At 39.0% G+C, this 144,179-nt stretch overlaps 1 protein-coding gene across 1 annotated transcript; it reads left to right on the top strand.

Annotated features, from left to right (window-relative positions):
- The first annotated feature begins 57,343 nt into the window (after positions 1-57,343).
- FGF10 (fibroblast growth factor 10) lies at positions 57,344-118,450 on the top strand. Its single transcript, XM_054398039.1, has 3 exons — positions 57,344-57,695; positions 113,772-113,875; positions 118,253-118,450. Exons 1-3 carry the CDS (start codon positions 57,359-57,361, stop codon positions 118,448-118,450), a joined length of 639 nt encoding a protein of 212 aa, XP_054254014.1. The 5' UTR covers positions 57,344-57,358.
- Positions 118,451-144,179: the final 25,729 nt, after the last annotated feature.

Below are 144,179 nucleotides of genomic sequence, written 5' to 3'. Positions count from 1 at the left end.
GATGAGGGAACACTTAGGAAGAGCCAAGAGGTCAGTTCATGGCTCGGGGACTGGTGTCATTGACAGAGGGTTGGATTTTATGATCACAGCACAGTTTACAGGGCACCAGAGCTGCAAGCAAACAATGAGATGCACCTGTCCCAGAGAGGGAAAAGGATTCTGAGTCAGAAGATGGCAGGCCTCATTGACAGGGCTTTAAACTAGATTTGAAGGGGGAAGGGGTTGTTAATCTCATCCTTGCCTGTGACAAACATTGGGGCAGCTCACCAGAGACAGAGGGATGGAGTGCTGGCAAGGGCTCTCAACTTGTTGCCCTGAGGGGACACCCCAAGGGAATCAAGGGGTTTTCATCTAAGAGGGTGACACAGCCAGCCCAGCTGAAGTGCCTCTAGACAAATGCACACAGCTTGGGCAGGATGAATTAAGGGCCACTGTGCTGCTGGAATGCCATGACATAGTGGCTACTTCCTGAAACTTGGTGGGATGATTCCCATGACTGGAATGTAGGGATAGATGAGTACAAGCTCTTTAGACCAGGATGTGGTGTGGGACAGTGAGAAAGGCTTTGCTCAGGACCAGGTAAATTATGTCAGTTGCTCAGCTTTCATCTATTAATGCTGTGACCTTGTCATAGAAGGCTACCAGGTTTGTCAGGCAGGATTTTCCCTTGGTGAACCTGTGCTGATTGTACCAAATCACCTCTTCATTATTCTTCTGTCTCAGCAGTGCCTCCAGGAGGATCTGCTCCACGATGTTAGTGGGCACAGGGGTGAGACTGACTGGCCTATAGTTCCCTGGGTCATCTGTCTTTCCCCTTTTGAAAATGGGAGTTATGTTTCCCCTTTTCCACTCAGTGGGGACTTCCCCAGACTGGTCTCCAGGCTGGTGCAGTCTGGGTTTGATGGATTGAGCATTCAATGGAGAAAGAACTGGCTTGACAGCCACACCCAAAGAGTATCTGTCAATGGCTCCAGGTCTGAGTGGAGGCCAGTGACAAGTGGAGTCCCTCAAGGATCAGTACTGGGACCAGTCTTGTTTAACATCTTCATTGGTGACATGGACAGTGGCATGGAGTGCACCCTCAGCAAGTTTGCTGATGACACCAAGCTGTGTGGTACAGCAGACACGCTGGAGGGAAGGGATGGCATCCAGAGGGACCTTGACAGGCTGCAGAGCTGGGCCCATGACAACCTCATGAGGTTCAACAAGAGGTTCAACCTCATGAGGTCCTTCATCTGGGTCAGGGCTATCCCAGGCAATGATACAGGCTGGGCAGTGACTGGCTTGAGAACATCCCTGAAGAAAAAGACTTGGGGGTGCTGGTGGATGAGAAGCTCAACATGAGTCACCAGTGTGCACTTGAAGCCCAGAAAGCCAATCACATCCTGGGCTACAGCAAGAGAAGCATAGCCAGCAGATCAACGGAGATGATTTTCCCCCTCTACTCCACTCTGGTGAGACCCCACCTGGAGTACTGCATCCAGTTCTGGAGCCTTTATTACAGGAAGGATATGAATGTGCTGGAGTGTGTCCACAGAAGGGCCACAAAGATGATCAGAGTGCTGGAGCACCTCTCCTATGGAGACAGATTGATAGAGTTGGAGCTATTCAGTCAGGAGAAGAGAAGGTTCCAAGGAGACCTTATTGTGGCCTTCCAGTATCTGCAGGGGGCCTGCAAGAAAGCTGGGGAGGGACTTTTTAAGATGTCAGGTAGTGACAGGACTGGGAGGAATGGAGCAAAAATAGAAGTGGGTAGATTCAGATTGGATGGTAGGAAGAAGTGCACCCTGAGGGTGGTGAGACACTGGAAGAGGTTGCCCAGGGAGGTGGTAGAAGTGCCATCCCTGGAGGTTTTAAGGCCAGGCTGGATGAGCAACCTGATCAAGTGTGAGGTGTCCCTGCCCATGGAACTAGATGATCCTTGAGTTCCCTTCCAACCCTTACAATTCTATGATTCTGTGCTTCAGCAAAAGTTACTTAGGAGTAATACCACAGAATCTTAGGGAATGGAAGGGACCTCTAGAGATCATCAAGTCCAGCCCCCCCTGCCAAAGAAGGAACACATAGGGCAAGCCACACAGGAGCACATACAAGTGGGTTTTGAATGTCTCCAAAGAAGGAGATGCCAAATCTCTCTGGACAGCCTGTTCCAATGCTCTGTCACCCTCACCATAAAGAAGTGTCTCCTCTTGTTGAGGTAGAACCAACTGTGCTCTAGTTTCCTTGTCCTGGGTGACACTGAAAAGAGACTGCACTTTCATCTTGACACCCACCCCTTAGATATTTACAGATGTTTATCAGATCCCTTCTCAACCTTCTCTTTTCAAGACTAAATAGCCCCAGTTCTCTCAGTCTTTCTTTGTAGGAGAAATGTTCAACTCCTGCAATTATCGACAGTATTCATTCTGTACTCTTAAGTTGACATAAACCTATCATGATTGTCTATATCATGATTTCATGTGGAGAATCACTGCTACCACCAGATAAAATGGCTTCACAAATATCTCATTGGTAACCATAAACACACATATGCTTTTTACTTCTAATTTCTTCATCAGTCTGTCAATTAGAATTAAATAATTTTAAGCCTCTAGTTTTTCTTTTAATTGGACTTCAGTCTCCCTGAACTTGATAAAAGCTTCTGCTCTATGTCAAAGAATAAGCCATATTTTGAACTCTCGTACCTGAAATCAACTAGTTAGACTACAATAAAGCACGTGGAACAGTGGAAAAAATAACTGCTGCAACAGCTCTTTAAAAATGTGTAACTTCCACCAAATATCTCTTTGGCAGATGCAAACAAATGGCTGTCTTGTTGTCCACTTGAAGGCTGTAATGCCTATTATGAGAAACTCTGTTAGGAAGGCAATTTAGAAGTGATATTAAATTTGTTACTGCTTCTTATGTTATTTGAAATGAGAACTGGAAAACCTGAGATGCAGAAAGTTGAACTAGCTACTGCTTAGAAACAGTTTGTTCTGTTCTGCTTATTATCCATGATGAGAGCAAACAAATTCCTCTCTACTTTAATTCTGATGATGAGTTCTCCTATGATTATGAAATCCAAGGAAAGTTTTCACCACACAGTTGTCAGACTTAATTTAATGTAGCTCCTTTTTTTTCATTCTTCTTTTTTTTTTTTTTTTTCAAAGGGCTCCCTTCTTAAGCTAGCTGGACACTAGACTTCTGCAAATCATCTTCTTTCATTTTTTGTTGTTGTTGTTAGGGGCATCATGAGCTCATAAATCAGTAGACTTTTCACATTTTTAGAATTATCTCTAGAAAAATCTTTATAACCCTTAAGCTGATTCCCACAAGAGTGTTTACTCTGGAATAGCCTGTCTCCACATAGTTAGATCACATACCCAACCACTTCAAATGTGTATGAGAGAAATCTCTGATACATTTGTTCTTAGTAGGACTTGAGTGTCAGTTGCCTGCTGCCACTAGAGAATTTCCATGGTCTTTGAGGCAACTTAAGGAGAAGTAAGAGTTTCTTAATATGTCTGTGTAACAACACACTGGAGAGGTTACAACATTGTCTTGGAGGACTTAGGTTTTATTCCCAGTTTGATGTCTTCTCGTTTCATAAAATCATCCAGAGTCTTCTAAAACCCTTAAAACCTTTGGTAATCTGTGGTTTTATTCATCATGCAGGCATGCGTTCTATAAATGTTGCTTTTTAGTGAATGACTTCAACCAGTGAAGACAGCAAGTGCTTAATACACCAATAATGATGTTACCTAGCATTAACAGAGGCTGACTGATAAGCTTTTCATCTCGTTTAAATGAAGAGTATAACAAAGTTATCACAAGTCCCATGGACCCTACAGGTACCAATAGCACTTCTTTTTCAAGAGAGTATTAGGATCACGTGGATTGCAGTCATGTGGAACCAGTGGATCAGAAAAGGAGGAACCTAACACTGAGCTCATGAGAGAATGTTGTTAATAAAACACAAAAGGTCTTCAGTGAGACAGAGGATTTCATTAAAGATCCTGTGCTGAAAAATCTTGCTGGAAGTGCACATTAGTTGAAGACAAAGTGCAATTATTTCCCTGTTTTGGGGAGGAGAATGGATAAATAAAAGGAAAATGTAAGATAAAGGGAAAATGTAAGACAAAGGAAAATAGTTAAATCTTCCTTAAATATTTTTTTCTTATATTGGTGAGACTCTTATTGCTGATGGACAGCTTGTAAACTAACAAGCTTTTAATTGTCCTTGATGCAATTAAGGCTGATGGTCATTTGCTAAATCCTGAGTTTCAGTTATAGTTTATGTAACTCTTTCTCATTACTTAACCTTTAATGATTTACTTGGCTTCACTGTCTGTGGTCTGGTTCTCATTTGTCTGGCATTACATTCTAAGATTGCAATGACTCAGATTTCCTTTCATTTTACAGCAAAAAGAGCTAGGATATATTACATGAGGCATCTCATTTATTCACTTGTTTGTGGTCTTCTTGTGCAGACTTCTCAAGCAGGTGTATCCAGACATACACCTCTGCTTTTAGAGGATAAAATAGGAACTCCTTCCTGCAGTGTTACTATAGTAACTCCATCTCTATAGAAACACTGACATATACTTGAAGTTTTCAATGTAATTTGATAATTTTCAGTCTGGGATGTTCCTGAGAAGTGATTTAATTGTTGTTCTTTATTTCTAACAGAGATTGAGATTGGTGTCTTTCTTCTTAGAACTTTTTTTTTTTTTTAAGTTTGGAGGAAAAACGTGTATTCAAACTATGCCATACAGGAGAAAACACAAGTTGCACATAATCTACTTGGCAGTGTTTAACCTCATTCAGATAAAGTACTGCTGAAATTCATAATTATTTTACCAGGAAGAGTAAGTCAAGAGTTGGCCATTTTGGTATTACAGTATGTTTTTGCTTATAAATAAACAAACAAACAAACAGACAACCACACCACCACCACCACCAAAAAAAAAAAAAAAACCACCAAAAACCACCCAAACAAAACAAAAAAAAACCCCTACCAAACCTGTTATATATTTTAGTTGGCATTAAATCAATTACTATTTTTGCTTTAAGCAATAAGAAGGGCTATCCAAAAGTTCATGCTGATAAAGTGAAATGGATTCAAGAACTTTAACAGACCTTGAGATACAACCTTTGCATATACATATATCTATATATATATATATACAGCAGAAACAATAGTGTAAACTTTAGCATTTACTCAGATTCCATCCACAGTCTATACTTCATCTGTCCATGGCTTCATTGTCACTGATTCCAGCTAGGATTGTTAAAATTAAAATTATTGGCATTAAAACAGAGAGTCAAGTGTGTGCTATTGTTTTATCTTCACTTTGTCATCCACACAACCAGAATTCAATATATCCAGGAAGAAGAAAAAATTCTTAAAAAAAAAAAAAGGAAAAGAAAAGATGAACTGTAAGAGATTTTGGGAAAACAGAACAATCATGTTTTTTCTTCTAGGAATGGAAATAAGATAGAATTTAAAGGGATCTTGAATTAAATTCCTAGGCTCTAGAGTCAAGAGATGACCTTGAAATCCTGAATCCTGAACTACAGACTGCAGATGTAGAAAGATACATTTTGTGTTCAGGGTCTGCAACAGCTCATCTTCTGTGGATAAGATAAAAAAAAAAAAAAAGAGGACAAATGTACACAAAAACAATCACCAGGAGGCTTTGAATAAAGTCTGTGTTGAAGTAGCTTTGTATTCGTTATACCTGGACCAAATTTACCATTAACAATAGCAATTTTAAAAACTCTGTAAGATGATCTAATAATTATTTTTTCAACTAAAAAGGAGACAGTCTTAAGATGTGTTCGTGTTCTGTGATTCTTACAATGGTTTTAATAGAAGTTGCATTTTTCTTCAAACATTAAAACATGTTCTATCTTCCTGCATTGGAGAAAAAAAAAAAAACAACAAAACAACAAAACCCTAGAAAATTATAAGTCATTTTGACAGTGGAGAAAGATTATGTGTATGCCTACAAGCTGTGATCAGCTTATTCTGCTTTCATTTCTCATTTTTCTGTGGTACTCTCATCAATGACCCCTGAAAGACAGGCAAAAAAAAGACAATTTCTTTTTTTTTTTTTTTTGTATGAAGAAATGGTCAATAATAACGATAAATATAGATGACAGGATGGCCATAACCATGATTAATTTTGGCAGTTCACTATAATTTTATGTAAAATTCAGTTCGTTCTTGGATTTTTGACTGCATGCAATCATCGATGCAATTTCTAGGGTCCTAGCTCAAATTTACTCAAGCAGCCAACTAAGCAACTCCAAGGATTCCATCTCTCTTTCTCCAGGGTACACTGTTCCAAAACCAGTTATTCTTTTTTCCTCAAAAATTACTTTAGTGGCAAACTTCACATCCTCACACATGAATTTATAACATAGAAGACGTCATGATTTCAATAAGCAATGCAAAGTGATGCTGATGAAAGCAATCAGCTTTAAGACTGTTCGAGTATAGAACACAAAGGATCTGCAGCCAGGGAAAAGGCTTCTTCTTCTTTTTCCAAGGTCACTCCAGCTGGCTTTAGGTTAGGCATCATGATTATTATTTCCCCACAAGGACAACGAGAAAGGTCTGCATTCTTCATTCCATTATGCAGTTCACCTTGACATGCTTTTTATATTTGAAAGTGCCTCAAAAATGTAAAATATGATAGTCTCGTTACATAAATGTTTTATTTTCAGAACTGCCTTAACAGGAACATTTGAGTTTCAGGAAGAGCAATAAAAGTTAAAACACACATGACAATGTAGTTTAAAGAACCTGCAAAGAATTAGTTAGAACTCGATATACACTCAGAAGGACTGCAATAATTTTGGATCAGAAAAAAATCACTTAGACTCAGATTTCATATGGGCAAAACTGTCCTTTCCTAACTCAAATGAGTAGCACCACAGAAGTCAATGAAACAAGAAAAGCATAATTTTGTTTGTGCAAGGCTTACAGAGAAGAGAAATATCTCCCATCTACATATTCCATGTTCTTTTCTTTGTAGGACAAACATGAAAGCTGTCCTTCCAACAGCAGTTATTTAGAATCTCATCTCAACCTTCTTGAGCTGACTGATTGCAAGTAGCTGGGGCCAAGAAGAGTGAAATTTAAATGGAAAGGATCATCAGTCATCCTAAGCAGAAACATAAAATTTGGAAACTAAGGCAGCTTCACCCTAGCAAATACAATGTCACCAAACCAGAGAATTTTGCACAAGGTCCAGTCCCAAAGGCAGTGTCACTACATCATCATAAAGTCTTTCTCATTTTCTGCATCTCTGCACTCTTGTACATGTAAAGTTGAAACTTAATAATGTACAACACATTCCTGGCTTACAAGTACCACTACACTGAGGAATGGGTCAGAAAGGAAAAGATCAGAGGGTTTTACTGTCTCTAAATTTCACCTAATGTGATCTTTCTATCCATGGCCTGCTAGAGAGGAAGCCACAATAAGATTCAGATGTGAACCTAACCTCAATCTTAAACTACAGAATGTGAAAAATAATTGCTGAAGCATGTCCAGAGAAGGGCAACGAGGCTGGTGAGAGGCCTTGAGCACAAGCCCTATGAGGAGAGGCTGAGGGAGCTGGGACTGTTTAGCCTGGAGAAGAGGAGGCTCAGGGGTGACCTCATTGCTGTCTACAACTACCTGAAGGGAGGTTGTAGCCAGGAGGGGGTTGGGCTCTTCTCGCAGGCAACCAGCACCAGAACAAGAGGACACAGTCTCAAGCTGCACCAGGGCAGGTTTAGGCTGGAGGTGAGGAGAAAGTTCTTCACAGAGAGAGTGGTTGGCCATTGGAATGTGCTGCCCAGGGAGGTGGTGGAGTCACCATCCCTGGAGGTGTTCAAGAGGGGATTGGATGTGGCACTTGGTGCCATGATTTAGATAGGCATGAGGTGTAGGGTGACAGGTTGGACTCGATGATCTTTGAGGTCTCTTCCAGCCTTCTTGATTCTATGATTCTATGATAATTAATTAAGGATGCTTTATGTTCCATTTCCACAAGGGGATTTCGTATTATACAGAATTCTAATTCAGTAGTAACTTATGGACCTTTTCTCCAAAGTGTATAATTTTGCAAGATTTCCATTCTTCTATAATTACAAAAAAAAAAAAAAAAAAGAAGAAATCACTTTTAAATACAGCCTACAACTCTATGGGGTTTTCACCTATCATCACAAATACCATTCATAAGATTAAATACTAGTATAAATTCTGCATCTAGAACATCACTCAAAAGAGATTTTCGTCTTTAACTAATCCTTTACCAAGTCAAAGTAATTATTCATATTAAGAACACAAGACACCAAACAATAAACACTAAACAATATAGAATGCCTCCAAAAGAAAATAACACTCTCCATGCTAATACTCTTTTACAGAATAATGAAGGGTAGAAGAGCTATCAAAATATTCTGCTGTCCTCTCTTCTTAATATGTTTGCTGCTGTAACCTGACCTACTGTTCACAGATAAAGAAGCACTGGGGTTCTCGTCAAGGACAAACAGGGTGGAATTGGTTTTCTTCATAAAGAGAAATCAGAGTTCATCTCTTAGCTTTACATATTTTGAAGCATTAGTGGAAGGGTCAAGGCCACACTTACAGTACTTGCTCCTTCACTGCAGGCCTCTGACTACCTCCTGCAGCACTTTCATGCTTGAAAGCCCCTTTTTTAACATGAACACCTATTGCAACACAAAGGAAACTGTACTATCCCTTAGTTTAGTCCAGGATGCTGACAAAAATGCATACCTGGTTTTCCTGGGTTAAGCTTCAGGCACAAGTGAAACCTCCATGATGGTCTAAGCAAGCATGTGAAAAAAAGTCTCTCCCTCTGTTGTGTGTTTTCCAAACACAAAACCATCACAGCCCAGCTTTTTTTTCGCTTTTACGCACCTCACAAGTTGAAGGACCACAAGACAAGGACCATGAAGACAAAGTCTCTTTGACTGTAAGAAAAGATCAGGTTCATGACCACCTGAGAAAACTGAACATATACAAATCTATGAGACCTGGTGAGATACATCTCAGAGTCCTGAGGGAATTTGCTGATGTAGTGGTCAAGCCACTCTCCATGATATTTGAAAAGTCCTGGAAGTCAGTTGAAGTCCCTGGTCACTGGAAGGAGGGAAATGTTACACCCGTTTTTAAAAAGGCTAGAAAGGAGGACTCCAGAAGATACCAACCACCAACTACTATACAGTCTCACAACCTGGGAAGATTGTTGAACAGAAGGTCTCATAAGGCACATGGAGCACAAGGAAGTGATTCCAGACACCCGACATGACTTCACTAAGGACAAGTCCTGCTAGACCAACCCAGTACTTTCTAAAATGGAGTGACTACATCAATGGATAAGGGAAGGGCAATGGATGTCATCTATCTGGACTTCTGGAAGAACTTTGACATGGTCCCCTACAACATCCTTCTCTCCAAGTTGGAGAAATATAGATTTGATGGGTAGACTGTTCAGTGGATAAGGAAAAGCCTGGATGGTCACATCCAGAAGGCAGTGGTCAATAGTTCAAAGTTCAGATGGGTAACAAGTGGTGTCCCTCAGGGATCTGTACTGGAATCAGTGCTGCTTAATATCTTCATCAATGACATAGAGAGCAGTATTGAGTACACCCTGAGCAAGCCTGCAGATGACACCAAGGTGAGTGGTGCACTCAATATGCCAGAGAGACTAGATGTCATCCAGAGGGTTCCGGACAAGATGGAGAAGTGGGCCCATGTGAACCTAAAGAGATTCAACAAGGTTAAGTGCAAGGTCCTGCACCTGGGTCAGGACTATCTTCATTATCAACACAGGCTGGGTGATGATGAGATTGAGAGCAGCCCATTAGAAAAGGACTTGGGAGATACTGGTGGATGAAAAGCTGGACATCAGCCAACAATGCACACTTGGAGCCCAGATGGCCAATCCCATCCTGGGATGCAACCAAAGAAGCGTGGCCAGCAGATCAAAAGACATGATTCTGCCACTCTTCTCTTATGTGGCCTCACCTGGTCTACTGTGTCCAGCTATTGGGCCCTCAACACAAGAAGATCATGGACCTAGTGGAGAGGGCACCAGAAAATGATCAGAGGGCTCGAGCACCCCTGCTGCAAAGCCAAGCTGAGGGTTGAGGTTGTTCAGGCTGAAGAAAAGAAGGCTCCAGGGAGAGCCTTATAACAGCTTTCCAGTACTTGAAGGGGTCCTACAAGAAACCTGGGGAGGGACAATTTACAAAGGCATGTAGCACTAGGACAAGGGGCAGTGGTTTTGAAATAGATGAGGGTAGATTTAGATTGAACATTAGGAAGAAGTTATTTACTATGAGGGTGGTGGAACACTGAAGCAGGCTGCCCAGGGAGGTGGTCTCATTTCTGGAACCATTCAAGATCAAGCTTGATGAGGCTCTGAGCAAATTGATCTACTTAAAGATGTTCCTGCTTATGCAGAGGGGAGGAACTAGATGACCTGTAAAGGTCCCTTTCAACCCAATGCAGTCTATGATTCTATGAATTGGCATACAAGTATTCTTATGCCTGTATTTGTAAAGGGGGGTTAAGTAATTACCCTTAACTAATAAACAATATGGCAAGCGGGTATTAATAAAAATGCTAGTATCACTTTATTCATGAAAACTGCCAAAACTCGTTAAATAGGATCATTGTACGGTTGGAATATATATTTACAATGGGAATATACAGTCTTTGGGCAAAATACAAACAACTCTATGCAAACTTAGGAGGAAATAACATGGAAAGAGAAGGTGCCCGGGAGCAGATAGCACTCAATTACAGCAGGGGGAGAGTCGATAAGAACCTTTACACCAAAAAAGACAATGATTTATTTACTTATATCTGGCTTTACCCACACGAGGGCTGCTGCTGCTGCTGCTATGTTAGCTATGAATCTTTGGGGCGCTCTCATATGGTGCTGGCACAGCAGATTACCGGCAAGGAGGGTTTGCCACGTTGTCCCAGGCTGATCTGGTGAGCAGTTAACAATGCTTCTCACGATGGGTGCTTTCTTGGTTCCTGAGTAAACTGAAGCACAGCACAATTCTAGCGGCAAGGGGAAGTAGGTTAGGTGGATCCAACTTCTAGGCTCATGGCTTCTCCTGCTTGCTATGTGTTGGCTTGTGGCTATATCCCAGGCTCTGGGCCAGGCACTCGAGGCAGGGCAGGGCAACTCAAGGCAGCAAGTCTTAAGCAAGTTTTGAAGCAAGGCTTGAAGCAAGGCTTAAAGTAAGGCAAAGGCAACTCCCAAGTCAGCCTGTATATATACCTGGCCAGAGATCATTTGGGCCAATGGGGCAACAGACACTAACGTGGAGCTGCCCAATGGAAAGGCATTCTGCCTTAACTATAAGCAGAAACATAAGGCTATAACCATAAAAGGCAGCAACAAAGGCCTTGTTTCTGGGGGAGCAGTGGTCAGCTTACGTGCTCTTATCCCAGGTAAACAACTTGTTTACCAGACGTGCAGGGGTCCTGTCCCCTTTGTTCTTTTTCCCACGTTGCCCTGTCTTTCTGCAGGAAGGGCAGGAGAGACAGGGACCTTGTCTAGACATCTTAAGGCCTTTCTGTGTTTGTACTGAGCCATGTCATGGCCCTACCATGACAGTATTTTTCTCTAGAGACTCTTAGTTGAAGAAGTGGTGCATTGTAAAAAATAAAACTAAGTGAAGAGGTCTGTCTAAAATAAAGTAGTAGCACAAAGCTCAGCAATCACAGGCATGAACAATTAGAAAGCAGTTCAACCTTTCCAACATTAAGATATGAAAGACTTGTTTTGAAAAAAAAAAATAATCTAAAGCAGACTTGATTAAATTTGTTCGCAAAGCTCTTGGAATGATTGTAGCTGGAATCCAAATCTCTAAGCTTGTGGTCCGGAAGCCAGAACAAGAGTAAACCCATGATAATTTTTGTAGCATTTTGCTTGTACAGTCTGATCAGAATTTAGTTTGTAGGATCCAAACACAGTTGAGCAACATTTGATTAGGATTATTTGATTTGATTTTCTGAAGTGTTTGCACAATACTTTTGTTACTTTGAAGATACCTCACTTCAAGCTGTTCAGCTTTTATTCAACATAGACAAACACAATTTCTTTTTATGAAACATAGTAAATATAGAAAGCTGTGAATTAAGTTACTTTGGAATAGAGTATGCAATTTTAAGAAATGTCAGCTTTGAAATCACTCCCCACAGGAAGAAACAGGACTTTCTCTGTGTTCCTGCCACAATAGGAAGAAAAAGACTAATTCAATTTTAGTCAAGAAAAAAATAATTAATTATGTGTTTATATTATAATATATACCAGGAGGTAGAAGAAATAATTAAGAAAAGAAGAATTGTGCTTGTGACCAAAAAACTTAGGTGTTTCACAAGCATTAGCAGTCCATTCGAAATTTTCGAAGTTAAAAATCAATTACAGCAGTACTTATTAGAGGCTATTCTTTAGCTATTCCTTTACCTAAAATAACTACTTACGAGTTTGTACTATCAGTTACATACCGCAGTGGTTTTGGAACTATCATAATAAACCTAAATAATTAATCAAGAAAGTAAATATATTAGAGTACAGATAGGAATGGATCTATTAATCACACAAGCTATTCTTGCCTTCTATATGCCTTTCATACACTGAACCAAATAAGACTAGATAGACTTGAAAGGTAATCTTTTATATAGGCTGGTAACTGTTAAGACCTTACCAAGAGCAAAAAGTTTGAAACAGAGGCAACCTGTGCAATTTGCAGCTTTTCCTACAGTAATGTAACCAGCACTGGAACTTGCTCTTCAGGTTCAGTACATGGGAGCAAGGCTAAAGCAAGGCATCTTGCTTGGAGGAGGGAACTGAGATGCATTATATGGGCCTAAGGGTACAAGAGCCTTGGCAAGGCAACTGAGTCCAAATGATAATACCTAAACAGAAGACAGGACTTTTGTGGTGGTGTCCTGGTTTGGAGGTTTGCAAGAGAAAGATGATAAAAAGGAGAAAGAGATTTTGGAATGTCATTTCACACACACAAGCTACATAAAACAGATTAACCAGATTTTAAAAAAGCCATCTGATAAAAGAAAAAAAAAAAAAAAAAAAACACAAAACAAGGAGAAGGCAAATTAGAGTTATATGTAAAAGTTATTTGTTCAAAACAAGTTATAACCCAATCCTAGTCTACTGAAAGAGACTGGAGTAACTTGGGACTCTTATCTCCACAAAATTAGCAAAGATATTTTTATTCTGAGTTTGTTATTGCAGGCTAGTCCTAGTTTTAGGGAGCAGACAGAAGCTCTTCACCCCGCTGCACCCAAAGGAGTAAAAGAAAACACTTCACACAGGAATGGAAAGAATTGGAAGTACTATTCACAATTATAAACAACAGTGCAAAAACATACAAAAATACCCAGCAATTCATATTCAGCCTCGGCCCAGCTCTCCAGCCTGGGCTTCTCCAATATCTCACCAGGCCATCACCTTCCAAAACCTCCCCCCACAACCAGGCCTCAATACCCCAGGCCTCAAAGCCCCAAGGCTTCCCCACCAACCAGGCTGCATTGCACAGCCAGAAAATCAGCCTGCCCACACCAGCCCCCATTCCCCTGCAAACCAGAGAGATCAGAACCCACATGCACACTGGGAGAAGAAATGGAGAAAAAGCCTAGAACTGACTCTGCAGTCAGTTTCTACAGAAGATAAAGATGCAATATTATGGGATGGAATAACATAATTTCTGGTGCCATCCCCCGTGGGACGGACTGACTTTCCAGTCCCCTGGGAGGACCTCCCTATGGCTGGACAGCTATTCCTTAACCCACAACAAGGCTATGTAATTGCCAGTACTTGTATAGCAGATTAAGTATATAAAACATTCAGTAACCAATTTTGCTCAAAAATGAAATTGATTTCTGAAAATCATAGAACCATAGAATGGTTTGGGTTGGAAGGGACCTCAAAGATCATCCAGTTCCAAGCTCACTCCCATGGGCAAAGACACCTTCCACTAGACCAGGCTGATTAAGGACCCGTCCAAACTGGCCTTGAACACTTCCAGGGAGGGGGCATCCACAACTTCCCTGGGCAACCTGTGCCAGTGTCTCACCACCCTAACTATAAAGAATGTCTTCCTAATATCCGGTCTAAATCTACCCTCTTCCAGCTTAAAACTGTTCTGCTGTGTCTATTCTCTGAGCCGTGATTTATGTGAATCCACCATCTGCTTAGTGGAGAAAAGTTCCTGTGGCTTTATACTCCCTTCCAGTTATCACTAGTACTACTCATTACATTTTCTCTCTTTCTTATATGTATTTTTGGGGGGGGGGGGGGGGGCAGGATAAAACAGCCAGTAATGCTTTTAATGAAGATTAAAAACATATTTGAAAAATATACACATAGTCCTGCAGTAACCCCTATGCTCAAAGCAGTATTGATGTTCACTTTAAATAGTTCTTGAGTGCCAATAAGTGATGATAGAACTAGAGCTTTATACTGCTCTAGCAGTACACATGTATAAAGCCTCAGATCTCCTAGTTCATTTATGACTCCTGGTGATAATATACCTGTATAATCACATCTGAAACCTCTAACTGCTCTAGAACTATTACTGCCCAATACTATAGTACTTGTTTATTGAAATAAAAAACAGTAGATTTTGATAACTGGACTTCTGATTACTGCCCATTTTCTACCACCCTTCCCTTTCATTTAAAGAAAATTATCTTCCAGAAGTTTGGTATTTTTTTTCCAAACTCTTGAAATCAAAACAACATGTCTCCTGACTAGGTTTGATTAGTTTTTTACTAAATTTCTACCAGAGGGCATTGCTTGTTCTTTGAGAATATCAGCAACTTTTAGACAGATCTACCACCTGCAATGAGATCTCTCAAGTCTTGAGCAATTTCTCCTCCAAAAGCTGTCTCCTGTTAGGCATAACACTTGCTAAAACAGTTCAAAATTCCATCTCCATCCCTCTGGGATGTTTCTTAAATCTCTACAGCAGGTCCTCAACAAAAGAATGAGCTCTTTGTTTTGGAATCAACAAGAATAAATTGTTTAGTTTCCTAATTACTGGGCTAGGCTCTCTCCAAAAGGGACAAAGTTTGGAATTCTTTCCCTGGCTACTTTTTCTAATCAAAAGCCAAGCATATTCTGCTCCCTAGATAGGCACATATTTCTTCTCATTTCTTTTCAGCTTCTAGTGTCTACTTTCAACTCAGAAGTGCCTTGTATTCAGGAATGTTGTGCTGAGGGCAGACATATAACACTGCAATAACTGCTATGTAGAGATGACTCCGATGATAATGGACAAGAAAGCAAATGTGCAAAAATAATCTCTGGGAAAATAATGGATTTTAGAACACTAGAAAAATCAACAAATACTATTTTTTTACATTCTAGCATTTATAGTCTTTACCAGGGCTTCGAGAACTTAATTTGTAGCCTCCAAACTCTGTACCAATCAAGTACAATTTATGCAAGTGCAAATCCCACAGCAACTTTCAGCATTGCATAAAAGTAATTTCCCATACAGAAGCTGCAAGTGCCTAGGATCAATGTGGAAATTTAAATACAATTTAGTTAATAATAATCCTTTCTTCACCAATTAAAGTCCTTTTACTGGTCCTCTGTCAAAAGTCACTCAGTTACTTGGTGCTACAGTGTCATTGTCCACTCGTTCAAACTGTATACAAATCTTCTGTACTTTCAAAGCCATTAATTCTTTCCAGTCTTGAAATGTCTTAGCCCTTTCTAAAGGCCAGTTCTGTAATTAGAGGTGCAGGAACACAGGTGATGTTACTTTAAACTTTCTTTCTCTTCCTGAGTGCTAAGGTATGAACTCTAAATTTGCCACACACATTTGGTTAGCTTTGGGATATTTCCAGTTTCTACCAGATAACCATCCTTTATTCCATATAAGAAGCTGAAATAATCCAAGTACTTGAGAACACCTTCTATTTCTTAAAACTTGTGTTAGATCACTTACTGCTCACCAGTGAACACAAAAAGCATTCCACAGTGAAATCCTTCTCACTTTGATTATAATCAGAAATTAAATAGATTACATATTTTGCTCCCAATATTTCACATTGTCTGCTACAAGAGAAAGCTATTAACTATCTTGAACTACAAGTGTATTAGGGATCAGGGGCAGCACAGGTCCTCTGCTTTCTGTCATACTGCAGAGGATATCTGATCAGCTCTTTATTTAGTTTCCAGTATCTTTAAATAAAATAAATAAAATCCTACAGATAACTTAGCACACTCTGATTAAAGCCAGATCAAATCACTCAAGTTTTCTGTTATTTTGGAAAATTATATAACAATGTGTGTTGAGAACTGTAGCTACAATTGCTGCATCCTGCTTTTTATGTTCTCTCTTCCAAGACACCCTCTAGATCTCCGACTTACAGCAGCTTCACAGCTCTTGTTCTGCTGATAATAGCTTTGCAGCATGGGCAGAACATTATTCTTGGTCTGGTTTCTGACTAACTAATTCTTGGTCAACCTCTACATTCTGAATCCCAGGAGTGCAGCTCTACTCTACAGAGCAAAGAGTTTAATTTCAAATGCCAGTGTATTAACTGCCACAATCTAATGCTAGTTTTTCACTTGCATTTCCACTTCATTTGCCTTGGTTTCAGAAGCCTTCTTGCATAGAGTTGGCCTTTTCCGTATGTTCTCACACTGAACTTAGAGGATCATTTTACCATGATTAAACACTACTCTGCATGTGTAATTGCTGCAGAATTCACCTCTGACATGTTCACCACATCCTTCCTCCCCCACTCCTTGTCTTCTTTTATCCTTCACAAACACTGTAAGCAATTGAGCTGCTAGCCAAAGAATGAAAGAAAGAGTCAGTACAAGTATTTCATATCTTCTTAGAGCTTCAAAAGGCTACAATACCATGAAACACTTTAAGATTTATGGACACCATGGATTAATTTAGAACTAGACAAGACAAAATGCAATTACATGAAAGCAACCACTAGATAAATCCAAAGCTAAATGTCTTAAGTCTGTAATGTCATATAATTGCTTTTATTTGGTACAATCAAATATGGAAAAATTAAAAAAAAAGAAAATAAGAAATTTTTCTTCCCTTCTGAAAATTAATTTTTTTTTGCTAGTTTCTTCTCTAGAAAGCTTTCACACTTAGAGAAATAGATTCCTAGAAAGAAAAATTTTATTACAAAATGTGGTGATTTCAAAACCATCTTGGAGGTGTGTATGTCAAGCACTTGGTTTAGGTAGGCTAGAGTCAATGAGAATGTTCCCTGTCAAAGGAAGACATTCTGACCATCTGTGCTGGGTTGAAAGCAAGCATTTCCACAGTCCTAATAGATTTACAGGAAGTCAAGGGGTTTTCCTTAGAAAATGAAACGCCCTTCCAAAAACATCCTTTATTTGAAAACTTAATTTTCTATGAAAAACAAATATGACTGAAGACACTACTGCCTGGGCACACAGTTGTAATGAATCTGTTTCTGATGGCTTCTGATTTATTGTGTTACTCCCTCAAACATCAAAACTTTGCAGATATCCATTAACTAACAAAGCTAAACAAAATTTTAAAATATATTCCTTTTAAAAAGGAATTTAAGTTCTAGTGTGTTTGCTGCTGCACAAACTTCCATAAAAATACAGTTCCCTTCGCAGTTCTACAGTCTCATAATTTGGATAAGATCCTAAGAATACAATTCCCGTTTAATTCAATGGTAAGCACATAACTAAAACCCCGTGCAAGGCATTGAACATTTAGCACAGCATTCACTAAGTAGATCCAGATGATGGGCCAAATCCAGCACTGATGTAGGTGGGCAAAATGCCATTGAAATCATTCGTGTTGCAACACCAGAGCTGAATTTGACCTTATATTTTTTGAACATGATGCCAAATGACTGCAAAAACAATGCAGTTTTTACTCAAGTGCAAATGAATGCAGTGGTTTCATCCTAGCCCCTGGAGGACAAGTATTCAGAGCACAAAAGCATCACACAGTTTGGCACAGCTTGTAACTGCTTTTCCACAAAGATCCAGGACTAGAGTGTTCAGGGCGTTGCAGGTCATGAGCAAAAGGCTGCATGGACATGGCTACACACTGCTTGCCTCTTGCTAACCTCTTGCCAGCACTCGTTTCCTCATTTTCATCATTCACTTTAATGTTTCAAGAACAACAACAGCAATTTAAATTATTTTGAAGTCTCAGTGGATGTGTATTGTTCCTCCCCAGAGCCTACTGAAAGGCAGCTCTATGACTTTGTATTTATGCTGATAGAACTACAAGCTGAATTTGTAGTGTGGCTATTAACACTTGGTCTTTGTAATGTTTTACCTTCAAAGAAGTCAAGGGTCTTTTTGATGGCATATTTATAGAAAGCAGTGATAAATAGAAGCAGGATTTATAGTACATGTAATTGTCAGCCATCCATATTTTCATATTTAGGCTGGCTTCCCGAATGAGCAAGCATACGGAAATCTTATTAGCTTCCTTGAGAACTATATTTACCCTATAACTTCACGGACCTCATTCAGAATGTAAATCCAAGCTTTTATGTTCTTCAAGTCAGTGGTGACATCTTTAATCAGCACAAATAAATGCAAGATAGGTAACAGATTAACTTTTTTTTTTTTAATTACACCTAGATAACCTCCAAAAAGGCTGCCTGGATCACAATATTCAGGATGTAGATAGTAGGAATGTTGTCAAGAAGGCCTGAAAATTCTGACTTAAACCTGTGCCTTCCCACCAATTCATTAGTGTGTTGATTAAATTTAGCAACATTGTCCCCTGACTGCTGCTTTTCCTATTTACTTTTTCTGTCTTGAAGGTAATAAGAAAAGGCAGAAAGCTTTCTGTAGAAAAGGGAACTTTAAAAGGCACAAAAATGTCTGTGAAAACTTCCTCATCTTGAATATGGGGGAAAGATTAGTGCCTAACCAGATGAATATTCAATAGAGGAAGAAGATGCAAGCATTCTGGTTTTGCTGGTATTTCATAAGAACAACTTTTGTTCTGCTCTTTGTTCATCTTATTTGTACTCCTCCAAACTGCACTGTCGCCAAAGAAGCTTCCCTGAAAGACATCACAAGGATAACACCCCAGGGCCACAGAATAGTTGAAGAAATAATCTTGTTCTCTTCTCACACAGAAAATGTGAAAGATATTTTGCTCCTCACAGCCTTCTCCTCCACCTTCTTAGCATTATTTTTATCATCAGTTGAATTCTTTCTTCCAACATTCTCTGTCCAAATGAGTTATTATAGCAGTGCTCATTTTGCAGTTGTGGGGACCCAATAGTATCCCCACCTGCAGAACAAATACAAAACAACCTAAACAATAGAAAAAAATCCAAGGTAGGCAATACCAAGGTGAAGCGATCAGAAGCAACTCTTCAGTTATCCAGCTAGACTATTTACTTAAAGCAATTATGAAAAACATAAACAGCACCTGAGGACTTATCTGGCACTTTCCCAAAAGCAAGTGAAATTAAAAGTCTAAATTCATTAGCATGGTTTTGACCCTCTTACTTATTGCTCTTCAGGATTCTGATTTGACGTTTTTAAGTAGGAGTACATGTCATTTAATCTTTTCCAAGATATTCTAGAAAACAAAGGTTCAGATCTCACTATTTATTTACACATTTTTCAAAGAAACTATTCAACAAACAACGTGTAATGTGGTTGTATCTACATAAACTAATTTCATCTGTGGTTCTATCTACATAAACTTATTTCATCTGCAGTGACATCAGAATTAGGTTCTTCACAAGTACTTCTGAATAAATATTTTATATTTGTCTTCTTATAGGTGGTAGATATTTTTTCTTACCCTTTTCACTCTAACAGATATGAGGAAATAGAAAAATCATCAAGAAAGGCAAGCAATATATTTCTCTCTGAGCCAAAATCTAGACTTTTAAAATCAAAAGATGTACAACACAGTTCTTTTAAAAACATACTTTATGAGCTTCTTTTTTTTTTTTCCTCCTCTCTACCTTATTTTCTCTTGCAGATGGGATTTCTGGAAAACTGCAATAAGCTGGCTTCCAACTCTAGGAAGCCTCCCCATAGGAAAGCCACTTTCAGTTCCAGCAGAAAATTTTTACTCAGTGGCTAACAGACTTCCAAGCTCATGATCTGGAACAGCCCAAGAGCACTTAGAAGTCAACAACATCATGAATTAGCTAAATAAAACTAAAGTACTGAAGTAACTAAGGTTGATTTTGTGTGTATCAAATCAGAACTTAGCTCAAGCTTCTAAACCTTTTTTAATTTTTTTATAGAGATGCTGTCTGAAAAAACAGTCTGTACCAAAATACTACATCCCACAAAACTCGCTACTGAAACCGTGAACAGGCTTTTTGCTTTACAGAGGCTGAACTTTTTTTTCCTCCTCTTTACCATTCTTTTGCTAAATCTGACTTCAAACAGAGTGCTCTTCTGGGAGGAATTAAAAGACACTCACAAACTACCCCCATTTTAGACTGACTTTAACATTTCTTGAGGATGTTAGAGCTAACTCTAGCCAGCTCTTGGGTGGAAGACTTCCAACCCAAAATTATGCTGCAAGTAGGGCTCGTGGATAGGTCACATTTTTTCATCTAGCCATACAAATTATGTCCTAATATGGTGCTAGGTGGTACTATTCTGTGAATAGGCTCTTTTTTCAAATAAAATGTAACTCTTCACCACTAAATACCACTATACTGTTAGACAAAAACTTGGCCTTAACCCATTGTTTTGCAAATCCAGGTCTTGAGCTACCTTAGTCCCACAGTTATTTCAATCATCCTGTTTTCATTTGATTCATGCATTAAACTTTATATGCTACTGCTGTTTAGAGAGGACATAAGTCTTCATGTAAATTTTAAAAAATATTTTTCTTTGGAAGTTGGGTACTAGTAAAGTTAAGGAAAGCTTTGATAACATTCACTTGAGTATTCCTTTTTTAAAGCTCTGTGAGATCCTGTAGAGGAAAGACTCCAGATCTGTATGAATTATCATTTTAACAATAATTTAGCAATAAAATCTTTGCCCTGTTGTGCAGAGAATTCAAACTCATGCTGTCCTACTCCCTAATATGGTGATTGCTGTAAGAATATGTGGATGATTCTTTCTCTGCAGTGTACTTTTCACACCTTCCTTTTTTTTTTTTTCTTTTTTTTCTTTTTGTGGGCATCATTGTTGTAAAATGATCCACGAACAAGAATTCACTGAAAGCCAGAAACTTTGACTACAGTACTAAATGTATCATTAACATCCTGTGACAGTTTTAATGTGTGCTTCAGTTTCACCTAAAAGAAAGTATATTGCAATATTTTTCCATACTTACGACATCTTTGCATAACTGAACTGTAGCACCCAACTGTCTCTTATAATCCCTTTCACATTTCACAGGTAAACAGCATTTATATAGGCTCTGCTTTCCAAAAATGTAAAGCTGAAACAAAGGATAAAAAAATAATTCTATCTCCTTATCGTGTTATCTTCCAATATTTCTATTGGGTCTTGGTGTTGCATGCACTTAAGGTAGTACCACTCTCAGATGACAATTCCATCTGTAGTCACTTGTAATTCCTGTGTCTCCCCAGAATACTCTTGGTGTTACCAGTCTCTTGTATTTCACTCAACATCTTACTGTAAGTCCAAGATTTTTTAAAATAGCAGCACTGGAGACCTGTAATAGAAGAGAAGCTATTTTACATTTATTTCTTGTCATCCATTCTTACTGGTAATTTGACGACATTCTGAAAACATTTGGCATTAGACAAGCAATGCAATTGGGCTAATTAACAACCACGCTCTAAAATATTGCACATTGTTGAAAAAAAATCCTCCGATAACAGACAATCAGTTTCCATGAGAAGGAATCCATAGAGCACTGTAGACATAAAAGCTATATTTTCCCAAGCATTTCAGGTTCAACTTATTATAACAGGATATCTGTTGAATCAGCTTTCCCAGGTTTAGATTGCCTTTATAAATAGTATAATGCACTACAATAGAAAGGTATCAGATTTATCATGAGCACATTTCAGGAAAGGAGCTTCCCTCTTTATTAAATTCCACATGAAACAGAGTTAAAAATCTCAGAGGGACAGAGTGAGTTTTGTTTGGTCTTCCCTCCACTCCTGCCATTTAGCTTGGCTGGCATTTTTTATTTATGTGCAGTGTGCATTCCTCTTCCCTGGTCTCAAATTTGTCCATATCACACGAAAGAAAACTGGCCAGGTAGCAACAGCAGAACTTGCTATGGTTAAGGCAGCAGCAGAATTAGTGGGCAAAGCAGGAGCAGAGCCATGCCTCCCGCTCGTACTGCTGCAGCCTGCACAATTCTGTCTCCCTTTTAGAGGGGCAGGTAGTGGCAGGGAGGAGGGGCAGGCCCCAAGAGATATACATTCACACTCCAGTCAGTTTTCAGGCATCAAACAGCTCCAGGGGGTTGTTGTGCCAAAGCTATCCCATTTGTTGTCATCTTAGGCTCTGGAGAAAACTTTGAATAATGCTGAGTTTATTTAGCGGCATAAAGTTTGGTGAACTTCAGTTCATTTTGAGGCCTGTTAACAGCAGGAAAAGTCAAGCCTACAGCTACAGAGGATTCCGGTCTTGATGACATTAATAAGATCCAGATCCAAGAGGTAGACACAGCTGTGATCTTCCATATCCTCCGCCCTGCAGGGTAAGTATGCTAGAGCTTTTTATCCCTCCCTTATAAAGTTCCCACTTCTTACTCAAGTGTTCAGGGTAAGGGAAAAACAGACATGACTGACCTAATTTTACATTAGTAAGAATTCATAAGCCTCCACTAAGCAGATAAAGCTTAAAGAGCTGCTGTAAAGGTATTCTGTCCTCATCAACTTTTTAAACAGATACACACTCATTAAGATCAGAGAAACAGAAGCATTTTCAAACAGCAAAAGCAGGAGAAGACAATATGCATATGGAGGCTGACACAGGGATTTCTTTGATAAAGTCAAGATTCTGGAAATACAAACCATAGCAAAACAGCTGAGGATGCATTAGGTTCTGAACATACTTCATAAAAGGGATTTCTACATCTCTGTTGTATATATTGCACTAATAATGTGTTTTTTATGAACAGACACAGACGTTACCACAATGCTTGATGAAATGCCTTTGTATTTTTAGGTACTATCAACAGAAGTATCTGAGTGAGAAAAAGCAATGTACCTCCTTAGCTTTTATAGCTTTGCCTTTCCAAAAACTTTTATTACTAATGTGAGCAATTTCATGCAACAATTTGCTTAGTGTCAAGTATCATTTTCATATGAGTTATATATGATGTGACTGTATGCCACAAGCTATTCAGACTAAACAATTTATATTCTTTATTCAGAAAACAGAGAGGGCCCTATTCTGAAAATTGTGGTTTGTGGGTAGCCACTGATCAGTGATGGTATTTCTCTGAGCAGATGTTAGTGGGATTAAGTCCTAATCTGTGCACCTGACATCAAACCATGAAGGAAATTTTGCACTACAGATGTTTATCCTAAACTTTAACAGTGACACACACAAACCACATCAGAGAAAGCTCAAAAGCCTTTTGAACTGTATTTATTATTGTCAGGAAATATATATCTTTCATCTCATGTAATTACACATTTTGGTTTATTAAGTCTAATCGGAACAGGTGAAACAGTAAGAAATAGTTCAGTTAATAGTTAATTTTTGTAATTCAGATAACATGGCTGTATTTAAAGGGAATATCAACAAGAAGATGCAAAAGATAAAAAGAACTTAGTTGTAAGAGTTAAAAGCTGTATTTGCTATGGCTTCAAATCATCATATTGCATCAGAATGTTTCTTTGGTTACTGACAGATGAAAAATCATTATCACTAAAACTTTTCTAGTCATGAGTTGTTTTACTGTCTTTGTAAAAACGACTCATTACCTTGTGTCAAAATGACTCATTACCTTGTGTCAAAATAACTCATGAAATACAAAGATTTTACTGTATAAAGCTTCTATTTAGAAGGAACAATGATCCCTAACTCAGTGGATTGTCTGTCTGATTTTTGACCCACTTCTACAGTATTTGTATTTCCAAAACAGGCATGATCTACAAGACATTTTAGCAGTTGTCTAATTCAAAGCTGCTATTGATACTTGGTCTTGACTTCAACCATCTGAGTTGTGTGCCTGTATCATGCTATAGAGCAACAATCTCATTTAGGTATGACGTTTTTAACATCGGTTAAAAAAAAAAGAAAAGAAAAAAAATACCATTCCTTTCAGTATGAAAGTAAAGGAATAAATAAGAATTTGGGCATGAAATAAGTTCAAATGTTGCAGATGGTTCCTATCAAAAGACCGATATCTAGACATAGCTTTATTGGATAGCTAAATATTTATAAAATAATTTAGGCTTGTGTTTAAAGGTCATCTAATTAAACAAGTAAGTAACATTAAATTAGTCACAAAAGCTCTTAAAATACTGGTTTGTACCATTTGCAATTAGGCAGTAAAAGCTGACTCTTGCAACTCACATCTGACAAAGTGTTACCTTTGATTTTTAAAGTAATAAAAGGTTTTAGCTGTACCAGGCTACTGATATTTAAATGGGAATGGAGGATTGGCTTTGATTTGTATCTGGCATGATCTCCTGCTTTTCCTCCCAACAGTAAAATTTATTGCTGAATTTCCCATTAACTTTCACAGCAATGTTCTTTGGGCACAACTGGACAAATTCTACCCACATTTGGAATCCTAGGCAGAGCCAGTAGGGAGGCAAACTACAGCCCAACATGTATCTGCCAAAAGGTGACATGCTGTGACATGTCTGTTTGCCATCAGAATACTACTCTGGTGAAAACTAATGTTACAGTTATCTCAAACACATTTTCAAAGCCATTGCTCTTACTTTGAATATTTAGGCCGTGTTTACATCAGATAAACATTAATCTGAATGTGAAAAGAGTTAATTACTTCCTTCTAATTTAGCGTCTTTGTAGTACAGCATTTGTAAATGAATGGATAAGTAGTTTCAGAGGAAGAATTTACATGAAACAGAGAGATGCCTTAAAAAAAAAAAAAAAGAAAAATAAAAAAAGGATGGCGCTATTTGCGTCTACTCATTATAGTACCCACTATTCTTCTCTTGGTGTTGACAAAGGCTATTTCATCTTTATTTAGTAACTTTTTAATTTTTGCGACAGTGAGGGTGACTACATAGAGTCCTCTACTGAAATGTTTGCCCATTTTTCATATGCTATGGAATTAAATAACAAACATATACCAACAAAACTCTTGTCCTTACTGTAACTAGCCAAAAAGCTGTAAAAAGTTCTTAGCCTGATACAACACTTTACAAATAGCACGGCCCTGGCAGGATTAGACACACCAGTTCCAATTGCTGTAGAATTATTTCCACTTCAAAACAGTTTATTCCCAAAGTGTGTTCAGTTTTAGCTTGCAATGCTCAAATTTACAATCTACAACAGGTTTTATTTTGATCTAATCTGTCTTTGGTTTGAAGGTAATTTTGTTAGCATGAAACAGAATCAATGAATTCTCAGTTGTATTTGGCTTCTTTTTCTCCATTCTGGGCATAGCTCCGCTCCTGAAAAAATTAAATTACAAGGAAATACAACAGATGCCCAAATCTTCTTTCTGTAGTGTATGCCATATAGTAGTATATAGGTTCCAGTTCCTCTTCAGTGACAGACTGCAGCAAAATTTCCATGGGTACAAAACCATATTGTGTCATATCCTCTTGACAAAATATATAACAATATCCAGCAAGCTTATTACTCTGCATAATGTATTTCAAAATCATAGACACAATTATTTCTAGACATCTAATTCTCTAAACCTTGCTATGTTATTGTAAGGAACTTTGGCCACCACATTTGTGTCCCCCCACCCCCCAACGTAAGTTGGAATAATGGGAGATTGCCACATCAACCTCAACAGTCTACAATTCCCCCCACTAGTGACATGCAGAAAGAGACTGATTTTCTCAGTCTAACTCAGACAATAGCCTTAAAATATTTGTAAAGGTGAATTTGAATGTCAGTGTAATTAATCTACTTAATACAAATTTAAATCCATGTCAGACAGCAAAATATGCCTTGCCTTTAAGGTCATGTCCTTCTTTCAAGGATTTCAGTCTTTCCTTAATTAAAGGAAATTGCAAAACTGCCCATTTCACTGGGAGAAGAACCAGATCCTTTCAGGTCTTTACCAGGGTACAATACCCTGCTATGTATATTTTTACTTGAGTATCATTCATATCTAAAAGGATTTTTGCAGTGGGAATTAACACGAAAAGTGAGACTTATAATAGAGAATCCAGAGCAGATTGTCAGAACTGCTTTCTCAATCCCTAGCATTTGGCCATCTTATTTAGTCCAAACAGACTGGTTATAATCCATTTCATAGATTTCAGGGTGTAGGAGGATCCCGCTGTCAACAACATTTAGCTGAAAAAAAGCCCAAATGTGTAAGTGGAGCAGGGCATTCCACTTGCTTCTTTAACAAGCCCCAAGCATACATGTGCTCAGCTCAGTCTCACACATGATCACACTGTAGGACTTCATAGTAACCAAAGCAGTTCTCATTGTAGTTCTTTTGTGTCCTTATCAGACCATGCTGTCCCTTCTTCCTAGTGAAAAAAAAAAAAAAAAAAAGAAAACTCAAATTCTCTGCTTCGGCACACCTTACAAACACTAAATTCCTGGTATACAACCATTTCTAACACTTCCATAATTAGCTTGAGCTCTAGCTTGCAGGGTGTTGGGCAAGGAGTGGGCAGAGAGAAAAAGCTGTGTGTTAAATATTGTAAGACTTCCGCTGTTTTATATGTAACATCAGAAAGAGAGAACTTCTGCATAAGGTTGTTCTCATGGTTTTCATTATCGCATATAGTTAATCAAAAACACTTCAACCCCAGGCAACCAACACACTGCAAAGAGAATATTAAGAGGGTATAAAAGCATCCTACTCACTTGGAAACTAATTAACTTGGTTAAAAATGAAACAGTTTTTTAAAAAGTACTGTAGTGTCAGGAAGGGCTTGTTGATACCTCAGATTTACTATGAGTGCACACAATGAAAGCAAATTTTGCTTCTGTTGAAGGTAATGGCAGAAGTCTGTCTCCAGTGCAGGCAGATCAGGCTTTTAGCATTAGATTTAAATCTTGAAATAAATGCGATAGCTTTATAGAGGTTTTGTTTTGTTTTTTTTTTTTTTTTAATCAGCTTTATGTCACTGACTCTAGTTTAAGAGACTTAGGCACTTAATTCCAAGATAATAGGTCCTGCAAATCTTTCTTCAACAACTTCCTAAACTTTGCAGTTCCTCCATTATTGCGAATAACTATTTCCAGTTTTGACGAAGACTAATCAGCTTCTTTCTTAAGTGTTATGCTGCTCCCTGCTTTACTTACCTCTTTAACCATGGCCAGATATGAACCCAACACTCTGGGAACAAGACCCTCCCACTGAGGTGCAGGAGGCAGAATCTACCATGTAGTTAACCCATTCTAACATTATCAGCAATTATCTTTCTTATGGTCAAGGGAGATCAACTGTATGTAATGGGATTTGAGACACAATTCACCTTCTCTCAAAATTTGCTCAGAATAATTATGGCATAGATTCCATTCAATCTATAATCTACAGGGTGAGTACCCCAGACATTGATACTCAGAGTAGGTAAGAAGAGCTCTGTATTTTGGGGTCACTCTTCCTGTTTCTCATATCAAGAATTTATTGTCTGAGCACATCTACCTAACTCCAGCTCAAGTAGGATCTGCATAAAATGCAATAGCATTTCCTTTCACATAGATGATGTCTTGAAGAAATGCCTTCACAGAATCACAGAATTATTGAGGCTAGAATAGACCTCTGAGATCATAAAGACCAACCTATGACCTAACACTACCACATCGACCAGACCATGTCACTAAGTGCCACACCCAGTCTTTCCTTAAACACCTCCAGGGACAGCGACTCCACCACCTCCCTGGGCAGTCTGTTCCAGTGCCTCATTACCCTTTCCCTGAGGAAGTGCTTCTAATATTCAATCTAAACCACCCCTGGGGCAGCTTCAGGCCATGCCCTCTCATCTTGTCTCGTCTGGGAGAAGAGCTGGCCCCTACCTTACTACAACTTCCCTTCAGGTAGTTGTAGAGTGTGATAAGGTCCCCCCCTACCGAGTCTCCTCTTCTCCAGGCTAAACAACCCCAGCTCCCTCAGCCTCTTCTCATGAGACTTTCCCTCCAGCCCCCTCATCACTCTTGTTTCTCTCTCTAGACCCGCTCCAACACCTCGATATCTTTCATGAAGTGAGGGCCCCAGAACTGCACAGAGTGCTCGAAGTGAGGCCTCACAAGTGTCAAGTACAGAGGCATCCCTAGTCCTGCTGGCCACACTATTCTTGATACAGACCAAGGTGCCATTGGCCTTCTGTGCCACCTGGGCATTCTTCTGGCTCATGTTTAGATGTTGTCAACCAGCACTCCCAGGTCTCTCTCTGCCAGGCTGCTCTCCAGCCACTCATCCCCCAGTCTGTAACACTACATGGGGTTATTGTGGGCAAAGTGCAGGACCCTGCACTTGGCCTTGTTAAACCTCATGCTGTTGGCCTCAGCCCATTGACCCAGCCTGTCCAGGTCTCTCTGAAGCATATTCCTCCCTTCCAGCAGATCCACACCCTGCCCCCCAAATTGGTGTCACCCATTAATGTACTAATGGTAGACTCGATCCCCTCATCCAAGTCATCAGTAAAGATGTTGGATAGAACTGGGCCCAGTACTGATCCAGGGGGGACGCCACTGGTCACGAGACACCGACTGGATGCTGCACCATTCATAACCATTCTCTGTATCTTGCCGTTACAAGAGATCAGAGCACACATACAGATTACAAAAGCATGGAGGTAAAAGAAAACAGTAAGAATGAGCAAGGATTTTTGCAACATGGTATGCAAAAACCCAGTGTCCTGAACAGACTCCAGAAGCCAGCAAGCACATCCTTTCTCTTTTGCAGGAAACCTGCCTCTCAGCACAAATACACATTTCCACCTCTGAGGAAAAGGCCAGGCTTGAGTGTCCCACCCACTTGGCACTCCACAAGGTTTCCAAACGGAGATCCCTCTGTAATATGCTGTGCAAAATGTATAAAACATTCAAGGGCAGAGCATAACCCACCCTTGCTCACTATATTTCACCCAGACTAGCTCAGGTGACTCTAATCATCTGGTTTGGATTCCATCTTGAAGTTTTCATCTGTATGGAATTGATATTAATACTGAGCTATGTTCCAGGCACCAGTTTGATAAGAATGCAGTTTCTTCAAGATGTGCTCAGTCTCTGCCAGTTTCAGTCCTGACCTCGCACTGAAACCCTCCTGATTAGACGCGATATGGTGTGGTAGTTTTAGACTATGCCTTTAAAATTATTCACAGATCTTGATCAGAAAGTAGTAAAAATGTAAAAAGGAAAATAATGATTATTCTAAACAATTCCATTGGAGGGATATCTCCCATAAGATTTGGTTCCCAAAACAACAACTTCTCTCTTCTCATCTTGCTTCAGCCTGGGAGATACTAACTCACTTTGCTGACCTTGATTGCATCACTTTTATTTTGATTAAGTCTAATATATCTCTGCTTCTTTCTCTTTTCCTTAGTACAAATGGGTAAGGAGAAGGCAGGGAGGGAGAAGCCATTACAGCTTCCCTAGTCTTTTGGCCAGGGGAGGTCCTAGTGTTGTTTGTTAATTGCAAATACCTGTAAATATTGTGAAGACTGTATATTTGTACCTATTCATTGCATTTCATTGTAGGTTGAAGTTTGGCTTGTAAACATAGCTTTCATTTGCTTCCAAAATGAGCTGGTCTGGCCAAGTTAATGTTGGGGTGGAATTTTCAACACACCACATTACAAAATTAATTGGCACCTATTCAACATGGGGCAATTGATTGATTGATTAATTCCTGCTCAGATTAATGAAGTAAAATGAACCTGGTTTGGGCTTTGTGGCATTTGGTGTATTCTGTGTTAAGTGTAATGTTGTATGAATGGTGTGTTTCTGCAATGATTGATAAAATAGGCAGATATATAGCATATAAGCTGTTTCTTTGGTTTAAACACAAGTTAAAGAGGTTTGGTGATTACTGCCTCGGATTTATTGGTTTGGTAGGATATAACAATGCAGCTGTGACTGTCCCTTCTGAGATTTTTGAGTTTACTGTTCCAATATCTGAGAACTAATATGATCTGTTTGCTGTACCTAAATTTGCTATTTGTACTAGTGATTGAAGGTCTGCTAATAGCATTGTACCAAGAGAGACATGAAGCTAATTGCTCTGTGTCTAAGCAGAGGAGGAGATGTAAGAGATCTCTGTCTAATTAAGGCAGTGAGGAAGGTATAGACACTGAAGAAATTGAAGTAGCAGGCAGTGGCAGGCAGGCAGGAGTTAATGGAAAAAGAGCTGTTCTGAACTACAGCAGACACTGTGGCAGTATCGGCACTGAGGCAGTGGCAATGGCTTCACAGGTGGCAGACATTAACGAGGCAGGAAAATTTCCACCCTCTGTGGCTGGAATGGAAGTGGCTCCAGCAGCAGTGGCAGCAGGGTCCCAAAGAGCACCTGGTGATGCCATTTCTGTGCAAACCCCTTCTGTTTCTGCTGATCCTGCTGTGAAATTAAAAGCAGCAGCAGTAAAATTGGTTGTTGTTTTGAGCAAGGAAGAGAAAGTCTGCCTTAGAGATATATCTAACTTAATGAAGCCACCAATGGATGATGGCATGCAGGACTTGATACGAGTCCTAGTAAATCAGGAACCAACAGAGGTGCTTCTGAACTTAAGGAAATCCTACAGAGGCTTTCAGCAGGAGAACAGCAGGGTGAGGAAGATGAGGATGATGATGATAAGGATGATATACAGTCAGATAATGCACCCAGGCAGGAAATTAGGATTGGAAGGAAAGATTACATTAGAAAAGATAGTGAGCCAATAATGAGCTGATTAGGAAGATGCTATGACAGAGGTGCTCCTGCTTCAGTGGTAGGTGACAAGTCCACAGCTCAGCTGGGTACTCTTTCAAAAGATTCCAGAATAGATAAGCATTTAGGCAACTGCCTTGGTAAGATTTCTCTGTGGACATGCCTCCTATTTGGTGTCCTAATGAGATACTCATCTAGAGATGATCTTCCATGGAACCCTCAGCAATAGATGAGGGAATTAAGTGTTTGAGAGAGTTTGTTGTGAGAGAAGCAATGTATTAAAATCATACTACACTGAATCCTGATGAAACTCCCATGGGAACAGGTCTTGCCAAGAAGCCTATTAAACTTGCTCCTCCTAATTATGCTACTATTCTGGCAAGCAGAATTGTGGCAAGAAATTATGGTGGAGCGCCTCCTACTCTTGGCCATTTTCCTGACCAAATGAGGCAATTGGAGGATAGTCTTGCACGTACTTCTTTGGTTTCAGACATTGAAACTCTGTCGGGAGAGATAAAGAATTGCATGAAAGAGCTAAAGGAGGAACTTAAAACCTCCATATCTGAACTGGTGAAGGGGGATGATGCCAATTCCTCTTCTTCCAGATGGATACAAGCTTCAGCTGTTAGAAACAGATGTCCTCCAAGGAGGCCATTTCAGCTTAGGCCAGACCAAAATAGACAATAGAGGCAATCACGTGGGAGTATCTAGATAACTCTGCATGATCAGTTTGGTGAAAACATGAACAGGTGGGATGGTCAAACAACCTCTGATCTTTCAAGGAGATTACAGGAACTCCAGAGTGGCAGAGCTCAAGGTAATGATATCAGAAGGGTATCTGTCACTTCCTCAGTTTCCCAGAACAACTCTAATTGCTCCAGCAGTGATTCTAACTCTGACATTAGGCACCATGCCAGCTGTACATGTGGAAGTAATCCACATAATTAGGGGTGCCCTGCCTTCTACCAGAAGGAGATAAGGGATAATGGAGATAACAGAATCTATTGGGACGTATACATTCAGTGGCCTGGCACTTCAAAATTCCCGAAGTACAGGGCTGTGGTTGACACAGGAGCTCAGTGCACCGTAATACCATCAAATTATCAAGGGTCAGAGCCTATAACTATTCTGGGAGTCACTGGTGGATCTCAAGAGTTGACTAAGATACAAGTTGACATAAGTTTAACTGGGAAAGAGTGGAAAAAACATACTATTGTAACAGGACCAGATGCACCTTGTATTTTGGGAATCAACTTTTTAAGAGAAGGGCATTTCAAGGACCCTAAGGGTTACAAATGGGCTTTTGGAATAGCAACTGTAGAAATTGAAGGAGGAAAATTGAAGTTGTCTGTCAGATCTGAGTTTTCAGATGAATCTGCAGTTGTGGGACAACATGAGACAGAGGATGTGAAGTTGTCAGTTGCTTCTCAAACTGTGCATCACAGATAATACAGAACCGTGACTCTTTGGTGGCCATTCAAAACTTCATTGGTCAATTGGAAGGTCAGAAAGTCATCAGCAAAACTCATTCACCTTTCAACAGTCCAATTTGGCCTGTGCAAAAGCAGAATGGAGAATGGTGTCTGACGGTTGACTTCTGTGCCCTGAATGAGGTAACTCCACCCATGAGTGCAGCTGTACCAGACATGATGGAACTCCAATACGAGCTGGAATCCAAAGACGCCAAATGGTATGCTACCACAGACATTGCTAATGCTTTCTTCTCTATTCCTACAGCAGAGGAATGCAGGCCTCAGTTTGCATTTACCTGGAAGGGGATACAGTACATATTCAATTGTTTGCCCCAAGGCTGTGTTCACAGTTCAACCATCTGTCATGCAGTAATCCATGATGCTTTGGAGAAAGGTGGAGCTTCAGAATACATTCAGTTCATTGATGATATCATCATCTGGGGTAAAACTGATGAAGAAGTCTTCCAGAAAGGCAACAAAACAATTGACATTCTCTTGAAAGTCGTTGATGTTTCGCTATCAAGCAAGACAAGGTGAAAGGACCTGCCAGAGAAATCCAGTTTCTGGGAGTGCGGTGGCAAGATGGTCGCCGTCACATCCCAATGGATGTGATAAACAGAGTCTCCACCATGACAAATCTTACCAATAGAAAAGAAACTCTATGTTTCTTAGGTACAGAGGGATTTTGGAGACTGCACATTCCTGGATGCAGTCAGGTTGTGAAACCTCTATATGATGTGACTCAAAAGAGAAACAGTTTCCAGTGGGGTCCTAAGCAACAAGCAGCCTTTGACCATATAAAGCAAAATGTAGTCCATGCAATGGGTTTGGGCCCTGTTTGAACTGGTCCAGACATTAAAAACATTCTGTACGTGGCTGCAAGTGACAATGGTCCAACCTGGTGCTTATGGCAAAGAGCTCCAGGTGAGACATGTAGACATCCACTTGGTTTCTGGAGTCGTGGATACAAAGGCTCAGGGGCAAATCATACTACAACAGAGAAAGAGATATTTGCTGCTTATGAAGGAGTAAAAGCTGCTTCTGAAGTAATTGGAACCAAGTCACAACTTCTTCTAGCTCCTAGATTACCAGTTTTAAACTGGATGTTCAAAGGCAAAGGTTCTTCACCACATTATGCAACAGACGCCACATGGTCTAGGTGGATGTCTCTGATATCACACAGAACTTGAATGGGAAATATTGAGAGACCTGATCTGGTGGAATTGATCACAAATTGGCCAGAAGGGACTGACTGTACAAAACCTCCAGAGGAGAGAGTAATTCATGCTGAGGAAGTTCCTCCTTACAGTGATCTTTCTGATGATGAAAAGAGATATGCTTTGTAAACAGACATTTCCTGTCGTCTTGTTGGGAACAAGCGGAGATGGAAATCTGCAGTGTGGAGTCCAACGCGCAGAGTTGCAGAAGCGAGAGATGGAGAAGGAGAATCCAGTCAATTCGCAGAGGTAAAAGCTGTCCAGCTAGCTCTTGAAGTAGCTGAACGTGAGAGATGGCCAAAGCTTTATCTCTACAATGATTCATGGATGGTAACCAATGCTCTGTGGGGTTGACTAAAGGATTGGAAAAAGAATGGCTGGCAGAGAAAAGGAAAGCCTATTTGGGCTGCAGATCTGTGGCGAGACATTGCTGCTCGCATTGAGAGAATCCCAGTGAAAGTGAGACACATCGATGCTCACATTCCTAAGAGCAAATCTATTAAGGAACAACAGCACAACCATCAGGTTGGTGAATAGTAGAGGTTCAGTGAATCGAGCTGGACCTGCTCAACCAGCTTTGTTATGAAAGGTAGAAGGTGATAGAGTTCCTGTTACTTGAGAAAAGAATTTGTTATGCAAAACTGTTTGGGTATTTTCTCCTTCAGGAGAGGCCAAACACGTCCAAGGAGTGGTTTCTGCTGAAGGTCCTGGTCACACTTACTGGATAATGCAAGAGAATGGTGAAATGGTGTGTGTTCTACAAAGAACTCTAACTGTGGCTGAGAGAGTCTAAATTCAGAGTGTTGTACAGATACAACATTGCACACAAAGGAAGAATCCATGAGGAATCTACGGTGCATGAACCCTAAGAACCCTGAGAGCTCTGAGTCATATGAGATCCCCTCTTCATTCCATCCATGAAGAGACATAATCTTTTCCTGATTTTTGAACTTTTGAATCATCTACATCTGAGATAGCCAGAATGGATGATGAACTGAATGCCCTTTTTGCCTCAGTCTTTACTCCTAAGACCAGCCCTCAGGAACCTCACTCTGTAGAAGCAAGGGAACAGAACTGGAGAGATGTGGACATTCTGCTGGTCAGTCAGGACAGGGTTAGAGATCTCTTATACCATCTCAAGACACTCAAAACCATGGGTCCCGATGGGATGCATCCACAAGTGCTGTGAGAGCTGGTGATACTGTTGCCGAACCTCTCTCCATCATCTTTGAAAAATCATGGAGAACAGGAGAGGTGCCTGATGAATGGAAGAAAGCAAATGTCACTCCAGTCTTCAAAAAAGGCAAGAAGGAGGACCCAGGCAACTACAGAGCAGTCAGCCTCACCTCCATCCCTGGAAAGATGATGGAGCAGCTATTCCTGGAGATCAACTCTAACCACATGGACGACAAGAATGTTATCAGGAGTAGCCAACATGGATTTACCAAGGGGAGATCCCACCTGACTAACCTGGTAGCCCTCTATGAAACCATGACCAAATGGGTAGATGAGGGAAGAGCAGTGGATGTCATATACCTTAACGTCAGTAAAGCTTTTGATACTGTCTCCCATAACATCCTCATAGAAAAGCTCAGGAGATGTAGCATAGATGGTTGGTCAGTGAGGTGGATTAAAAACTGGCTCCACAACAGAGTTTAGAGGGTCATCATCAGTGGCAGAGTCAGCTTGGAGGCCTGTGGCCAGTGGTGTCTCCCAGGGACTGGTACTGGGTCCAGTTTTGTTCAATATCTTTATCAATGACCTGGATGAGGGCATTGAGAGTACCCTCAGCAAGTTCTCTCTGATACAAAACTGGGGGGGTTGGCTGACACCTGTCAGGCTGTGCAGCCATCCAACGTGACCTGGACAGGCTGAGAGCTGGGTGCAGGCAAACTTCATGAAGTTTAATAAGGACAAGTGCAGGGTCCTGCATCTGGGGAGAAATAACAACAGGCACGAGGACAGGTTAGGGACTGCCCTGCTGGAAAGCAGCTCCACAGAGAAAGACCTTGGAGTGCTGGTGGATAGCAAGTTCTCCAAGGAATAACAAAGTGCTGTTGTAGCCAAGAGAGCCAATGGGATCCTGGGATGTATCAAGAAAGGTGTGTCCAGCAGGTCTTTGTGAGTCCTTATACCTCTTTACTCTGCCCTGGTGAGACCACACCTGGAATACTGTGTCCAATTTTGGGCTCCCCAGTTAAGAGAGACAGAGACCTGCTGGAGAGAATCCAATGGAGAGCCACAAGGATGATGAGAGGACTTGAGCATCTCCTCTATGAAGAGAGACTGAGATCCCTGGGGCTGTTTAGTCTTGAGAAGACTGAGAGGGGATCTGATCAAAGTATATAAATATCTGAGGGGTGGGTGTCAAGTGGAGGGCACCAGGCACTTTTTGGTGGTTCACAGTGATAAGATAAGGAGCAACTGATTCAAACTTGAACATGGAAGATTTCACCTCAGCATGAGGAGAAACTTCTTTACAGTGAGTGTGATGGAGCACTGGAACAGGCTGCCCAGGGAGGTTGGGGAGTCTTCTTCTCTGAAGACTTTCAAAACCCACCTGGATGTTTTCCTGTGCAGACCACCCTAAGTGTTCCTGCTTTGGCAGGGGCGTTGGACCCAATGATCTCTTGAGGTCCCTTCCAGCTTCTGATATACTGTGATTATTGTAGATTTTTTTTTAGATTAGATGGATAGTATTAACAGTCAATGGAATTGTTTAGAAGGGGTGGATCGTGGTAGTTTTAGACTATGCCTTTAAAATTATTCACCGCTCTTGAGCAGAAAGTAGTAGTAAAAATATAAATAAATCACTATTGGGTGTAAAAAGGAAAATAATGATTATTCTAAACAATTCCATTGGAGGGATATCCTCTTCTCTTCTCTTCTCTTCTCTTCTCTTCTCTTCTCTTCTCTTCTCTTCTCTTCTCTTCTCTTCTCTTCTCTTCTCTTCTCCCCTCCCCTCCCCTCCCCTCCCCTCCCCTCCCCTCCCCTCCCCTCCCCTCCCCTCCCCTCCCCTCCCCTCCCCTCCCCTCCCCTCTCCTCTCCTCTCCTCTCCTCTCCTCTCCTCTCCTCTCCTCTCCTCTCCTCTCCTCTCCTCTCCTCTCCTCTCCTCTCCTCTCCTCTCCTCTCCTCTCCTCTCCTCTCCTCTCCTCTCCTCTCCTCTCCTCTCCTCTCCTCTCCTCTCCTCTCCTCTCCTCTCCTCTCCTCTCCTCTCTCCTCTCCTCTCCTCTCCTCTCCTCTCCTCTCCTCTCCTCTCCTCTCCTCTCCTCTCCTCTCCTCTCCCTTAAGCCTGGGAGATACTAACTCACTTTGCTGATCTTGGTTGCATCACATTTATTTTGGTAAAGTTTAATATATCTCTGCTTTTTTTTTCTCCTCCCTTTGTACAGGGGGAAAAGGGGAAGGCAGGGAGGGAGAAGCCATTACAGCTTCTCTGGTCTTTTGGCCAGGGGGGTCCTAGCGTTATTTGTTAATTGTACCTGTAAATATTGTAAATACTGTATATTTGTACATATTCATTGCATTTCATTGTAGGTTGAAGTTTGGCTTGTAAATACAGCTTTCATTTGCTTCCAAATTGAGCTGGTCTGGCCAAGTTAATGTCGGGGGGGAATTTTCAACACACATATGGTGAGCCATTGAAGTTCTCAGCAAGTCCCTCATTATGTTATGCGATTTTCTGAAGAATGTAGGCCGTAGTTTAAAATTATCCCTTGCTGACATTAGATTGCTGGATTAGAATTAGAATAGGCAAAAGAAATAATTATTTCTATTAAGAAAAAAAAATCACATAAAATCCTACATTAAGATATGCTTAGCCATAGCATTAGAAAAACTTAAACAAGGATTTAAAAAACTTAGTACAAGGTAGGTCACAAATCTTTAAATTTGCTACTGATATCTACTATGTACTGAGATATTTTAGACTTATTCTGTTGCACTGATTAATTATATATAGAGTACATTAAAGTGGCTTTATTTACTCAGCTTTCTCTAATATGAAACTAATCCACATCTACATTATTGATAAATAATGTACGCCTCTCCAGTTCACAGCATCTAAATTATGCAGAGTTAGGAACAGCTGACAAACTAATACACATAACTGTTACGTATCACTGTGTTTGTTACCAGCATACTTGGTGAACTGCAGTTCTGAGTAAAACCTGCAGTTTGATAGATAGCATATTTGGTACTCAGATCAATACCACTCTCTTGCTTAGATAAAATATACTAGAATGAATTTAAATATATACAGAATCATAATTTGAAAGCAATAATGCAGCCACGTAAAAAAATTTAAAAAAGAAAAAGGCTATATTGATATGTGAATGTTTCAGTACCGCATTGCACTGTAGTTGTTTCAACAATAAATAACCTTCTGCTAGTGCTCACTCCTGCCTGCTTTTTACAAGGCAGTGTTTATTTTCATCTAGGAACTAAACACAGCATTGTCAACCAATATCTCTCAACAGTTATGAAGTATTTAGCACAATATTCACCTGAGAGCATCACCTAGTACAGATTTTCAAAGCAATAATCTTAGGTTACATTTGCATTGGGTTTCCAAGAGGAAGTATGAGTTTTCCTGTGCAGATACACAACACCAAACTCACCTCATCAGTTTACTTAATTCATGTCTGGAATGAGTTTGGGCAATTCTCTATTCAACTGTGTTGAATTAGACATTGCATCTTCAGCTTTATTTAGACAGAAATAATTACCTGAGAAAACCCCAACAGAATATTTATTGATTAATATTACAGTATCACAAAGAAATATGAGGAATTTTTGGTTAAAGTTAATTATACACTGCATGTTCTACCAGTTATAACTGGACAGCTTGGGTGAACAATTCATAAGGCCAGTGACATACATTGTGGGATTTGGGAATTTTTTTGATCACTGGGGCAATACAACTACAAGACGAAAGCTTAAAACCCTAAAAGCAAGCCATTCTTCAGAAACTGAAATCTAAATCCCATTTTATTATGCTGTCAATGAACTGCTGAGATTTTCCTTTGCTTGTTAACATGATAGCAGACAGATGAGAAGAAATAAAAAGTACTGGCCTGTGAAAGGCAAATCAAAAGGGGAGATTGAAGGGATTTCTCGAGTTACTCAGGTGAGTCTTTAAGCCCCAACCAGTGACCCAGCCAGTGGTCAGAATGTTGCAGGTTCCGTTTGGTTGCTCGAAACGCTTAGACATGGTATCCAATTGTCTGCTCAAAAGGCTGAGAATTCGCAGTTTCTTTGTAAGCTTACTGCACAATAAACAAAAGAAGGGAATTTGATACTAACTAAACAGAGAATGAATAGTCAATAACATTGTATAAACTTTTTCAAGTCACAAATCTTTATGCAGCAGGAGAGACTTTGCATGTTACTGGAGTCTTTTATTGCAAAGATAGCTCTTTTTTGTTTTGTTTTGTTTTTCATTTTTGTTGTTTCCCTCCTTTCATGTTTTGAGGTGTAAAATGTATTTCTTTAAAATGAAATCCTCACTTGGTGGCAGTTAATGGCATTGAATCTCTAACTTCTAGAAAAGAAGGGTAAATCATAGAATAAATAGAAGTAAAAGTGAATGAAGAAAACAGCATTGTGATCACAAAGATACTTAAAAATTCTGCAGAACTGCAAAATAATTATTTTATTACTTTCAACATGGGTGGCATCATGCTTATGAAATAAATTATCCCAGTTAAAAACAAGCAAACAAATAAAAAGTGTATTTTTCTTAAATTTTAAAAAAGCCTTTAAAATACCACAACCAACATTTCAAATGAAAAGTTAAGATATGTAACAAGTTCCCTACTATCATAACTTGACAACCATCAAATAAGGTGGCATGTGAAGAAGGAACACAAAGAAAAAACACAAACACAACAGTATTTGTACAACAATTTTCAGTACAGATAACTAGATTTTATAGACCTAAACCTGAATACTCTTTCGGTGGAAGCATTATTGTGTGCATCATATATTTCTCAGAATGTGTTAGCTGTCAAGTTTAAGTAATACCTTACATGCCTTTTTCATAACTTGCAGAATTAGCTTTATGAAATCCAGCTGTTCAAAATAAAGCCTGGACTAGCAGTGCCATCTAGCATCTTTAAAAAAAAAAAATACCACCACAAAAAAATCTCTTTGCACTTACACGATCGGTACATTAAGACTATCAATCTTTGTAATAGATCTATGCATCAATTCCTAAGTGAGCAATAGGACATGTTTTGATAATCAGTGTATTACCAAATACAAAATCTGTACAAGTCACAAACCATTAGGACAATAAAAGTGTCAGAAGAAACTCTTTAGCCTTTGAAATAGGTGAATTGAAAACTGGGAAGAGGGATGTATTTACTCAGGCATTGTTGGGTTATAATGGATAGTGTGAAGCTGTGATTGAGATGGAATAACGAAGAGCAAAATGTTTTCCTCCTTAAGCAATATAAAATATGTAGAGTGCTTTAGGTGACTAAGGAAAAATTTGCTTATGCCAGTAAAGAGAAAAATCTGAAACAGACTTTTGCTTTGCACAGGTACATTATACTCACGTATAAAAAAGCATAAGAAATATTCATTTGCCTTAAGTCTCAAGACTTGCAGAACTACAACACTGAGCAAAATTTCACTCACTTGTATTGTTTGTTGAGCAAAGTGAATTGCTTGGCATTGAATAAGACAAAACATGAAAACAAACCCTGCCTCTCAGAGCCTACAGTATAGAAGACAGGCTCTAAAATGACAGGATGTACTGGGTAGCCTTGAAACACAGTCATTAATTATTGTCATTGTTAGAAACAAGCCCTTAGAAAGAACTTGTTTAAACAAGGATGGGAAGACACTGTAGCATACAGAGCTCAAAGAAACAGAAGTGAGATGAGTTATTGCAAGCTCAGACACAGCAGCCCCTCAGCACACCAGTTCTCACTCCTTAGCCCGATAAGAAGCATGTCTTTATTGCATTAAAAAAGAGGAATTAATTGTAGTACAGGCAGGATAATTAGATTATTATATTAATCTTTCATCTGAAAGTCCCTGAAGACTCATTATACTGTGAGAAATTATTCATGCCTAGGTGACACTCAAACACATTTCATCTGCCAGTGTGTTTCCCTGGTCTTCTGCATTTTTGTGTGAATGTTCCCTGAGAAGTTTAATTGATCCAAAACCGTACATGTAAGATACGGTCAGCAATACTCTAGATTATGCTGTTCAGAAAGCAAAACACTTTCCCCACTACAGATAAGTTTTCTTGGGAGCAAAACTAACCCCTCCGTGTCACCCATCTCAGAGTGTCTGGTCTATGACACACCATAAGCAAAATTGTTTTCCACAGAAACGTGTACAAAACAGTCCAGTCAAAAGACAGCATTCTGTATCTGGCTTACATGTGAAAAATAAACTAAGTTATGCCACTGTAACTGTTTAGCAGGCACTGTAAAGTCACCTGTAAGTATCTCAGAATCATTGCTCTGTTAGCAGCCCTAGCAGAAAAGTGTTAAAGCAAAATACATATTTCAGGGAACAAGTGCCTTTTATCAATCAGAAGCCACACTTTGTTATTATCTACTTAATACAACTGGTATTACATAAGGTTTTGAGAGTTTCAGCCATAACACAGCATTTAGCCGAGTTGGATACAACTGCTAAATAGATATCCATAATATTCTCATTTTCCATGTCAAGACTTGGACTCTCTGATTGTTTATTTTTTCCAAAACACTTTTATTTCTAGAGAGAAATGTTAGTAATATTTGTTTTTAAAACATAACATATCTGCAGTACTTTCAGAAAGACCAGCAGGTTTTACGTAAGGAAGTGGAAAAGCAAACTGTCAACACTGTAGACTGATAAAATGTTTTTACCTTTCTTAAGAAAATATACAAACGGTGACGGCATGCCGTGTGTTTTCCAGTACAATCACCCTAACCTTAGACCTACCAAGAAAAAGGAACAACATGCACTTTGAAAGAGAGTCTGAAGGAAATGTGGGAATCAAGACACAGCAGATGTTTTACAGAGTTCCCTTCTGCCCTCAGTTGCTTACTTCAAGCTTGCTATAAAGGAAATGCTATGAGGTGGTAACCTGGAGAACATTTTCTTTTCACACTCTTTTCAACTCTCTGCTTAAGTGCAATTTAGTATCTTAACTTTTTTCTGTGCTGTGATTAAGAAACATTTATCTTCCCTTTTTATTTTATTCACATTACAGTAATCTGGTGTGACTGGGAATTCATCCCCAATGGATGAATTTTTGCTTAAAGACTTACAGAGGCAAGGTACCTTGTATAAATTAATATAGCTATTTATGCAGATAGCATGGTTTGTTTGGAAGACTCATCATATCCCTGCAGAGCTCAAGGCTTGATAAGAAAGCGCTTCCATTTGTTAAGCACCATCCCTTTAATGCTTACACAGTAAGAATGTTTTCAAAGGAAACCAGCAGGAAAGAATAAAATACAGGGGAGGAGGGGAAATATACTCAAACTGGATAACCCCACATATAACTAACCCACTGGCACAAAACTGATTAGCTGCCTAAGGCCACTGAAAGCAGCTAGGCACAGGATGTTTTCCTAAAGGGAGGAGGGGCTAGCTTGACCTTTTAATTTATAAAGGGAAACCACACACCCAGGTGTTGCAGCTCTGCTCTCTAGGAGCAATTAGGACATAATCTGGGTTGTTTATTTTGTTGGGTTCAGAGGTCCATGCTGAAAGATCAAAAAAGACTTATAGTCACTCAGTAAGCTCCATGCATGTGATGTTTTTCAATTGGCATTTGTGTTGGTACTGTTTAATTATTTGTTTGTTTGGAAAGAAAAAAAAGAGTCTCTTTAAATAGGCCCCACTTGAGCCACAACAAGGCAAACTGTCTCTTCGTGTTAAAGCTGGATTTTAAAGAAAAAAGAAACTTGAGAAGTCTTGCCTATACAGCCAGCAGCAGCCACTCAGTTAAAGGTATATTCCTAAAACTGATGCAGCCAGTCCTTTCTAGATGAATTCACTTTTACTGAATGCTTTGTTACTTAACGCATATTGTTATAAGCATACTTAGTAAAGAGATTGATTCAGTGTATTTTAAACCAGTAACATGTTTCAGAGGCTGGAACAGTACAATTCTGCTTCTTACCTATAGAGATGTACAAAAGAAAATATACAGCCATCAATTACAACAGGTACTTTAAGGGATTCTTCCGTGTATCACTGACACCAATGTCACAACCAAATTGAGCAATTAACTCTGCAACTTCCCCAGAATGAGTCAAGCTTGCACAGTTCTTCTGACCCAAACTGTGCCCACGTGGCAAAAAAAGGTGACCAGTATATTAAACTACCAGTAAAAAAATCTTTCTCAGGGTGTCAGCACAGAACCAATTAGAAAATAAAATATACTGTGGTATTCCCAACCTCTTGTATCTTAAATCTCTCTAAATCTTTATAATTGCTGTGCTAATACTGGTTCAAGAATAAATCTGACTGTAACAGCTTAAGTTAGGTTTGCATTTATTTTTTTAATGGAGGTGGCATATGGTACTTTAAGGATAATTGCTTATGTAACCCCCCCAGAAAATGTACGTCCTTCTGTAGACAAGAACTATCATTTATTATATAGATATGCAGCTTTTATCATATTGTAATGCCTTGGGCAATCTTCAATCTTCCTGTCCACTAAAGTTCTTGGTAGCTGATCTGTCATCAAGTACTCAAAAGAGAGAAGGAGGGTAAAAAAATGCTATTCTTCACAAGTTCTTTTCCAAATCTTTCTGATTCCCGGTCAATGCCTTTTCTGTGCCTACTGTTCCTTCAGCTACAGGGGACCATGGCCAACAGGATGGCAGGCCAGCCATACAGTGGAAACTTCCTGAAATCTTGAGATGGCACAGAAAGCTCACCAACAGAGTTATATTACTGCAGTGACTAAGAGCAGGCTGGGATACCGTAATATGTTTGCTGGCTCTTGCAAAGACTTGTACACAACTTCAAATTAACATACTGTTAGCCTGATCCAGAAAGCACTAATATTAATGGAGAATTTTTTCCAGTTGATTTGGCAGACCTTTCACTCAGGAATTGTAAACAGCCTTATTTGTGAAGGGTTTCATTCAATTTGTGAACTTAAATCATGAATGTTATAACACCACCACCTACCTAGGATGTGTTGGGATATGGCAGCCAAAAGCATTGGAATAGAAGTAATACAGGGTGCTTTCTTCTTTAAATATCTTGTTCATTTATAATGTTTGCTGACATTTAATCTTATATCAAGACAAACTAGCTGTTTTGTTTTATCTTATTTCCTCTCCCAGGTTTTCATGGAAAGAAATTCAAAATCAAATCTAATATCCTAAACTTCCAAACAACCCATAAGCCTAGATGTGTCCATTTCTTTTATTTCTTTTTTTTTTCCATCAAAATAAATATTATGTTTTTCTGAAGGAAATTATATACGAAAACTTTGTCACTTTGTCACTGCAGTGTCTTCTTCCATTCCATCCATCCTAAAACAAAGAGCAGTGATGCAGAAATGCCAGCCCTCCATTTACACAGCATAAATATTTTCCATATCTTTGATTCTCAAAGACAAAAACTACAGCAGAATCAGTTCAGCTATCTTTACCTCCAATGAAGAAAAACTCCAGTATTCTGTAAGGCTCACAAAACTGATTTTTCTTTCATCAGCAGTAGAGCTAATTTGTGATAGCACAATGAGGAAAGAGAAAATGTTTCTGAATGCATCTGTTGGCTATGAACATGAATTAAGCTGAGTTTTTGTTCTTTTTAAGTAATGGGGAAGTTTAAAATCTCAAACATACATTAAGAGCAGAAAATAAAATTTTCAACATTTCATTCAGAAATAAATGTCCCTGCACTTAGGCACCAGTTGCTTTTATATAACCAGAACCTATTTTCGTTGTTTTAGTTTTGATTTTTTAAGGGTAAGGCTATTGTACACCTTCATTAATTTCTAGTCCAAAAGATAGTGAATGTCATACTCAGATACTCAGAGGATGTTCCTCCTCACAGTGTTGATTAGAATCCCCTGTTGGAGAGTTCTGGAAAGCTACTTTTAGTCAGCAGTTAGTGTAGTAGCCACAGGAATTTTGTGGAAAATAGATACAGGAAAGGAGCTTTCTGTAACATACACTAGAACACAAGATAGATCTGATAACTTATTGTTGTCTAATAGCAATAGCTATCCCTGGCCTTAGCATTTATGAAAAAAAAAAAAATAGAATCTTCATCAATAACAAGTGTAAAGTTTATTCTCTATTTTAAAGAAAGCCTACCACTTTCAAAGCAACAGAGCTACAAAGCTGGTAGTAATAAAAAAAGAAAGGCAAGATGTAATTGAGAGATAGAAAAGCAAATTCAATGGTTTATTTCTTAAAAGTTTAAACTACCTCAGATGAGCAAAATAACAAATTAACAAATAAGCAGAGGAGCAAAATCTTGTTTTGCCAGCTATTTTACAAGTAAGTGAAGGAGTAGCAAACTCATATTCTGGAGATTCGACTCTTACCTCTGCCACTGGCCGCCTGGGTTCTCTTCAGCATGTCAGTTCCATAGCCTGTACCTTATTTATGTAGTTTGTAACACAGATTTCCTCCAAACAGCATTTTGGGGTCTCTTGGGTAATGCTCTCATGGCTAAATTGTATTGTTTTGGTATCTTACTGTGATTTTATCCTTTTTGAAAGCAAAATACAGTTTGGGTATATGGGATGTAATCTATGTCACAGCACTACCCTTGGACAAATAATGTTGACTCAGAACTGTTTGCAGTATCCAAGATGGGATTTATATCTAATAAACTGAACTTTTGAAAACCTTTGGTCAGAGATTGCTTAAAGTTCTTAAGGGCCTCAGTCTTCCACAAATCAACTTCTAGTATGTAAAAAAAGAAGCACCTAAGCACCTAAAACTGGGGAAGACCAAGCAACATTGTACACTAGAGCGTACTTTGTATTATGGTGTAAGAACCATGTACTGCTGGAATCCTGAAACTACTCTGCTTATTTCCATGAGGGATTCAATCCAGTGGGTGTTAACAATCATAGTAGTGAGAAGAGAGATCTGAATTCCAGTGTCTGTTTGAACTGCTGTTTATTTGTTTTGCATTAGGCAGTCATAAAATGCACAAACATACCATGAAGCAATGACCAAAACCTAGGTCTTTTAGAGGAAAATTCTAATCCTAGGCCACAGTTGCTGTTTTTCTGGACATGAGTGCATACAAAATGGAAAAACAATGTTATAATTGAGTAAGAAGGAGATTGTTTCACCAGTTCTTTGGACTGGAAATGTGTACCTAAATCCTCTTCAGACAGAGGGATTTGAGCTGAAAAGTCCCATCACATACGGAAAACAATAACCACTTTTGCTTTTACCTGTGTTTCAAAGTACTGATTCCTACTCCATTTGAACATATTTACCTGAAGTGTCTACAAATTCAAAGTAAGAGAATTCGTGATCTTGTAGTATAAAAACAGCACCTATGTCTCCAACAGACTGCTGACAATATCAGAATGTTTTCTGTTAGGGATACAGACAATAATCCAGATGCAACAGGCTGTAGCTTCTTCTAGAGTACCCAAACATCTGACACTCAGGGACTGTGATGATAAATATCACAGTGCCAGAATCCATTATTATAAACAGATCCTCATGGTATTTATATTGCACAGAAACAGGAGCTCTCTTGTACATATGATGATGTTTCCAGACATCCAGCAATTTTTGGTGTTTTTTACAATGTTTTACTTCAGATTCCAACATTGTAAGTCATACATTTTCCCATTCAAATACACAGGAAGAATATTTTAGGTATCTTTCACTTGCCACTTAGACATTATATTCTGACATGTCAAGTAAAGGCATAATCAGTGACAAGTCTGACATGAGTCAAACACTCTCCATGTTCAGTTCAGGTCGTTGGTACCTTAGCCCATCTGATTTAAAGAATGCTGCAAAAAAGCACTCAGTAGAAGGAATGGGGAGTGGAGTTGTATCTGTGCCTGCACATTTCTGAAGAGATTGAATCAGTCAGGATTAGTGGCAGCATAAATTACAAGTTTCTAAGTTTTTGTTATATTATTTCATTGAATGTCAGCTCTCTGAGGATATGGAACTTGGTACCCTGTTTTTCACGTCTTTTATTTATACAGAAAATATCACAGACTGTGATTCATAAAAGGCAAATACAAGACTGTTTAAAATGAATGGAGTATTTACATAGTTAAATTTTTCATACTATTAATATTTTTATATTTTCGACACAATTTAAAACTGGCAGGACTTCTACAAGTAAACAGGCTCCAAAATTGGTCTAAGATCATTTACAGGACCTGGCTTGTTAATGTAGCCTTGAGTAAGAGTGACAAACAAACAGCATCATTTCAGAAGAAGCCTTTCTGAGTCAGACAGGCTCTCATGACTTCTTTCCATTTCCATGAAGGCCGATAACATCGCATGCAAAAGATTCCTTAGCACTGCTGTAGCAGACCAATGTCCAAGACAGCAGAACAAGGGTAGGTGAAGAGGTCCTCTTTTTTTCTCAGCTGTAAAGATGCATTCTTCAGACTAATTGGTTAGAAATCCTCATTAAAAAGCAAAGTTATCCATAGATTACAATAGTAAGTCTTGAAGACTGTGAATGCTGCTCATTGGTCTTTCTAAATCCAAACTGCACAGTAATTATTATGGGAAAAAAAAGGGGAAAAAAAGGGAAAAAAACCACAAATGCCAACAAATCAGTAGTTAAGGAATATGTAATTTTTAATCTAGGGGACATTTTTATCACAGAATGTAATGGAACATTAGTATTCCTTTGTTTGTTTGTTTGTTGTGGGGTTTTGTTTTTGTTGTTTATTTTGTTGTATTATCCAGAGAGTAAACTCTCTACATAAATACAAACACAGCTAAAAACTCCCAAGGATTACAAATTGCTGCTATGCTACTGATTTTTTAACTCAGATGTAAGTTAGTTTTAATGATGTAGGTGCACAGTCACTTGTGAACCATCTCTTCTATCCATAAGAAAATGTACTTTACTAAGTATGCCAGCTCCAGAATGTCAGCTGCATTGTCCAGAAATTTGCTTGGAAAGTTGAAATCTCATTTCAAAATATTTTTAAATTATTGAAGTACCTGGATTATTGAGCTCTAGCTGAAGATGTCCCTGCTCACTGTGTGAGGGGGTTGGACTAGATGGCCTTGAAAGATCCCTTCCAACCCAGACCAATCTATGATTTCATTATTCTATGTGATCAAACAGTCATACTGTCTGGTAGTACACTGTGTGAAATAAACCGATAAATCATACTCTAGTGGATGTGCACACATGACAAAAATATACTACACTGGGAAAAATAAAGGAAAGACAAAAAAAAGAACCAGCACACACTGAATGAGCATTAATTACTGTGTTCCTTAGACCATACTGGGAATTTCTAGAGAAATTCTGGAATTGTCATGAACTGATCTATTTCTCTGCATGGTCAGTGCATGAAAAGAACTCTAAGTTTCACAGAATTAGAGTTTTAGAGAGAGAGTATCCTCAAAAAAAAAAAAAAAGAAATGGGAAATGAATTTTAGGAAAGAATGAGTTTGCTCTGTTCTTGCTTGTGCAGGTGCTTGAACACAGGCATGCAAAATTGTCTAGATGGCTGGCAAAGGGCTTAAAGTTCCATAGCCCAAGCCTGGTTTTGCTTGAAAACTGATAGTAGATTAGAGGGTCTTATTTATGGATAGTGTTTTCTATGTCATGATTGGTGACTTAACTTCTATTTCTGTAAATTAACCTTCATGATCATTTCTTCATAGATATGACTGGCACATTTGCTGCTGTTATAGAGGGCAATACTTTATACACCTAAGCTAATGTTGATGAGTTTGCTTTTGTCAGAAATGCAAGCTGGACATAGTCATTTGAGTTGCCAGGCTGCTCCCTACTGCCAGTTCTGTTCAGTGTTCAGAAAGGAGATTTTCAACCATCAATCAAGAAACTGGTAAGATGACATCTCAGCCTTCACTTCTCTGTAGATGTTCCATGTTGGAATAGGATAGGCTGTTTTCAGGGTCCACAATACTGTGCATTTCTGAACAAATCTTCAAGGACAAGTTTCCATTTTGGAGGATGTATGGCTTGTCCCTAGCTCCCATTTGAGGATACTAAGTAATTTCAAAAGAATGGAAGGATATTCATTCTGAAGACCACCAGGGAGCAACTTTTCCAGTATAGCTGTGCATATGTTCCCAGTCTTAGACTTCTGGAGGAGCACCTTTGGCTGCAGAGAAAAAAAAAATATGTGTTTTATTTTGTTCACCCCCCTCAGAGAGAGGGGGCTTATTTAATGCTGTTAAGTTGTTGTCAGATTTGATTGTACCTCCACAGGGAAGCAGGACCAGAATGACTTTTGGTAATTAAATTGCATGTTATGAAGTAAGAAATTATTTGTAAATGCTTTTTTAAAATTTTTGTTATTAATTACCACCCAGTAATCACAAATTCAACTAAGTTATCTCTCATACCTCTCATATACTTTGTAGGGAGTGTTTAAACAATTAACAGGGGAGGAAGAGAGAGTTGAGAGGGAGAGGGAGAAGATACAGATACACACCAGTGGCACCAAGATTATATTCTTTTCTAGTTATCATGTGAATAGGACAACTTGGTGATTCAGGGCTGGAAGGAACAACAGAGGTGAGCAAGTACAAGCAGAAAAAAAAGAAAGAAATTAAGGTTTCCCTCCTTTTTGGCTTTCTTCCTCCATTCTTTGAGTGCAGGAAGAATTTGTATGCTTTTTAAAACTACTCAGCTTATAATATAAACACAGGCTTCTACTGCTTGTTACAAACAGTAATGTCTCTCGTTTTGCCAAATTCCAGCCTGGTTTAGGAGGAATATCTCTGATCAGTGCTGAAGAAAATTGCAACAGTTTCTTTAGTATTTAGAAATATCCAAGGAAGGTATTTTACCAGTTATTGCCATGCAAAAAATGTGTCACTTTTCAGAGTTCACTGTTTTCAACTACATGTAGGATACCTGAAATGTAATGTTAAGTTTCCTGAATCTAGGACGAATCATTACCATCAGTAATGAGCAACATGGCTAAAATCTGCAATGATTTGGATCTATGTGGCCAGTTGTTACCCAATACTATAAATAAAAGTAATAAATTTAAGCCTCACAGACTGGGTGACTGCTCTTCAGAAAGATGTTTAAATCTTTAACATGTTGTAAACATTTTAAATAATGCTAGAAAGATGATACCATTATCCTTTTGTGTCTGTGTTTTGATGTTAAGAAAAAGCTAAACAATCTGCTAAGAAATATTAAGCTGTATTTCCAAAACCATGATCAGCAGCTGGAGAGTACCCTTTAAAAAGAAGAAAATCATGTATGAAAAGATCACAACTCTGCAGCAAGATGACTTTGAGGGACTCATTCTTTGATACAGAGCCTAGAACAGCAGTAAAGCCTGGCTGCTCTCTCTGAAATCCAGGACTAAATAATAAGGGTGTAACCAGTTGGGCAATTATATCTGAGTCGTGGTGTTCTTACTAACACTATTAAAGGTACTAGTATGCCCTAAACTATAACTGCTTAGGAAAAAGAATCTCTCATATTTACTCCACATTTGGGTTTTCTCTTCATGATATCTTCAGAGAGACATATTTGTCACATATATGTGGAAAGGTTATAGTCCTACAAAAGGTGGTGTACAACCCTGTGCAGCACCTCTCTGGAAGCACGGGTGGACAGTATTTTGTAAGAGATACTGTGCTACACATCTCCTGGATGGTGACATACACAGAAAACCTGAGAGATGCCCAGCCTGACTTGCAGCAGCTCTGGCCCTACCTGCTCAGTCAGAGCATGTCCCTCGCTTCACAGCCCTGCCTCACACTTTTCTGCCACCAAAAGGCTCACTTCCATCACCCTTCCTCACACTGAGAGGTGCTTACTGACAGAAGTAATTCCAGTGACTGCTACGAATTAACTGACAAAGACGAGGCAATGTGTCACCTCCCACGGCAATGTGTAAGCTATTAACTAGCTCAGGGGGAGCCCAGCTGGCTACTCTGGTTGCCTGTGGTGAGGCAAACATGTTCAGCTGTTGGGCTGATGTTCCTAGCTGTCAGCTCTGTTTCAAACAGCTCCACAAGCAATGCCTAAAATTGACTTCTTCACTCCCTTCTAGTAGCACTCAAGAAGGATGGAGCCTAGCAGTGCTGCAGAGTTTTAGTTTGGCTTTGTTGTCTTTCTGAAAGGGAATTTGGTTGTATCCAGGAAAAGTAACAGATAGTTAGCACCTTCCAGGGTACACACCACTGTACATTAAAAAAGTTTGTATAACTTTCGGTTTTGTCACATTTCACATAAGGACCTTTCTCAGTAAATCAACAGATAAAATTTGAAGAGTCAAAGATGACATTTAAATGACAAATTATCTCTATTTCTGGAAAGCTTTATCCAGTGAACAGGAGCTTCAATGTCACAAGTAAGTCAACACCTTCTTTCAGCTGGAGATTTGGATCCTGGGAATGATAAGTGAAAATGTTTGTAGTTCATCTTTAGTAGAAGTTGCATAAACAGCTGGTTACAGTACGGGGGGGAGGGGGAGGAATAATTCATTACCATCAGCATAATACTTTACAAGGAAAGTCACAGGTGTATGTGGTGGGAGGCTAAATCAGAACACATAAAGCTTTCCCTCAGGGTGTTGGTACAGTTCCCCATGTAGGCTTTGAAGAGAATGAGTGGGTAAAAAAAAAAAAAATCTCCAAAGGCCTGACTGGCATTTGCCCTTTCCTGGCATTTTCTGACAGTTTTATTCTCAATCACTCATATTTATAGAAGTATTTAAGTGGCTTGCATTCGTGATAATTCTGTATGAAATAAGAAAGAGAAACAAATCCTCCAAGATTAAAGCAAAATTCCTGAAAATATTGCCTTTTTAATTATGTTTGTGCTGCAGAATATGCAAAATTGTCTGCTAGCAGACCATTACTAAATATGGTCAGTGCCCAACCCACACACATAGCTGTTTATGGCACTGCAGCTCAGTGTCTGGGGGTCTGTAGTATCCTCTAGCTGACCCAAATGCTTTTTTTTTTTTTACTTATTTCTTCTTTTTTTTCAATAGTTGTATTTATCAAATAAAGATCATAAGGATACTTTCAAATGTCACACAGCTCTTTGTAATTTGTTAGGCATAGCATAACTATAAACATATTCTAAGAGAGAAGCCATAATTAGCATTTCAGGAAGAATAAACAATTTTCTTAATTGTCTGCTTGAAGAACATCATTCAGACAGTTTTGCCAATACATCCACGAGAGAGAAACACATACTATTAATCTAAATAATGGGGAAAATCCTGCCTGGTCCCACAATTTGTATGTTCACAGGAAGACCTGTGTGGTCCTACCAGCTGCCATATTTTTATTCTGTTTCTTAAAAGAAAAACATAAACCATGATATATTTCAGCTAATCATTACTTATCACCAGTAGCAGTGCCAGCCCAACCAACTCTTCATCCTTCCATCAGGTCAGGGCACTTGGCCATTCTCACTAGTGACTCTGTAGGATGGGTGGAACCAGCTCTGGCTCAACTACATTTTGGTTATCTCAGACTCATTTCATGTGTGACTGTTGTTATGCCTGATCTAGAAACACGAGTGGTTTTGAAATAAAAAAATCCAAGCATTTATTAACCTCTGCTAAACTCTGCTGGAGTTCTCCACTTTTGGATACCTAATTGAAAAAGAGAGTGAATAAAGGAGCCAAGGAGTACATTGCACACACTACCAAATCCCTTTACAGGCAGCTAAAATTGTATTCTGATTTTATGCGGCTTATTCCAGCTTCATACACACAGATGAGTCAACTGCCTTCAGTTTTGATGTCTGACAACTTTAGGGCTTATTTTATACCTTATTCTCTATACAAAATAAGAATATTAGTATTTTACCTTTTTTTCTTTTCTAATGACATGAAGGTACATGGAATGGTTAGAGATAAATACAATGATATTAATTTTGCACATTTCTCAGAAGAATACAAATGTATTGATGATTTAGTTATTTTTCCCAAACTACAAGACATACTCTAGTCAGATAAAATACAATGGCTTTCAGTCCATGCTGCTGGTGGGTATGAACTCCACCACGTAAAGACATCAGCAAGTAGCTCTGCATCTCAAATAAAAGAGCTTATCTCATTGCTGGGTGGTGATTGTGGGAACTATGCGCCACTACCTTTTCTTTATAACCAAGATTAGTGTTTTACAACACTATCAAGTCTTGCAGTTTGGAACTGACATAGAGGCATTTGAGCTGTTACTGGCATTTGGCATTCCTTGCTGAAATTCTGGCAGAGCTTCTTCTCTGGCAGTGACATTCCTGGCCCAAATTTCTCTCAATGAAGTCACTGGCAAATTTCCCAACACCTTGAACAGGAGCAGAATTGGGTCCCATGACTAGAAGATGGATGTGGATCTCCCATCATACTGTAAGCAGCAAATGTTCATTAATTGCTATCTAGCAATCCAAACTGAGGGTCTGGTGTCACCTGAGAGTGAATTGATTATATTAACACTCAAAGGCATAGACAGAACTTACATCACTGGAAACAATATCACTTTGCCTAAGGGAAATCATGTAAGTCAAAATTGACTCCAGCTACCATAAAACATTCCTTCTCTTATTCATCTACTTAATAAGAAAGAAAAAAAAACAAAAACCACAAACAAAAAACCCCAACCAGACAAAGCCACCACCACTAAAATAAAAAGCCTCAGAACAGCCGTCCTTGCTGATCAAAAAACAAAAGCTCCAAGTATCCAAAAAAATTTTTGCTTAGATTATTTTTCATTAAAATTCACCTGTGCAACTGATTTCCCTGAACACACTTTGGAAAGAAGACAGCCCAGAAAAAAAAATTCTTAAAATGCGTTTTCTACTTTGCACATTTTTTAGAAAAGGTTTTCTTTGTTTCATTCTGGACAGGTCAGAGTAATTCAGCATTTATAAAGGTGCAGCACAGGGAACTTTTCACAGAATCTTAGAGCAGTGAAAGGCAAAACAGAAACATTGTTTTAGAAGCAGCAGGTACCATTTCTAGTCTAGGACCTGTACTGAAGGTAGCTGCTTTTCAAGCTTAGCAATGGAACAATTAATAAAGGAACCCATTAAGGTCTGATTGTTGTTGCTAAAAAGGAAGGTTGAATTTCAGTCCTTTGAAGTAACTGAGAATGATTCAGGCCTCATTACAGAGATATAATCTACATTCATACATTTATGTTAGTGATTCAAATCTATTGGGACAGATTGAATTCCATTAAATAGTGCATCTTTCCTGTGGAACTTTTCTCAGGCTTTCTGAGGCTAACTTAAGAGGTGACCTGACAATACAAAGTAGTGGGGTATTTAGGGATTCAACTGTGCTATAAAAGAAAGGCTATACAGAAAGTAAGAAAAAAGAATGAGATATGATCTAAAGAGCTATGTCAGCTTTTCATTTGGACTCTGTTTTTGTTAATGCCCTCTCTGTCATTATACAGGTTAGAAAATGACTCTGTGCGTTATAGTAATTTTAAGCATGGGAGTGAATATTGCACCTGCCAGAGGCAGATATAATATGAAATTCTGGACATGTGGGTTTTGTTCTTAACCATAAGATCTTATAATCAACAGGCAGCAATAGATACAGTGATAGCACCTATTTTTAAAATGAGTATTGGTTAAATATATCTGTTTGGCTCCAAATCTTCTATTTTCTCCTGCCACCAGCAATCCTAAAATGCCAGTCTACTCTATTTTACAGTATTTGCCACCATAAAAAAAAAAAAAAAGGAAAAAAAAGTAAAGGTTCCTTCAAATGTATCATTTTAAGACATTATAGTAATTACTTATGATTCAAATTGGAATCAAAAGAGCTTACATTTCAGAAATAAGGGGGTGCACCCTTCATGACCTGGACAGCAAGCAAATGTTGATATCAGCTTCATAGACATACATGTAAGCTGCTAGGTATCCACCAAAAAGTGGGGTTTTGCTTTTCATTTTGGCTTTATTTCTTTTCTTACTAGTTGCCACAAAAGGAGAGCACAAATGAGATTGAGAAGGAAAAAAACTGAAATGCTTTACACTCAGTGTAAATACATGCAGAATAAATATTCTGAAGTACTATAAACAATATAATAAAATATAATGATTCTAACATTAAATAGTTTCATTTTTAAGGCCATTTAAATGTCAGTCCCCAGAAGCTGTATGTTTAGATTGAGGAGTCATCTCTCTCCAGAATAAACACCATAATTAAAGAAACTAATTTCTGTTGTGAAGTTAACAATATATTTAACATCCTAATCTAGTGAATCAGCCTAATAATAGAACTATTTGTTCTTTTCTGCATTTTCTATTGTTTAAATTAAGATTTACTCCAATGTCAAATGTAACTGCATAGGCAATTTTCCATTGCTTTCCACTGTTGTTAAAGTGTCTCTGATTCAAAAATGTCCTAGGTTTATGTATTGAGCTACTCACTGTGTTTCTGTACCACTTCACTCCGCTGCTGCTCCATTCTCTTAGCGAATGTTCCACCTACTTCCATTCCAAAACAGTAATTTTACAATACTAAATAGAGAAACAAAATTTAATGCCTTGGATGCTGCCCATATCCTCTCAGTTTCTGATGCCTTATTCTGGTGTTTAAACATAGTACATCATATGGAAGCTGCCTCATTAATTACTGGAGAAGTTCACAGTTTGGTGATGGGTTAGAAATATGTCATAACACTCAGTATATGAAATGACAAATGCATTAAGAAAGATTCAATCAAAGGAAAAAACAACAACATATGCCCTTCTAGAAAAATAACAGCTTGGAAAAAATCGCCTGAAAATAGCCTTGAAACTTGTTTCTTTCTGGCAAAGGAAACTGCATTAGTAAAAAACAAACAAACAAACAAAAAACCCCTCAAACTAACCAAACAAAAAAACTTAGCAAAATATTCAGACATTTTATAGGGAAACCTTTGCAATACCAATAAAGCCCCTTTTGCTTTGAAGTCAGATGCATGATTCAGTAAATGACTCATGTTAGCAATTAGAAAATGGTCATTTAGGGCCCTGATTTCTTTTGAGACAAGGAGGGTGAGTGTGGGAAAAAAGACACAATAAATCGTGAGAGGCTTAAAAGGAAGAGCAGGCTAAAGTGTGAACTTTTTATTTCAGCAGCGGAAGTGAGAAATCAGTGATTCATTAAAGGAGGGCAAAAGACCTCCATGGAAGCTGGCAAAGAAGAGGGAAAAGGAGCTAATTACATGTCCTTCCTCTTTACTCTCTCTGACCAGCATATAATCTGCTTTTCCAGAGTCTGCCTGTAGTATATATTTCTTTCCAATCTCTCCACCCAACCCCTCCTCCAGCAGGGGGGAGGGGGAGATCTAGCAGGGAACAAGCTCCAGGTGGCTTTCTCAACCACTTTACTGCCAAAAAAATAAAATAAAATCCTCCGCAAGAAAACAAGTTTCTTTTTAGGAGGGTGGAAGGGGAGGGAAGCCTCCCTAGAGGGGATTGGTTCAGCCTGGAAGACAGGGAAATTAGTAAAGCATGAGTCTCCAAGCCATGCTGGTGGCCGGCGCTCCAAGGAGAACGCTTTAGGAGCAATTAGCAGCGAGCTGAAGGCGGCGGCTGCCGCAGCAGCCCAAGAGGAAGCAAGGGCAGCTCCCGAGGCTCCCTCCGCAGCAGGCACCGCTAGCTCCAACTGCAAAAGGGTTTCAGATGTCCCACCGCTGCTTGACCCCCTGCAAACAAGGGCTGACCACCAGAGGCACATCCTACCTCTGACTTGTAATCGCTGACATTTAGGCTACAGCTTCCAACCTGTTTACAACCAAAGGGGGAGGAAAAGGAAGGGAAAGGGGGGGACAACTTGGGATTTTTCCCTCTCTTTCACTCTCTCTCTCTCTCTGGATTTTTTTTTTATTTTTTTTTTTTTAAATACTGTTCTGGAGAATTCAAAACAAAGAAACTGCCTCCTCTGGGGTCGTCAGTGAGAAAGGACGAGTTGTGCAACTGGTTTGGGGTTTGCAAAAAAGGCAAAGGGGTTAGGGACCAGAAGAAGGTGCAAAGCCACAAAGTGTGAGTGCCTCTATGTGTAAAGGGGTATGTGTGAAAAATCCATTCCAGCACCCCTTTCTTGTAGTTATTATTTTTTGTTGTTGTTTTTCACTTTGCTGTCATCTGTTTTTCAGACCTTTCTGCATCTAAGATGGTGAAGAAAGGAGTGAGGAAGAGAACAAAATAACTGCTGGGAAGTCTCAAACCAGGTTGGGGAGTGTGTGTGTATGTGGGGGGGGGGCGGGGGGTGGGGAAGAGAAAAAGGAAAGAGGATTAACCACAGCAACCCCCCAAAAAAAACCAACAGCTCTTTTTTCTGAGGGAGGACTCGAAGGATTAAAAGGCATCAACTTCTGAGGCGATTTGTCCCCTGAGTTATGGATGTTGGTGCACTTACTTCAGGCCAGATCAGAGCTCAGAGGGATCTAACCAGAAGCAGCAACCACCGGCTCTCCACTTGCCTTTTACCAGGTTTTACCCTTCCAGTATGTTTCTTTTGATAAGACATTTTCCAGCGCCCAGAGTTTCAGTACAATGTGCAAATGGATACTGACAAATGGTGCCTCAGCCTTTTCCCACCTGCCTTGTTGCTGCTTGCTGCTGCTCTTCTTGGTGTCTTCTGTGCCTGTCACCTGCCATGACCTCGGCCAGGACATGCTGTCCCCGGAGGCCACCAACTCTTCTTCTTCATCCTCCTCCTCCTTCCCCTCGTCCTTCTCCTCTCCTTCCAGTGCGGGGAGACACGTGCGGAGCTACAATCACCTCCAAGGAGATGTGCGCAAGAGGAAGCTCTACTCTTACAACAAGTATTTTCTCAAGATCGAGAAGAACGGCAAGGTCAGCGGCACCAAGAAGGAGAACTGCCCCTTTAGTAAGTACGGCTCTGCCGCCGCGCTGCCGGGCAGCAGCTGCCAGCCGCCCCCAGCGCCCCGGCCCCGGGAAGGGAAGGGGAAGGTGACGCCTCGGCGGGGAGGGGGCGCGGGGCAAAGGTGGGGTGGGCTCTCCCGGGACACCGCTCCCTGCCGGAGCCCGTATCTGCAGATCTCTCCGGTTACATTTGTTTTGCAAGGGGCTTCGCCGAGCACAGTTCGTTTCTTTGCCTGGCAGAAGAGCAAATTAGAAAGACTTACAAGGATGTGGCGCGGAGTGTGTGTGTGGGGGCATTGTCTCCCGAATCTGAAAATCATTACCCGCTGTCATTACAGCGCTTTGACGAGAGCCCTGTATTGAAACAATGCATCGATTTCCCCCCTCGCGCGCACGCGCCCTCAGCTCCGCGCCCCCGTCTTCCCGAGCCCGGGACAGGGTTTTTTCCTCCGAGCCGGGATGTTAGCTGGGTTTGCCTCCCGCCGCGGGGGTGCCTGCCGGGGCGGTCGCTGGGAGCCAGTGGGGCCGTGCGGTGCCTGGCGAGCGCCCTGCCGCTGCCGACCGCTGTCCCGCTACGCGCGGCGTGGGCAACATCTGGTGCTGGTCTCATACGGACCTCACACGCGTCGCATTGTCTTTTTTTGCCTTTTCTTTTTCTTTTCTTTTTTTTTTTTTTTTAAGAAATTATTTCAAAGCAAAAGTCTTATGGCCGTTTCCATGGCTTGAAGTTCTGAGCCTTCTGTAGTACTTGTTAGGCTTTTAGTAATAGCATGGTTCTTGTAACGTATTTTTATCTGTCAGTACTAGAAATGTAACCTTTGCTTGGTTTTCCTGCCTGTGCAATCTCAAATTTCAGTAAGTGTAGTAAATCACGATATATTGTGTTGTAACTCTTCAGTGTCTGCATCCCACTAGTAGCATGCTGAGAAAGAAAGCTCAGTTATGCAGCTGGTGGAGGAAACTTTCTGATTTGCTTCACTGGTTGAGAACCATGTTATGGTTCGGGGGTTTTACATAAATCCAGATAAACCTGGGATAAATCTTCTGTTAAATTAAAACAACTTAAAGTGACTCAAGTAGATCCCTTGTTAGCTAATGTGTAAAGTATGCAGTACTTAAGCAGGTTGCCATGCTGTATGATAAGCATTACTGTTAATTCAGCTATATTTCTATTAAATACCTATAATGCAAGCTTACAAATGGAGAGGAGAGGGCTGCTGTATCATATGTCACTGCTTCACTTGCTCCACCTTGCAGCTTCCTACTTAATCATGCACTTGGTCTTTGTAAAAGCTTTAAATGTCAAAGCAGCTGAATCTTGCCACCTCCCTTTCTACATTTTATAGGAAGACTAATTCTTGCAAAACCAGAGCTTTGATGAAGGGTTCACTGATGAATTTGTGTAGAACAAGGTCCTAGCAGTATATTTCTTATATTAGTTTTGTTTGTGGAGGACAGCATCACGTCCCTAAAACAGGCTTCTGAAAGCTTTCTCTGAGAACATCAAGCCATTTTCTGTAGAGCGCTTCTGCTGCAAAGGCTATAAAGGGCTCTATCTGACAATAGTATGCTCTTGGGAAGTAAATATTTATCTTTGCAAGCCACACTTAGGCAGTAGAAATGTTGCATACATGCATGTTCTGTGACATCCTGCAAAGAGCAGGTAGAACACACTGAGATGCACAAAAGCATACTTCTGCTCTTTCAGTCTACCCTGCAATGATAGGGTGTGATTCTTCTTTTCTGAGTTTTCCAGTCAGTACTTCAGAGAGAGAATTGGCATTCTTGGTGGTATCATGGTTATTGTCACTTCTGCAGAGTATCTGCTGAAAGAGAAGAGACTGTAACTTGTTTTATATACAAGCAAAACAATACCTTCATTATGCATAATTATATCTTGCCTTTCAAGTTTATGTACAAGTAAAGAAAGGACTCCCATCATCTTGAAACTAACAACTTGCTAACCTCAAGTCGCAAAGCCAGACCTAGTGTATAATATCCTTAAATACAAAATAAATGGAGTCTTGTTTGCAGAAGATAAGTCAAACAATTCTCCTTTTATGGTTGTTAAAATTTGCAGTGTGACATTGTTTTCTGTGGAAGTACATAGTCTGAGACTATTGAAGAACACACCTTTACTGTGCTCTTATTTCAAGGGTGTCTGAGTATTGAAATAAGGCAAATTATTCATAAAATCCATGGTTTTCATAACCCTTATATGTAGCTGTGCTGTCACAATACTGCTGTAATCCCTAGCTGGACTGATTCCATGCAAATATATGATATCTTTAAGATACTCTGAAATATATATTTACATGTAAATAGTTTTATGCCTTCCACAACGAGCTAGCCAGCCAGCCTGCTACGTCGTATCCTGTTTAACATTAGAGGCTATTTAAATGTAAGTTCCAATTTGAAACCATATTTTACTAAGCAAATAATAGTGACTATTGACACACAAGACTGAAATATTCTAATTTAGGGGCACTTTTTTTTTTTTCTTATGTGGTAATGTTTAAAGTCAATTTATGCTTTATCTGTAGGGCTGTAAGGTAAATGATGTGTAATTAGACAACAGCTTTCATTGCTGGCAGCCACAAAAGCCCTGTCAAGCAAGAACAGTTGGAGAAAGTCAGAAAAAACATTCAGAAAACAGAATTTAGTCTTTAGCCTTTAACAGCATTCATAGATTTGCTGTATAACAACTTGGCTGTTTGGACCTATTCCATGAGCCTTTCTCTATCTATAGAATAATGGGAACAGAGGTGGCTTCTGAATTCTCTGTCAAGAGGTTGGAAGAACTTGCAGCATTTGGCATAGCTGAAGAGTGTCTCTCACCAGAGAGAAGTAGGACACTTTTTAGGGTTTGTTTTATTGCTCTGGAAGTTTGTCCTCAAAATTTAATTACTAGCTTGTCCCACAGCACCACAGCTGTGAAGTCCCTTGCCCCTGTTCTTGATAAAGCCATATGCATGCATAAATAAGGAGAGCTGTATTTCCTTCTGGTAGCTTAAAATAGTTTCTGAGAAAAACAAACCCAAAAAGCCTCCAAAGAGCATTTACAAAAGCTTTCATTGTAACTTGAGATGTGGGATGACCAAGAGAAGCTTAAGCCTTATTAAAATTGAGAGAGAACTGCGTATGTGCAGATTCTGACTTTCCTTGCACCTAGAAAACTTTCTTGAAAATAGATGAAACTCTGTGATTTTAATGGATGCCATGCATTGCAGACTACATGATAGATAAGCCTGATTCAGGAAAACTTGAACTTGTTTTCAAATGCTATACTATTTTCAGCTGACTCTTAAAGCAACTGTTAATAGTGCTGTGAAGCATATAGACTTCAAATTTACAAGGCAGATCCTTAATAGCTGGAGAATGGTAGCACAATGCTTAATTAGCAGCAGCCAGCCTCCAGTCGATGGAGGACTTTCTGCCTGAGCAAGAACCGCAGGATCAGGCCATTACTTAGGTACGTGTTTAGGGACTGGAATTTGTCTCAGTGAGCCTGGGTATTACTGGGAAGAACTGCTGGAGCAATTCCTGCAGGCTTTTGACCAAGCAGTGCTATGCGAAGCCTTCGGTAGATGGCGGCACAGCCACTATATGGTGTCACCTCGGCTCGAATTGGACAAGAAGGGGATAGGTCCTTAGCCGTATGAGCTAAGGTTAAAGGGCTGCACCAGCTGAGATTCTGTTAAATGGCCTTCGGAACATCCAAAAGGAATTAATCCGAACAGTGCCGAAGCACTGCAATTGCAGAGTAAGAATGGAAGTTACTGGAAGAGCTAGCATGAAGTAATTGGCTAATTCTCACAAGCTAACCTGATCCATGCTTTTCCTGAGTATGCAATTATATTTTATACATAGCTTTAGGATCTGCTGAAATTGCTGATAGTCTTTGGGTTTGTAAGTGTGGCATCAGATTAGCAACATAGTGACTAGTAGCAAGAAAGTTTTGAGCCTTATTCTGTAGTCCAAAAGTGGTAAACAACCACTCTACTGGAAATGCTGAACATTACTACCGAAAATTTTAAGTGGTTGCATAGATATATATGGCATATAAATATGTGTACTATATATTGGGTTATATACATAAAAGACCATTAAATATGTTTTGATTAAGTATGTTCATTTAGATTTTTTAAATTTTTATTATACCTCAGGTGCTACATGGGAACTTTAACCTCATCTGTAAAGCTCAAACCAGGTTATAATACTTGGTATTAGACTATTTTTACTCTGTTAAAATATGTTCTTTTGCTACTGAACATTTTTTAGCTAGTTGCTTGGGGCTATTGACCCCTTATGAGGTGCTGTTTGTAAATTAACGTGTGAACTTTTCTCTGTTTTTCTGAAGACTGATTGTTAGGCATATGTGGTTTATTGTTTTACTCTTCATAGATACCTAGTTACCTACTTTGGGGCGGGAGGGGTTGTGTTTTGGTTTGATTTGGTTTGGTTTGGGGTTTTTTGTCTGCTGGTTTGGGTTTTTGGTTTGGTTTGGTTTTATTATCAAAAGACTTAAAAGAGGAAATAATTCTGGTTTAGTGAAGTAATTTAAAATTTAGTATCTTTAATACAGAATGTGTAAGTTCTTATGGAGATGATTTCTCACTTTATTTTTGTTTTTAATCTTCCACAGAAAATTCCACAGTTACACAATTTATTACCAGCAATATACAACACTGGGAATTTAGAATTTATGAATGTAGAGACAATTGTACTATTTAACATCTACATGACACTGTCCTCTTACCCTTACTGCATTCTTGCCTTGTGGACCCTCCATGCTGATACTGTAGCCCTGTCATAAATCTGTTCAAAATACACTGTTGTAAGAAGTCTTTTTGTCTTCATAAATCTAATTTATAGCCACTTGCCCCCCTTCCCCCCCCCAAAAAAAAAGAAAAAAAAAAAAAGGGGGGGGTTGGGAGGAGGGGTAGGGTGGGGTCAGTTGGAAGATTGTTCTTAAAAAAACTCAGAAGAAAGAAACAGAGGGGCAAAGAGGCAGGCAGGCTTATAGATGCTGTGTTACTGCTTTAGTTGGGAGTGTTCTCAGGTCGTGGCTCTGTCAAAGCTTCCCTTGAAGATGGTATTAGCTGAGTGAGCACTGCAGAATGTGCTTACACTTCTGAAACATCTTGGATGCATTCACTCATAGGATAAGATTCTCTGTTTTGAAATAAGTCATTTTAAGATGACTTTCAGATGTCTTTGAGCTGTGTATGTGAATAGGGGCCTTCAAACAGGAGTCAGATCAGATCCTGCAATAGGGGAGATTTCATTTATTCCACAGAGCCTTTCCTTTTGGGAAAGTAAAATCCCTTCCTTGTGTTGTTAACCTATATGTCTTAAGTTAAAAATAGCAGGTACCGATACTAACATAGGGCATCATCTGTTATGGTGGATTCCTGACTTTTCCTCTGAGTGGCTAATATAATCATGCTAGGAAGGGTCTACAAAGGGGGGAGGGTGAACCCCCACCCAAAACCAACCAACCAAAAAACTCCACCCCAAAACCACACAAACAAACAAAAAACCACCAGAAAAGCCCACGACCAACAAAGAAAGACCAAATCTTTTAAAATAATGTTTGGAATGACAGAGGTAGTGTCAGCAAAGCAGTGAAATTATTTGGTCAGCTGGGATTTGTTGCAATGCTCCCTTCATGGCCTGTTTTTGTTTTCTCAGTTTTCTGAAGAGTTTTCCGAATCAAGCTCTTACAGTTCCTTCTTCCCCAAAGTTACTCCAAGCTGAAATTTCATTTTGAACATTTTGAACACTTGGCTGCCATTGTTTACAGTCTCCATGAGACATTAAATTACCTTAAACTAATATTTTTGGGGTTTATTGTCTAATGACCTCTTTACAGCACAAATAATTTAAATGTTTATCAACATTAACAACCAATGGCTAGCTTGATGAGACTGCATGAAAAACAACCTTTGCTTGCTTTGGGCTATGAAACAAAATTAGAAGATCAGAAATGGAGGAAGTGTTTAGTTAATGCTAACACACGTTTATTTCTTGATCAGTAGGTGTACTAGTACTGTACTGCTAGTCTTACTGCATGTACTTATCAAACATCCTTCATGTGCTTCAGCAACTTAACTTTGGTGCAGTACTTTAATATTTTGCAGCTTTTCACAGCTCAAATGCTTTGGACACAGAAAAGTAGTCAATGATACTTGCAAACATTAGTTCTGTTAACCAGAAAGATGCTTTCTGAGCTATATTAATTCCTTCTGTTTCTAGTGCCAGTTTGTTGTAAAACATCCTTGTTAGTTACAAAATAGTAAAGAGGAGACAGGAAACAGTTATGAAGTTTTGGAAAGTCAGCCTGGGAAAATGTGCTTATGAAGAAAATTAAGATTTTCAGGGACAGGAGTGAGAAGGAAGTGGCTTAATCTTTAATCACTGAATGGATATTAAAACTGAACTCATTAGCTCAATGGATTATTAAAACTGATTATGCTACTTCATGAGTACAGTGCAACAAATGGAAATTGCAGGGGAAAGAAATGGTTACATGTAAGCCAGGTCACACACTAAATAATGGCTTTAAAGGCACTCTTTGTTTTTTAAATTAGGTCAGTTGTGTTCTTTCTTTGAACATTCAGTTCTAATTGCAACAGTAAATCAAGGAACACACTCAAAGTAGATTCCCATGTAAGGTGGACAACTGGACAGTGCCTTTTTACTGCTACCAACACGTGCATCCAATTACTGGGTTGATATACTCACGGTGTCAGCTGTGAAGCATTCCCCTATTTCATAGTTAGCCTAAAGAATTATTATCCTGTCCCCTTTCACATTTACCTCTAAATAATCTGTCAGTAGTGTATATCTTGTACCTTTAAAGAGGAATTTTCACACACATCGAAGCTGACTTTCAAGCAAAAGAAAATGTTGAAACTGCAACAAAAAGTTTCATTCCTTTTTACTCCCTCTCCCTTCTATAATTTCTGTTGTGCAGGAGAGGAAAAGGCTATTAATACTAGAAATAGGAACACTCATGAATTTTATATAAAAACAAAGATCACATCTTTCATAAACTTTGGATTTGTAAAACAACATGATGCCTACTCCTTTAATTGTGAAGGACAATAAAATTTGTTGGGTTTTGCAGTTCCTGACTCTTCTTTCTACGTGGGAGGCAGTAGTGAAAATGGGGAGCCTGTGGAATCTAATTGCTCTTCCTTCTGCCACCGATATTAGAGGTTCAGACGTTTCATAGAAATAAAGGAAACATGTTTTCTTTCAGGTTGGTGATGCATATCTGTGCAACTGTAGTAAATGTGAGAGTTGTAGATGGAGCATTGAAGTATTTTGGAAGGATTCAGGATGTTGTTTAATTGGAATTAAGGTATGGTGCAAAGTGGAGACTGGGTATGAATCGGTGGTATCACACCTGCGTTAGAGGAAGGAGATGGGAAGTGTGATGAGTGCCAGAGCACTCATGAGTGTCATGAGTGCAAGAAATGTGGGGAGAGAGGGAGCATGTCTTAGGCATTTTGGCAGATATGAATTGTCAGTGATGTTAAATTGTCCTGTCTCATCTCACTGCACCATCAATTTGCCCACAGACTGAACCTATGAAGCCATTAAGGTGACTGTTGAATTTGTCTAAAAGTGTGTAACTGGTGTTGAAATATAATGTCTTCCCCTCTCCATTTCTTTGTCTTCTCTGTCCCCAATCTATATATATTAGGTACTATTTGGTACATGCTCCGTGATTCACTTTTTCACGTTATCCTTTTCATGAGGATTAAAAATGTGCTTTATTTCCAGTGTTAAAGTCAGTACAGACTACTTGTAAGCAGAAAGATGGGAAAAATTACTCTTCAAGCTATTTAAAGGAGCCACAAGTAAACCTATGTTTAAGAAAAATGCTGGGGGTATTGCTGGATGGTTTTTCTTCAATTTTTTATTATGCTAGTATAATCTACTGTATTTGTTATCAGAAATATACACCTGAAGAACACAAAGATTTCCTAAACTTCTGTTTTAATTTTTTGAGGGTTGAATAGGGGTATTTGTTGACTGATATGTTTAGTGTTATTAAGTATGTTGTATATATAAGCTTATCTTTAAGACCCAAAGTAGTTACATAGTTACAAGTTCATATATTCAGTAGTTGTTATTGCAGTGAGCAAGGGAATATATAACCTAGAATAGAATATGAGACGACTGTATTTCATATGAAGTGGATTTTATAAACCTGCCATTTTAGTGCCATCTTTTCATACCTTTTTATGACATTTTAAGAGATGCTTAAGTTCCTGGTGTTCACTTAAAAGTCTTTTGACTTCAACAGGACAAAATCTGATCTCTGTGCATTTACAGGTACTATTTTCCCTATGTTTTTCTTGGAGTTAAACATTGAAAGTGTAAACCATATCAATCTAGAAGTACTTCTCATTCACATGAAATGCCTTAATACCTGTGGCACCTGTTCCTTTGAGGCAAGGCAGCCATTGAAAACCTTCCCCTGACCTGTAACCTTAGCTAACAGAATCATGAGGACGATTAGGGGACTTGAGCATCTCCCCTATGAAGAGAGACTGAGATCTCTGGGGCTGTTTAGTCTGGAGAAGTCTGAGAAGGGATCTGATCAAAGTCTATATCTGAGGGGTGGGTGTCAAGTGTAGGGGGCCAGGCTCTTTTCAGTGGTTCACAGTGATAAGACAAGAAACAGTGTGTTCAAACTAGAACATAGAAGATTTCACCTCAACATGAGGAGAAACTTCTTTACAATGAGGGTGACAGAGCACTGGAACAGGCTGCCCAGGGGGGTTGTGGAGTCTTCTTCTCTGGAGACTTTCAAAACCCACCTGGATGCATTCCTATGCGGCCTACCCTAAGTGATCATGCTCTGGCAGGGGGGTTGGACCTGATGATCTCTTGAGGTCCCTTCCAACCCCTGATATACTGTGATAGTGTGTGACTTCATGGTGCCCTTCTCCCCTGTCTCCAGGGAAGGAGGGTGATGCATGTGGCTCATGTTCTGATAACAGGACATCTTTCCTTTCTCAGAACACTAGTGCTAAAAACTGTAATACAGAAATTGTGTGCTGAGGATCTGTAACTGCAAAACTAATGGTGAGATGAAAAGAAGCAGCAGAAACAGTCTAGAGTTAACCACACGAGCTGAGCTGTGGCTGCTTGTTGTTAGTCTGCTTCAAGGCGTTAACTTGGTTGCTCATCTGGCTCTTCAGATGCTGAAAAGACAGCCTCCTCCCATAAAAGATGACATAGTTTTACTGCTACCTTTACCAGGTAGTTGGGTAAGCAATAGGTAATTTTGCCAAAGAGCTGGGCACCATGCGTAAACTGCGGTAGAAAATTAGTACAACCTGAGTTTACACAAGATGTTACCCAAACCATTACAGACTCTTTAAATTATCACTTCAGCTGCTATTTCTGACAGAAATGGCTTGGAAACTGAGTAGAATGTAGGAATGGAAGGAAGTCATGATTGTTTCAGCTTCTTACACAAGAAGATGTAAGGTACTGGTTGAAGGCACATGGTGCACAAGTATGGCAATTATCACAGGATCACAGGATCTTAGTGGTTGGAAGGGACCCCTGGAGATCATCGAGTCCAACCCCACTGTCAGAGCAGGACCATAGACTCTAGCGCAGGTCACACATAAATGCATCCAGACAGGTCTTGAAAGTTTCCAGAGGAAACTCCAAAACCTCTCCAGGCAGCCCAATCCAGTGCTCTGTGACCCTCATAGTAAAGCAGTTCCTTCTCATGTTGAGGAGGAACTTCCTCTGCTGTAGTTTATATTCATTGCCCCTTGTCCTATCACAGGGTGCAAGAGAGAAGAGGCTGTCCCTTCCTTCTGGACACCCAGCCCTCAGATATTTACATACATTTATTAGATCCCCTCTCATCCTTCTCCTCTCCAGACTAAACAGCCCCAGGTCTCTCAGCCTTTCCTCATAGGACACATGCTCCAGTCCCTTAATCATCCTTGTAGCCCTCCATTGGACTCTCTCAAATAGATCACTGTCCCTCTTGAACTGGAGTGCCCAGAACTGGACGCAATATTCCAGGTGAGGCCTCAATAGCGCAGAGTAGAGAGGGAGGAGAAGCTCCCTTGATCTGCTGGACACACTCTTCTTAGTGCACCCCAGGATACCATTGACTTTTCGGCCACAAGGGCACATTGCTGTCCCATGGATAATTTGTTGTCCACCAGGACTTTGAGATCCTTCTCCATGGGGCTGCTCCCTAGCAGATCACCTCCTACACTATCTTGATGCAGTTCATTATTCCTTCCCAGGTGCAGGACTCTGCACTTATCCTTGTTGAACCTCATTAGGTTCCTTCCTGCCCAGCTTTCCAGTCTGTCCAAGTCTCGCTGAATGGCCACACAGCCTTCAGGTATATCAGCCAAGCCTCCCAGTTTGATATTGTCAGCAAATTTGCTGAGCTGACACTCTGTCCCATCATCAATGTCATTGAAGAAGATGTTGAACAGGACTGGAGCCAGCACTGATCCCTGGGGGACTCCACTAGTTACAGCTCTCTATCTGGATTTGGCACCATTGATCACCACTCTTTGAACTCTATTATGTAACCAGTTCCTAACCCCTCTCACTGTCTGTTTTTCTATCCCATACTTCCTGAGCTTGCTCACAAGGATGTTATTTGAGATCACATTAAAGGCCTTACGAAGGTCAAGGCACACTACATCCACTGGTCTGCCTGCATGTACCCATTCAGTTATGACATCATAGAATGGTATCAGATTAGTCAAGCATGATTTCTCCTTGGTAAATTCATGCTGACTACTTCTGATCATCATCTTCTCTTCCAAGTGCCTAGAGAAGACCTCCAGAATGAGCCAGAATTATTATGAGCAGTAACACTTGCTGTCATGTCTGTTAGCTTTTATTCACAGACCAGCATTACCGTTGCTTCCAACACCTATGAGCACATACAAGCAGTGACTCATTTCTTAGGGAAATGGATAGTTTAAATCACTTAAAGAAGCTAACCCAAAATTTACTAAGGTCAGCACCAGGAGGTGCAAATTATGTCCTTTATGAGGGCCAGAAGTAAATTCAATTCAGTTTTGCTGCTGCTTGGGATTTGCTTTGTGGGCAGCCCTAGTCCTAGGCCAAGGAGGAGGGAGGGAGATGCTGACATCATGCAGATCAGAAATTCTATCAGTCCTGGCAGTAATGATGTTTCCTATTGCCAAAACAGAGCAGAAGATACTGCAGGATGGGGGAAGGGAAATGCTTCTAAGAAAAGTCCCTCAATGTATTATGTAGAGAATGGGCAGTTTCTGTCACAGCTTTATGTGCCTGAATAACCTAAGTAGTGGTAACAGGAAGCCATTGTGTAGTAGCTGTGGCGTTTACATTACGTAACAGCTATATGCTACTTAGTTATTTCTTGGAACTTCCTTTTCTTGTGCTGTAGATCAGTCAAGAGCAGCAACTGCAGATTGTTTCAAAGCTAATGATAATTCTGTATTAAAGAGCCACAGGACTGAAACCTCTGCCATTGATAAAAACATTTAAAGATCATTGTATGAAGACATATGCAGTAAGTAAAATACCTTGCTAGAGGACTTTTGATAGCAAAATGCATTTTATCTGGATGGTATACCTCACAGAATAGCCACAGCATCAAGCTTGCATCTCAATCGGTTGAGAAAGAAAAGATCCAATACCAGCTTTCTGTGTAGAAGAGTTTGTGAACTTTAGAAATATTCTTAATGATCACAATGGAATTTGGTTGGTTGGTTGGTTTAATCAACACAAGACTGAAATGCATCAAGGTTGGAATAATGAAGCAAGATTGTGGAAAAGTAAAGACTTCTGTCCTCCACCATACACTCTGAAGATACCCTGGGTGTAAAGGAAGCTGTGGGACTCTTGTGAGTTCCTTGTGCTGCTCTTGCTGATGGTCAAGCAACAAAGAGAAGGAATCTGGTTAATGGGAGAGAGGAGAAGATTTAATAATTTGGCACAAGGACAGTCCACAGAAACTTATATTTGAGTTTAGGGAGTGCCATACAGCGTTAAGTATTATGAAATGTCCAGTCTTATGTATTTGTTATCCACTGTACCCCAATATTTCTGAATTTATTTAACTCTAATCTTTCTTTGGCTCTTTGCTGCTTATAACATGATGATAGTAATACTTTCTATATGAGCAAGTTTGTTATGAAAACAGATTATTTGTGAAACACTGGTAACACTGTGATGAGTACCAGGAATAAAAAGCTCACCCAGATGGTAATCATTCTCTTTTTACAGAATGTTTTGGATATAAGAAGTAGCAAGGGCAGCTTTGTCCTTTTATAGAGCAGGAAAGAGTAGCCTACTTAACTAGCAGACCTCAGTGTCTGTCTTTTGAGAAAAAATATTCTATAGCCTCTCATGAAAATACTCTGTTGAGTACTCACCAAATTTGTTGCATAGCATTTTAGAAGTTAATAGCAAAACAGGTCTTAAGCAAACAGCAGGGGTGTAGGCACAACTTGAATCTGTCCTTCTGTCAAGATGAGCTCCAGATTGGTTAAGCTGCATGAACATTGTAGTCACATGCTATGTCGATTTTTTTTTTTGCTTTAAAGCTATGAACATTAGGATGTTTCAGCTCAAGGATCTATATAATTTCCATGATTAACTAATTGAAACAGAACTGTGATTTTACCCTCTTTACTATCAAGCCTATCAGTCAAAGAAATTCAAACATTATCTCCTAATATTTGTTGTGTTTGGCCCCATTATATGTTTTGGGGACTGCCTTAGTTTCACTGACATGGTAGTTATGTGTTGGAGTTAAGCTTCTAGAATTATTTATTTGGTTTCTACTTCTTTTCTTACCATTTTTTTATTATTGTTGCTATTTCCCCTTTAGTGTCACAGACGTTCTTTCAATTTAATTTATTACAGTTAACTTTTCTATGTCACAACTTCTCTTTGAAACGACAGCTATCCAAGTTAAAGTCTTTTCAACTTTAGTGAAAACATCTAATGAGGCTGACACTTGGCTCATGTGGTATTAATCTGGTCTCTTGGTCATTTCATCTGTGTCTCCTACTTCAGTCTGTTCTCAAAAAGACATATCTGCAGCTGGAGAGTACATAAGATTAACTTCCGCCTCTCTGTGGCTTCTTGCCTCAGACCACACACCAAATAATTTCTCAAAGTGTTATCCAGATTTGCTTAAAATTCACCATGCTTGCTTTATTCCTTCAGTTCTGCCACACATGCATTTGTAGACTTTGCTTGCAGCTGATTCTGCTTATGAAACAGGAAACATTTTGCAAAGATGAGGATCTGGAGACAAACGCTGTTGTAAAATACCTATAATTTTGCTGTGGAACTCTTTTTTTGGAGTTGCCAATTTTATAAATGTACGTAGCAGAGCATAAGGGTCAGCAAGTTGTAACCTTTTTGTTTTCAACTGTACTCAGAGCATAAAATAGACTGATGTTTCTTGTAAGCACAAACTGAATTATAGTAACTCTTGTATCCAAAACAAAACTTTTAAAAAGGGCAAGCTGTGATACTTCCATTCAATAGGATCTTTAGTGCTGTTTGAACTATTCAATTTAATAATGCTAAAAAAAAAAAAGGCAGCCACTGTGCAGATGGAGGAACTGTTAGTAAGCTCTTTTATACAGGGACCATTAAACCTTCATCAAAGGTGAAGATCCTTTAAAAAAGGAACCACAGCTGTGAGGAGTATGACTACCTGTGCTCACATGCCAGGGCAGACTCAAGAATTATCTGTATCAGACAACCAGTGTCTAAAAACACATAACTACTGTAAACCTTGTGCTTAGTACAAGTTCTCATTAAGTCCACAATGTGAATGGGAACATAATTATGGGTTTTGAGTAACTTGCAATCTAACATTTTCTAATATTTGTATTATTGGCTTTTTTTTTTTTTGACTAAATACTTATTTGTTGGAGTTTCAGTGTCTTTCTGCTTTTTACAGTAGGCAGTCATAAATACGTATGTATAAGCTCTTTATTTTATAGATGTGTTTTATGTGCCAAGTTATGGAAGTTCTACATACAAAACTCCTGACATACTGATAATGCAAGAGTAGATTTCATGATGAGGCAGCTAATGTACTGCATAAGATGAAGTTTCCAGACAATCTGTAAGGCCTTTAAGTGAAGAACACATTTACAGTTTCAGGTGTAATCCTATTGCTCTGAGCACCTTTGAGAGCTCATTCTGATGAGTTCATGATGTGAAAGCTCTCAGGATTTGAAACATCCTGAGAATAAGTATAAATCTCTGTCATTATTGCAGTATTCAGAGACATTAGACTGTCCTCAGAACGACCATAATATATTCTTTACCTAGCAAAGGACACAAAGTGTTAGAGACTTGTCGGTATCTGTTAATAATCTCAGACTTTAGTCAGTTAAAGAATTCACCTCATTCTCTAGTTCAAATAAATACCTTGCTAATGAATCCTAGTTAACGTGACCTTGTAGCAGGTTTTTGCTGTTGCTTTTTTTTTTTTTTTGGTGTTGTTCCTTATCCAAATGTTAGATTGGTTTTCTGATTGTGAAGGCAAGTTGACACTCACAAGTCATATGTCACAAGCCACTAAAAGTGTCAAGATCTTACCACAGGCTCTTGGTTGCTTGTTAATCACTCTTTTTTTTTTTTTTCCTTCCCCTCCCTCCTTTTTTAAAGGAAACAGACTAATTCACTTAAATATAATGAGAGCCATGCTCGCCATAGCCTGCTTTCTAAACAGTATCAGCCCAAATAAGATCTGTCTTATTTCTTCACCTCCTTTTCTTTACTCCTACAATTAAACACAAAGCTGGAAAATGAAGGTTTGTATGGCAAAGTTAGTTCATATATTAAATGAGAAATGGAGGCTGCTGCTTTCATAATAGAAAAATATGCGAGTGTTAGGGCAGGGAAGTTTCTGTTTTCTTTTGTGTCCCTCTTTCCTTCTCCCCTTCCCTCCCACCCCCCCACTCCCTAATTATCATCAGCAACATGCAAAAGATAAACCTCTGTGTTGAATAGGGAGACCAGATGGATGTTTAACCTCTTGCCCTCATTTTCCAATTGGCTTCCATTAGGAACAAAAGTTAAAATATCTCTGAACAAAAATAACTGATATGGTAAGGTGAACTTTTCAACTGACGAAAGAGCTCTTTAGGAAATAACAGTACTACAGACTCATGCACTAGGCCAACAGACTTTTTTGCTGTAGTGATACTACTGTACTTGTAACAATAAGTCCATGTTTACTTTTCATAAATTGTGGCAGAAAGTTTGTTGAGTTGCAGCAAAAATGAAAGTAATAAATAGTTAAAATTCTCATATGTTGAGAAAATGTAGAAGCATCATGCTGCAGATCTTAGCTTTGCTATTCAGTGTTAGACTTTTTCATCTCTATGATTGTCATGCAACCAAATCTTGAAATGTGTGTTATTTTCACCTTTTTCAGAGACAGAAAATGAGGCAGAGAGTTTTAAGAGCAGGATTTTCTCTTTTATTTTTGTTCAAGCTTATTCCACCATAAATTTCAACTGATGATTCTATTCTATTCATTATTTTGTGCTCACAATTCAAAGGATGATATTCATGTTCCTAATGAAATGGGAACTGAAGAATTAAGTGTAATACTGTTTATTTTCTGTAGCAGATTGTCTCCAGCAAAGATATACATATATGATACTGGTTAAGCATACAGAAAGTAGAAGAAAAGTCTGCTGCAGTGATTGAAAGGAGACAATAGGCAAATTTCTCTAAAGACAGAGGTGTTGGAAAGTGTCTTCTCTTGGTAAAAATGCACATCAGCCCATGGAGTCAAGAAAACTGCCAATGTTTGCAGATTCATTGGTCTTAATGAGCAAACCTAGGAGCTTCTTGTAACCCATAAACTATCCTTTGGAAGAATTTGGGAATTGAGTTTGTTATATTGTGGAAGATAAATGTTTTAAGAGCTGTTCATGTGTTGACTACAGATAACAGCTGGAGAGAATCTGTCTTTTAGGGAGCGCACAGTCTGAAGACCAGTAGATGTTGTATATGGATTCTAAATTTGTAATTTTAGTTTCTCCCTTCTCATATTGTTAAGCTTTTATGGATGAGTTAGTGTTTAGGAGAGATTTAACTAAAGAAAAGGTATTTATCCAAGAACAAAAGAAAATTGCTTACAGAAAGCAGTAGAAACAGATCTGACCTTGAAAAAATGAGACTATTGCAATTTGGAAATCACTACCAGAAGTGAGTGAGTAGAGGAAAAGCCCTCCAGCCAGTTGTTCTAACTCCTTTGCTAAAGGTTACTAAATCTCACCAGCTCATGTTAGCATTCTGTAACTTCCTTCATGTGAAATCACACATCTTAGCTTTACTGGCTTAAGTACAAGATTTCAGCAGTCCTGGCTGATATTATCTAAAGCAAGTGTACACTGGAGTGTTTGGGGAGCAGCTAAACTGGGGAAGTCACATAAAGATTGGCTGATAAGAAGCAGGGTTTTTTTCTCTTTCACTCATAATTCATAAAAGGGGTGGCAGGATATTTTAGAAAGAAAATACAAAGGGAGCGTTAAGAGGAAAGTTATCTGAAGTAAGATAGAAAAGACAAAAGAGAAGAGAGAAGCACAGAATCACAGAGCATTAGGGGCTGGAAGGGACCTCAAAAGACCATCAGTCAAACCTCTCTGCCAGACACGATCATCTAGAGTAGGTCATACAGGAACGCATCCAGGTGGGTTTGGAGTATCTCCAGAGAGGGAGATTCCACAACCGGCCTGGGCAGCCTGTTCCAGTGTTCTGTCACCCTCACAGTGAAAAAAATTTTCCTCATGTTTCCATGGAACTTCCTATGCCTCAGCTTCCACCCATTGCCTCTTGTTCTGTCATTGGGCATCACTGAGAAGAGCCTGGCTCCATCCTCTTGGCACTCACCTTTTCCATATTTATAAGCATTATCATGTCACCCCTTAGTCTCCTCCAAACCAAAGACACCCAGCTCCCTCAGTCTCTCCTCATAAGGAAGATGTTCCACACCCTTCATAATTTTTGTGGCTCTGTGCTGGACTCTTTCAAGCTGTTCCCTGTCCTTGAACTGAGGGTCCCAGAACTGGACGCAAAATTCCAGATGTGGCCTCACCACGGCAGACTAGAAGGGGAAGAGAATCTCTCTGGACCTACTAACCACATCCCTTTCTAATGCACTCCAGAATGGCAGTGGCCTTCTTTACCACAAGAGCACACTGCTGGCTCATGGCCAACCTTCCATCCACTAGGATCCCCAGGTCCTTTTCCTCTTCACTGTTCTCCAACAGGTCAGTCCCCAGCCTATACTGGTACATGGGGTTGTTCTTTCCCAGGTGTAAGACTATACTTACCCTTGCTGAATTTCATTTGAAGACAGAAGAGATGAGAGAAAAAATGAGAGAAAGGAGAAGAATCACCAAATCATTCAGACTTTGAGCAGAGAGGATAGAATTTTGACCCTATACTTAATGCATTCCTCTGAAACTGGTAATGTAAAATAGCTAGTTTGTGCACATTGTGATTTCTATTTCTATCAAGAGTATAATTTCAGCACCTTATAAAAGTAATAAATAGACTAAGAACCTAGACCAGGAGAAAATACCAGTTGATTTTATGGGTTGTGCCAATTCTGGGAAAAGCTGTATGCAGTCTGTGCATGGTATCAACAGCATCTTTTCTATGCTTCCAAAATTCTCTCTCCTCCACAGACAGGCACTTTCACATGACCTCTTCCACTAACAGATATCCTTCCTTCTGCAGTTTGGTAGGTAGGGAGTGTTTGTGGCTCAAGTTCTGGAAAGCCATGTAATCTGTAACTGTTGTACTTATGGTAACAAAAAACCCTTCAGCTCATATTTCTGTGATTTCTTCTTTTAAGGTCAGCTTTTGGTGGATCACTTGAAAGTGGGCAGGCAGGCCTTTTTTCCCAGGATCAGGAAGCAGACAGCATTGCTGCAGTTTATGATGACTGGGGAGCTCTGTGGGGTGCACAGCCTTGACGTGGGCATTTGTTATGCTTGGTCAGCCTGTGTCCATTGATGAAAAATGTATCAAGTCAGAGTAAAGCAGGACCAAGGAAAACCTCCTGAGGTCCCTCGTATTACCAGCACTTGTTACATGAATTTATTCAGAAGTTTATCAAGTTCAGTTAACACCAGGTAGGTTTGCTCTCCATACTCTGGCTGAAGACTCTTCCACAATCTTGTTCCTCTAAGGGCTAATATACCTTTATACCAGTTAATACACCTTCCTAATCAGTGCTGCTCTTCCCACCTTTTTTTCTGCAGGAGGATCCTTCACTTCCCTACACATAGAAGACAATTACATTCTCTCCTTGTTTGTTCTGGTTTCGGTTTGTTTTATTGTTTTCTCTACTAAATGTAATATACCAGGTTCATTGCTGAGCAATGTCCTGAGACATAGCCCAACATCTTCCTGCTGCTTCTGGCTGTCGAGCCCACAGGGACTAATAAGCTCTGCGTCTTGGTGGAGCATATTAATTCCTGTGTGGCACCTTGGACACCTAGCTGTGTTGCTTTCCCAATCAAAGTTTGATAGCTTTTCTGGGGCAGTTTCATTTGACAAGTTTCTTGTGGGTCTTCTGTTTAGTTCTGTGTTGACGTGCCCTTTTCTTTTTAAGCTTTCGTTCTCCTGCCATTCTAGAACTGCCTCTAGGTGCCTCATCTTAAATCAGAACTTAAAAATTCCAAGACTGCCAAAACCTCCTATTAAACCCCTAAAACAGACCTCACATCTGCCATTTGGGAAAGGCTGCCTTCTGCACAATTAGTAAACGAAATGTGGTGTATAAGAAATATGGAGGAAAAGAAATGCCACAGGCCTGGTTTACAGTGTGTTTGATAGGGCAGAATGTTGGAAAAGTTCAAGTACTCTGTTAAGAGCCATGATCAGAATACAGTTCATGTAGACAAAAGTGGATTGAAAGAATTTATCGTGTTATGTTTTATTCTTACTCATTTGCATGTAAGACCTTTCTTGAAATTTGAAAGGAGAATATTCCTTTATGGGTGTTTTGGGGAGGAAATTTATTTTCTCCACCTTCTTAAAGATGTTGAAGGGACAAAGCATCTTCCAGTTTGAGTGAATATGGCGTAATGAAACAGATTGAAAGTCCAAAATAATGTTGGTTTAGATGAGGCATGACTTTTTTGGGAATTAGTTAGAAATATAGGATGATAGCTGTCCAATCTGAAACTTCTTTTTACTGTATAAGTTTAACAAAATTAAATGTATAAATGTATAAAAAGTCAATTTTATCATTTTTAGAAAGTTGAATTAAAAATCAAGTTGAAGCCCATTATTAATATGGGAGTTTGAAATCAATTTAGTAGTATTTTCAAGATAAATAATATAAAATCATAGAATCATTAAGGTTGAAAAGATGTCTAAGATCATCAAGTTCTGCCATCAATCAAAAACTACCATGACCACTAAAACACATCCTGATGTGCCATGTCATCACATTTGGTGAACACCTCCAGGGAAGGTGATTCCACTGATTCTCTGGACAGCTTGTTACAATGCCTGAATACTCATATGGGAACAAAGTTTTTCCTAATACCCAATCTAAGTCTATTGTGGCTCAATTGGAGGGCATTTCATCTTGTCCTACTGGTAGTTACTTGAGAGGGGAGACCAACACCCACAGCCCTATTCAAAATACCTGATCAAAAAAATTCTATATATATAGCTTACTAATTTCAGAATAGGAAAAGAATTGGAAAATGAGCAAATAAATGCTTAGAAGAGAGTTGTAGCATTGTTAGCCAAAACAATCAGGCTTTTTACCCATATGATGCTAAAACCAGAGCATGACTATGTTGTGTTTTGCACAGGCTTTTCTCTGCTTTCTTGGTCTAGGCAAGCAGTTGTTTGAAGCTCGAGGCACTGATGTCTGTAGAACTGAATGAATACATAGTCCCAGCTAATCCTGAGGTAGCTTCAATGTCTAAGTGTTATTGAATTGTTTAATTAATAATGATAAAGACTTAAGGTGTATACCAACTAGGGTTTAACACTGTGCACAGAACTGTTTCTTTTCATGCAGAAACCTGCTTGTGGGTCATTCCCTTTCTGTCCCACATGTAGAAGGGAAAAGGCAGAGCTGTGCCTTTACTTCCTTGGCATCATTCCCCAGCATTATCAATAGATTTCAGCTAAACCATATGAAATACACTTGTTTTCTCCCCAAGCAAAACATTTTTTTCCCTGACTTTTTTTTTTTTTTTTTATACTAGTGGCAAGACAACTGTCTTTTGTTCAGGATATAGTGCAAACTGAGCAACCAGGATTTTTTTCATTAAGTTGTATTCTTTTTTATGGTAAACACATATGCATTTAGAAAAGCACTTTGGGAAACAGTGTATTTATGTGACTGCGTATTTGCATCTGATGAAACCCATACATGTCTACTCTTCTGTGTTGAAGAGGGGTGAAAATAATGTTGTCTTTTTTTTTTTTTTTTTTTAATGTTGTGACAGGTCTTTTCACTATATTGTCTCCTGAAGACTTTAGGTATAATTGCACTTCTTCCTGCTATTCTAAAATAGATACATCAACCAAAGCTATTCTTAGCACTCCATTGATGCATCAAGATGTCATAGAAGTGTGGATCGTTGCAGCTGATATATGGAGATAAAGGGCACCACATGACAATTTTTTTTTCCTGTTTTCTTTTTCTTTTACTGTCTGTATGTCTGGCTTTAATCAGTGATTTCTCATGAAATGTTGCAATTGAGACTGAATAAACTCTGCTCTTCTCTGATAGAGACCTGTGGATTATGGGTGAAACAGCATTAAGAGGCTACAAAGGTTAATTATGCTTGAAAGTTTCCAGTACTACCCACATCAGTTGACAGTCTCAGCACACTACATAAACAATCTGGGAGAAGGTATCATTAGCAAAGCAGAAGACCTGCACTTGCCCAGCCCCTGCACTCTGTGCTTGCATTTCAAAGCCTTTACACATGGTTGTGCATTTATGCGTTCAAATAAGTTTGTTGGTCATTTGCAAATCCTGTGTGTGGTACTTCTTTCATATATGTAAGGAAAAAGATTCCTACCTATCCTCCAAAAATTTAACACCAAAATTATCCTTTCTAAAAGCTTTCTTCTTATTTGAGGTACCTAACCTTTCTTGAGTTAATTTTGGTGGAACACCTGCATATATTGTGCTTCTCCAGAACTTTTGAGTTTCTGTGATAACGTTTTGCTACTTTAAAAAGTTGAGGGTTTTCTCTCTTGTCCAATGAAAATTCCATATTTGGCTGGGGGCTAACTTTCACTGGGAAAATACTAGAACTGATTAAACAGCAGTGTTGTCAAGAGTGCAGTGTAAGCATGCTGAAAAATCATTGCTGTCTTTCTAACAGAAAGCATGCAGATGTTAGGTTAAAAACATAAAACATCATTTTTTTCAAACAAAAGCAATCCTCAGGACAATCATGTCTCATTTAAAATTACTTTGTTCCACACCAAACTCTAGTGAAATTAGTTCTCTTCTATGCAAATAAAAAAAAAAGAGTGCTAGTACCTGCTTCCCTCTATCTCTTGTTATGATAGTTTCTTGACATTCCAACACCATTTTCTTTACTGTTTTTTGAATAGAAAAGACAATTTTATGCTTTGGAGTATGCAGGAACAAGTTGAGGAAGGGTTGGAAGGTCAGCCAATGAGCTCTACGTGTGGCAATTCATTTCTGTCTCACCTCATTCCTGCTTCTTCAGAGCAGCAGCACAATAATCTTTTAAATCTGGTATGGCCCATATGCTTGAAGCAACCTGCACACAGGTTGCATCAGAGCTGTCTTGAATTTGCTTATATGAGATCACAGGGAAAAAAAAAATCATGAGACACTCAAAGAATTCTCCAGGTTTCTAGGTTTAATTACTAGAATTTCTAAGGAATTCTTTTGTACCAAAAATAATTGGATCATCATTTTTTGGATTAGATATAAAAATATAATGCAAAACAGCCATTACATTGAGATACGATGTGGGACATTTTTAGCTGTCAAAATGTGCTTAGAAATGTATAAAAAATGCCAACATGATACCGTGAATTCTGAAAAGGAAAAGACACGACTTCTGCTATTTGCTGTTGCCAGTAAATGTCAGCTTATGTTTAGACACTATTACTACAAAAGCTAAGATAAGACTGTGATTTGCCAGATGTTGCATTGTGCTGTCCAACTCAGGATTTGAATTGAAATACACATATGCCAAAAAATATGTTTATGTAGTTTAGTATGTTGTGTAATAGAAGAGTGTTAGGTAGTCTAGTTAATGAAATTATTAAATTCTGGCAGAGTGGTGTTAAATTGAGTTTATATTTAATATTGGATTTGGGGAGACTGAGTGGAAAGAGTTGAATTCTACTTCATATTAATTGAAACAGATTAAGCTGTTGATGGCAATTAGTTGCTATGTGATGGTTGGTTTTTCTAAGACAACTTGGAAAGAGAAACTTTAAAACAAAGTAGTTGTAGTAGTTTATTTGCTGCAAGCAAGTGTCTGTGTAGCCAGCTTCTCTTTTGGGCAGATGAAAAGTTTCTTAGCCCCAGGAGAGCCATGCACTGGGGAAAAGGTCTTTGCTCGGCAACCTGATTTAGTATGAGTTGTCCCTGCCCATGGCAAGGGGATTGGAACTAGATGATCCTTGAGGTCCCTTCCAACCTTAACAATTCTATGGTTCTATGATTCTAAGTCACACTGCAAATTAAAAAAATCAGGGTAGAACCTGCCCCATGGGAATTAGCGTACCTTAATAATTTTTGTCAGTTGACATCTTGGTTCTCAAAACAAGACCAGCCTTTTCCATTTTTTTTGTAAATCGGAGTACATGTAAAACTTAAAAGATATGATTCTTTATATCAAAAACCCTTATTTAGTCATTTGGATAATTTTCTTGAGGTTAAGTGTCAGTTCTGTGGAGGAGTTCCCAAGATCAGCTTTGTTTTTCTTGCAAGTTGCTCAGGCACTTTCAGTTGGAAAAAATCTGCACACCCCAGCTTTTATAAATTCTGTTTGTTGTTTATTTTTGCATTATCAAGATGACCAGTTGTATGTTTCATAAGTTGAGGGGTTATGATTAGGAGTGTGGCAAATAAGCTCCATTTGTCCCTTGTTTGGTTTGACACCCTTCCTGGATACTAACACTTAATTATTTATTGTCTGATTTGAGGATTTGAGTAGCTTGATATTTTTGTGTATTTATGTCATCCTATCATTAAGTAGTTGAAGACATATCTTGAAACAGAACATAATGTGAAATGTCCATGTTGAAAAATTTCTCATTATAGGTAATAGAAGTTAAACCATTGCACCATTTGTAGCTTCATGTCAATTGTGCAGTTGAGAGATGCACTCTTCTAAGAAAAGAGAGGGGAAAAATGAATTATAGTTAGGAATACTTTCAAAGTACATTTAAGCATTTTTTAAGGAAAAAAAATCAAAATTTGAAAATACTATTTATTTAGTCCATTTTGAAATAAAGCTGTCAAAAATCAACAGCAGCAGTTGCACTGTCTGTCTAGCTGTAAAATACTCTTTCTTCCAAGCATTAGCTTTCTTGTTTGAGTTTTGCAGAATAAAAATGTTTTTTAAAATCTGTTTCTAAAAAGAATGACACATAGACAAAAATAGAAGTACCCCTACTCCTTTATGAATGATGCATACAAGCACTTGCAGCTACTCATTCCCAAAATGTCAGTAAAGTCAACACCTCCTAAGCTTCACAGTTTCTAGCTTTACTGTGAATATCGCCACTTGTTGCAAATTAGCTAATTTGTTTCAGTTTTCTGTTGTTTGGGATTATTTTTTTTTCTTAGCATATTTTACTGCAGCAAAATGCAAAGAGAAAGATAAAAATGTTTTAAAGTATTATACTGTTGGAACTAATTCAAGCCAAATCTTGACAGCTTTTCTTGCATATTTATTTTAATTAGAAGAATTTTTAAATCTTGGATGCTTAGTCTTCACGTATCCATTGACAGTGGCCAAATATGCATGCTTTTTTGAACATTCAAGCATTTGTAGCTGCTGTCCAGAAAGAGATGCCAAATAATTTCACTCTGCTCACATACATTGCAAAAAATAGGTAGGAGTAGATAAGAAAGATGAGACAAGTCCTGGAACAACAATATAAAAGATGAGAAATCTGGTTATTTAAAATTGTAAACAAAATTCATCATTGACATACATCTCATGAGCATTATTTTAGCAGAAATGGCTATGTAAGATGACCAGGTCTCACTGCCCAGCTGAAGGAGATTATTAGGTGTCTTGTAGTGCTATGGGTGTAGAAAAACATTAAGAATTGAAAATAGTAGGTGTGTGTATATACAAGTCTATGTGTATGTACAAACACCAGATTAGATAACAGATGTTATCTTACTCAAGGTGATTTACTGCAAAAATAACGTTTTTGGTTTTGTTGGTAAGTTTTAATTATTAATCATTTGACTTGTTGTCTAGCTGCCTGGATTTGTTCTCAATGTCTGCAGTTGTTTTGCCTAAATACACAATGCATGGACACATATTGCAGGGGATTTAGAGGAACAATTTACAGAAGTTAGCTTTACATAATAAAAGCAAGGGCATTACTCTTAGAAACTTGGGTTCAGATAGTGTCTGCCTAACCACTGTTGAGCCTAATGAATAGCAATGGAACCTGGTATTATGAAGTGCAGGGAATCATCAAAGGTAGTAAAATCAAGATCAGACCAAAGCAGCATCTGGGAGTGAAGTTTTAAGTAGCAGACAGGAATGTGTACTAATTACTGCATTGTTAATATGTTGCATGTGGTGTTTGAATAGAGATGGTGTAACTGAGGACAGGCAGTAGCACAGCCAGTGTCCTGGAATTTATCCATCACAGATTCTGTATTAAATCTCCAGCTGCTTTATAACTTTCCTAATGCAACATATTCCCATGCAAAACCTGTCTGCCCAACTAAGCACACCATTTCTTTCAGATGTCACCAAATTTATTTAACGGCCTAGGACCGTTTGGTTTCCTGTTAAACTGGATTGAAAGCTTAGAAGAGGCAGCCGAACAATGTTTCACTGCTACTAAAATACTTGTATATATCAGACATACAAGTTCATCAGTGTGCTTCGATGGCTTCTTTCCTATATATATACACAGGAGGAACATTTAGTTGAGATGTTGCATCATTGCGTCCAAACACAGCATTCCAAGGTGTCTTTTATTCATAGAGGAGGCTGTTCTTCAATCTGTTCTGTTTTGTTATGGTGTGTTTTGTTTTCTTCTTTATAGATCAGGAGACTTTGGAGAAAGTATTTCTTTTCTGTACAAGGCATGGTGAAGAAGTACAGAGCAAACACACTTCACCAGCCAAAGAAACCAAACCTCCTCATCCTAAATTTTACATGTTTATTGCTTGAAATATCAAAGCTGTGAAAGGCAATGTCACGCTAATTACTAGTCTGAAGAGAAGGAGGATAAGGGGAGACTTTTTTGCTCTATACAGCTACCCAAAAGGGTGTTGTAGAGAGGTGTGTTGGTCTCTTCTCGCAAGTCACAACTGATAGGCATCAGGTTATGCCAGAAGTTTAATTTAGACATTAGGAAAAATGTCTACACCAAAAAAAAAAAATTATCAAAGACTGGCAGAGGCTGCCCAGGAAAGTGGTTGAATATATCCCTGGATGTATTTAAATACATCCCTGGAAGCATTTAAAAGCCATCTACGTATAGTGCTCAAGAATATAGTGTAGTAGTGTCTTTTCCAAACATAGTGATTCTGTGATCAATCTCTTGGATGGAACAATATTTATCATTTGCACTTACAATTTTCGAAGGATAGCAACATGATCTAATTAATATTCTGGAAGCACAGAAAGCATTAAAAGTCTTGGAATACTTTGAACATAATGTAGCAGGATAACATATGCAGCTTAGCTGTGTAATTAAGAAAGTCTTGAACATTAGTTGGACCGTGAATGTGGTAGGTGAAGACATCATTTTTCTCTATGAAGTCTTCCAAGTGGTAGGCTTTGCCATCAATATCCATCTAAAATGCAGAAAATCCACCTGTTAACATCACAACTGTTTGCCAATTTATGTCTCACTCTGCTCCCAGACTTCCTTGGCATATCTGGTATCACTGGAAGATCATAGGATTATGATAGATCTCAAGGGAATTGGCCTCTTACGCCTTGTGAGGCTTTTATGGACAACTTTTATTTGCTGTGTCATTTGGAATGTTGTCTTCATGGCTGGGAAATATTTTCGTTATTTATGGGCAATATGAAATAGAATTTATCTATCAAGGGCATTTGTAGGTTGTGCTATTGTATGCTTCTTGTATCAGCCTTCTGATGTATTTGTCAATCCACAAAGAAACCTGGTTAGAGTTCATTAAAACCTGAGAAGCACTGAAGGACCTCCCATCACTATTGCTTTGGCCTGAGGGTGAAATTACATTTATGATTTGATCAAAAGGGTACATTATGAACAGTCACATTTTGTTATGCTCCCTGTCACAGGGTCATCAAGAAAGAAGCAACAGGGCACAGGCCACTAGCTTGGTATGGTGCTCTGGATCTGCCCTATGATATTCAGGATTTCCTCACCCCAGTCTTAAATTATACACACTACATATTTGAAAAGGGAAAGTATGCTGCAACTGTTTCGGGATTTGTCCATTCTCCTTTACATATTTTTTGCCAGGCTGCTAAGACTCTGATTACGTTTTTCCTACTCTAATGTACTCTCTGATTCTAGTGGTAAGAAAGTCTGAGTTTATTTTTTAATATGTCTTTTTTTCAAAGTCTTGTTACTTTGAAACATATCTTGTAATTGGCTTGCTCTGTAGCATATTTTACTGTGGACTCAAATACCTAACTATCTGATTCCAGTGATAGCAGTGACTTGGAGAGACTCTTTGGTGCAGAATGGGAACACTTTTTAAATTTTTAAATGTTTTCTGGGCTAAAGAGATGGTTTTCTACCCAGCTGTCACTAGCAGCCATATGTCTTTGTGGGTAGTAATGTGTAGAGGGCAGCTTTCCCACCATAGCAGTTTTCTTTTATCTTTTGTCCTGCAGAATTTCCAGTCTTAATCACTGCTGAACTCAGTCCTGGTGTTTGTATGCCAGTATTAATTGTATGAGAAAATAGCCTATGTTGAACCTTACAGCACCTTACCTGTGTACTTCCATTGCAGCCTAAATGCTGTGGCTGGAGACAGCAGTCAACTGATCACCACTCCTTCTCTTGTAAGGTCCATGGATTGCCACTGTCCTGCTCCCATCATACTCACAGAGCCTGAAGTAGAATGTAAGCATCACAGTGTTGAGAGTATTTCTTCATTTCATGCAGATCACTGGAGGTTTCATATCCACAGGCCAAAACTCTCTATCTCATATGAAATATAAAATCTCTATAAAAGAGGTGTCAGTGTCCATGTAGAAATCTCACAACAGCATGCCAGCCTGTATCATCTGGCTCAAATCTGAAATTTTTCTTTTAACTTTAAGAAAGCTTTCAAGGTATTCTTTTCCTTTAGGTTCTTAAAATTACATGATCTTCATCTTCATCACCATATTTTGCTATTTCATAAGTGCTACTGGCTAGCATAATGAAAGAACAAACAGAAGAGATTAGTTGAGGTCAAGCTCTGTATACAAGTGCCGAAGAGGGCCATTCCCATGTTGTCTTTCAGGTGTGCCTAACAGATGTTTAAGCAGAAAAAGAAAACAAATAGGAGCACTTAATACAGTACACCAAAGCAAATCAGTCAATTGCAATTCATAATTAATTTCATTTTGTTTCATATCACTAAGTTATCACAGTATATCAGAGGCTGGAAGGGACCTCAAGAGATCATCGGGTCCGAGCCCCCAGCCAGAGCAGGATCACTTAGGGTAGTCTGCACAGGAATGCATCCAGGTAGGTTTGGAAAGTCTCCAGAGAAGGAGACTCCACAACCCCCCTGGACAGCCTGTTCCAGTGCTCTGTCACCCTCATCATAAAGAAGTTTCTCCTCATGTTGAGGTGAAATATTCTATGTTCTAGTTTGAACCCATTGTTCCTTGTCTTATCACTGTGAACTACCGAAAAGAGCCTGGCCCCCTCCACTTGACACCCACCCCTCAGATGTTTATATACATTGATCAGATCCCCTCTCAGTCTTCTCTTCTCCAGACTCAATAGCCCCAGGGATCTCAGTCTCTCTTCAAAGGGGAGATGCTCAAGTTGTCCTTGTGTTTCCAACTGCTAGAAAAATCTAAGTTGTGAATTAAAAGTTCCAGTGTAATTAAGCATCCAAAGGATGCAACTTCTTCTTTCTTAATAAAACAGCTAGTAAAAGAATTAGGTTTTCTGCTGCTGCAGATATATTGCCCTAACTTGTGTATCTTGTTTAAGCTAAAGACATGAGATAGGTTCTCCTCTATACTAATATTACTCTGATTTAATGTTCTTATTAAAAGTAGTGAATATTTTCGGAAGTACACTTAAATGATGTCAGGCTCTTCCTTTATTGTTTGTAGTTGTCTGGTATTTTGGAGAGAATTTTATTTGTATGAAGTAGCTGGATTCTGAGACTGCAAAGAACCCTTTTGTGAAGTCCTGTATGAGCATCAAGCACTCAAGAAAACATCTCAGCAAAGTGGAGCCTTTGGAAGCAGAAAGGGAAAAAGGAGCAGAAAGAGAACATGTGAGAAACTGTCATCAAACCAGGGGTCTCAGGAACTGTTGTAATAGTTGTAAGACCTTAACCTTACAAAATGAGGCATTGCTCCAGTTTAGGAGGAGGGCGGTGGCATCCTGGCCAAGGAAGGTTCTCCTCCCCATCTGCTTGGCCCTGATGAGACCACATCTGGAGTACTGTGTCCGGTTCTAGACTCTGAAATTCAAGACAGACAGGGAGATACTAGAGTTCAGTGGAGGGCTACACGGATGATTAAGAGACTGGAACATATGCCTTATCAGGAAAGGCCTGGGACTGTTCAGCCTGGAGAATTCTAAGAGGGGATCTTATTAATGTTTATAGATATCAGAAGAGTGGGTGTCAGGTGATAGAACGAGGGACAATGGGTACAAACGGGAACACAGGAAGTTCCACTTCAACAGGACGAAAAGCTCCTTTACTGTAAGGGTGACAGATCGCTGGAACAGGCTGCCCAGACAGGTTGTGGGATCTCCTTCTCTAGAGACTTTCAAAACCCACCTGGAGATGTTCCTGTACGGTCTGCTGTTTTGAAGGGAAGTTGGACTAGATGATCTTTTGAGGTCCCTTCCAACCTCCACCATTCTGTGATTCTATAATTCTATGAATCAAAGGTTGCCTTCTCTAGTTATAAGCTTAATGGAAGAGGAGGTTGAGTAGAACCACTGCAATGTGCTCTGCAGTAGGCTGTGCCTCAGGCACATTTGCTGAGTTGTGTGAAAGGAATAAAAAGAAACTGGTTCTTGGGGCAAACTCATAGCATTAGACTGCACTCAGACAAGAGCACTGAAACACACTGCAAAGGGTCCTTGCCCCTCCATGTACTTGAGTAGTTTAGTGGCAGTATATTAGAAACTGCAGCTTTGACTGAAAGGGAAAGAACATTCAGCAGTTAACGCATGTTAAAAGAGAACATTTTTGTTGTTGTTGTTTTACCTCAAGTAATTTTCTTAGTTCTCGTTTACCCTCTTGTTTCTTTGGTGGAAAGCACTAAAGAACTCTTGCTTAAACCCAAGGCAAATGTTTTCTTTATAATGTAAATAGAAGTTACCTTCCCATGACACTGTGGTGCAATCTCTTATCAGTTATATAGAGTAACAAAATACACTGCTTTGGTTTTCTAAGCTGGCAAGTTAGTTTTCTGACAGAGACAAAGTCAGTAGCACATCCTTAGTGGATTCTATGCATCTGTTAATTATATTACACCATAATCAGAAAGCAGCAGCTGGAATTGCAGGACCTGATGTTCTCCTTCAAACCAGCAGTATTTTTGCCATTGAATTCATACAAAGGCCTTGGAAATTTTTTAAGTAGCCTATTAATTTGGTGTAATAGAAATCATGAAAAAAAAACCATTTCCTGAACATTATAGTTTCTTTGGACTACTAGCAATGTTAAGCAAGTGACAAAAGCTCTGAGCATCCCCATTTGAAAGTCACTAGATGTCTGAAATGGCAGAAGCAAAAAAACTTCATTAGACTGTGTAGGTACCACCAACGCCTTTATGTATCATCCCACTCACAAAGTCCAAACAGCCTAATATCCAGGAAACAAAATAAAAGTAGTTTTGTGCTACCCAAACAATATTAACAGAGTAAGACTTCACTAAGGTGCGAAAGAGGATATATACTGTATTGATTCGAGGGGGGTGGGTGTCAAATAGATGAGGGTTTGATCCTTTGATTTCAGTGAGTTACGGAAGTTTTTGTTTGTGAGTGGGAAGGCTTGATAGTATTTTTGCTCTTTTGCTTTTGGTATCCAAATGTTTCCTCTAAGAGGTCAAATAAGAAATAGTCCTTTGTGAGTTTGTGGAGAGCTTTGATAGTGCTTATAATTATTATATTCTGAAGAAAAATATGTCATTCATTGTAGACTGATAAAAAACAACTGTAGCACAGGCATAGCTGATTATCAACACACATTAATACATAGTTTTGGTATATTTTATTTTACAGACATTTTAGGTGTGTATTTTCAGACAGTCATAAAGTAATATTTATTCTGATTGAGAGTGGAGCTTGAGAGGAAAAAGACTTCACTCGTACATAATGCCATTGAGCAGTCCTGTCTGAAGTTCATGGACATGTTTCTTCCGAGTCCAGTGAACTTTGAGTCCAATTCCTAATGAAAGTCAAATTAAAGATGTAGTATTTTCATTGGTTACTCAAACATGCTGTCCTGCACTTTTGCTTTACAATTGAGGAAAAACAACTACTAGTTTGGAAAAACAATTTGGGTTGTCCCAAGTTCGTTAAAATGTGGTGTCAAAACCCAAGTAATTCTTTGTGAGGTGAGGAGAAGGAAAATCTTTCAAGCATACGTTTGACTTTCATTTGTTTTATTTGAGAGCTACTCTGTAAATTTTAAATGGGAGTTTTAAAATCAGGTTTAAATGCAGTTACAGATAAATCAAACTTTAACATGGCTGTCTTGGCAGAGTATTTGTTTTAAATAGAGCTAAGAATTAAAATGTGTTTTAGCTTAGGTAAGGAGTTTGAAAAGCCCAGAGATTCTTATAGCCCTGTTTCTCAGAGTAACCCAGAAGATTCCCATTTTATGTTTCCAAGCTTTAATGACCCATAAAAATTATTGTATGCTTGGGATGCATGACAAAGTATCAAATTTCTTGCTTTGCCCTAGAGGCAAGCATGCATCATCCTGAAAAATGATCCTGGATAGGTATTTTAACATGACTTTGAACTCATCCTTCACAGCATCTTATTCTCAACACAGTTTTGTCTCCAAGAGCCCTACTCAACACATGGCTGTCCTGAAAGATTCAGTTTTTTGACATCTGGAGATGATCTCACTGTGATCACTGTCTCTCATCTCCCACCAATCTTCCCTCAAACAATTTCCAACTCATTTTTCTCACACAGGCATTATTATACCCAGAATTCATTTTTGGAGTATTTTTATCTGCACAATGAAATGGTAACAGTGCAAAACGATGACTCATTGAACAACGACTATTGGTCTGAATTCTGAAAACTGTTACCTTTGAAAACTTTGAAAACTACTTGCCATATTAGTTGTTCTTGACCATTAATTCCAGGTTTTGCAAACACCATTGCTGTTTCTGTTCTCTTCCTTCTGACCTTTCTCATAATTTTCAGTCTCTGCTTCCAATTCATATATCGCGGCACAGCCAGAAGACTTGATAATTGGCCTCATCACACTGTCCCCATGTTAACTTGTGTTCACTTACTCTCTTTGTTTCCTCTTGTCAATATTTTATATGGTGAAAACTCCTGGGACCAGTGTCATTTCAAGAGTCAGCTTGAGTATATAACCCCCCCAAAAATAGGGCAGTAGATCCTGCATGAGGTCTTCAAACATTATTATAACTAAACAGAAATTCTTTTCATGCATGCATATACAAACACACACTTTAAGTACATGGAAAGTAATAGAAAACAGGATAAAATCTAACAGGGATTTGCCAAAGGGGTATAATGTCACTTTGAAGATTATTTTTAATGGACAAGGAAAATAAAGGAAGCCTCATCTATCTGGCTGCGCTTCATGAAAGTTCATAGAATCATAGAATCAGCCAGGTTTGAACAGACCTCTAAGATATCCAGTCCAACCTATCACCCAGCCCTATCCAATCAACTAGACCATGGCACTAAGTGCCTCATCCAGTCTTTTCTTGAACATCTCCAGGCATGGCAACTCTACCACCTCCCTGGGCAGCCCATTCCAAAGGCAAATCACTCTCTCTGTGAAGAACTTCCTCCTAATATTCAGCCTATACCTTCCCTGGCACAACTTGAGACTGTGTCCCCTTGTTCTGCTGCTGGTTGCCTGGGAGAAGAGATCAACCCCCACCTGGCTACAACCTCCCTTCAGGTAGTTGTAGACAGCAATGAGGTCTCCCCTGAGCCTCCTCTTCTCCAGGCTAAACAACCCCAGCTCCCTCAGCCTCTCCTCATAGGGTTTGTGTTCCAGACACCTCACCAGCTTCATTGCCCTTCTCTGGACATATTCCAGTACCTCAACATCTTTCTTGAGGAGCCCAGAACTGGACACAGTACTCAAGGTGTGGCCTGACCAGGACTGAGTACAGGGGAAGAATAACCTCCCTTGTCCTGCTGGCTACACTGTTCCTGATACAGGCCAGGATGCCATTGACCTTCTTGGACACCTGGGCACACTGCTGGCTCATGTTCAGCCTACTATCAACCAGCATCCCCAGGTCCCTTTCTGCCTGGCTGCTCTCCAGCCACTCTGACCCCAACCTGTAGCACTGCATGGGATTGTTGTGGCCGATGTGTAGAACTCTGCACTTAGCCTTGTTAAATCTCATCCCATTAGTCTCTGCCCACCCTTCCAAGGTCCCTCTGCAGAGCCCTGCTACCCTCCAACAGATCAACACCTGCTCCCAGCTTGGTGTCATCTGCAAACTTACTGATGATGGACTCAATCCCCTCATCCAGATCATCAATAAAGATATTGAACAGGATGGGGCCCAGCAATGATCCCTGGGGGACACCACCAGTGACTGGTTACCAGCTGGATGTCACACCATTCACCACCACTCTCTGGGCTGAGCCCTCCAGCCAGTTCTTGACCCATTTCAGAGTGAATCTGTCCAAGCCACAACCTGCCAGCTTTGCCAGGAGTTTGTTGTGGCAGACAGTGTCAAAGGCTTTGCTGGAGTCCAGGTAGACTACATTCACAGCTTTCCCCACATCCACCAGGTGGGTAACCTGATTGTAAAAGGAGATCAGTGCTCCTAAATCTGTGCTCACTGAGCCTGATCCCTTGTCCATCCTGTAGGTTCTATGTGATTGCAGTCCAGATGGGCATCACCTTGGCCAGCTTCCAGTCATCAGGGACCTCACCTGTGAGCCAGGACTGCTGATAAATTATGGAGAGTGGCTTGGTCAGCTCATTTGCCAGCTCTCTCAGCCTAGGATGGATCCCATCTGGTTCCACGGACTTGTGAGGATCCAAGTGGCTCAGCAGGTCCGTTACTGTTTCCTCCTGGATTACAAGAGGACTACACTGGTCCATGGCTCCATCTGCCAATTCAGAAGGCCAGTTGTCTTGAAGATAATCTGTCCCAGGTTGATGCATTCAGCAATAATGCGAAAGCAACAATGCTTTCAGCAATAACTAGTCAATGTATTAAATTGGGTGATGTGACATTAAGGAATCTTGAAAATATAAAGCAGTTGTAGTAAATAGGTGAGTAAATGGTGAGTAGAGAGATGGGATAATTTAGTAGTTTAAAGAACAAGACATGAAGGGTTGGTAAAAATAATGTGTTATAAACAAATATTTATCAGTCCGAAAGCAGGATTTCAGCATACAGCTTCACCACAGACTGAATAAAAATCTCTAATGTGATGCAGCAATGGAAAATATAAACAGAAGCCTCTAAAGTTCTGCTTTAGAGAGTTCCTGTTGAGGTGGAGTAATTATGATTACATTCTGGCACTGTTAAGAGCTCATCTGAAATAAAATGCTTGATTCTAGTTTGAAAGTGGGAACTGAAGCAAAAATGACTCTGTGGGTGGCTTCGCAATGGAGAGAAGGAGTTTTATCAAGGAGTCTGAAAGAAACCTTACTTGCTAAACCAAGTGGGAAAAAAAAAAGGCTAAAAGGGGATGTGAGACTTCTCTGTTAATATTTTTAAGCAGAAATATTAAAAGGAGTAACATTACAAATATGCTTACACTAAGAGACTACTGATACAGAAGAAATGTGTAAAAAACCAACCCTTTAATTTTTTTGCTGGAATGTATATTGTTTAACTGTACAATATAGGAGGTTTCTGAAATGCACTTCCAACAAAAACCTAAGCAGGAATTAAGGCTTATCAGTTTATGAGAATGTGAAGTAATTGCTTCACATAATAAGTAACTTAACTCAGCTTTACTGCCTGGCTTTATGCTACCATGATTTAAGGCATTCAACATGAATATTTAATTTTAAAATATTCGTTCTGCGTTAGGTGACTTTTTGTTGCATCTTGTTGATTCTCAGTGCTTGGTATTGTTTAACACTCCTCTTTGCTAACCACAAAGTGTGTGCAGATCTATGTATTCATAGTTATGTGGCTTAATGAACAGTTACTTAGTTTTGAAATGTTTCCTTTTTGCTTTTGCTAGAAAATGGGGGATGATAAATTAGTTATTTAGAACATAATCATTTACATGTGGCTTTTGTCAAGCCACATTTGGAAAGAAATTAGCCTGCAACTAAAAAAAAAATATCAAAACCAACAATTTGAATTTGTTTTTTTAGTAAAATTACATTAAATGACATTTTGTTGGAAACCTAAGAAGTAATTTGTCAAAATACACTTTGCATTTAGCATGAACTAATTTATTGAGCAAAAGCAGTGTATGCAGTTAGTGTACCAAAGCGGCTATTTGCTGTTACTGTTTCCTTAGGGGTTTTAAAAGTAGTAGAACTCATCCTACACACCTTATTTTTAAACATTGATTTATTTCATGTTACAAATTCCACCAACTTCCAAAGTCCCAATCACTTCTTAACTTTGAAAGGATGACTTAGTAACGCGAATAAACTGAATAGGTCATAATAAAGAAGTTATTTTCTCTGGTAACCCTCTCATACATATCTTTCATAGGGTGGGGTGGGGTGAGAAGTAGAAAAGGCATTGACTCTGTGTAAGCATTGCTCAGCAATAATTAAAACTTCTTGTGTTACCAACAATGCTTTCATAACATATCTAAAACACAACTCCATACAAGCTACTCTGAATAAAATCAACACAATGCCAGCTACAAACAGTTTAAAACCCAACATTGTACTCAGATTTTTGTACAGCCAGCTATAATCGAAGCAGTACTGGTTTAGTTACCTAAAACTCAAATGCTCAGTCAGTAGATACTGAGGAAGCATAATATTATAAAGGCACAGAGGGGTACAGGTTTAAAAGAAATTCAATATTGATTTTAGTGGAAGCAAACTTAGCACAAAAATGGACTGTTGAGATTTAGGCCAATATAAAATGTTGCTGTGCATTTATCTTACTTGGCCACTCTACTTGCACGCATAAAATACTACTGCAATGAACAAGACAAAGTGCTGTCGCCTTGGAAGTTGTATGGTGAACTGTAAACGTTCTTCTGTACTATAATATTTACTAATTCTGCAATATTCACTGAAAGCTGATTTTATTACTCATGAAGTGTTTAGGGACCTGTGCTTTTATTCATGCAGTAGACTGTTTCCAGCATTGGCAAAACTTCCAGGCTTTAAAGTGAAAGTATTTTATGGGGACAGGTCAGAGAGCAAACTAGAGATTTAACTGTAGTTGACATATGTCTACTAAAACCACTGTCACCACTGTGTTTTTCAGCCCTGCTCATGGCTCACAGGAAGAAAAACTATGACCTACAGCCATTTTGTGCACCAGTTTTCAGACACTGAATTTCATAATTACATTTCACAATTCTTTTCCAGCAAAGCCAGCCAAATGTTTCATTGCAATCTCTTTTTTATTAATGAAGTGTCACTGTACAGACAACGGTTTCGATGATGCATTTGTGATGTATTTTTGGTTACTCTGTGAGCACACTGTATGAGTCCACTTGAGCCTTGTGCTGAAGAGCATGCTGCAATATAGTCCATCAATTTCAGTTTTCATTATTTTTTTTCCTCGTATGTTCCTTGATGATGCTTCTGCTTGCTTATAATATAATGGAGTGAAAATTACACATTTGGATATCTAGCAGACAATTTCCTTCACATAGAGAGAAATGAAAACACCTGCATTAATGAGCTTAATTGTCTTCAACAAAATGAAAACACCTGCATTAATGAGCTTAATTGTCTTCAACTAGATTACTGTTAGTAGACATTATTATTGATATAAACGTACATGTTATCTGATTATCAACGTACATCCGATGTGATGTACGTTGATCACATGATCAAACGTACATGTAATCTGATTTTGATCACAAAAGCAAATTGTGATTTTGATAGATGTTTGCTAGAAGGTGACTAAACACAGCTGAAATTCTAAGATACCCATAACCGGTGAAAGATTTGAAATACTTCCTGAAAGACACCCTTCTCTGGTTCTATCTGTTATTTCTTTTGTTTGGCCTGCCTCCAGGTGGGAAAGAGCTTAGTGGAGATCTGTCTATCAGACAACATTGACGATGTCTTGCAGGTAGAAACATGGGAAGGGAAGATGAATGGTGTCACATGCCTACGCTGAAATACATCAAATTTTAAGAAAAACAAATTCACCTTGGATTACAAGAAGTGTTTACAAAGAGGTCACTATCATTTTGCCTGCATGTAGAGTCCTGTACCTTTTCTACATAATTTTCTGTATCAGAAATACTAATTACTAGCCAGCACAGTATAATTTGAAAGTATGAATAATTTGATAGTTACGCAGTAATTTGGCTTCTGATGGGAACTATACCAGGGATTTTTCCATTCAGTTAGATGTACTTCAGGGTTTTGAAGTACCTTTCTAAATTATCTGTGAATGCATATCAGAAGTCTTCTTAAAGGGTATTTCAATAGCTAATATTCATCTGGTTGGATCTATATTTGTGCATCAGAGATGTACAATGTGACACATATGTGTGTTTATTACATACATAAAAACGTACATGAGACAAAAACCTTTTTCTACATGCAGTTTACTGTTGCAGACAAGACGTACAGAGACACTTGCAAGTTGACAGATAAAGGGGAGTTGGACTTGATCTCAAGAGGTCTCTTCAAACCATTCTGTGATTTTGTATGACCTCTATCAGTTCAGTTTTGTTGCTGAACTTTAAAACTAGTTTATTTTTCTGGTGTCTTCCAAGTAAAGGCGCATATAAAACTATTCATGGCAACTTAGTCTTTATAACCAGATGCCAGCTTACAAATACTATCTGAAGACACGATGAGATAGGAACAAAAGTGGAAATACCATGGGTTAACTGGACTAGTGTGGCCTGCAAAAAGGTACAGAAGAATGGCTAAGCACAGAGGATCAGAATGTGTCAAACAGAAAGGCTGAGGTTTGTTCTGGAGAAGAGACAAAAGTATTTCTTCACTATGGTATTTCAAAACTGTTCAAACTGGCTTTAAACCAGCTAGGCTGAGCATCAGCAGCAAACAAGGCACTGGGCTGAATCCCTCTGCAGAGCTAATGTACTGTGCACTGATCACCTGGAAATCTATGGTGCTAATCCTGTTGTGCTAAAAACAGTACAAGAACAAAACAGGAGACAATCCAAATGATAAATATGGTGGCATTAAACATAATATTATCTTGGTTTTATTTTTTATCAGATATACTGTAATGCCTCTCCAGGCCTTAGATTCAAACTATTCATATAAATCAGTGCAGGCTTCTAAGCTGCATAGGTGTTCATTACACTGGGAAGGCTGCTCTCTCAGATGCTAAGATGTCTTAACAAGCAGACAAATCACCTTTCTTTTTAAAAAATACTCTGTACTGCCTCAAATATTACAAAATTTCTGGAGTTTTGTTTTAATTGTTCTGCTAAGTGACATTACCCAAGTTTGTCTAATCACAGATGCTAATGAATTCCAAGGATTTCAGAAGAGCTATTGTCATTTTCTTACTCTGTGGTGTTTTGATTTCTCTCTAGCAGGCAAACTCCTACCTCTAGCACCTACACATGTGATTATTCATGTTGTTTCTGCACATCATATGTTTGTATTGCTTAGAATTTTATTGTCACAGGTGTTCAAAAAACTGCATTTGATATCAATTTTCTTTGAAAGAAATGAATGCTAAAGTAAATTTAAAGTTTAAGACCATATTCCCTATTTTAGCCTGGTGTACCTAGAAGTAGTTGTAGATGAGCTGTTTGGCTTAGAATACTGATTTTTTTCTGTAGTTTCAGACAAAGTAACAGAGGGAGAATGGAGGAGAATCTTAAGGAGTCAAGATGTCAGAATTAGGCACACTATTTATTTCAAAGGAGCACTTTTTAAATTATTATTAAAATTAAAGCATATACTGATGAGAAAAATGTTATGTTATCAACTTAAAATGTGTCCACTTGCAAACGGAGACTGTGAAAACACCTTGTCTCTCAGATTTTGTAAGTTATGTTTTCTCTGTCCACCTCCTTATGTAGGGTGACATTTGACAGTGGCTTCCAATTTTTGCATCTATTTCTAGCTTTCCTGGAGTTCCTACATTTAGCAGTTCCTTCATACATGAGTTATGTGTATGACTTTTGAGAGAAGTAATGATACTCAAATCTAGTTGTAGGCAAAATCATTCTTTTTATCTTGAACCAAATTTTTGCTTGCTGAGGGTTTTCTGCTTTCTTCTGGATAAACTTGCTCATTGCATTTTATTTATAGAACTGAATTGTTCACAATAAATCCTGTAGCCAGTCTACAGACTATATAATCCTGATGTTCTCAAGCATCTATGCTCTGTTTCGTTTGCCCTCATTTATTTTTTGTGTGATAGATAAATGGTCACCAACTAACAAAAAATGTTTAGTGATCTTAGTTCACATATTAGAACATTTCTTACAAATGCTAAAGCTGTATGTGGCAGTTCAAAGCTGCTAGAGAACTTTTGTTACAATTCAGCTTTTTTTATTATATGTTTTCTTTGAATTTGCACTGTAATGGGGAAGATAAGGGAAAACCTCTACTGATATCTGAAACACTTCAAAGACTTAAGAAACTAAACATGCAAGACAGATGCTTTTGTTACCGTGTGCTGTATCTTATTTCACCATCTTTAGCAGCATATACAGCTTCATGATTTGACAGAATTAGTATCTTACTGGTCATTGATATGAAAATTTGATACAGCAGGAAACACTTGTTTCTGGGGAGAAGTCTCATTTTTTTACAGCAATTCTACCCTAAAAATACAGCTTGGGAGAAAAATAAAAAGTTAATAAATTACTAATACTTACCAGTTCTTAGATTTCTTAATTATATGGAAAGATAAATATAATGTGGTCTAATTGCTTTTATATTGCAGCCTGTTGCATTTTCTACAGTTAACACAGCAAAGATAATGGGAACTTCTATTTTAAGCATAACTAATATTTGGGTAATCACATAGCCCAGGGAGGCATTAGACTTTGTTTAGACACATCAGTATGTAGAGAACCTTCACAGTGAAGTTTCTGTGCTACCTAGTTCCAAAATGTAAATTTATACTAAAATGCTTTTGTTCTTAACTAATTTTCCTAACTTCAGCTTCTACAATTGGATCTCTGCTGAGTCTTGGATATTTTACATTAGACAGACACTGTTTTCTTTTTATATTTGTTTGTGGGGAGGTTGTTTGTTTGTTTGTTGGGCTTTTTGTTGTCTGTTTTTGTTTGGGGTTTTTGGGGGGTTGGTTGGTTTGTTTTTAATGAGCTGAAACTTCAACACATAAATAATCCTAAAAGTGAGCAAGGTTTGCCAGTATGATTGTAACAGCAAATTGACACTTGAGTGCTGAAGTTTGAATTAGAATCATAGAATCATAGAATCAAGAAGGCTGGAAGAGACCTCAAAGAGGAAAGAGAGGGGAAAGAGAGCTTGGATCTCCCCATTCTTGCATATGGATAACCCCAGCTGCACTTCCTCTCAAACTCCTTATTTACCAGCTTCTGCTTTCTTATATTTTTCTTAAAGTAAAATGATAATGATGGTGATGATAATATAATAAATTATCCAATTAATCTGAAATAACTTGGCTAATGAATGCTGCCTTTTACTGCTTTAACTCTAGGGTATACATAGGTCTAGCCTGTTTATAATTAAGGACAATTCATCCTAAATTCAAGTGGCAGAAGTGGCCTGTTACAGCAGGAAAAGCTGAGTCCCAGCCCCACTTCTGCTTTGTAACCACAAATTTGCTACAGTACTTTACACACACTGCTTTCCATTTACAGACCTCACTGAAAATACTCATCTCTAAATGTTCCCAGCCTTCTTCCTCATTCACAGGATGATATACCACTGGGATTTCTTTATCTTTCTTAAACTGAAAATGGGCATGGACTAAGGCTGTCAGGTTTGGTTTCTCCCATTATAATTAAAGTAACAGGCTTTAATCATTACCAGCAATATCAGTGCCACAACAGTGTTTACATCCTAAATATGCTTCTAATTTTCCCAGTCAAAGCCAAATTGTTGGTGATATCTTAATGTTTTTTTAGGTAGCTAATGCCAAAATGCAAGGTTATGATCTTGATCTGAATATTTCCCAGATGTGTGGTAAGGTGAAAGGTGGAACAGCTAACAGAACTTGACTTCCTATCTGTGTTAGTCTAAGTTAAGTGAATTCTAAGTCAGGGATAATTAGAGAATGAGACCCCCAGAAGCCTTCACCTTCACAGCTGTTAGAGATGAAAGCGCAGTGCTTGAGTGGATGTAACATAATCCACATGTTGGAAGAGAAATCTGAATCAGCTGTCACTGTCTTCTTGCGTATGTTTTACAGTGCCACATTAGCCACCTTCTTGTCAAAAGTCAGTGATCTTCTTCAAGCTTAATGTTTCCAATTTATTTACTGTGGAACTGGGACCAGATTCTGAATTCCACAGTGACTTTCACTGAGATTTCAGTTTGCATATGGCAGAACAAGTTCTGGAAGACATTCTTGATTCTAAGGGTCTTCAGTCACTGAAGTCACCTTATATATTTTCTAAGACAGCCATGTCAGAGGTAGTATAGATACCAACAAGAAAAACTTCATAAAATTCTTAATTTGGCCTCTGGGTTATGGACCAGATGATTTCCAAAGGCTTTTTCCAGCCCAAGTAGTTGACTTGAAAAGGCATATAGAAATCTTTTCTGTGTCCCACAACACTGGAATTGTTCAGACATAAATCAAAGATTGGTAATCAAATAATTTTAGCTAGTTAGGTAAGTTTACTCTTATTAAATATTGTAGCCTCAGTGAATAAAACACTGAATTAGAACTTGATGGATTCCTGTTTTAAACTCTGCTACTGCTCTACTAAGTCAGTACTGCAAAGCTTTCGTTATCCTGAATCAACAGTGTTTACTGGCTTCTCAAGCTGATCATGCTGACTCTGATACCCAACAATACTGTCACATAAAGGGGATATGGCATTCAGGGGCCTGCCTGTTAGTAGTAAACAGCTAACAGCCTGTTTTCAATGTACATGATGGAGTGTCTTTTATGAGGGTAGAGTGGGAAAACATTATAGAGCGGTCCTATAACAAATCTACCAGTGATTTGCTTTAGGCCACTTTCTACTAAGACATAAAGCAGGTATTTTGAAGAAGTAAGGTTTAAGTATTCATGTCAGTTGTTTTCTCCTAGTAAATTTTCATTCAGGTTTGTTAAATGACTAGCTCAGTTTTCATATAAAAAAAAATAAATAGAGCTCTTAAGAGGTAATCAGGCAAGCAATCAAAGAAGTGATGAATTGTCAGTTCTATGCTAAGAAAATTATGTACTTAATCAACAATCAGCCATTGATCTGAAAGAACGTTAAGAGCTCTGTATGTTTTGTCAGAAGCAGCACAGGAATAAGGAATTGCTGAAGTACTGATCACTGCTTCTTTAAAATCTTCCTTTTTCTGAGCACTGGATTAAAATGTTTTTGTGCAAATAATGATTGTCCAGCTTTGAATTGTGCCAGACTGGTCACTTATCAATTCATCTGACATCTCTTGTTGAAATGAGATTTAAGGAAGAAGGATAGATCTGGCATAAACTTGTACCAGCTCTTGGAGACTTCCAGTCTTCCTGATTATGGGTAGTCTGCCTGGAATGTGGGCACAGATCTCCCTTTTATGTTCTCAACAGCACTGAAATTGTTAATTTGGAAACCAGAGATTGACATGTAAAGAGTTAAGATAAATTAGAAGGGATTGCTGAGGTCAGTGGGCACCTGGTCTTTTCAGTTTACACTTGGAGCAGTGGCATGTGCAGCTTTGAGAACCTTCAGGCAAAGTACTAGAACTCCTTTCACCAGAACCATTCCCCTTGGTTCTGAGAACTGAGAAACTGGTTCAACAACTGGGATTTCATCATCTCTGTCACATTAAAGGTTTTGCAGAGCATTAGCTGTTGCTCAGTATGTACATGAAATATATGGCACATGGAAATTAAAAACCACCTGCATATAATGTCAGTAATACACTGATACTCTATTGTCATAACAAATGAAATGTTTGCAATATAGTTACTGTCTTGATTGGGGTTTTTTTATGTCTTTCTATTTTTCCTACCAGAGAGTGGTTTATTATATTCTGCTTTCTCTGAGGGCTTTCATTTTTTCATAGGCAGATGACAGTGAAACTGGTGGGACTGAGTAGGGTCAGACAGTCCACTTGCTTTGTAGTTGAATTATAATTGTGCAGATACATGACAATAGATTTAGCAGTGTCCTGTAACTGTTGATTATTGTGTTAGTTTATACACAGCAAGGAGCACTTGGTCTTGGCACACACAGATTTTAAAACTGCAAAATAAATGAAGTAAATAAATAAACTGACAGTTTAAAGGAAGCCACTGTGATTCTTGTATGCTTCAACTTAATCTTTTTCTATCAAGTTATTTTTTAAGTGTCTACTACAGGCAGACAGGAGGAGGTTACAGTGTGGGCTTGAGGGGAAAAAGAGGCACCAGGAAAATGATGAATAGAAAACAATTTCCTAGAAGTGTGCAGAGGAAGATGAATATTCAAATTTTCTGAAGTAATTCTGTTATCTTCATGGTTTGCTTTGTAAAATATTTGATGTCTACGAACTTGATTTGTGAAAGGAATTCCACAAATTTGCAAGTCTTGTAGGAACTACAGCTGAGGGTCTAGATTTCAGATACTGAATTCCTAGTTTTGCATGACAATATGCAAGCTCATTGATTGGGTTTTTGTTTGGTTTTGTGGTTTTGTTTGTTTGATTTTTTTAATTTGTTTTTGGTTTGTGTTTTGTTGTTGTTTGGTTTTTAAAGCAGATATCCCTTCAAATTTAGTATAACAGGCCTACTACTGTTGGTATAATTATGTGTTTCATTACAGAATCAAGAGGTGTCTCAGTTCTTAACACCACTAATTACAATGTTTGAATGGTTTCTAATAAAACAAAAAGGAATTATGGTTAGTGTTACATTTGGTCAGATGCGAATTAGGATCAATAAGTACAAGCTATAAATGAAGAACATGAGGATGAGGAATGTAAAGTTTACAACTTAAGAGGCAAGATCTCCAAAGTTTATACATAATTCATAAAGACCACACACTGTGAAACAACTCTTGAAGCTTTTGTGAGCAAAATCTGACTACTTTAGGATATCATCTGCACACCATGTATGCTGTAAGTCATACAGTTCTGGAAGTGTTTTACTTCAAATGCAAATATTCTACAAAATACTTCTCTGTAGCATAGTAATAATTCAAACCCTGTCAGAAATATGATGATCTTCTGTGTGGAAACACAGTTTTATAGGCTTGGAAGATAACTCAAGAGATCACATGGCGTATCCCCTTGTCCCACAGTGTACAAATGGATGATACCTATCATCAAGTCTGCTGGATAGTTTTATCACCTGCTTTTAAAGACTATACACACTCCAAGGAATCTTTAGTGAATACAGAGAGTTTTCACCACCTCCACAGGATGCCATTATTTTTAATATCCTCTCTTACTCTTCTGTGCTGTCAAGCCCATTATTTCTATTACCTCTTGCATGGGATATTCCCCTTCTCTCTCTGGATATTTTTTAAGTATTTGAAAGCTACATATGCATCTTCTTTTCCAAAATCTCCTCTTCTTAAGATGAATAGAATGAATTTATTTAATTTTCCTTTAAAAGTCATATTTTCTAGACCTGTGCCCATGCTGTTTGCTCTCCTTAGACATACCTTGAAATTAACATAGAGCCCAGATGAAGCCATTCAAGTGCCAAATAATATGGAAGGTTTTTCTTTTTTATTTCACACACTATATTTATGTTTAGACATGTTGGGAAGATGTTTGGTTTTCATGTTGCTCACTCAAGCCCAGATTGTGGACCAGTAGCCACTCAGGCAGTTTTCTGCAAAATGGGTATCTCATTTTCTTCATCCTGTGTTTGTGTTTTCTAAGTACTTCCTTCAGCAGTGAGGCATTCAGAATGATTCTCTAAATACAGGTTCCTAGCCTCTTTAGCATCCTACTTTAAACACAGTTTTATATGAAAGCAGTGTATTTAAGGCAATGTAATGTGATAGCTTCAAAAGCTCTTTTCATAGTATGATCTGTTACGTTGTGATAAAGTGAGATCAGATTTAACAGCATTTACTCTTGACAAGTTTTTGTTGATTGTTTCTTTGCTTTCTTCCATTTCTCTGTATGAGGGGATATATATGTAAGAAATACAGGGCAACGCCACGGCTTTAGACTAAGTTCAATCTGGTTCCCTGTCTCTTGACAGCAGTGACAGCAGAAGCTCAAAGAGACAAACATATAGTGCTAACTGCTTATTATACTTTCTTAGAGTCTGTCAGTATGCAATTCAGACACAAATGTCCTAGGAACACGTTGAAATTAATTGTTCTGCTTGCTTTTCAGTTCATGTGAACTGATATCCTATGAATGACTTGTTAACAAATGTGGAAAGATACTTTCTGTTGTTTTAAATATTTGACCAAAAATTTCATTTCAGATTCAGTACATAGCTGCTCATTCTTTACTTCCTTAAGGTTGCCCACAATGTAGTAGGTTCCCCTCCTCAAGTAATTTCTGTTCCATTCCTTGATGCTCCCAAAAATTCTCAAGCTAGTTCACTGCAGGCACCAATGTGAAGGGAAATTACAGCCAAGACCAAGCCAGGCTTGGTTTTCTTGGTTTTATACACTCTCATGCTAGGCCTTGCAAGAGTACATGACCTTGGCATCAGACTACATCAATAGTGAACAGGAGGACTGCTGCGTAGTCTTTACACTCAAAACAGAAAAATCACAAACCTCTCTTAGAGTTGTGGATAAAGTCTGTAGAGGTAATAGTCTGAGAAAGATTGAACCAAGCACTTTTAGGGATGCACCAGACCACCCTAGAAGGTGTGGACATGATTGTCATCCAGTTTTCACAAAATGGCCTGGAAGCCAGGTGCACTTTGCAATGTTAGACAGTATTGTAAGCAAAGGTGTCTCTGAGCCTGACATAAAACTACATAGAGAAGAGGGGGGGTTCTTTGCCTGCCCTTTACATGTTCCCTGACAAGGATTCTGTGAGGATCAGAGCAGAAAAGCTGGAAAGAGTATATCAAACCTTCTGAGTCCAGTTTTGTATTAAATGTCCCAGCCATAGTTTTGTTAGTGTTTGTGCAAAATACTTTCATGGTTCAAGGCATGGAAAAACCAAAAATATTTCAGCAACCCAGGCTGGGGAATCAGAGTTTATATGAAAGGGCAAGATGTGAGGCTCAAGTGTGTGCAATTAGATCACATAAACAAGCATGCTTGTTAGATGTTATCTGAGGATGTCAGCAGGGGAGATGGGAAACAATATAGAAGGATACTTGAAAATAATGAAAGCAGAAAGGTGTGAAGTGATTGTGCTCTGCAGATCAGCCTTTTAAGTTTCTGTGTAAGATTGACGACTTTGTCACCCTGCTTTTTGATGAGGTGTTGAAAGAATGTTTAAGAAGACTTAAGTCTTCTCTGCTTTATCACTGCTCATCAAAGTTTAAAAAACCCTGTTTGTACTAGCAGGCTGAAGATACCAGGTCCAGCCAGGTTTCAAGGCAGTCAAGTATTAAAGATGAAAACACTGTGAAAGACATATATCAGGTGTCTGCACTATATTAGTCAATAGTTTACATCTTTGTGCAAGAGACCTTGTTACTTGTTTCAGTGTTTCAGAATACTTTTAATGATGAAGTGTATAGAATATTTAAGATAAATTACGAATTTAGAATCTAGCATTAAAAAATGGAAAGCTGATCACATAGCATTATGACAAGAATAATGTGGTTATTGTTTGGTGTCTTTTTGATTGCTTGTAATTTAGGATGAATTAAGTACATAGAATTATTTATGCCAGAGAAAAGCAAAAAAATCAGTGGACATGGTAATAAACTGGTGGCCAGAGGTCACTGAGTTCTTTTCAGCTGCTATACTGTTGGTCCTAAAATCTTCTCATATAGTAACAAATTCTTATTTACTCCAAGATGGTGCATTAAAATTCTTTTAATAATTGTGTCTTTCAATAAATATTTTGTCAGAAGAAGTTTAAACAGTAGTTTGTTTACAAAGTACCCACAGGGTTATGAGCTGCTCACAGTCATTGACTGGTCATCTTAAATCATATACAACATGGACCCAAGCTATGTAAACACCAATATTAGGGTAAGACACTTGCCTTTTACGTGATCAAATCCAGGTAAGGTAAGAAAATAACTGGGGGGGGGAGAAGGGAGGAGGCTACAAGGGACATGCAAGAGTTAGGAATTTTAAAATATATGAAATAATGTTTCCAGTAACTTTCTTAATGCTGATCATACAGCTGCCATAATATACACTTCTTATGCTTCTGTTCCCAGTCATTATAATGTTTTCCCAGTCATTAAAATGTTATTATTGTGACCAATCCATATTGGGAATATTTGTGGCTTTGCAGAAGAAAACTGCTGAAAGTGTTGATGCATAGCTATCACCAAAGATCATTATAGCCATCCAAGGGTAATCTTGTATTATAAACATGTGGGTCCCATCATTTAAAATGCTATGGATTCCTTTGTCCTCTGTGAGGTAAAGACAGACATAAACCCCTAGAAGCAACAACTAATTGATGTGGTGGGTGTGTTTAGCAACTTTCTGACTTGCAGAATAAGAAACACTAATTTTTTTTTTTTTTAGAACAAAAAACATGGGAGTAGAATGGTATTGTTAGGAACTAGCTAGTCAGGGTCTCTTACAGAGAAGCCTGTAGAACTTTGTCATTTTTTTTAATTTTACCCATTACTAGGTCATTATGCCTCTACAGATTTAGGAGGGGATCATAACTGCCACAGGAAGTGCAGTGCATATTGAAAGGTTTGTAGTGCATTTATACAGTCAGTTTCCTCCTGTCCCCTGCCTTCCACAAAAAGATAAGTATTTGAGACTAGCAAATGAGAAACTATATTTTTACAGTCCTGTTGTCTTACACAATGGGGAGTCAAGTTGAGATCCCTCATAAAAACAAATGAGGCCTAAATTAAACGTAACTGTTGAAAGAAACTGTTTCATTTTGATGTGCAGCTGAGCAGCTTTAGCTTTAAAAAACAGCATGAATCAGACATCCACAGTAGGAGGCAACAAACCTGTCATTTCGATAGATCATTGACAGACAAGTAGCAGAGGCCATCTGTAGCACGATGAAGTCTCACTACTTCCATACAGCATTTCATAGGGATACTTGTTTTCATCTCTTTGTACATACTTGACCACTTCAGCAGAGTTCGCTTGCAACTGCTCATTCTTGTCAATCCCTAAGTAGTGACTGACTCCATTTAATTACAATTTCTGCCCCATTTGAAACTGTATGTACTGTTTATGCTAGAAGCTCCTGACTAAGCAATGAAGACCTGCCCTTCCTGAAACTGCAGGTGATAGACACCTACTTCTCCTGACACTCATCATATATTTTGACTGTTTCTTCTGCAGTGCCACTGCCTAGGTATTATCTCTTCCTTGTGTACTAGGATGGGCAAAAATAGATCAGCCTTAAACCCATACAGTTTCTTCCAATTTTTGTTATTTTCACTGACATTCATACAAAAGGTAGAGTGCAGGAGATGTATGTAATGGTCATGAATGTGAAAAGCAACTCAAGATTACACCCAGGTGGAAACAGGCAGATCCACACACCACTCAGAAAATTTCCTGAGCTGTGTTAGTCTCTTAAAAGCTTTCCATTCTCCTGTGTATTTCTGTGAAAACCTAGAAATTTAAAATTTGGCAGAAATCCTGAGTGCCTGGTCCGGTCTACTAAATGGAAACATATATGGACTGCCAATTTTCGATTAGGTTTTGGATCGGGATCCAAGTTTCCTTATAAACACATGAAGTAATCTTTCTGCTCAGTTCAGTACCCATCAGGCCTTAGTTAGGACATCGGTCCAGTCTTGGGCACTGCACTTCAAAAAAAATTAGCCAGTTGGAAAGAAACCAGAAAGAAAGCAATAGGAGGTCTAGGAAACATATACTAGTAGGAATGACTGCAAAAACTTGGATTGTTTGGTCCTTAGGGGTTTAGATTGATTTGTTTTCTATTGAGAGTTATTTCCAAGCCAGATCATTCCAATTATTTTGTTTATATTGCTGCTCCACAAACAATTATGTTTGGAGGGTTGGTGAACTTCAGCACAGAGACGGGAAAATGTATCTGGGGGAAGTGAGGGCTGAAACTCCCTAAATCATCTTTGTCAAGAAATCTAAGAAGTCAGGTAACTGCAATCTGACCATGTATACTAGGTGGGAGTGGGGGTGTTGTGTTTTCCTTTTTTCTCTTAGCATATGAACTGCTACTATTCCTTGGTTGATGTGAGTTGTTCTAACTGACAACCTCCATCCCAGAAACAGATCAGACAATGACTCCTGACACTGTGTCTAATCTACAGGTTTTCAAATCTTTCAGTGTTGGTGTCAAGCATGCTGAGATGTTCAGAACCTTGTATTTTTCATCAATATTCAAGTAGCTGGCTATATGTCTTCCCATCTTGTCTCAAAGCCAAGAGTTCAAGAAATCTGAGTTATGACTGACAGAACTAGGTATAGCTGGCTCTACCTCTATCCATCCCATCTCCACAGAATGAAGGAAATCCATCTGAAGGAAGCTAACGTTTATCTTCCCTCCTTCAGGATAGTTTCATCACTTTGTAGAAACGAGCACATCACCTCACACATTAGTGATAAAAGTGCTACACAAGATATCCTTGATGGCAGACCTGAACTCAACTGACAGCACAGATAGGTCCTCAAAGTCACTTCCTGAATTTTCATTGCTTAAGTTTAACCCACCTTAGTCTGGACATTCAACAGAGAGTGGTGGCATTTAGAGCTGTTTTTTGGAATTCCCCCTCTTTGCTGACAAGAGGGGGAAATGTAGGTTAACTGTGCCCTGAATGAATTGTTTATTTTACCAGTCAGGATGTATGCTAGCTAAATTGATGCCTGGCATTCTTGTAGCTAAAATAAACTCCTCCTTTGCTAGCAGCTGTCACTATTGCATCACTAATGAGATTCTCTCTTCCTGTGTAGCCTGCTACTGCCACCCTTCCATCTACTTGGTCTCCAGAGCACTGTTGGTAGAGTGGTCCTTGCTTTGCTCTGAAATTAAAGCCGTAAATGTGATAGATAAGGGAATAAAAATAAGTTTAGTTCCCTATAATCACCTTATTGGTCTAAGAAAGGGCTGCATAATTAGTCTTTTACATAATATTTATGCACCATGGAGATTTCACATCTTATGCTGATGCTGCACCAGTGCAGGAAGGCCCAGAAGTCCTTGTCCCACAGCCTTCCAGAACATTGTATATGTATCTCAGGCTTATCCAAATGTATGATATGTGGGAGCAGACCTGGAAAGCTCATGGGACATTCACACTTTGGCTATACTTGATCTAAAGATGACACATTAGCAGCTTACTTTGCCGTCTATAAGTACTATCGTACTATCAGGAAGGGTGGAGGTCTCAGAAGATATTAAATTGTAACAACCCCCCCACCTAAATTAATTTAACTTCAAAAAAAGTTTCTGTTTTTATTCAAAGTTCAGGTTATGGTTCAGGCTGGTTGATATTTGATATAGCTGTTCATAACTTTAACTTAAGCTGCATTCCAAAGAAAACCGCAGAGTCTGTAAGATTACATTTTAGTGGAACTACTTTGCTTCATTGAAAAAACTTCCAAACACAAGTCTTGCTTAGCCCATCTTCAGTTTCCTGGATTTGTTTTATCTTTTACTCTACTATCTTCCTCTTTCTATTGCCAATAATTCCTATGCAAAATAAATAAAAGATAGGAATAGCCATATAAGTTCTCATTTGGGGATGTTGTCAACTTGTTTTGCACAAGTGTAAATGATGAAACAATGGAAACAGTCAGAGGCCTCATATTTCCTTAGCCCATTACTCTTTCATGACCACATTCAACCAGTCTTCTACTTTCTCCAAACTAGCCTTTTTCAAGCCACCTACTAAAAACATCTCTTTGAACTATCAGATCTTTAACCTTATGCTTCATCACCAGTGCCACTCAAAGGTACCTCTTCAGAGAAGCTCCTGGAGGGTATTGAAAAGTCAGTTTCCAGTCACCCACCAAAAGCAACAGCTGCCTTCACAGATCCAGCATCTTCTTGTCACCATTTGGGAGACTGGAAAATTTTAGGAAGCTCTCAGTCATCATCACAGTCCATCCAGCTGAACTCATTCTTCATCTGTGGTATTTCTGCACACAGAAGGAAAAAACAAGGGAGGGAGGGACTGCCTGTGGATTGCCACGTATATAGGATAGTGTTCGAAAGGGGAAGGAGGATGCAAGGTGGTCCTATTGCTCTACATGAAGAGGATTGAAACTAGGTTTGCAGATGTTTAAAGTGTGTTTTAAGAACTTATAATACAAATTAATCAGCTAAGGAAAAATGGTCAGTGCCTCACTCTACAAAGAAGTTGGATTTGGTCCCAGAATCAAGTGGTTCTTATGGCATGCTATGTTTGGATCTATTGCAATACTGCCTTGATAATACATACGGTACTCTGTCAAGTTGTCTTTCCTAACAAATTGCTTGACATAATTTCACTCAAGATCTAGGATATTTTGTACGTTTTTTGCTTCCCATCACCAGCGTTTTTATGAAAACTTATGACATTTGGAATTAGCACACAGAATTATGTAAGTGCAATTTTTCACTTCTGATTTTTTATAGTCCCTCCATGCAGAGCAAAACAGCCAGTCATCTTTCTCTTATCTTGTCTTTACTATAATGATCACTTTTGCAAACTATAAAAATAAAGTTTATTTAAGTTAAATATATTTGAGTTCTATTGGAAGTAAGTTTCTCAACTTTGGGACCTGTAAAGAGAGTACATGTATAGCTACGGGGCACATCTCAAGTTGATATTTGAAATGTTTTTAATTATAATGAGTTGGAAACGGTTTGGGTATTGAAAGCTATGTTTTTACAGTGGATGTGATCAAAGGACATTAGTTAGATTTGTTGAAGTTTACAGAGTTACAGCTGTAAAATAATGGTGTTCTATCTGTTTTAAAACCATAATGGAAGTGACAGCACTTTTTTAACCATTTTGTTTTCCTTTCCAAGTTCCTAAAAAGCATGGAACCAGAAATGACTAACTACTAACAAGAATTTTCTTCTGAAGAGTATTAATATTTTGTAGTGCTTATTATCAAGCCTAATTACAAGTTACATTATATCACAGGAATTATTTACTTTACATGTTTTCTGGGAGTGGAAAATTTTAAGGCATGAAAAAAAAACACAAGCAGTAATATAATATCAGTTAAAAGAAACATAGAAGGAAGTATGTGGAAATGCTTTTTTTTTTGGTTTCAGCCTTCACAGAAAAGAACTAGGAGCTCCAAAGAGAAGCTAACAGTGGTTGGAAGAGAAAAGGAACAAAATGAAAATTAGTTGGATGATTCATCAGATTTCTGCTTGATAAAATTTACTCACTTTCCTGAGTAGGCTGGCCAAGCCTCTAGAGATTCAGCGTGAAAACTTGAGGAGAAAAACAATTCCCCACTTATCTGAGGAAGTAATAAATATAATACCTGCCTTTTAAAAAAGAGAATAGTGTCAAGGGGATGGGTATCAAGGGGATAGGGTCAGTCTATTTTCAGTGATGCTCCATGACAGGATGAGAAGTAAAGGGCATGAGCTTGAACACAGGAAGTTCCATCTAAACAGGTGGGGAATCTTCTTTACTTTGAGGGTGGTAGAACACTGGAATAGGCTCTCCATAGAGATGGTGGAGTATCCATCTACTCTTTCAAAACCCACGTGGGCACCATCCTGTACAGCCTGTAGATGAACTTGCTCTGGCTGTGGTGTGGACAAGACGACCTCCAGATGTCGCTTCCAACCCCTATCATTCTGTGATTCCATGATCATTGGTGATGTGATCAAACTGATAATAGCTCCAAAGAGTTCAGCTACGATTTGCTCTGGTTAAATAGCATATTTAGGTGTAATCAGGCTAGTTACCTTGGATATAATATAAATGTAGTAGCATATCTCTTCATCAGCTCCTTTCAGCTGCCCCACTGAGAATATTATGGATTATAATATTGCAAGAAAACTTTATCAGAAAATACTACTATATTTTAATGAATTATATAAATACTTCTGTTGCTTTGACTTAGGTACTGTACTGAAAATCAGTGTATCTCCGTCATTCAGTTGCAAACACTGAAAATTAGTTAATTCAGTGCAAGTTTCTTATTTAACTACTGTTCTTCAGCTGCAAGTGTAATAGTCAGCTGAAATGATCTAAGGATGTTCTTACAAGAGTATGATAAGATATAACTCACTTTAATCCATCTCAACATAGACAGTAATAATGGTGCACATTATACCAGTATCTTTCCTGGGTTTTGGTGGTTTTGTTATGGCACGTGTTAGAAATGGACCCAGTCTAGTTTTACTAGTGCCATGCTTTGGGTTACTGCAGTTAATTTCTGTAGAAAGAATTAACTAAATTCTTCTCATCACTTTTTGGCATGGAAAATACAAAACCCCCACACATTACTCATACAAAAAGAAGTGGGCATTGTAGCAGTGTTCGCACAACATGCTTGCTCTGTGGTAGCTTACCATCCACATAACTTAGGGCATACTCCTTAACAATGTATGATTTTGAGCCCAAATGCTTTAGGGCATCTCCCACGGGAGAGAAATATTAAAGATTACTGCTCTGCATTATTTCCCTTAATCTTACATATGGAACATGGCATATGGCTCATTTGCAATAGCAGACAGGTTAGCCTTAAAAGTAGAGAATGGGTCTTAAATAACTCTTCCCTCACATTTTCTGGGTTTTCATAGATTACAGAAATCCCGTAAATTATAGCTCCTCTCATTTCCACCTAACCACCTTGTACTACATTTCAAGCTGACATTGCATACAAATAACTAACAGAAGCTGTGTTTAGAATTTGCATTTAAATAAGCAGCTATATCTTTTCTACTTGGCAGAAGTTAGCCAGCTCACGATATCAGAGGGACCTTTGCTGCTGCTAGTTTGCATACTAGTGATGACAGACTGAGATGATTTGGGGAACTGTTATTCTAATCCCCAGAAAGGTGGCAAACTGACAGTGCCATATGTAATTGTGCATTCAGTGCTTGTTTCAAAGCAGTGTCTCAAGCCCAAGAGGCAATTAGTGAAAAATTGTTTTCACATAGCTGAGGAAGTTCACTGGATATTCACATCTTTCATGGCATAGGTGAAGTTTTCTTAGTCTACATGTACAACTCCATTCTTAGCATTGATGTTTTGTCACGCTGCAACTAAGAATCTTACAATAAAAGTCTCGGAGAAAAAGGCTTTATCGGGGATGTGGTTTTTGATAATACATGATCATTTGTGTCTTTCAACATTTATATGTTCATTTTTATATAAATATTTGAAATAATCCTCTACTTGCAGCTCTTTATAGGTTTGGACAAGAAACCTCTTTTTGAAAATGTAGTATTTCTGGTTTAATATGGTCCATTTTCTGAAAGGCTTTACTAAATTCTAGACCTACTCTTGCATTTCTCACTGAAATGTTTCCCATATGCAAAGACTACAGACCTGTAACTAGGCCAACCTAATGCTTTTTGCTAAGTAAACACAAAGCCTGTGATAACTGAACTGTAATTTTTATATCTTCATATCAAAATTTATGTAGTTTATATAAGTATAGGATTTTGTATATATTTTAGACATTCATCCCCAGGATATGTCACTTTTCCTTTCTCAACTAAGAAAGGAGGTCTTTCATGTTAGATATTCATGTTAGATATGTTAGAGGTCTTTCATGCCTAGTTAGATATTCTTTCTTTCACATGCATAAACTATGTCATCATTTTACTTTCCAATAATAATCAGCTATTAATTTTTCATGCTTGATTCACAGCCATTGCCCAGCAAACACCAAGGCCTTTATCTACCTGCAATCACAGAACACCCTTGCTCTTGAGTTGCATAAACCAGTTCAGAATGGCTTTTGCATTGTATGTAGAACAGCCTTAAAAAGTAAAAATTACAATGACATTTCAAAAAGCTTTAAAGTGATCCTCCTCTCTTCCTCTGTGCACTAAAGGCTGGTTCCACAGTCCAAACAGACTGCATTCAGTTTTTAGGGAGAGAACACTAACATTCCCAGAAAAAGCGCTGAATACCAAGTTACACTATTTGTGTCAGTTATCTCATATTTGGTTATCAAAAGCTTTTTAAGTAAGTGGAAAAACATATCCTAATCTTGTAATTTCCCCACCAGCAGACATTAATTACAACTGAGTTAGATGAGCTGTCATTCTGACTCAGCTGTCATTCTGACTAATGCTGCTTTAGTATCAGGAGAATTGTTGGAGTTAGGTGTACCATCTGGATAAACCACTCGGAAGTTTGTTTGTTGGAGTTGCATTTGTCCTGTATTAAGACTCAATACCAAAACAACACAGTCATCCAGTTACACTGGTAGTAGTTGAAAAGGGATCTCTAAAGTCATTGTGTAAGCTGTAGTAACTTCTACTACTCCCAAATCAGAATGCTCATAAACAGAAAATACAGAGATGAAAAACCCCTTGAGCTGTCCAGTACCCAAGAAAGAGCCTGGTTTAATGCAAAAAAAAAAAATCATATTTATAATAAACAGTGGACAATGTTTCTGGTATCTGAATGGCAAAGATAATGTGACTGTTAAGGTTAGTCTTACTATATCCCAAAATGTCAACACACTTGCTAAAAGTGAATATATGAGCTCAGTGCAGCCAAGACATATAGTTTATCTTAATATCTTGCAAAGAATATATAGTTTACCACTGATTTTGAAGACTGAGGTAAATGTAACATTCTATGGACACATACTATAGATTTAATGTAATTGTGTGGTTCAGATGTCTCTTCTGACAAATTTCATTAAAATCTCTAGTACAAAGAATGAAACTGCTTCAATATTTACGGGTTTTAAAATGCAAAGTTTAGCAAAAGAAACGTATTCATTGAAACAATATTTGTGTATATTCTTGCAATGGTTCGGAAAATAATTGTGCTAAAGTTCATTGGTCAGCTGGTTCTAAGTATTAGAAGCTTAGTATTTTCCAGGTTTCTTGTATTTTCTGTAGTGAGAACATCCTCTAATGAAGTGTTTAAATGGCTCTATTTTTGTTTTTTAGGTATACTGGAGATAACATCTGTAGAAATCGGAGTTGTGGCAGTTAAGTCCATTAAGAGCAACTATTATTTAGCCATGAACAGGAAAGGAAAAGTCTATGGCTCTGTAAGTACTTTTAAACTTCCATAATGGACTGCCGGTTTAGTTCTCTCTCCTACCTACTGAAAATCCCACTTCTCTGTGTTCAATAAGACCTCTTCTCTACACCCTTTTCCATCTTTGTTTCCCCTCCCTGCACATGGTCCAGCAACTAAATGTCCTTATTGTAGTGGAGGGCCCAAAACTAAACACTCTATTTGAGGTGCAGCCACACCAGTGCCGAGTATGGGAGCACAATCACTTTGCTACACATGCTGGATACACTGTTCTCGATACAGGTCATTATGCTGTTGGCCTTCTTGGCCATCTGAGCATACTGCTGGCTCATTTTCAGCTGGCTGTCAACCAGCAACCCCAGGTCCTTTGCTTCTGGGCAGCTTTCCAGCCACTCTGCCCTGTAGCACTGAATGGGGTTGATGTGACCCAAGTGCAGCACTTGGCACTTGGCCTTGCTAAACCTCATACAACTGACTGTGGCTCTTTGATCCGGCCTGTGCAAATCCCTCTGCAGAGCCTTCCTACCCTCGAGCAGATCAGCACTTCCATCCAGCATAGTGTCATCTGCAAACTTACTGATGGCGCACTCAATTCCCTTTTCCAGATTTGATAAAGATATCAAAGAGAACTGGAGTACTGATCCCTGGGGAACACCATTAGTGACTGGCAGCTAACTGGATTTAGCTTCATTGCCCATCACTCTTTGGGCCCAGTTATCTAGCCAGTTCTTAATTCAGCAAATCATCCACCCATCCAAGCCATGAGCAGCCACTTTCTCCAGGATGATGCTGTGGGAAATGGTGTCAAAGACTTTAGTTAACGAAAGTCCAGATAAACAATATCCACAGCCTTTGCTTCATGCAGTAAGCAGGTCACCTTGTCATAGGAGATCAGGTTCATTAAGCAGGAACTGCCCTTCGTGAACCCATAATGACTGGGCCTGATCACCAGGTTGCCCTGCATATGCTGCTTAATGGCACTCAGGATGACCTGCTCCATGACCTTCCCCAGTACTGAGGTCAGACTGACAGGTCTTTAGTTCGCTGGCTCCTCCTTCTGGCCCTTCTTGTAGATGAGCATCACATTTGCCGGTCTCCCATCAGCTGGAGTTAGCCAGGACTGATGGTAAATGATGGAAAGTGGCTTGGGGTGCACTTCCCCTGGCTCCTTCTTGGGATGTATGCCATTGGGCTCCATAGACACATGCAAGTGCTGCAGCAGGCCACTAATCATCTCCTCTTGGATTGTGGCGGCTTCTTTCTGCTCCTCATCCATATCCTTCAGTTCAGGGATCTGGGTATCTGGCAAACAGCTGGTCTTACTACTAAAGACTGAGGCAAAGAAGGTATTGAGTACATCTGCCTTTTTTCCCTCCTTCACCACTATGTTCCACTCTGCATCCTCCTTTTATTGCTAATATATTTATAAAATGTTTCCTGTTCTCTTTAACAGCTGAAACCAAACTAATTTCTAGTTGTGTGTTGGACGTTTTAATTTTCTTCCTGCACAGTCTCACAACAACGTAGTAGTGCCCTGCCCCTTCTTCCAACAACCACAGGCTCTCCTTTTCTCCTTAAACTGCAACCAGATCTCTTCATTCATCCAGGCCAACTTTCTTCCCAGCCAGCTTGTCTTGTGGACAATCTGTTCCTGTGCCTTTAAGACTTCCCTCTTGAATAGTGCTCAGCCTTCCTGAACTCCTCTGGCCTTTCAGGTCTGCCTCCCAAGAGGCCCTGTTGACCAGACTCTGAAACAGGCCAAAGTCTGCCCACTGAAAATCCAAGGTGGCAGTTCTGCTGAGCCATCTCTGCATGTCTCCAGCAACTGAGAACTCCACCATTTTGTGATCTCTCTGCCCAAGACAGCCCCCAAATGTCACAGATTCACAGACTGCATTGGTTTGGAAGGGACCCGCAAAGGTCATCTTGTCCATGCCCCTGCAGTGAGCAGGGACACCTCCAAATAGATCAGGCTTCCCAGGGCCACATCAAGTCTGGTTTTGAATGTCTGCAGAGACAGGACCTCAACCACATCCCTGGGGCAACCTGTTCCAGTACTTTACAACTCTCGTTGTAAAGAACTTCCTCCTTATGTCCAAACTAAACGTACCCTACTCCAGTTTAAAACCATTGCCCCTCATCCTATCACTACAAGCCCTTCTAACAGTCCTTCTCCGTCCTTTCAGTATCCTTCAGATATTGATCATCTTTGTGGCTCTCCTCTGAACCCACTCCAGCAGGTGTATGTCCTTCTTGTGTTTGGCATCCCAAAGCTGGATGCAGAACTCCGTGTGAGGTCTCATTAAAGCAAAGCAGAGAGGCAGAATCAACTCTCTCAATCTGCTGCCCATGCTTCTTTTGATACATCCCAGGATGCAATTGGCCTTCTGGGCTGCAAGTGCTCATTGCTGGCTCATGTCCAGCTTCTTATCCATGGTCCATCTCAAACACTCATGATAAGCCTTCCTACCCAAGTTGTTAGCCATATTGGTAATTGGTAGTGTATTAGAACTAGTGTTGGTAGGATGATAGGAATATTGGAAGCCTTTTTTTAAATTCCAGCTGAGATAATTCTTCAATATTCACATCATAAAATCACAATATCATGATTTATCAAAACTCATTCCATAATACTTCAGAGATTTGAGGAATGATTCTGTTACTATTTTTCCATCCTCCTATGACTTGCAGTTAGACTCGTATTACTACAGCGTGGCAGCTTGCAGATGAATATGAAAAACAGAACCAATAAAAATTTTAAAAACACTCTTAAGCATGTGCACAAGAGACATTGATGCAGGGTTATGTTGAAATTTGTTTGAAATGAGGAAAGCAGTCCTAGGCTAAAATTCAGGTTCCTGCCAATAAGACTTCTTAACCACATCACAACAGCATCTGTTCTCTCTTTATTATCTAAGAATAGAGGTAAAAGTTTGGATTTGAGTACAGTTCTGCATCTGGGAAAACAAGTTAAATAAGACTGTTTCTATGTTTATCAAATGCTTTTCCATTTGACTGACTTTGGTTAGAATGAGGAAGCAAAAGAAAACTCACTATTTGGTTTCTCTAACAAAATAAGCTGCTGGAAGACAAGAGAAGTTAGCGTGGTTTAGAACTGTGTTTGCTGATCATCTGTCTTCCTAATATCTCAATGCCAGAGCACTCAATAATCTGTATGTATCAAGGGGCATTTTGTAGAGAGTCTTCCCTTTGTATTGTCTTTCCCACCAATCACTGTTCAACTAACTAAGACTCCCAAAATCAGAGATCATCTGGGGAGCCAAACTGAGTTTCAATATGAACAATTCTTTTTGGGAAACATAAGCATGTGCTCTATGGTTTTAGCAGCAACTACATAAAACAATTGTTGACCTGAAAATTCTTACTGTATCTAAGTACTGAACATCAACTGGTTTAAGAATTCTAATTTAAATTAATAGGAATAGAAAAATATTTTTAAATGTTCTTTATGCAATCTTTATTAATGTGAATACTTTCTGTATCTTTACTAGCTGGATGTCTAGGAATTCTACCATAACAAAAGACAAAATATCCCTGAAATTTGGATCTGTACCATGAAAATTGTTTTATTATTCAGATATATTTCTTTTCTTATTCATAGACACATTAAAAATACCACATGTAGTTGGTATATCACGCTTTGGTGTTCTGGCATGTTTCTGCCTTATTTTTGAAGTAACATCATCTTTTCTGGAATGCAGAAACAACAAATTCTATTTTTTTGGTTGTAAGATGTACATGTTGTAAATGTCAGACTTTCAAAAGCCTTCTAAATGGAATATAAGTAAGTTGATGAAACTATAAGGTTTTCTATGTGGGAGTTACTTTTTCATAAAATCAAAACATTCTTGGCTTCGTTATAGAGAAAAAGATCTGTGCAGAAGTGCATTTAAAATTACAGAAGGAAAAAAAGTCTCCCCCTACATGATTCTACATGTTTGTATTTTTCTTTCTTTCTAGCAGACTGACATTTGGTTCTCCTTTAAAAATAGAATTTTATTCAGTCAGTAATATACAGAATCATACTTTTTTTTTTTTTAAGCTAAGCTACTCTGTAGGTCAGCAAAGTAAACAGGCCTCATATCCATTGTAACAGCTGCGTAACAGTGACTAGTATGCATCCTAAAATCCTCTTTTACATGGACACAGTGTTGTAAAGTATCTTACTTTTAAGTATGAAGTATGCCTATGCCAAGCATGTTTATTTAACATATGGTATCAATAATCTGGTTCAAGATATTTAAGGCTAATATTTGTTAGAACTGAAATATGATGAATGACTGCTACTCATACATTAACTATATGACTGGATTCTGATTTACTATGTTCATTCTAAATTTGTGCATTTGTTTTTCTCTTTTAACAGAAGGAGTTTAACAGTGACTGCAAACTGAAGGAAAGAATAGAAGAAAATGGGTATAACACATATGCGTCCTTAAATTGGAAGCACAATGGAAGGCAAATGTTTGTGGCCCTGAATGGAAGGGGAGCCACAAAGAGAGGGCAGAAAACAAGAAGGAAAAATACTTCAGCTCACTTTCTTCCAATGGTAGTAATGTCATAGATGAATGAACCATTTTATTGATTCAGTTGAACCAAAGGCTATTATGTCAAGAATATTTGGTAATCTTCTTGAAAAGCAAATGCAAAGAAATAGTACAGCCATCTGCATGTTTGAAAAGAGAGCGGGGGAAGCGTTTGAAGGTTTTGTACTCATTGCTGGCACATGAAATGCTTTTATTTAGTTTGGTGTCATACCTTATAATCAAGATACAGCCTGGATCAAATGGGATGGAAGTTATTGCCAGTGTGAACATTTTTTTTTTTTTTTCATTTCTGCAACAGAACTTGAGGGACATCAGACAATCTGTTGAATATGTGCATGGGGATCTATTGAATCCCATGAAGTTTTTCATGGGGATTTCATGGTAAAGTTATTTATGGAATACTAATTCATATCAAAGACCTTAATTGCTTGTTCAAGCCTAATGATCCAATGAACAGTTAGACACGCAAGTATTTACTGGAAGCACTTGGGTCATATGCACAAATAATGACATTTCTGGAGAAGCCTTGTGGATGAGTGGGTAGGATTAAGAAATCTAAGCAAAGCAATGTAAAACTGTTCTAACAAAACGAATAGTATGGTTTGCTTGTATGTTCTAAATTCATTTCTTTTTATTTCTAAGTTATTTATTTAATAGGATGTTAAATATCTTTTTGAAATGTTTTCCTGATTTGCTTCTTTGTTATTTTTCCTTTTTCTGAGTACTTCACACAGAGGCTAATAGGTTAAAATACCAAGACCTCTGAAGTACTCTGAGAATAGGTATTAGACAAGGCTTTAAAGGCAGAATTTAAGGTGTATAATCCATTTCTTTCCTAAACTTGCTTGCCCTTAAGCAAAAAGACCAAACAAGCCGTGCTTGGATTTATGGTATTGGGTGATTTTATGTGAGAGAGTTTTTTTTTTACTTAGCAGCACTCAAGAACAAATTTCAAGACATACTTTGTTCAAAGGGTCTCTCTGCTATTTCGAAATTAAGAGAAGGGGTCACATCTGTACTTGGGTTTTAGTGCACCTGTGTGTATATTCATCTGACTTTGGTTGCCATTTGGAACTAAGATTGCATGAGCATTGAGATAAGTGTGATATTCTGCAGCAAGCTTTGGGCTTGAACCTAGGTGTGGACAGACCTGAGACTGTTAGAATGCAAATGTTAGAATTCTACAGTGTGTAATTCCCAAGTGTAAAATTTGGCCTTTGAAAGGTAAATAAAAAGGTAACACAGCCCTGCACTCCTTGTTCAATTAATAACACCCATTCAGCACATTCCTCCTTGTTACCAGCTTTTTTAGGATCACAGGCATATTAGGGGGAGCAATACCTAAGTAAGGACTGAGGGACAAGAGATCCGAAGTCATGCGCATGCTTTTGTCAGAGATTATTAGTCACATGTATATTATATATGAGAGCCAACCAAAAAGCTGTGCTGGTATCCAGCTTTAGCATGCCTTTCATATCCATCATAGTAACTGAAGGCTCAAAATACATAGTATCCAGCACATTTTTATGAAGTGTTACTAGTCCCATGGCTTAACTTGAGCGACTGCAATATAATAAAGTTAAGCATAATATGAAGTCTGTTCAATTAAAGGTACATAAGGTTTGTTTTATGTTTTACTTTACTCTGTAATTTTAGAGAGCTCTGGATAGCTCACCAGTGTAACCATATTGAGATTTCATTTTGTTAGAGCAGATAAATAGAAAACAGTACATCAAAGAAGTTGTACCACTGTCTTCACATTGTATTCCACTAAATAAATAAATAAGCCTTTGCAGTGTCTTTAGTAAGAAACAAAAGTAGTATAATATTATTTTGTTCTAAATACTTTAAAGGATAACTACGAGATTATATTGATGCTGCAGCTTTATCTTCATTATTTCTTGTTGTGAAAAAGTTTGTTTTATTTTTATTGTTTGGAAGTTGTATTTTGGTACAAAGGAGAGCCTTGCTTAATGTGTCTTTCTGAGAATGTTTAACCTCTATAAAGGCTGGTGGTGTTGAAATCTTCTATAACTTATTTAAGTCAGTGTTTAACCAGCACTTCAATCTTAATCTGTTATTTAAATATTAACTGTTTAAAAAAAAAGGGAAAAAATATTAGTTTTCCCATAAATTACAAAATTGGCGGATTGTATTTCTGATCCTTAAATAAAGTCAAATGTTTTAAAGCCAGAAATTATTTGAGAGACAACATAGCTGACATTGTATGCCACAGTACTTTATCTACAGTTTTATTCTTTGCAAATAATATTTTTCTAGAAAAAAAATGAGAATTTAAAATTTAAAATGCAATTTCAGGTAACAGCAAAACTTAGCAAGTTTCTGTTGTTTAAATTTGTAATTGGTGATTAAAACTGACAAGACACAGTGGACCACCCGCAGTGTACATGCAACGTAAACCTGGATGAATACAGTATTGGATGACCACTTAAAGAATGTTTAGGGTACAAACAAGTTATCTTCTGACAGAATTACCTAGATGACTTTGTCAGTGCAGGAATTATGCATAAATAACATCGTAGTAGTCAAAACACCATACTGCTCAGAGGCCAAAACTGGGAAATATCACTTTTCCAAACTGAGTCAGGAGCCATTTGTAACATAAATAGTGGTTTCTGAAAATTAACCAAAACAAACAAGACCTTGAAGGAATCAATGATTTCTGTGCATTTGGTGTGCTGTAATATTCACCGTAGCAGGAGCAAACTGCAGACATTCTATCTAGTGTATCATAAATGCTTAACCTTAGGCTCTGTCTTCTGTCACCCTCAGCATAATGGACTCCTGAGCAAAAGGAAAATGGGGATTTGTAAAAGAAAATGGAAACAAAAATCATTGAGCAACAATGTATAGTATGTTATATTTAAATAAAAATAATAAAATCTGGGGATTAGAGAATAAGAGTACAATAAGAGTATTGTTTGTTTTTATTAACCTGAAATGATACTGCACAATAAATAAAAAAGAAAGAAAAAGTGAAAAGATCTGTTGTACTACAGGATGTGGTTTGACACTGTATAGCCCTAAAACAAAACAAGAAATGACTTGAACATTTGTAAGTTTCCTTAATTTTTTGCATGTGTGAGTTAGCTATTGCTACACTAATAACAACAAAATGCTTTGTGTTTTTCCTGTAAGTATTCAAATACACCTAGTTTATACAGTGAAAAAACAAACAAACAAAAAACAACTGATTTAAGCAAACATGTGAGGAAAGAATGAAGAAGTTTAAGAAGAGGAACATGCACTCACATTTTTAAAGTAAAGTTTAGAAATGGAAAAATAGTTATGTATTATATAAGGCTTAAGACATCTCACGTTATAAAATTCACTAAAGTTTAGAAAGCTTTAGTAATATAACAGTACCAGTGTATGACCAGTTTTGTAATTCATGTCCCTGCTGAAACATTGTATCTGTTCACACAATCAGTTGTAACTGCTTCAAGGAGTCACCCTGAAACTGATGCCTGAAGACAGCCCCTCTTTTGAAGTATCAAGTATCATTATTTACTCTCTTAAGTCTGATTGTGGGACAGAGTTCATCCTCCTAATTTCCAATTAAATTGGAGAGAGAAAGAGAAATGCAACAACACATTTTCTGCTGCAGCTAGTCAATGTGTGATTACTGATTGTATTTTTTCAATAAAAGCTCATGAAAAGAGTTTCAGTGCCACTGAAAATAGCAAACACGTGCAAACACATTATAAGTAAGAAACAGAATATGAAAAATTAATTGGCTTTGCTTTGGACCTATCAGATTGGGATTTACACTTAAACTGACCTGCATATAGAAACATTATTGGAATAATGATTCCAGGATTTTCTAATGGAACATGGTGAATCTCAGATACCTGATTGATGACTTTTCACTCATTAATCCCAGGAAAAAAAAAAAAAAAAAAAAAAAAAGAGTGGCATATCCTTTGCCCATCCCAACCAGGTAAAGAAAATATATTCCTGAGAAAGGCAAAATAAAGGAACCATTTGAGCCTCCACTAACAGTTATAGGAGCACTGATCTCTTAAGTTAGTGCAGTATAAATGAGGAGAATTTGCGTTCTTGGAATTCCTCACCAGAACCTTTAGTAATGCCACTGTCTCATATTCCATTAATGCAAAATACTACCTCATGCAATTGAATAAATGGATATGCTGGTGGTGTTATCAGAAATGCATGTTTTATAAGACCAGTGACCAAATATGAGGATATGAGAATTGCAATAACTGGAAACAAAAAATGAAAGAAAACAACAACACAAGAAAGTACCAACTGTACAATTCAGTGCATTACACAATGTAGCACAACAATAAAAAACAGCCTCCAGGGAGAACTTCTGTTGGCCTTCCAGTACCCGAAAAGAGAGCTGGGGAGGGACTGTTTACAAGGGAGGTGCCAGGGGAGGTTTAGGTTGCATATTAAGAAAAAATTTTTTGCAAAAAGGGTCTCAGGCACTGACCAGGCTGCCCAGGGAGGTGTTGAAGTCACCATCCCTGGAGGTATTTAAAAGATGCATAGATATGGTGCTTAGGGATGTAGTTTATTGGCAGTGGCTTGACAGTGTTACTTCTAGGTGAGTGGTTGGACTTGATGATCTGAATGGTCTCTTCTAACCTCAACCATTCTGTCATTAAAGCTCTGACAGCAGTAAATGAAGAATCAAGATATTGCAGGTTCTTTATTACTGCATAAATGTAAAGCACCTTTCATGTAGCCATTCATCCAAACTTTTCAATGGCTTGGTTTAATTTACACTATATAATTTTTTTTCATTATGAAACTGTTTCTATAATTAATGAACTTTTGACCAAATGCCCACCAAAGCCACCCTATCACTCCCATTCTTAGATGGACAAGGGAGAGAGGAAAATACCACAAAGGCCAGTAATAAGGTACAAGCAATTTAACAGTAATAACAATAAGCACAAGCAAAAACACCACATACAGAAGCAAAAGCAAAGACAGATGCTATTCTCTACTTCCCATCAGCACACCAGGGTCAGTGACTCCCAGGAAGCAGGGTTCTACATGTAGTGGTTTCTCTGGAGGACAGACGCCATGGATGAATATAGCCACACTTCCTTCTCTCACCTGGTTCTTATATCTGAGCTGACATCATATGGTGTGGAATACCCCTTTGGCCCGTTTGGGTCATCTGGTTTGGCTGTGTCTCCTCCCAAGATCTTGCAAACTCCTCAGCATACTCTGGGGTCAGGGAAATGTTGGAAAAGCACAGCCTCGATGTTTCTTCAGCCATAGCCAAAATACTGGTGTACAAAATACTTAGCAACAGCACTGCAAAACAGCACTAGAAAGATGCTTTGAGAAAAACTAACTCCAGCTCAGCCAAACCAAATGCAATCTCCATCCCTTATTCCACAGCATTTGCATCATGCTCCAGTTCCACACAGTTCAATCCATTTTACCATCTCATTTTATTCTCATACTTAAATCCCTTCATGGTTACACTCACAACTTGAATTACATACTTAAGCCATCTCAATATCCAACACACAGAGATTTATACATTTTGATCAGTATCCCAGTCCTTTAATAGGAAGATACTCTTCCACTCTTCCACATGTTACTTATGACACTGTTCAGGATGGGAGAAGCAAGATATTCCACTGTCAGGTGCCAACCCCAGCTTGGTTTCAGCCACTGTGTCGCTCTTGTTTCTTGTGAAACTCCATCAGTCTGTGTCCTTCTTACTGCATCACTTCCTGCAATATACAACTCAAGTTCCAAGTTATTTTTCCCCCAGAGTTAAATCTCTTTGAAGTACACACCGAGTTTTCCCATCCTTTCTCATTACCCACCAAGTACATCCAGGTCCTTGAGCAAGGACAATCCCAAGAATGGGTTTGCCTTTTCCCATGGGAGGAACAACCCACGCTGCCTTTCTCAGCCACTTTCTCATGTGCAATACAGGGACCTTATCTCCTCCCCGCAGTGTGTAAGAGTTCTGTTTGGGCAAAACCAGGATGGTTAGCAGATCCTCTGGAATTAACCAGCCAAGTGGCTTCTGCTAGATTTGCATGCCAGTGCTTCCATGCCCCGTTACCAATGCTCTTAACATGGTCTGTAACAGTTCATTATATCTTTCAACCTTCCCAGAGGCTTGTGGGTGATAGGAAACGTGATACACCCACTCAATGCCATGTTTCTTGGCCCAGGGACCAATGACATTATTCCTGAAGTGAGTCTTATTGTGGTATTTGATTCATTCAGGGGTACCATGTTGCCACAGGATTGTCTTTCAAGGCCTAAAATAGTGTTCCAGGTAATGGCATGGTTTACAGGGTATGTCTCCAACCAACCTGTAGTTGCCTCTACCATGGTGATGTAGTTCTTGCCCTGGCCTGTTCATAGCAGTGGTCCAATACAGTCAATCTGCCAGGTCTCACCATAGAGAAAACCCAGGCACCGCCCTCTCTTCCAGGGAGACTTAGCTCTGGTGGCTTGCTTGATTGCAGCACAGGTTTCACAGTCATGTGTGACCTGTGTGATGGCTTCCGTGGTCTGGTCCACTCCTCAGTCATGAGCCCATCTGTACGTTACATCTCTCCCTAGATGTCCAGATGTTTCATGGGCCCATCAAGCTACAAACAGCTCACCTTTATGCTCCCAGTCCAGATCCACTCAAGCTACATCAATTCTGGCAGCCTTGAATATTTGCTTATTGTTTTGGTGTTCTTCATGAGCACAGCTCTTAGGTAAACGAGCACCAACATGGAATACCTTCAGTCATGTTCTCCACCTGAGCAGCAATGTCCTGCCACAATGAAGCAGCCCACATGGGCTTACCTCTGTGTTGCCACTTGACCTTCCTCCACTGCTGCAGCCACTCCCACAAGGCATTAGCCACCCTCCAGGAATCTGTATAAAGTACTGGCCACTTTTCTCTCTCAGTCTTTAGAGCCAGACAGCAGTCTTTAGAGCCAGTTGGACGGCTTTCACTTCTGCATACTGACTTGATTCACCTGTCCCATCAGCAGCCTCAACAATTTGTCATGTAGGACTCCATACAGCAGCTTTCCACTTCCTATGGTTTCCTACTACACGACAGGATCCATCAGTAAACAGAGCACAATGCCTTTCATCTTCAGATAACTTGTTGTATGATGGTGCCTCCTGAGCACAAACCACTTCCTGAGGCGACACTCTGAAATCTCTGTCTTCAGGCCAGCTCATAATCTCTTCCAGAATCCCTGGGTGGTTGGATTTCCCCAGGTGAGCTTGCTGCATAATTAGTGCTGCCCACTTACTCCATGTGGTGCTGTTCACGTGATGTGTAGAAGGGATGTTCCCTCTGAACATCCAGTGCAGCACAGACAACCTGGCTGCTAAGAGGAGAGGTGCTTCTGTACCCACTACTTAAGAAGCAGATCGAACTCCTTCATAGGCTGCTAAGATCTCCTTCTCAGTTGGTGTGTTGTGGGCTTCTGATCCTCAATATCCTCTACTCCAAAACCCTAATAGCCAACATCAGGTTTCACCTGATGTCTTCTGCTAGAGACTCCAAGTGAGGCCACGTTCCCCAGATGCAGTGTAGAGGACATTTTGCACTGATGGTCCCGTTCAGATAGGCCCAAGTGCTACTGCACAAGCTATCTCTTTTTCGATCCACTCAAAGGCTTGTTGTTGCTCAATGTCCCATTTAAAATTATTCTTCTTCTGGGTCACTTGATGAAGAGGACTCACAAGCTGTCTATAATCTGGAATATGCATTCTCCAGAATCCCACAAGGCCTAGGAAAACCTGTGTCTCCTTGTTAGATAGTGGAGACATGGTTGCTGTCTTGTTGACCACTTCCATAGGTACATGAGAGCATCCATCCTGACATTTTATTCCCAAGAACTGAATTTCCTGTGCAGGTCCTTTGACCTTGCTTTTCCTTGTGGCAAATAGAGCCTTCTGAAGAATCTGAATGATTTTTTCTTCCTTCTCAAATACTTATTCTGCCTTGTCACCTAACACAATGATGTCATGGCTGTACTGTAGATGTTCAGGGGCATCACCCTTTTCCAGTTCAGTCTGGATTAGTCCATGACAAATGGAACTATGTTTCCACTCCTGGGGCAGCCAATTCCAGGTGTACTGCACATCACTCCGTGTGAAAGCAAATTGTGACCTGCACTCTGTTTCCAGCGGAATTGAGAAGAATACATTGGTGATGTCAATCATAGAGTACCATTTGACTGCCTTCAAGTCCAGCTCTTACTGGAGCTCCAGCATATCTGGTACAGCAGCACTCAGTGGTGGCATCACTTCATTCAGGCCATGATAGTCCACTGTTAATCTCCACCCTCCATCAGATTTGTGCACTGGCCAGATGAGACTATTAAAAGGTGAGTGAGCCTTACTGATCACTGCCTGGATCTCCAGTTGATGAATCAGTTCATGGATGGGAGCCAGGGATTCTCAGTTTGTGTGATATTGCCATGGGTGCACTGTCCTGGTAGCAATTTGCACCTGTTGTTCTTCAACCGGCAGCAACTCCACAGTGAAGAGGTCTTCTGAAAGACCAGGCAGGGTTAAGGCTGTCTGATCTTCTCTGTATTCACTGTAGCCACACCAAAAGCAATAGCCCTTTGGGTCCTTGAAGTACACTCTCTTGAGGTAATCTATGCCAAGAATACAAGGGGCCTCTGGGCCAGTCACAATGGGATGCTTTTCCCACTTGTCCCCTATTAGGTCACACCAGCTTCTAATACAGACAACTCTTGGCAGCTTCCTGTCACTCCAGAGATCCAGGTGGATCCATCACCTTTATGCTCTGATGTCATCAATGTACACTGTGCACTGGTATCCACTGATGCTTTATACTTCTGTGGCCTTGATGTGCCAGGCCATCAAATCCACACATCAAATCCAAAGTCCGGTATACCTTGTCATCCCTTTCCTCCTCTTGGCCAAAGGCAAAGACCCTCTACTCCTGGTCTTCATCAGAGTATTCACTATCTGACCTTGGTGGTGCCTGACCAGAGGTCCCCTCACCGGGATCAAGGGATGTAACCTCTTCTCCTCCTGGAAGATCATTGATTACCTTCTTGACTCTTTGCAGCAGCTACCTTGACTGCTTCCTTAGAGGATTCCTTCCTAACTACCATTTTCTCTCTCAGTTCACATACACGAACTTCCAGTTTAGAAGTAGGTTAACCATCCCACTTTCTCATGTCCTCCCCCTGGCCATGCAGAAAAAACAGAGTGCTCCACATGGCATGCACCTGGGGTTCCCCTTCTCTCTGACTGGGGCAGGAGAGGGCTGATTTCTTGGGGAACTCCTGGAATTCATGAGGCACTGGCTCATGGGAATGGTACAGAGGTTATCCTAAAAATTCTGGAGCTAGGCTGACACTGTCTCCACAGGCTGTGTATCCTCATCCATATAGCACAGCATCACTAAGATGTTTGCATATGATGCTGGAGGACCTTGGATCACCTTTCACCACATGGTCCTTGTACACAGGACATTTTCTGGATCTGTGGAGACACTCTGACTGTTTAGGTCACTATAGATAACTCCCAACACCACTAATTCTCTTAGGCATTGGATGCCTTCCTCTGTGGTGTTCCACTTCCCTGGAAATCTCATAAGGTCTTCCTTGAATGGCTACCTTGCCCTCACACTTAACAGGAGTTGTCTCCAGAGATTGCATATATCTGTTTCTTTTCCAATTGCTTTCCTAATCCCGCTGTTTCTGCTGATGGGTCCCTGTGGTAGTTTCAGGCTCTGCCTAGAAAATTTTCCACACATCTTGAACAGAAAGGAATAGAATGTAAATAAATTACTATTGGATGTAAAAAGGAAAATAATGATAAGCATTAAATAATCCCACTGGACAAATTATAAACATAAGCTAGTTGCATAGACTAACTTTTTGTCTCCTTCTGGTTTCTTCACTCTAGCAGATACTAGCTCTGGATTCTGCCGGCTTTGCAGACCTTGTCTGCATTACTTTGTTGTGGCTGAGTATCTCTGCTCTACTCTATCTTGTATCATGTACATAGGGTAGGGAAGGGAGCAAGGAAGGGGAAGCTATTACAAGCTTCCCCCTGGTTTGTCCAGGAGGGTTCCTGTCCTGTTTATAAATTGTAAATACCTGTAAATATAATAAATATTGTATATTTTGTACATATTCATTGCATTTCATTTTAGATTGTAGATTTGCTTGTAAATACAGCTTCATTTGCTTCCAACTGAGATGGTCTGTCAAATTTTATATTAAGGGGAATTTTCAACCCACCACAGTCCCAGTTGTTGGGCTTCTTTCCCTTCTGACATCCGACTGTTAGCCCCTTTAACCCAGGACTGGAGCAGCCAAGCAGCAATCTACTCTCCTGGCTGGTGGCATATCCCTTAGCTCTGCTGAGGTCAGGGACTGGGTAGTCTCTGCTTCCTGCTTGATCTAACTTCCTCTGATCTCCCAGTTTATGGACCAGCCTCTTGATCAGAATCTTCTTCATCCTTTACTAATCAGTGACAGGGACCTGCTGACCCTCTTGTCCACTGCTTCTTTTTCACTACTGAGACAATCACTCTGGTTGCTGTTTGAATCCCCAACTCAACCATAGCATCCTCAGGTGGCATTTGAGTGCCTGCCTAAGCCACAGTCCTCTTAGAGTACTGAAATGTGGCTCAGTAAGCACAGGTGAGGCCCCAATAAAGTGCAATGAGCTGCTAGTTTTCACTGGGGTAGGTGAGGCACCCATTTTTCAGATGGCATGTCAGTTTACCAGGATTACTTGCCTCTTCTGGGGTAAAGTCCCGGGCTATTGGAGGTGCAAAAAATCAATAAACACCATCTAGGTGTTACAGTCAACAGGACCTTTCAAACAAATCACAATAAAAATGAAGTTATTGAGTGCAAACAAAAATTACCATATAAGTATTTATCTGAGATATCTTAAATTTTTAAATTTGTATTAAAAAGGTGAGCTCAAAACCTGCATTCTTCGTTTAATCCTTTTCTTTAAAGTATACTTTTCAATTTACTTTTTTATGTCTATGTGCAGTTTATTTTTTGCCCATTTATGGTAATTTCCTGTGATTCTTTCCTTTTACACATAGTGATCACAGAATTGCAGAAATATTCAGATAGGAAAACACCTTCGGGATCACCAAGTCCAACCAATAATTCTACTCTACAACATTCACCCCTAAAGCATAACCCCAAGCACCACATCCAAACAACCTTTAAACACATCCAGGGTTGGCGACTCAACCACCGCCCATTCCAATGCCTGACCACTCTTTCTGTGAAATTTTTTTTCCTAATGTCCAGTCTAAACCTACCCAGTCACAGCTTGAGGCCATTCCCTCTTGTTCTATCACTAATGACCTGTGAGAAGAGACCAGCACCAGCCTCTCCACAACGTCCTTTCAGGCAAGTTGTAGACAGTGATGAGGTCTCCCCTCAGCCTCCTCTTTTTCAAACTGAACAGCCACAGCTTCTTTAGTCATTATTCATAAGAATTATTCTCCAGGCCCTTCACCAGCTTTGTTGCCCTCCTCTGCACTCTCTCCAGCACCTCAACATCTCTCTTGTACTGAGGTGCCCTAAACTGGACACAATACTTGAGGTGTGGCCTCACCAGAGCTGTGTACAAGGGGACAATCACCTCCCTGCTCCTGCTGGACACAGCATTTCTGATAGAAGCCAGGATGCCATTGGCTTTCTCAGCCACCTGGGCACTCTGCTTGCTCATGTTCAGTTGCTTGTCAATTAGAACCCCCAGGTCCCTTTCTGCCAGACAGCTCTCAAGCCACACTTCCCCAGGCCTGTAGTGTTGCTTGGGGTTGTTGTGACCCAAGTGCAGGACCTGGCATTTGGCCTTGTTGAAGCTCATCCCATTAACATTGGCTCATTGATCCAATCTATCCAGGTCATTCTGTAGAGTCTCCCTACCCTCATGCAGATCAACACTCCCACCTAACTTGGTGTCATCTACAAACTTACTGATGACACACTCTCTGTCTTTGTCAAGATCATCAATAAGATGTTAAACAGAAGTGGTCCCAACACTGAGCCCTGAGGAACACCACTTGTGACTGGGCACCAGCTGGCTTTAACTCCGTTGACCACCACTCATTCACCCAACCAGTGTTTTATTCAGCAAAGTGCATGCTCATCCAAGCCACAAGCATCCAGTTCGTCCACAAGAATTATGTGGGAAACAGTGTCAAAGGCTTGCTTCCAAGAAAAAAAAATGGTTCACTGAGTGAGCTTGCATGACTGATGTCTGCAGTATGGTGTCATTAATGCCACAAAATTAAGACTCAATTCTGGTTTCATGCAGAACATGACAAAGAGATCCAGTAATCCTGTAGTGGTGGATAATCCTTGGCTCCCCTGAAACTACACATATACTTACTAGTAAACATGGAAATTAGGTTAAAAAGTTAAATATGCATTGTGAAGACAGCTTGGGTATTATAACAACCACCATGCACAATATACATTGCAAATTAAAATGTATTTTTCTCCTTCTTGCCCTTTCCATGGTCAAATCAAGGAAAGAGACACAAAAGGAAAGGATTTTGCTATTTTTATTTACATTCTATTTATTTTCTTAATTGGTAGCCAATACATGACATATGCTGGCCTTTGACTAGGTCTTATTTCAGTGATGAAATACAATAGAGATATCAGCAAACTTTTAAAAGAAGAGTCAGACTCTTTCCTTTCTTTATGGTCAGCCAAGTTGATTTACTGAGTGCTACTGATATAGCATACAGTTTATGCTCACTTAAGTATAGATTAAGCTAAAAGATTCCAGCTCTAGAAAAAGATATATGATTCTGCTTATCCTATTAAATGAGTACTGTATCCTTTGCCTGACAGAGAAGGATAAGATTTAATTCATTCATTTATTTGATTGCTGCTTAAATGCTCTGAGGTGAATGATATACTGTGAGAGAAAAGTCTTGCTGATAGCTATAATTATTACATTTCTATGGTAACTGGGAAGTGCAGTAGGAAGGTACAGTGTCAGGGCAATAAAAGTACTTACATGCAAAATCCTGCAGCAAGGTTCAGCCTATATTCACACTGAAAAAAGGAACTACCCCACAGGACTTATGTACAGGTAATGTGCTTGGATTGTTAAACCTTACTTACATACATTAGATTTTCCCCAGACTTGTCATTTACTTTGTCATAAAGGACCTCATTGAGCTTTGGACCGTTGTCTCAGCTTGTCCACTGAGTACCGCTAAGTCAAGACACCAGGATCCGTTCCAGGAGCTACTTTAGCTTCTTACTACTGGACTTTGGAAGTGTACTTCAAGGAAATACTATAAATCTGCTGACTATTGGAGGTAGAACATTTCAGAGGGTAGTTTTCAGTAGTGTACAATATGGCTGTTCTCACACTTTATTTGACATGTCAATAATTCCATTTTGGCTTTTAAGCTTCCAAAAAACACCTTTCTAGCCACTGGTCTTCTGCAGATCAACACATAAGCAGTACTGCAGCACCTAGCTCCATTCTGACTGACCTCAGGCACGTCAGTCAGAAGATCACAGGATGTTAGGGGTCAGAAGGGACCTCAGGAGGTCATCAAGTCCAACCCCCCTGCCAGAGCAGGACCATAGAATCTAGCACAGGCCACTCTGGAACACATCTAGATGGGTCTTGAAACTCTCCAGAGAAGGAGACTCCACAACCTCTCTGGGGAGCCTTTTTCAGTGCTCGGTGACACTTACAGTAAAGCAGTTCTTCTTTACGTTGAGGTAGAACTTCAGTAGTTTGCATCCGTTGCTCCTTGTCCTATCACAGGGCACAAGTGAGAAGAGCCTGTCCCTTCCTTCTTAATGCCCAGCCCTCAGATATTTATAACCATTTATTAGATCCCCTCTAAGCATTCTCCTCTCCAGATTAAACAGTCCCAGGTCTCTCAGCCTCTCCTCATGAGGCACATGCTTCAGTCCCTTAATCATCCCAGTAGTCCTCTGTTGGACTCTCTCAAGTAGCTCCCTGTCCCTGTTGAATGGAGAGGCCCAGAACTGGATGCAATATTCCAGGTGGAGCCTCACCAGGGCAGAGTAGAGGGGGAGGAGAACCTCCCTCGATCTGCTGGACACACTCTTCTTAATGCGCCCAAGGATACCATTGGCCTTCTTGGCCACAAGGGCACATTCCTGTCCTGTGGACAACTTGTTGTCTGGTAGGACTCCCAGGTCCTTCTCCACAGGGCTGCTCTCTAGTAGATCACCTGTCCTGGTGCAGTTTATTTTTCCTTCCCAGATGCAGGACTCTGCACTTATCCTTGTTGAACCTCATTTGGTTCCTTCCTGCCCAGCTCTCCAGTCTGTCCAAGTCTTGCTGAATGGCCACACAGCCTTCAGGTGTATCAGCCAAGCCTCCCAGTTGGGTATCATCAGCAAACTTACTGAGCAGACACTCTGTCCCCTCATCAATGTCACTGATGAAGATGTTGAACAGGACTGGACACAGCACTGATCCCTGGGGAACTCCACTAGTTACAGCTCTCCAGCTGGACTTGGCATCATTGATCACTGCTCTTGTGAAAAGTAGGCATGGTACACACAGCCTGTCCCTGTACACACAACTCAGACCCTTAACTTCAATTCTACCTGCAATAGCCATGTCAAAGAAAATGAAGAAACTATTTCACTGCATAACAGACACTTAAACATTTCTGGCCTTATGTTTGTATTAGATTACTAGATCCAACTGCAATGAAATAAGTATCCAGTAACAAACTCTGCAAAATAACCCTGAATTCCTAATCCTACAAACTAAGCTCTTCTTGAAAGTTGCTATAATTGTGACCATCATATGATAGCATTTTGATATCACATCTAGCCTCATTTGACTTGCAGGGAAAACTTCTACTCCTGTGGAATCTCTTCTATTTCCAGAACCATTAGATTAGATTAGTTCTACAAATATGTTGAGACCAGTGAAAATTGATTGTGTTGATTTTTGATCCATGTCCAGAAGAGCTGTTCTATTCCATTATGTTATGTTAATAAACAAAATATCTTTCTTTTTACCACAGATTATTTAAGAACCCAATTATCAAACTGAAGTAAGGGAAATTTCAGTCTAAATATTTGGAAAAACATTCTTAACACTAAGAGAGCTCTGAAGTAAATTGACTAGGATAATTGTACAACTTTCTTTCTGAGTTTTAAACTTGTAAGTGTTATTCAGGAATTGTTTACTTTGCTGGTTCCTCAACAGACAGGAGGATGGACTAGCTCTCTTACAAGGTCCCTTAGAGTAATATTTTCTATGATTCTATGAATCACCAACAGAATATATATAAAACACTAGGCAGTCAGGTGCAGTCATACCTTTCAGTTACTGCCAACAGGCTCCAGCTCAATCCAGTTTACATGTAGATATCCTACCAAAAAATACCCATAGCCATTCAGTTGCCCCTTCTTGAATTTAGTTTACATAAATGTGTTGCAGAGCTGAAGAGGAAACATAGATATCTAAAATCTAAGTAAAGAAATCAGTCACTAAAAACAGATCAAAGTTAAGTTGTTTCAGCAGAGCACAAACTTCCACAAAGCATCAGGGAGATGGTATTTGGTCCCTTTTAACTGACCATTATAGAGATGCAATCTGAATTTGACTCAAGCTCCCATTGCACGCTGATTGCAGGAAACAAGACTGACCTGGGGAATTAAAATATGCAAAGGTTAGTAAGCCACCTCCTTTTGACATTTAGTAACTTGCATGAAAGGCAATAGATACTTTTCATAGATAATAGCTCAATTTTCTTGCAAGAATAATGGCACAGTGAATAAACCTCTCCATTAACCCACTCCTCAAAATGTGCTGTCTCTTAATATTGGTTGACTTACACATATTTTGAGAGAGCCTTTATGTATTTCAGCTATCACTAACAGCACTACAAATTAGCAACTAAATCAATTTGTTTTGTTTAATGCAAGTATTTGATCTGATACAGTTTAGTAATTTGCTTGCTTATTTTATGTTTATTTCCTTTTAGTAATTTTTAAAATAAATATGGTAGCTTATCAAATGACAGACTGACACTGCCCTCTATTTATACTGGAGACAGATTAGCCACTCACAGTTTCTTCTCACAGTCTGTAACACCATTTCATATAAACTCTGGAAGCAAGGACTGCTCTAAGGTGTGCGTGGCAGGGGGGAATGCACAATCTTCATGACAATTCTGGTACCACTAGGACATTGCAAACATGGCAAAGATTCAGCATAAATAAAATACAGGAAGAAGGTAAAAAATGTTCTTGTAGTACACTGTAGCGCTAACAGGATATGGATATATAAACATAATATAAAATATATAGTCTGCTCCACGTCATAACCCCAGTTTTTTTTAATTAATTCTATGTTAATGTGTATAACATGTAACAATATTTATACCCAGTAGTCATAAATACTACACAGATGCACACAGACTTAAACTACTGGCAGTTTCCCACCAACTCATTTTTTTGCACCCCGTAACATCACCAGTGTTAGCTCCTGCCGTTGCTTCTATAACTTTGGTTGGATGCTTATTCAGCAGCTTTCAAAGACAATGCCCATTTCTAAAGTGCACAAGTCTTACAACTCCATATGAAAAAGCTTTGTAACTCAGAGTCATTAGGACAGGTGTTCTCGTCTCTGTGTATTTAGCATCTATTGGTTTAATATTTAATTAAATTAGAGTTGTTAGCTATCGCTACTGCTGTTACAAAAAATTCCTTTGTTTAAGGTGCCAAACAACAAAAGGTAAGAGAAGACATATATCTGCTGCTCCAGTATAATTACAGCTCTTTTCTGATATGCTAGAATGTGACCATGAACAGTAAATATAGGAAACTGTTAATATTAAAATATTATTATGCATACTTCTAATCCATATCATGGAGGATAAGGTTATGGTCCTTAGTGAAAAGGTGTCATAAAATTTATGAGAACGTAAATTAAAAACTATGCAGATTTTAATTTGAAGGATTATTCTTTTCCTTAGTCCAAAGGAAGGAACATGAAAAAAACCCACCTGCATACATACTGAAGGCAGAGACAACAATCACAGCTAATATAAAGAAAGGAAAAGTCAGGGACAGTCTCAGTGAAGCTGTGTTCTTAAAGCACGGTCAAAGACAGAAAGACAAGCTTGTGATAGAAGAATGACTTCAGCAGGTGTGTCGTTAATACTCATAAAGAGGGGACTTAGCACAGCTGGCATCTGACCCAAAGAGCAATAGGACATAATCCTTTAACTATGTAATCATGATGAACTTCTCAGAACAAGTCACATATTTCTCACTTAATAGGTTCAGAAAGGAATTAGAGGTAAATTGATATTTACCTGTTTAAAATTGTGTCTAAACAGGATGTCCTGGTTTGGGCCCAGCTGGCAGCTGAGCCCCATATAGATGCTCACACGACCCCACCCCCACCACACCACCCTGTGGGATGGAAAGGAGCATTGGGGGAAGGGGGAAAGTCAAAACCCCATAGGCTGAGTTAAAGAGAGCTTGGTAAAACAATACAAAGAAGGAAGAAATATCAGGAATAACAATACTAATGAAGTAATATATAAAATGAGAGATATAAAATGTGATGATCTCACACAGTAACACATGCACCAGAAAACTTCCATGCCTGCCAGGGCCAGCTCTCCCCCTGTAAAAGTGTACACCAGATCAGCATGGAACCAAATACCCCACGGGTTGGCTCATCTGGCTATCCTTCCTGTGGGCCCTCCCAGATGCCTTTGGGAAAATTAACCCTGTCCTAGCCAAACCCAGGACACAGGACTTTATTATTTTCATTTAGAAAAGAAAGTTACAGATAAAAACATTGTAATAATGCAATCCAGTGGTGCTTTGGAAGGAAATAATACGTGTATTTCACAGGAATATTAATATGAATCTTGCCATCGTGCTGTAAAGACCAACTTAAATTCTCGGTGTTCAGAAGTGGCAGGATTAGCTATGCTGACTAAAAGCTGCAGAAAGGAGAAAGTGCAAAATATAAATCTACACATGAAACTTCTGTTCAAAATATTTTACCTTTAAGTTACTGCTTTAAACAAATAGTTATCTGAGAGCTATATTACACAAGAATAAATGGATCGTATCAGTAATATAGAGCAAAATTATAGCCCTAATTTTTACTTAGAAGGTATGCCCTAAGTGCAGTAAGGAGATATAAGGAGTTTTATGCACAGGGGATCACTGCAAGAAACTGCTGGTCAAGGACAGGCACTATATCACAAACACAACAGAAGAATTTAAATGTGGCTAGGCAAGGAAACACAGAAGTGAAATAAAGAGTATTGAGGGAAACAACTTAAATTTATTTTACATAACCTCATAAAAAAGGTTCAATTTAAGTTTTGGACATGGCATGAATCTTAGAGAGAAGTCAAAATATTTTTTTCAAATTCAGCTGGAGAAGCAAGCTGCTATTTGGTTCTAATTATTAAATTAAATGTGATTTTTGTTTGTTTCAGGCCCTCACAGATTGGCTCTGCTGTAAACATCTTACTGGTAACATTATTGTGTTCTATGTAAATACAGAGAATTTTCTTGACTTGAGCCAGATCACATTTAAAACGAGCACCATGTAACAAAGACAGCCCTAATTAAACAGAGGACAGCTGGCAGTACTATTGCATACATAGGAAATCTTGTGCTGTTTTCTGTCTTTTTTTATTGAGCATGAAATGCACAACAGATTTCTTGCCACCTAGGTTGAACTGAACAAGACATACTCTTGCCCTTGTTCTTCCCTATAATGCATATATAGCCAGTACTGCAGGGAGCCATAGCATGGAGTGTGGGACTGTGCAGCAGACTGCATTTACCCAGGCACAGGATACGAAGCCTGTGCCAACCCATGTACTTCTACAGCAGGCACTGCAGAGAAATGCAGGCATGGGAAAACAGACTTCTATCACTGAACATGATTTAGAAAATCCATTAGGGAAGAAGTTCTTCACTTCAGCAGTCATTCTCAGCTGCCATACAAGATCAGACTGAAGTCTGATGCAATATAAAGTGAGAACGGAAGTAGTTTACACAGTGGAAAAGGGGAAAATGGAGGTGATGTTTTACATGTTATGGTTTAACACGTCGTGTTCACCTCAGCACTCCACTTTGCTCTAAATATTGCTTCCTACAATGACCAGTATAAGAAGAGAAAAGAAAATGGTGAAAATTAATGAAGTCAAGACAGAAGAGGAAAAATTAAGAGGTAGAAAAGGCAGGAAGCTGGATCCACAGTGGTCTGGTAGACATGGATTGGTCTGCCAGTGACCAAGAGAACTTCATCTGTACAAAAATGATCTAATCATTCACTGCAAACACCCAACACTGTTTAATGAACCACTGCTTCCACAGTCCCATGAGTAATTTTTTGATCAATTCTTTTACTCATTGTCCTGGATTTGGCTAGGATAGGATTCATTTTCTTCACAAGAAGTTGGGAGGGGGCACACCCAGGATAGTCAGCAGAGACAGCCAGGGGGTATTCCATGCTATAAACTTCATGCTCGCTGTATGAGTAGGAACTGGTGTGGAAATTTCATCAGCTGTAGTGGTTCTCTGGTGCTGGCCTTCAAAGGGTGGGTGCGTGGGTGTGTCACATTATATGTTATTAATTTCACATATTATTTTCTCTACTATTCTTGTTATTCCAGCTGTTCATTTGTTCTCTGTACTGTCCTATTAAACTTTCCTTATTTCAGTGAGTGGGGTTTTGCATTTTGTTCAAAATTTCTCCTTCCATCCTCCTGGGGGCAAAGGGGTTGTGGGGGAGTTGTGACAGTGACTGCATGGTACTTGGTGGTGACCAGGCTTAAAATCATGACATAAACACATTTGGATATAGAACTTTTCAGATATCTGCAAAAAAAGACAACTGTCTTGTTTGCCTTTCTCTTATTTGTCCTCAAAGCATAAAACTATAAGGGAATATCACTTCATCTTAACAAAGTTCTCAGTTTGTGTTTGACTAAAGTATGTCCTCTTGACAATGAGTTTGTCTTGTCAGGAGTATCTAAAGAGAGCCCAATTTTGTCCCAGTTCTGTACTTTCTTTTAGATTTGTGTTTCTCTGGCTTTAATGAGAACCTTAGTTTCCGTTCTACATTTTTCTGCTGGTGCTCTGTGAAGGACCAGAATCAAGTCACTCTCAATGTTTCTGAATAGAAAAGAAAATCTTAGGTTTTGAAATTAAGGTACATTGCACTTCCTCTAATAATTTTGAAGGCACTGTTTTGTGGCAGTGTCCATAGACTCTACTATATCCTACCATGCAGAATCAAACTAAAACTTTCTAGTTCTATCACCCTATTTATAAGTCTGATGATGAGTGTAGATTACCTTTAGCCACAGAATGCTTTTTAATGAGGTTAGATATATAAGAAATTTTTGTTTATGTCCACTCCTTTGACCAAAATCCTGACTAAGATCAAGGCCAATATGCTCTCTACTCAGCTGGTTTTCTCTGGTTGCTAGCTTTTGCCAGCAGTGTATAATCTAACATGTGTTTACTGCTACTTCACAATGTTGGCTTTTTTATAAAATATAGTATATCTACACAGGTGCTTTTATCTATCAAGCTTGTTATCTTATTGAAAAAAATCTAATTCACTTCATAAGGTCTAAATTTCCTTTGAGGCCTATTAGCTATTACTATGCTTTCATTATGTGGCTCCTGTTCCAGGAATTATATGATGCTGGCTGGCTTATATACCTATTAGCTATTACTATGCTTTCATTATGTGGCTCCTGTTCCAGGAATTATATGATGCTGGCTGGCTTATATACCTCTGAGTTTCTCGACATGTGTTTCAGGTGATAGTCACAATTTTCTGTGTTATGTATAAGAAGTCTGATTTGTTTCAATAATCATTGAATGTATTCTCTAGATGGTTACCAAAAATTCCAGCATATTCATAAAGCCAAATCTATCATCAGTCTGCCTAATTTGCTGAACGCAGGTTCACATCTCTGTTTCTACTGAATCTGCAAATGGGCTGAAAATTATTCGCCTAATCATTAAGACATTTAGTTGCTGTAGAAACATAATAAATAAGAAAATTCATGATGCTTTTGCTATTTGTGAATCACTGATAATGACTCACAGGAAATTTGGCATCTTATCCCGTAAAACAAGAAAGCAATTAATAACTCCAGAAATTTACAGATAATTTTTTGTTTGCCTGATACTTATCATATTTATCAGTGAACTGATAATTTTCTATTCCAGATCTTTTGCCTAAGGTATAATCCATTACTTAGGCTATCCCTGTTCATCCAACAGTTTCAACATATGTATTTTTTTAAATTCTGCTGCTTCTTCAGGTAGCCTTCTTGGGTGTTGAACTGATCTTTTGATGTGAAGGTTTCTGTTAATATCTAATATAAACAGTCCTTGCTACAAATTAATCTAACTAATTCATGTTCTATCTTTTGCAAGGATGAAAACACTTAATCACCATCTTCTTTGCAATAACCTTTTATGCATTTGAAGCCTGTTATCATATCTCTTCTTCATTCTTCTCTTCTCCAGACTAAACAAATGAAATTCTTTCATGCTTGCTTTGAAGGTCATGTTTTCTAAACTGCTTATCATCCTTATTATTTATGATAAGTTGTCTCCAGGTTCTGTATCTTTCAATAAAATTGCCCCCTCTCCCAAAAGTGCTTCACTAATACCAGGTAGCATGAAATAAACACATCCTAAATCTAACAAGAGACATGCTTTTTGATAACTTTCAGGAATGCCATTTGCCTCTTTTCTAAATGAATATTCTCTTGCGTCTCAGACCCAATGTATTTTCTGTGTTTGCGAAGCCAGTCTTTACCCATTTCCTATTCATGTAGTCAGTGAACAATACATAAGATGGTTTTCAACCATCTGTGACCTCACTTTATGTTAGTTTCACTTGTATGTCCCTAGTTTGCTTGATCATGAAACAAAGGAGTGCTTGGAAAGTATCCAACCAGTGAAGATAAATATTAACCCAGACTCTGATAATTCCCATTCAGAGCAAAGTTCATATAAACTACAAATGTCCTTTCTCTGCCCTCCAACCTTACTCTCTATGTACTCCTCTCTACCTCCTATCTAATCCTGCTCTAACAATTTAGTTAACAGATTTACTTCCTGAGATCCAGAAAGTAAGAGTCAAGCTAAATTGGCTGATTCATATAAACCTCACATAGGCAAGTGTTTACTTTGAGACTCACCAACCCTGAGTGTCTAACAGACGGCTAACTGCATGTAAAATATCTAGGTACATGTAGCTAGCCTGTCTGCTGCAATAGGAATTTTTCTGAACATTACATCTAATAAAATATGATACATAAAAAAATATTAATATCTGTCATGGTTATGAGCTGCTAATTAAATTGAGGTAGTACTAGAAAGCTTTTCAGTTTTTTTTTCTTCTCTGCCTCAGGACAGGATGTACCTCCATAAAATGCACCCTATATACAGCTCATGATTGTCTTCATTACTATTCTTCTTTTAATAAGAAAAGGCAAATCACAGGACTTAAAACTCCAGCAATAATTCTGTATTGATCTCATGAAAGAAACAGGCATTTCAAAATGAAATAGAATAACACAAAAGCAAAGAAGCAGCTGTTTGTGCTCAGACAAAAAAAGCCCTTCTTTTTGGAAACACAGGTCCATCATGCCAGACACTGAGCATCAACTAAATCACATTCATAGGTTTTTCATAAAGGCACAGCTTTCCTTTACAGTATCCATGTTGCTGTCCTCCACTTTAGCTGTACTTTCTTTTTATCTGCTCCTCCTATTTGCTAATATAGTTGGGTCAATTTGCTTTTCCTGATCCTTTGACATAAAGAACAATAAGGTGACCAGGCCTAGTTGGCATAGGCTTATGAAAGACAAATTCTGCTTGACTAACCTGATCTCCTTCTATGAAAAGTGACACAACTAGCGGATGAGGAAAAGGTGGTGGATGCTTTTCGCCTGAACTTTGCTACAGCCTTTGACATGGAGAACAAGCTGCTCATGGCTTGAACAGGCACAGTCATCACTGGGTAAAACTGTCTGCACTGGGGTTCAGTGCTGGCATCCCATCACAAGGTGGTGTTCCTCAGGTCTTGGTACCGGGATCTATTCTCTTGAATACCTTTATCAGTGGTCTGGACAAGGGGATCAAGAGCACCCTCAGTAACTTTGCAGATGGCACCAAGCTGAGTAGGAGTGTTGAGATTATGAAGGGTGTTGAGATTGAGGTTATGAAGGGTCTACAGAGAAATTTGGACAGGCTGGATCAATTGGGACAAGGCCAGTGGTATGAGATTCAACAAAGACAGGCACCAGGTTCTACACTTGGGTCACAACAACCCCACACAATGGTATGAGACTTGTGGAAGAGTGGCTGGAAAACTGCCTGGCAGAAAAAGACCTGGGAGTGTTGGTCAATGGCTGGCTGAATATGAGCCAGCAGTGTGCTGAGTTGTCCAAGAAAGCTAGTAGCAGCCTGACTGATATCAGAAATAGTGTGGCCAGTAGGAGTATGGAGGTAATCATCACTGTACTCAGCACTGGTAAAGCCACATCTAGAATACTACATTCATTTTTGAGCCACTCACTATGAAAAAAGATATTGAGCTACTGGACCATGTCCAAAGAAGGGCAATGAAGCTGGTGAAGGGTCTAGAGAACAAGTCTTATGAGAAGAAGCTGAGGGATTGTTTAGCCCAGAAGGCTGAAGGGAGACCTTCTTGCTTTCTACAATTACCTGAAAGGAGATTGCAGCAAGGTGGGTATCAGTCTCTTTGACCAAGAAACAAGTAATAGGACAGGACAAAATGGCCTCAAGGTGGACCAGGGGAAGTCTAGTTTGGATATTATAAAAAAGGGTTCATCAGAAGGGTTGTCAAGCACTGAAACAGGCTACCCAGGCAAATGGTTGAATTACAGTCTTTGAAGGTGTTTAAAAGACATGTATATGTAGCACTCGAGACATGGCCTAATGGTGCACTTAGCAGTGTTGGGTTAATATTGAAACAATGATCTTAAATGTCTGTCTTTTACAACCTAAATGACTCAATGGTTCTATGATTCTATTATTCCATAAGCTTTCTATAGAAAATTAGTGTTACATCTCAGAATTCTTATCTTGGACACAATAGAAAAAGTTCTCATCATTGTACACTACTGAAAAGTTTTGTTGGCAACGATTTTCCTGCTGTTTTTAAATCAAAATGCAAATTACATTTCATTACACTCGGTAAACAAGATGCCAGACATCAGAAGTGAAAAAGAACATAGCTCAAACAATATTGCACCTTAAATGTAAGCTGTCTTTAGAAGACGTTACGGCAGCTTAATCTGAGCGACTCTAGCACCACTATGCTTTAAAGAAGTGATTTGAAGTTTGGCAAGAAGTTCAGATTTCATTCTGTTATTCTCACTGTGATGATATGTCCAACTGGAGCTAGTTCATAATGCTTATTATGCCTCCATTATCTGTTTTTTAATGTAAGGAATGTCCTGGAATCAAAGAGCAGAATTTAGGACTCTTTCCATCACTGAACACATCCTTATCCTTGAAGTGGATAGATGCATGTTTCCCCTTGCTTCTTTCCTTTCTAGCCACACTAATTTATTCTCTTGGCTCTACCAGTAGTAATCCTTATGGAGAGGTGAGACAATAGCCACCTCCTGCACTTTTACCTTTATCCAAATTCTTAGTGTATCTGTGAGGTACTGGTCCTGTATTTTGAATCCTATTTTCACATACTTGTTGAAAGCAGCGGAGATATATGTGTGGAGAGGAGACCAATGGGATCTGGGATACCTCTTTATTGAGTCAAATAGGACTCCACCACACTGGTGTGCAGTTTCCTTTAATTCCCTTTAATTTTCAGGGAATTTACATCCCTCACTCAGGTTTTGACCTCTACTTACAAGGCCACATACCAAGAAATTGCCTTATTTCTTCAGAACTGGTAACTGTAGTTACTAAGTAAATTCTTTAAGTAATGTATTACCCAGCTTTCTTTTCTTTTAAGATTAGACCCCATACACTTCTACACCTGCACCCTACAGTGTCAGCCACCATTATGCAGAGCTTGTTCACATTATTCACAGGGAAAAAGAAAAATAGGGGAAAAATAAAACAAGACAAACAAACAAAAAAAAAACAACAACAAAAAAAAAACAAACCACACCAAAAAAACCCAAAGAAATCCTGTTTCTGACAAAAGTGGTAAAGTGGGGTTTGCCTATATTTTATGTTGTTTATTAATAAACTAGTCTTTTTTTACTCCAAAAAGGTATTTGGGGTATACAGTTAAAAGTAGAAAGTCATTAGCTGCAAACTCTTTACATTTTTGCAAAATTTATAGATGAAAAGAAGACAGCCTTCAATTTTGGAAGATGAGTTTCAGAAAATATGGTAAACATGTCTGCTAATATTCAAACCACATACAATCTGGGGTGTTTTCTATGTCACTGCTCCAGTAAAACAAAAGGTTAAGGTATTCATGACACAGGGGGAGCAGAAGGGATTGAAAGCGAGACAAATCTTTAAAACACATTGGATTATGTTTGGATGATAAATGAGCAGTATGAAGATTATTTTATCTTTGAGAACAGAAATCTACAGAGGCTCTGATAGCATGATACATGCTAAAAGCAGGCTTCTGCATATAAACAATGTCTTACTGAAACCTGCTTGCTATGAAAACTAAAATGCCAGGGCTAGT

Source organism: Indicator indicator, chromosome Z (genome assembly GCF_027791375.1).
Source record: "Indicator indicator isolate 239-I01 chromosome Z, UM_Iind_1.1, whole genome shotgun sequence".
NCBI lineage: Eukaryota > Metazoa > Chordata > Aves > Piciformes > Indicatoridae > Indicator > Indicator indicator.
The sequence above is the reverse complement of the archived record's forward strand: the minus strand, read 5'-3'. Positions and strand labels throughout refer to the sequence as shown.

Excerpts from the sequence above, each read along its gene's own strand:
- FGF10 (XM_054398039.1), top strand. The coding sequence starts at position 57,359 with ATGTGCAAATGGATACTGACAAATGGTGCCTCAGCCTTTTCCCACCTG. Across the intron at positions 57,696-113,771 it reads GAAGGAGAACTGCCCCTTTA|GTATACTGGAGATAACATCT; the intron begins GTAAGTACGGCT and ends TTTGTTTTTTAG. Across the intron at positions 113,876-118,252 it reads AAGGAAAAGTCTATGGCTCT|AAGGAGTTTAACAGTGACTG; the intron begins GTAAGTACTTTT and ends CTCTTTTAACAG.